At 49.0% G+C, this 137,500-nt stretch overlaps 4 protein-coding genes across 10 annotated transcripts in view; 2 read left to right on the top strand and 2 right to left on the bottom strand.

Annotated features, from left to right (window-relative positions):
* TTC38 (tetratricopeptide repeat domain 38) overlaps window positions 1-17,575 on the bottom strand; it is a 26,209-nt gene extending 8,634 nt beyond the window's left edge. The window contains exons 1-11 of one of the 2 annotated variants that reach the window (XM_074272095.1): window positions 17,443-17,575; window positions 13,103-13,180; window positions 12,374-12,455; window positions 10,825-10,996; window positions 9,978-10,151; window positions 9,364-9,439; window positions 5,265-5,384; window positions 4,468-4,527; window positions 3,709-3,747; window positions 2,589-2,670; window positions 510-675 (exon numbers count right to left, since the gene is read on the bottom strand). In XM_074272095.1, the coding sequence (XP_074128196.1) occupies window positions 510-675; window positions 2,589-2,670; window positions 3,709-3,747; window positions 4,468-4,527; window positions 5,265-5,384; window positions 9,364-9,439; window positions 9,978-10,151; window positions 10,825-10,996; window positions 12,374-12,455; window positions 13,103-13,180; window positions 17,443-17,475 (1,082 nt within the window). In that variant the 5' untranslated portion in view covers window positions 17,476-17,575. Of the gene's footprint in view, window positions 1-509; window positions 676-2,588; window positions 2,671-3,708; window positions 3,748-4,467; window positions 4,528-5,264; window positions 5,385-9,363; window positions 9,440-9,977; window positions 10,152-10,824; window positions 10,997-12,373; window positions 12,456-13,102; window positions 13,220-17,442 lie in introns of both variants that reach the window. The other variant, XM_074272094.1, reaches the window with a different exon arrangement.
* A 7,064-nt stretch (window positions 17,576-24,639) lies between these two features.
* PKDREJ (polycystin family receptor for egg jelly) lies at window positions 24,640-33,154 on the top strand. The gene has a single exon (XM_074272093.1). The coding sequence runs from the start codon at window positions 24,744-24,746 to the stop codon at window positions 32,316-32,318; it is 7,575 nt and encodes a 2,524-aa protein (XP_074128194.1). The 5' UTR covers window positions 24,640-24,743; the 3' UTR covers window positions 32,319-33,154.
* Window positions 33,155-45,532: 12,378 nt separating this feature from the next.
* On the top strand, window positions 45,533-61,743 carry CDPF1 (cysteine rich DPF motif domain containing 1). Of its 5 annotated transcripts, none has more exons than XM_074272087.1 (5): window positions 45,533-45,550; window positions 52,202-52,314; window positions 57,264-57,375; window positions 60,333-60,481; window positions 61,207-61,743. In XM_074272087.1, exons 1-4 carry the CDS (start codon window positions 45,533-45,535, stop codon window positions 60,477-60,479), a joined length of 390 nt encoding a protein of 129 aa, XP_074128188.1. In that variant the 3' UTR covers window positions 60,480-60,481; window positions 61,207-61,743. The 5 variants fall into 5 exon arrangements, with proteins under 5 accessions (XP_074128188.1, XP_074128189.1, XP_074128191.1 ...); XM_074272090.1 differs by lacking the exon at window positions 45,533-45,550 and adding an exon at window positions 48,413-48,576; XM_074272089.1 differs by lacking the exon at window positions 45,533-45,550 and adding an exon at window positions 48,427-48,600.
* On the bottom strand, window positions 61,599-120,084 carry PPARA (peroxisome proliferator activated receptor alpha). 2 transcript variants are annotated; one of them, XM_074272085.1, is made up of 7 exons: window positions 119,955-120,084; window positions 93,990-94,236; window positions 88,944-89,104; window positions 87,816-87,954; window positions 86,572-86,774; window positions 72,431-72,878; window positions 61,599-69,978 (listed from the first exon to the last, which is right to left on the bottom strand). In XM_074272085.1, exons 2-7 carry the CDS (start codon window positions 94,195-94,197, stop codon window positions 69,731-69,733), a joined length of 1,407 nt encoding a protein of 468 aa, XP_074128186.1. In that variant the 5' UTR covers window positions 94,198-94,236; window positions 119,955-120,084; the 3' UTR covers window positions 61,599-69,730. The 2 variants fall into 2 exon arrangements, with proteins under 2 accessions (XP_074128186.1, XP_074128187.1); XM_074272086.1 differs by lacking the exon at window positions 119,955-120,084 and adding an exon at window positions 118,548-118,915.
* Window positions 120,085-137,500: the final 17,416 nt, after the last annotated feature.

Genomic DNA, 137,500 nt, shown 5'->3' with positions numbered 1-137,500 from the left:
GCGACCTTGAGGGGCCGGGACCCGGCTCCTCCACGGCTGAGCCCCCGAAGACGCTGCCGCGGAGCAGGGCCCCTCCTCTCCCGGGCCCTGAGAAGTGCTTGAGCCGGGGGCCTCTCGCAGAACCCCGGGGGTGGCCCAGCACCCAGCTGACACGGCGCTCCCTCAGGTCCAGGTAAAGCCAGGCGGGTCCTTCCTGCGCCGGGCAGCCCTGCAGGTGCTCCAGACTGAGCCCAAGCGCCCTCCTCGCCTCCGCAGGCGGCCGGCCCCTAGGCCACAGACTCAACACCCCTCACCGCCCTCCCCAGACGCCCCCAAGGAGCAGTGTCCTGCCTGAACCAGGCTGCCCACTGCCAGAGGCCGGCCTCCAGAAGGCCCAGGCCTCCGCCCCGCAGAAAGGAGGCTTCTCTTCCCATGTCGGCATAAAATGTCCGAAGGAGGCTGGAGCCGCTGCTAGAGCTCTCCCCTTCCTCCCCGGGAGACCCCAGACCATCCCGCCCTCGCCCACTCACTGGCCCAGGTCCTGAAGGGTGCTCAGGAGCTCCTGGACGGTCCCGTGGTCTTTGGCCCCCAGGAAGGACATGAGGAAGTGAGCGTCGTTGAAGAGCAGGATGTGGTCCCTGGAATGCGGCTTCGTCACCGGAAGCACGGCCTGCCAGCGGTCCCCCACGTGCACACCTGGGACACCGAGAAGTCAGGGGGCGTGGGCTGTGCTGTGGTCTGGGCCCTCCTTCCTGACTGTGTGACCTTAGGGAAGTCCCTTCCTGGGTCCTCAGAGCCTGTCTGAGAATTACATCCCTGTTCTAGGCTCCCTCCCAGCTCTGACACCCCCTGTTCTAGGCTCCCTCCCAGCCCTGACACCCCCTGTTCTAGGCTCCCTCCCAGCTCTGACATCCCCTGTTCTAGGCTCCCTCCCAGCCCTGACACCCCCTGTTCTAGGCTCCCTCCCAGCTCTGACATCCCCTGTTCTAGGCTCCCTCCCAGCCCTGACACCCCCTGTTCTAGGCTCCCTCCCAGCTCTGACATCCCCTGTTCTAGGCTCCCTCCCAGCTCTGACACCCCCTGTTCTAGGCTCCCTCCCAGCCCTGACACCCCCTGTTCTAGGCTCCCTCCCAGCTCTGACATCCCCTGTTCTAGGCTCCCTCCAGCTCTGACACCCCCTGTTCTAGGCTACCTGCCAGCTCTGACACCCCCTGTTCTAGGCTCCCTCCCAGCCCTGACATCCCCTGTTCTAGGCTCCCTCCCAGCTCTGACATCCCCTGTTCTAAGCTCTCTCCTAGCTCTGACATCCCCTGTTCTAGGCTCCCTCCCAGCCCTGACATCCCCTGTTCTAGGCTCCCTCCCAGCCCTGACATCTCCTGTTCTAGGCTCCCTCCCGGCTCTGACATCCCCTGTTCTAGGCTCCCTCCCAGCCCTGACCTCCCCTGTTCTAGGCTCCCTCCCAGCCCTGACCTCCCCTGTTCTAGGCTCCCTCCTGTTCTAGGCTCCCTCCCGGCTCTGACCTCCCCTGTTCTAGGCTCCCTCCCAGCTCTGACACCCCCTGTTCTAGGCTCCCTCCCAGCTCTGACACCCCCTGTTCTAGGCTCCCTCCCAGCTCTGACATCCCCTGTTCTAAGCTCTCTCCTAGCTCTGACATCCCCTGTTCTAGGCTCCCTCCCAGCCCTGACATCTCCTGTTCTAGGCTCCCTCCCAGCCCTGACATCTCCTGTTCTAGGCTCCCTCCCAGCCCTGACATCTCCTGTTCTAGGCTCCCTCCCAGCCCTGACATCCCCTGTTCTAGGCTCCCTCCAGCTCTGACATCCCCTGTTCTAGGCTCCCTCCCAGCCCTGACATCCCCTGTTCTAGGCTCCCTCCCAGCCCTGACATCCCCTGTTCTAGGCTCCCTCCCAGCCCTGACATCCCCTGTTCTAGGCTGCCTGCCAGCTCTGACACCCCTGAGCCTGGTGGGCTTGTTTAGAGACCTCCGGCCTGTCGGCTACCCTAAGGGAAACTGGGGAGAGAGGCTGAGCCCGGCAGGGCCTGGGCAGGCCAGAGCCCATGGGCTTCCTGGGGAGGCAAGCCCAGAGGTGGAGACTGGGTTCTTGGTGGGCCTAGGTGAGGGGGCACACGCAGCCCGGGGAGCACGAGGCCTCGGTCCGGGAGAGCCTCTAGTCTAATGCTCTCATTCTGTAGCAGAAGCTGGGGCCCCTCAGAATCAGGGAGCCCCCCATTCTCAGGCTTCACCTCTGCCAAGCTCCAGCCAGCAAAGTCCTCTGAGCCCCATGGGCCCTCCCTGACGCCCCAGGCCCGATGTGGCCCGGGACCACGCCAGCTTTCTCGGCCCCTGGTGCAGTCCCCTAAGACCCCAGGATCTTTTCCAGAAAACTTTCATCCTCTTTCATTTACTTGTGGCATTGGTTTTTGGGCCCAGTGAAGGACTTTACATTGGTTTCTTTCTAGATTTGGGCCAATGTTCAAGGCTGCAGAGGTCTGCAGGCCCTGGGAGGGGCGCGAGCCCATCATGCCGCATTTATCGGGGTCACTGGTGAAAAGGTGGGGAGTTGCCGGCCGTCTCTGGGAACCTCCACACAAAAGGAAGAGGAGCGACTCACCTTCCATCTGAAGTCTGTACAGCATGGAGCAGCTGTCCACCATGTCCAGCATCGACCCCGTCGCCAGAAGGCTGGGCGCAATCTGCAATGCAAACGTCTCAGCGTGGGCCGTGGGGCCGTAACGGGAGCCCCGCCCTCGATATCAGGGCCTGGGCACCGTGGGGTCGTCACGGGGCCCCGGCCCGCCAGGGGCCGCCCCGCAGGGCCCGGGCACCATACCCAGGGCCCGGCCCGCCAGGGGCCGCCCCGCAGGGCCCGGGCACCATACCCGGGGCCCCCGGCCCGCCAGGGGGCCGCCCCGCAGGGCCCGGGCACCATACCCAGGGCCCGGCCCGCCAGGGGCCGCCCCGCAGGGCCCGGCCACCATACCTGGGCCCCCGGCCCGCCAGGGGCCGCCCCGCAGGGCCCGGGCACCATACCCAGGGCCCGGCCACCATACCTGGGCCCCCGGCCCGCCAGGGGCCGCCCCACAGGGCCCGGGCACCATACCCGGGGCCCCCGGCCCGCCAGGGGCCGCCCCGCAGGGCCCGGCCACCATACCCGGGGCCCGGCCCGCCAGGGGATGGCTCGTGGCCGAGGCTCCCTCTGGACCGGGGCCTGAGCTCCCTGGACACTTGTGGCCGGCAGGAGGCCGCTTCAAGTCCGTGACAGTCAGCTCCCAGGCAGGACGTCCTCGCGGGACGTGTCCGTGTCCGACAGCCCGGAGGGGAAGACCCCTCCTGGCCCTCGCGGCCTCAGCCCATTTCACAGACACGGAGCTAGGAGGGCTCGGCGGGAAGAGTGCAGGCCCAAGAGGAAGAAGACAGACCCAGACGCCGGGCCGTGTCTCCCTGCCTGCCACAGGCTGTGCCTGAGCGCAGTGACTCACCCGAGGTCACGTGGCCCCCCACGACTAGCCCCTCCCGTCCTCTGTTACCCCTCCCCCCTTTCCCAGCAGTGTTAGGTGCGGGCATTGACCCAGGGCTTCCTTCTGATAAGACAGAGCTGGGGGAGGCCCCCACATGAATAGCTCCTGAAGGGAACCCGCCCTGGGTCACTGATTGGGGGCAACAATGTGGTGGGGCTGCTCTGGGGGGCTACGGGGAGGCCCCCCAGAGCCAGGGCCCCCATGCAGACTTACGTGCTGGTCGTAGATGGTCAAGGCCGCCTCATGTTCTCCCTACCAAAAACAAGGGGGCTGTGAGGGCCGCTTGTCCAATGGCCACGGCAGGCTGTCCTGGACAGGGCCCCAAAGGCTTCCTTTTGTCCTCAGTGGAGCGAAGGTTGGAGGGAGAAAAAACTGCAGGATTATGAAACTTAAGAATGGTGTCAAAAGCACTGTTTAGGCACCTACTGTGTACCTGACCCTGAGCTTCTCGGGGCGCGTTACAATTCTGGAGGGCGCTGAGCAGCCCTCGGGGGTAGCCGGCGAGCCTCTGCGGCTGGGAGCTAACAGGTAACGATACGACCACGTCCTAGCACTCGTACGGGTGTGCACAGCACCTCACGCGGAGCATGTTGTCACAGAAATGCCCTCGTCCCCTTATCCCTCCCTGCACGTCCTTCCTCCTCGGGCCCTGGGCGGAGAGTGGGGACCAGCTGTCACCCGTGGAAGTGCAGAAATCTTTTCACCTGGGGCACAACCCGGCGAGGGAGGCCGGGAACCGGGGCAGGGGCGCCGAGAGGGGGCTTGGAGGGACGGCCGGCCCGGACGGGCAGGGGCTGCCCCGCGCGGGGGCTTCTGGCCGGCCCGGACGGCGCTCGGAGGCCCAGCCTGGCTTCCCACTCCGGGACGCCCCGAGTCGCCAAGTGCTCGTCCCGCCAGCTTGCCCTCGCCCGGTCCCAGGCACGGGGTGCAGCCCCTCCGGCCGGAGGCGCGGCCCCGGGCGGGCCCACTCACCTTCTCTATCAGGTACAGGGCCCAGTGCCAGTAGTTGTGGCAGGCGAGCATGTCGCGGTCCTGTGGACGAACAAAGGCCGCGTGAGGAGTCTGGCCCATGCCCGGCCTCGGGGGCCCGCTCGGGACGCTTCGGGGAGCCTGAGGCGCGGCAGCCCCCCCGCAGGGTTCCCCCCAGCATGGGGGGCAGGGAGGGGCAAGGGCTGGGGGAGGAGCAGAAGAGGGCGGGGACGGGATGAGGGCAGAGGCAGGAGCTGGACAGGGAGGAGTCTTGTGGGCAGAGAGGCCTTTATCTTTCTTCCCTCCCCTGTGCCCAGCACAGTGTCTGCATGCAGTAGGGGCAGAACAAATGCTCATCGGATCCCGCTGGACTGAATCGGGGAGAGCGCCAATCCGGCCCCAGAGGCTCTCTCCTTTGGAGAATGGGGCCACGAGAGCAGAGGTGGGGGGGCTGCAAGGGGAGAGGAGGGAGGCCGAGGCCAGCCTAACCAATCAATCAGCCAAGCACTGATTATGCACCTGCTGTGTGCCAAGGACAGTTCCAGCAAAGGAGGGATGTGGAGCTCAGGAGAGACACACACTCACACTCAGGCGGAAATACGGGCTTGTGGGAAAGGAGTAATAATAACAGCCAGCATTTCCCTACTAGATGCCAAGCCCTGTGTTAAGCACTTCGCCATTATTATTTCATGTGATCCTCCCTGAGCGGGCGGGGCAGACCCAGGGTCAGAGCCGAGTCCGCTCCCAGAGAACCAAAGGAGGGCCCCCCCCTACGCCTCGGAGGGCGCCGCGGCCCTTACCTTCCAGTGGGGCTCCGAGCTCTGCATGAAGGCCAGCCCGTCCTGGACCTGGGCTCTCATCTCGTACACGTGGGCCATGGTGTGGACGGACCAGGCGTCCGTGGGGTCCGCGGAGAGGGCCTGCAAGAGGAGGGGCCGCCCGCTGCCGAGGGAGCCCGGCCTCCCCGTGCCCGCCCAAACCTGGCCCTCCTGGGGTTCCGCCTCAGGGTTCTGGGGCCAAAGACCTGGGCTTAGAGACAGCAGGAAAGGGCCTGGAGGACCCGGCAGGGAGGCGGCGGCGGCCACAGCCAAGCTCTGCTTGTGGTGAGAAACGCGGGCCGCCGGCGGAGGGGGCGCAGGGCCTCCTGGGGGGCGTCACCTAACGCGGCCCAGCCGCCCTTCCTGAGGGCCGCCAGGGGAGCTCCAGGGCACGAGGGGGCCGTCTGGGTTCAGCTGGGCGGGGGAGCATCCAGCCCTGCTCTGGAAGCCAGGGAGCGGGGCGGGGGAGCCCCCTAAGGCAGGCTGGCCCACCTTCCCGCATCCTGCCCTCCTCTAAACATGGGGAAGCAGAGGAGAGGGCCGGCCCCGGCCCAGCCCCAGCCCCACCTGCCCCCAGCCCCGGCCCCTCCAGTGCTCTCTGCCCGGCCCCAGCGAGCCTCGGGGCGTACAGCTGCTGAAAGTGCTGCTGTGACCGGGCACTGCCGTCCTGCACAAGGGACCCCCGGACCCCGGCCGGCCGGGCGGACTGCGCTCCGGGCTGGGGGGCTGTTCCTCCTCCCCCCCAGGGCCCAGGAGCTCCGCAGCCCACCCTCTCTCGCCACATGACTGTGGCTGAGGGGGAGGGGCAGTGAGCCCCCCGCAGGGTGAGGGGGCGCCAGTGTGGACCCCAAGTGGGGCTTGAAGCCCCGGCCGCAGACTCCGGTGCTCCCCACGCTGCTCCCCACTGCCCTTCCCAGGCTTGGCTTTGGTTTCTCAGGGTCTCTGCACTGTTCCTTGTGGACTACAACTCCTTGTTTCTCATTCGTACTCATGCCAGGGATGGTGCCCAGCACCCAGCGGGTGCTTGGGGGTGGTGCCCTGCGCACAGCAGGTGGTTAGGGATGGTGCCCTGCACACAGTAGGTGCTTAGGGATGGTGCCCTGCGCACAGCAGGTGGTTAGGGATGGTGCCCTGTGCACAGCAGGTGGTTAGGGATGGTGCCCTGCACACAGTAGGTGCTTAGGGGTGGTGCCCTGCGCACAGCAGGTGGTTGAAGATGGTGCCCTGAACACAGTAGGTGCTATGGGATGGTGCCCTGTGCACAGCAGGTGGTTAGGGATGGTGCCCTGCACACAGTAGGTGCTTAGGGATGGTGCCCTGTGCACAGCAGGTGGTTGGGGATGGTGCCCTGAACACAGTAGGTGCTTAGGGGTGGTGCCCTGTGCACAGCAGGTGGTTAGGGATGGTGCCCTGCACACAGTAGGTGCTTAGGGATGGTGCCCTGCGCACAGCAGGTGGTTGGGGATGGTGCCCAGCACCCAGCGGGCGCTCGGGGGTGGTGCCCTGTGCACAGTAGGTGCTTAGGGATGGTGCCCTGTGCACAGCAGGTGGTTGGGGATGGTGCCCTGAACACAGTAGGTGCTTAGGGGTGGTGCCCAGTGCACAGCAGGTGGTTAGGGATGGTGCCCTGAACACAGTAGGTGCTTAGGGGTGGTGCCCTGTGCACAGCAGGTGGTTGAAGATGGTGCCCTGCACACAGTAGGTGCTATGGGATGGTGCCCTGTGCACAGCAGGTGGTTAGGGATGGTGCCCTGCACACAGTAGGTGCTTAGGGATGGTGCCCTGTGCACAGCAGGTGGTTAGGGATGGTGCCCTGCACACAGTAGGTGCTTAGGGATGGTGCCCTGCGCACAGCAGGTGGTTAGGGATGGTGCCCTGTGCACAGCAGGTGGTTAGGGATGGTGCCCTGCACACAGTAGGTGCTTAGGGGTGGTGCCCTGCGCACAGCAGGTGGTTGAAGATGGTGCCCTGAACACAGTAGGTGCTATGGGATGGTGCCCTGTGCACAGCAGGTGGTTAGGGATGGTGCCCTGCACACAGTAGGTGCTTAGGGATGGTGCCCTGTGCACAGCAGGTGGTTGGGGATGGTGCCCTGAACACAGTAGGTGCTTAGGGGTGGTGCCCTGTGCACAGCAGGTGGTTAGGGATGGTGCCCTGCACACAGTAGGTGCTTAGGGATGGTGCCCTGCGCACAGCAGGTGGTTGGGGATGGTGCCCAGCACCCAGCGGGCGCTCGGGGGTGGTGCCCTGTGCACAGTAGGTGCTTAGGGATGGTGCCCTGTGCACAGCAGGTGGTTGGGGATGGTGCCCTGAACACAGTAGGTGCTTAGGGGTGGTGCCCAGTGCACAGCAGGTGGTTAGGGATGGTGCCCTGAACACAGTAGGTGCTTAGGGGTGGTGCCCTGTGCACAGCAGGTGGTTGAAGATGGTGCCCTGCACACAGTAGGTGCTATGGGATGGTGCCCTGTGCACAGCAGGTGGTTAGGGATGGTGCCCTGCACACAGTAGGTGCTTAGGGATGGTGCCCTGTGCACAGCAGGTGGTTGGGGATGGTGCCCTGAACACAGTAGGTGCTTAGGGGTGGTGCCCAGTGCACAGCAGGTGGTTAGGGATGGTGCCCTGCGCACAGTAGGTGCTTAGGGTGCCCTGTGCACAGCAGGTGGTTGGGGATGGTGCCCTGCGCACAGTAGGTGCTTAGGGATGGTGCCCTGTGCACAGCAGGTGGTTAGGGATGGTGCCCTGCACACAGTAGGTGCTTAGGGATGGTGCCCTGCGCACAGTAGGTGGTTGGGGATGGTGCCCAGCACCCAGCGGGCGCTCGGGGGTGGTGCCCTGTGCACAGCAGGTGGTTGGCGATGGTGCCCTGCACACAGTAGGTGCTTAGGGATGGTGCCCTGCGCACAGCAGGTGGTTGGGGATGGTGCCCAGCACCCAGCGGGCGCTCGGGGGTGGTGCCCTGTGCACAGCAGGTGGTTGGCGATGGTGCCCTGCACACAGTAGGTGCTTAGGGATGGTGCCCTGTGCACAGCAGGTGGTTAGGGATGGTGCCCTGCACACAGTAGGTGCTTAGGGGTGGTGCCCAGTGCACAGCAGGTGGTTAGGGATGGTGCCCTGTGCACAGCAGGTGGTTAGGGATGGTGCCCTGCACACAGTAGGTGCTTAGGGGTGGTGCCCTGCGCACAGCAGGTGGTTGAAGATGGTGCCCTGCACACAGTAGGTGCTATGGGATGGTGCCCTGTGCACAGCAGGTGGTTAGGGATGGTGTCCTGCACACAGTAGGTGCTTAGGGATGGTGCCCTGTGCACAGCAGGTGGTTGGGGATGGTGCCCTGAACACAGTAGGTGCTTAGGGGTGGTGCCCAGTGCACAGCAGGTGGTTAGGGATGGTGCCCTGTGCACAGCAGGTGGTTAGGGATGGTGCCCTGCACACAGTAGGTGCTTAGGGATGGTGCCCTGTGCACAGCAGGTGGTTAGGGATGGTGCCCTGCGCACAGTAGGTGCTTAGGGTGCCCTGTGCACAGCAGGTGGTTGGGGATGGTGCCCTGCGCACAGTAGGTGCTTAGGGATGGTGCCCTGTGCACAGCAGGTGGTTAGGGATGGTGCCCTGCACACAGTAGGTGCTTAGGGATGGTGCCCTGCGCACAGCAGGTGGTTGGGGATGGTGCCCAGCACCCAGCGGGCGCTCGGGGGTGGTGCCCTGTGCACAGCAGGTGGTTGGCGATGGTGCCCTGCACACAGTAGGTGCTTAGGGATGGTGCCCTGCGCACAGCAGGTGGTTGGGGATGGTGCCCAGCACCCAGCGGGCGCTCGGGGGTGGTGCCCTGTGCACAGCAGGTGGTTGGCGATGGTGCCCTGCACACAGTAGGTGCTTAGGGATGGTGCCCTGTGCACAGCAGGTGGTTAGTAATGGTGCCCTGCACACAGTAGGTGCTTAGGGGTGGTGCCCAGTGCACAGCAGGTGGTTAGGGATGGTGCCCTGCGCACAGTAGGTACTTAAGAGGCATTTAGTGAAGGAAAGCTCTGTACTGCTGTGCAGGGGCCGGGCTAGGATGGGATAGCCCCTTCTGAATGAACCCCTTTACCTCTCTGGCCAGCCGTTCTGCCTGATCATAGAGGTTCGTTTCCATCAATCCGAAAGAATAAATACCTTTTACGTAGCTGAGAGAGAAAGAGAGCCTTTTTAGCCAGCGGCATCTTTAAGGGCCTACTAAGCGCCGGGCACACAAGTGCAGTCTCTGCCTTGCAGCCGCCCGGGGCAGCGGCCCCGATTTTGTCAGCAGAGCCCACAGATGGGCCCCAGTCCCGAGGAGACCGTCATAATTTGGGCCTGGGCCCACGCTGGGTCGTGGGAGGGGACAGCAGGGTCAGAGATGTGGGGGCACTTCTCTGGCAGGACCCCCTCTGCCCCCTCAGGATGGTCGATTCACTTCTACACCCGAGGGGCCTCTTCCCAGGGGAATGGATAGGTGTGCCTTGGGGGCTGCCTGGGGGCTGGGTTCTGGGTCCATGTTCCCTATGGCAGCTGGCACATAGTAGGCCTTCAATCAGTGCTGGTTGAGTGACAGACTCCAACCCCCTGCACCAACAAAAATCTCTTCCCCCGGCCCCTGCCCGGTGGCCATCTTGCCGCGCCTGGCCAAGGGCGGGGGCTTCCTCCCTCGGAAATCCAGGCCCCTCGATTCTAGGAGCCCTGTACCTGCTGAGGGGGATGCTGGGCGCCCAGTGAGGAAAGACGCGAGCCACAGAGTCCCTCATCTGCAGCTGATAGCCCAGGTAAAAGTAGGTATCGTGGGAGAACTTCAGCGCCAGCATGTCGGTGGGATAGTCCTGGAGGATCCGTTCCCATAAGGTACAGGCTTTGGGAAGGCACCTGGAAGGCAAAGGGGCGCTGGGGAGAGGCCACGGGTGGTCCCGGGGACCCCCACGGCCGCTTCGGGCAGGACGCCCTCCTGTGAAGCCCTGGGGCACTGGCCAGGACCCGGGCAGACCGGAAGGGCGGCCCCAGGTGGGCCCTTTCCTGGGCAGCAGCCAGCCTGACGGTGCCAGGCTCCGAGCTCAGGAGGAGGGACCACGGTGGCTCCGAGGGGGGCAGAGGTGCCTCATCGCCGGGGAGATGCGGAGGCGGGCCAGCGGAGAGCTCAGACACCTGTCCCACACTGGCTAACCTCAGCCTGAGAGAACATGCAACGGCTGGCTGGGAGGGGGCTCACGACAGGGGATGGCAGGGCTGGGAGGGAGCTTAGAATGGCGGTTCAGGGTAGGAAGGACACTGGAACAGAGACCCCAGAATGGCTTTCTTGGAGGGATGCTGGGGGTCCCTGAGCCCACCCTCATTTGACAGAAGGGGCCCCATAGTGATCCAGGAGAAGCAGAGCCCCCCGACCTTGGCTTCATCCTGCTCTGAGGGCCCAGGGGAGCCCTCCTGGCCTGGCTGCAGCTTCCCCCTCCTCTCCAACACCGGCCTCTGACAAGGGAACGGCTGGCGCCTGCAGAGGGTGCCCGCCCTGGCCCCCTGAGCTCCATGGGCAGTACGTGCCCCTCACCCCTTAGCAAACATCTCCACGGCCGCCACGTGCAGCTTCTCCCGCTCGCTCAGCGACTGTTTCCTGGAAAGCTCCATCATGGTCTCCATGGAGAGGCGGAGGCCTGGGTCCAGGGCCACCGAGGTCCCCGTGCCAATGAGTGCCAGGCCGTTGGCGATGACATGCCCCATCACTAAAGAAAGCCAGGGAGGCCGTGAGGGCGACCAGGCGGGAGCAGACCCTTGGTGCTGCTGCTCCTGCTGTGGGCGGGGCAGGCCTTCTGGGGACAGAGACCCTGAGGTGCGGAGGGGCCCCCACAAGTTTGGGGTCTCTGGGACCCCCAGAACCCCCGGCTCCCCCAGCCTGGCCCTTGGCCTTGGGCCGCAGCTGCAGTGGACCCACATGGCAGTCGGGCAGAGAGCAGAAAGCCGCAGAGGACGGTCAGGGGAGTGAGCTGCTCATCGGCCCTTCTCACAAGCCGCTCAGGGCCACAAAGTGATCCCCAGGGCTTCTGGGGGCACAGCCCCTCTGGAGAGACAATCCGGGACCCCAAAGCCTCGGACCTCGGGCCCAGCAGTCCCAGCTCGGACATTCCTGAGGGGCAGCAGGAACCAGGCAGGGGACGTGTCGGAAGCAGGCTGTGTCCCTGAGGACCTGGGGCTGGCACAGGGCCCCCAGGAGCAGAGACCCCGGAGTCTGGGGGCCAGCGCCACGCTCCTGATTCCGACGTGCCAGGCTGGGAGGGCCCGGACAAGCTTCCAGGGGCAGCTGAGGCTGCTAACTGGGCCCTTGGGGACCCTCCAGGGTTCTGCTTTCAGAACCTTTGGCAACTTTCCTGTAATTGGTTTCCTTTCTCATCCCTCTAGTTTTAACACAGACAGAGGCTGAGAAGGGGCTGCGGGCTTTCTGGCCCTGGCTGCTGGAGGGAGCCCCCCGGTCTGCTGAGATCAGCAGCAGGAAGGGAGCTTCCTCCCGAGAATCCCACCGGGGGCGAGGAGGGGTCGGCATTGGCACACTCCCAGCGGGCCACGGAACTGGGGGGAAGGGCCCAGGGGTGGGGGGGCTGTTCTGTTGGAGGCCCACAGCCTGGCCGGGTCAAGGTTCCCAGAAGAAGCCACGAGGGGCACGCAGAAGGGGCTGGGCAGACTCGGGAAAGGAGGGGGGCCGAGTGCCAGGACCGCAGGGGCTCCCGAGCCTCGCCTGGACTGGACAGCTGAGGCCAGGCTGTGAGCCCTGCTCTCAGAACTCTCTGGGACACCCGTCCCTAGCACTGTCCTCAAGCTGCGTGCAGTACCTGATGCTGCCCTGACATCTCCTTAAAGCGGGGCCTGCCTGCTCAGGAACACCTGGCTCGCCTTCCCCGCTCAGGGAGAATCTTTCGGCCTTCAAGGCCCCGCATGATGGCCTCCCCACCCTCCCCCAGGGACTGTAGCCCCCCAGCCCCTCCTCGTTATGCCTCCCTACAGGGAGTCTCCAGCCTGGCACTGGAGTGAGGAAGCATCTGGGACTGTATATGTCGCCCACACTGAGTAACCACCAGTCAGAGTCGAGGCCTGGGTCCCAGCCTTACCGAATGTGGGATCCGCCGCCTTCATTTTTGAAAAGCATCCTTCCAGGCCACCGAGACTCTCCTCGTTGCTCCACGTCACGTACTGCGATGAGGAAGGTCACGCTGGCACCGAGGGTGCCCCTGACTGCATCCCCGGGTCAAGCAGAGGGCCTGGGCTCCCGGCCCAGCCTGACTGGGCACTGGGGCTTAATGACTTCTGGGATCTTGGTTCCCTGAGAGAGCGCTTCCCCACAACCCCTCTGAGCCGGGTGACAGCTGACTTACAGACAGGGACGCTGAGGTGTGAGGAGGTACCTCTGGGCCTCAGTTTCCTCCTCTGTAAAGGGAGGGGCTTGGGGCACACAGCTTCTGAGATGCCCTCAAGCCACTGAGTTTTGGATCCTGGGATCCAGCTAGTCAGTAAATGACTGAGCAGGAGCTAACCCTGCTCCCAGCTGGGATCTTTCCCTCAGGCCCCAGCCTTTGGGAACGCATGGGAGAGCGCTGTAAGATCGATCAGGTGAGGGAGAGACCGCAGTTAGGAGTGTGCCTGCGGACTTCCTGGAGGAGGCAGCATTTGCGTGGGCCTCCAAGGGAAGGAGGTCCCTTCACCCTGGGCAAAGGCATGGAGCTGAGAGAGGACCGGCTTTATTCAGCTGAGGCCGGAGGGTGGGCACACAGGATGTAAGAAACCTTGGAGATTCCCCCCAAATCAAGGGCACGGAAAAGACCACCCTTGCATGGAGATACCTGGGTCAGGGAGGCGTCAAAGAGCTTGCAGGCTTCATTGCTGGTGGTGGACAGAGGCAGGCCTTGATCCTTCCAAGCCTGGGGACCAGGAGAGGGAAGGGATTTATTCAGTACTTTCTAAGAGGAAAAACCAGAAAAACAACAATCCCCACCCAGATAATCACTTCCCAGCAGGCTATTTGTTTAGCTGAGAAAGGATACCTTTCTCAGTCAGGAAAAAAGGAAGTTTTGTGAGGTGGGGTGGCTCTAGAGGGAGGTTCTAGACCTGGGAATCCAGACCCAGGCGCTGAGTATTGGACACTTGGGATCAGTGCATCCCTTAACCTCTCTGGGACTCTGCTTCATAAAGTAGGAGGGCTGGACTAGATCTCACAGTTCCAAAGTCTGAAGTTCTAGATTCTGTGCTAGGCTTCCTCCCAGCTCTCCTTTCCCCTGTCCTAAGGCTCCTCTCAGATTTGTCTTCCTGTTTCAGTACTTTATAAAGGTAGGCAAGGGTTGTATAAAAAGTAAAAAATTAATTTGAGAGTGCTTTAATATGAACAAGGGACACAGCCTGTTTGACTGATTCTCAGGAACTCACAGGAATGGTCCCTCTCATGGTTCCAGGACAAATGACTCATGAGCCACAGCAGTTGTGGAGGGGACCCTCAGAAAGAGCCTCAAAGGTGAAGCACCAGACAGCGAGAGGCCATAATTGTGGGGGCTGGTCAGGAGCTGAATGGCGGAAGGGGAAGAGGAAGGAGGGTCCACCTGAGCTCACAGAGCTTAGGGCCAACGGGGCTTGGCAGTCTCCCAGGACAAGCTTTGAGGAGGACGGCCCACTTGCTCACTTGCCCTAGCCCCATTGAACATTCTTGCAATCTCCCAAACAAGGTGGGAACTGGGAAAGAAATGACTAAGTGCAGATGATACCATAGGGACCTTCCTGTGGCTGGGGGGAAAATCTTCCCAATGGGGAGGCCTGGACAGAACACCAAGGAAATATGGCACAATTCTGGCCAAGGCCTGGAGGAATTAGGAGAGAGTAGGAGTCTCCCCCTTCAGAGTTCTCCTCTCCCCGTGTCTCCCTTGACACGGGGACAACCTGGAGACCTTCAAAAAACTGTTTAAGGATAGTTTTCAACATTCATTTCTGTAAAATCTTGTTTCAATTTTTTTCTCCTTTTTCCCCTCTCCCCAAGACAGCAAGCAATCCAAAATAAGTTAACCATGTACAATCCTTCTAAACATATTTCCCTATTTGTCATGTTGTACAAGAAAAATCCGAGCAAAAGGAGAAAAGCACAAAGAAAAAACCAAAAACGATGAAAATACTATGCTACAATCTACATTCGGTCTCCATAATTTTCTCTTTCTAGATGTAGATGGCGTTTTCCATCTCAAAGTCTATTGGAATTGTCTTAGATCACTGTGTTCCTGAGAAGAGCCAAGTCCATCGCAATTAATCATCACACAATCTTGTTACTGTGTACAATGTTCTCAGCATCAGTTCATGTCTCTCTAGGCTTTTCTGAAATCGACCTCTTCATCGTTTCTTATAGAAGAATAATATTCTGCTACCATCATAACTCATAATTTATTCAGCTATTCCCCACCTGCTTCCACTCAATTTCCTGGTCCTTGCCACCACTAACATTTAGACGTGTGGGAATCCTTTTCCTTCTTTTTTGATCTTTTTGGGATACAGACCAAGTTAAAGGAAATATGCAGTTTATAAGCTTGTAATTTCAAATTGCTCTCCAGAATGGTGGGATCAGTTCATAACTCCACCAACAATGCCCAGTTTTCCCACATCCCCTCCAATATTTTTCATTTTTTCTTTTCATCTTAACCAATCTGAGAGGTAGGAAGTGGTATCTCAGAGTTGTCTTAATTTACATTTCTCCAATGAATAGATTTAGAGCATTTTTTCATATGACTAGAAATGGCTTTGGTTTCTTCCTCTGAAAATTGTCAGCATATCCTTTGACTATCAATTGGGAAATGATCTATCCTTATTAATTTGTCAGTTCTCTACAAATTTTAGAAGTGAGGTCTTTATCAGAAACACTGGCTGCAAAAATTGTTTTCCAGCTTTCTACTTCCTTGATAATCTTGGCTGCATTGGTTTTGTTTGTGCAAAAACTTTTTAATTGAATGGAATTAAAATAATCTATTTTGCATTTTATAATATTCTCTACTTCTTTTCTGGCCATAAATTTCTCTCTTCTCTACAGAGCTGATAAGTAAACTATCCCTTGCTCTCCTAATTTGCTTATAGTATCATCAGAAAAACAACTTCTGGAGAACAGATCAAGGAGACATATAATAGTTGGACTACCTGAAAACTATGATAAAATAATGAACGTTGAAACAATATTACAAGCAATTATCAAGGAAAATTGCTGTGGAACAAGAAGGCAAAGTAGAAATAGGGAAAAAAAATCCACTGATCACCATCTGAAAGAAATCCCAGGAGGAAAATTTACAGGAATATCATAGCCAAGTTTCAAAGCTCCTAGATTTAGGAGAAAATATTACAAAGGGCAGGGGTAGAATTCAGTATGCAAAAAAGCAGGGATAGTAACCATGATCTCAAACAAACTTAAAATTAAAATAGATTTAATCAAAGTAAAAAGAGAAACTATACTATGTAAGTAAAATTAACCAAATTATTTTAAGCCATTCAAAACAATTAAATAGCATATGAAGTTTATGAAAATAAACAAAAAACATTTTTTATAAAAAAACTCAGATCCAAATAATTTAAATGATATTTTTTGTTGATGGGTAGATAAAGCCAATTTAATTTTAAAATGACAATCCATTTTTTCAAAGTTATCCCAGTTAAATTATTTAAAAAAACTATTTTACTTTGTTAGAAATAAAATTCATTTAAAAGAACAAAAAGGTGGGAACTTTAAAGAAATGAGGAAAAAAGGGAATTGATTCAGCAGTGTCAGACTTCAAACTATAAGCAAGAACATTGTTGAAGCGTGAAAAGGATAATTTAAATTCTTTTAAATTGGAATTTTCTTATATAAATAAAAACTATGTAGCCAAGAATAGAAGGAATGCAGAAAATTGGTGGGAAAAACAACTTTCAAAGACAATCTCTAAAGCAGGATTGCGACTGGGGTGGAATATGGCTGGGACAAGGGAAAGGATGAGCTGGCTGGTTTAGAAAAACATGGGAAGAGGACTTAAGTCCTCAGAGAAACAGAAGAGAAGTGGAAGTAAGCACAATCCGGTCTTACAGCTATGTATAAGAGTGTGGACGTGGAAACATGCCTACGTGTGTACGTATATCAATGTCTATGTGCATTATATATATATATATATATATCTCCCCACTTAATTACACCTTTTAGAGGTGAGAGGGAGAATAACCAAGTACAAAGTACAAAGCAGAGAACAAAGGACCAATAAAGAAGCAAAGAGAAGCTGCAGTTTGGAAGCAATGTGCGGGATTATCCAGGTTCTCTTGAAATGTATTGTTCTGTGCAGAATCAGGTCTGCTGTACACGCGACAATGTTTTGGTTTTTCTTTTTTTCCTTACTTTGCCTTTAAGTTTAAACTTTTTAAAGTTACCAATTAAAGTTGAAAAACTATTAAAAAGGCCTTGGGTTAGGACTTCCCAGCGGTGCCATGGTCTGCCCCAGGAATGGCAGACACGGTGCCCATGGGCACACACCAACCCTGAGCTACGCCCACGGAGGGAGGCGAAAGGGGAGTGCGTCCAGGGAGGGTAATTCCATTCACCAGGAGCTGAGAGCTACCCCTCTGTTCCCTAGACCTGAGTCCAGGGGCAGCCGTGAAGACTCCCATTGTACGGATGAGACCACTGAGGCTCTGGGGCAGTGTGCAGCAGCAGCAGCAGCGGGTGCCCGGCGCACCGGGCTCAGGGCCAGTGTGCCAGCGCCTCTCTCCCCCCCCCCCCCGCAGTGTGGGAGGGGAGCCAGGAGCCCGGGGGCAGAGGCGGCCGGCCGGGCCTGTCTGACCACAAAAGAAGGCCTGGGCCCCGCTGTGCCGCCCCTTTGGGAAAGAAGCATTTTCTTCCCTCAGTCTTAACAGGAAACCAAGAGCAGAGAGAGGGGCCAAGCAATGAGAGCGCTGAGGGGACCCGGGGGGTCAGGACGGGAGGCAGGACCGGGAGGGGGCCCGGGGCATGATGGGGGTCCCGGGAGAGGGTGGGAGATCTGGGGAGCAGCTGCTCGGGGAGACAGCTGGACAAGGGGGGAGGGGAGACATCCGGACAGAGGGGAATGGGGGCAGCTGGACAGAGGGGGGGCCCGGTGCGATGGACCGCCGGGCCAGGCTCGGGCCAGTGCCTAGGGAGGGAAGGGTTCGGGCGCCGTACCTGGCAGTCCCGGAGCTGGACCAGAGAGGCCATGACGAGTCGAGTGGCTGGGGAGGGGGCTGAGCCAGAAGGCGTGGTCTACACAGGGGGCGGGGCTAGGAAGGAGGTTTCTTCAGGGTCAAGGACGGGGGCGGGGAAGAGGAGAACAGTTTAAGCGGAGCGAGGCGAAGCTGAGGGGGCGGGGCGAGGGGCGGGAGGAGGCCTGCAAGGAGAGCGGCCCGGGAGGCTGCGGGGGAGGGGATACAATCACGGGCTCTCGGGGCACTGCCCTCGGGGGGATCCGGGGCGGGGCGAAGCTGAGGGGGCGGGGCGAGGGGCGGGAGGAGGCCTGCAGGGAGAGCGGCCCGGGAGGCTGCGGGGGAGGGGATACAATCACGGGCTCTCGGGGCACTGCCCTCGGAGGGATCCGGGGCGGGGCGAAGCTGAGGGGGCGGGGCGAGGGGCGGGAGGAGGGAGGCTGCGGGGGAGGGGACACAATCACGGGCTCTCGGGGCAGTGCCCTCGGAGGGATCCGGGGCGGGGCGAGGAGGGGACCCCGGGACGCGCCTGAGACGGACGTCAGTGTGTAGACAACACCCCCGTTTGTTGTCCTGTCGCTCGCGTACCCCGTTTGGGTCCACGATCCATTTGGGTCTCCTTGGCAAAGACACAGGAGAGGCTCGCCATTTCCTTCTGCAGCTCGTTCTCCAGAGGAAGAAACCGAAGCAGGCGGGGAGAAGTGACTCAGGGCCAAGCGTCTGGGGTCGCATCTGAGCTCGGGTCCCGCTGACTGCGGCGGAGCGCCCCCCAGCGCCCTGCCCGGCTGGGCCCCTCTGCACGCGCCAGCGCCCCTGCGGACCGGCCCTCTCTAGTCGGCCAGCGGACCCCGATGGCTCTGGGGGGAAAGCGAGGCCCGGCCCCCCTCACTTCCATCCAGTTCCCGTGCGTGCCACGGCTCCCGGATCTCCTGCTCCTCCTCGGGGAGGACAAACAGCGGCGGCGGCGCGTGGGGATCTCCACGGGCTCAATTACATCCATCACGCGCCTCTCACAACCTAGTCACACACCTTTACATTCACGCGCTCCGTCGGTTCTGTTAATGGGCGTCTACTTTGTTTCCATTTGTTCCCTACAGCAAAAAGAGCCGCTCTAAATATTCTGGAGCACGTGACGGCGCTCCTCCGCGGCTTTCCGGTGATTGGTGGCTCCCAGGAAGGCCGCCTCTGCTTCCCAGGGTTCCGACGTCTCACTCGCTTTATTTGCATCATTCCAAGTTGCTTTCCAGTACGCGGGTACCCTTTCGCACCACCAACAATGTATTAGTGTGCCTCTTCACAAGCCCTTCAGCATGGCCTGGTGCTATTTTTTAATCATTTTTGCCGGTTTTCAGGATGTGAGATGAAACTTCAAGATTGTTTGAATTTGCATTTCTCTTGCTATTCGTGATTTGGAACATTTTTCTTTTTCATTTGGTTGTGAACACTTTGCAGTTCTTTTTGAGAACTGTTTGTTCATATCCTTTGACCATTTACTATTAGAGAATGGCTCTTAGTGATACACACATAGATACATATATAGATATCTTGGATATTACACCGTTTCGGATAAATTTAATACAAAGATTTTCCTCTCATTTGACCAGGTTCTTTCTTAATTTAGATGCCTTAATGCTGTCTGTACAAAAGCCTTTCAGTTTCAGGTAATCAAAATTAGCTGTTTTATCTTTCATAGTTGCTTCTATCTCATTTGGTTATTATCTATATTATCTTTTGTAATTGCTTCTATTGTTTGGTTAGGAACACATCTCTTATAAAAATAAAAATGATTACACTTCTTACCCAGATCTGTGAGAGAAATATGTTTCTCCCAGCAAAAATGACCATCTTTTTCCAGGGAAGAAGATGGACATTCAATTAAATAAATGAATTCCATTTATTCTTAATGAAAAAACCAGATCTAAACAAAAAGATTGATCTCCAAATACAGAACTTGAGAGATTTCTAAAAAGGTAAAAAGAAATCTTGAGAACTATATTGCTGGCATAAAGCTATATAAAGATCACATGTGTAATTTGTTCTAGAAACTAGAGGTAGAAAGGAAAGTATATCAGAAAAAAGGGTAAAGTGGTGGTACTACATCTCACGAGGAGGCAAAGGTAACCTATTATATCCAAGAGAAAGAATGGAGGGAGATGAACATAATGTGTATCATATTAGAATTGGCTTAAAGAGAAAAATATAGACATATTCGATTTATGGTGAAACTTCTTCCACTTCAGTGAAAAGTGGGAGGGGAAAAGTGAAAAGGGAAGGAGTAAGCTAAGCTGAAGGGAACACAGAAATTGTGAGGAAAAGGGGTAAAATAAGGGGAGGAACTCTAAGGTGGGGAAGGGATATTAAAAAGGGAGGGCTGTGAGAAGCAAGAGGTGCTCACAAGTTCAATACTGGGGAGGGGGGGATGGGGGAAGGAAAGGAGAAAAGCATAAGCAGGGGTTAACATGATGACAAGTAATATAGAATTAGTCATTTTAACCATAAATGTGAATGGGGTAAACTCCCCCATAAAGAGGAAGCAGTTAGCAGACTGGATTAAAAGCCAGAATCCTACAACATATTGAAACATACCTGAAACAGGGTGATACATACAGAATAAAGGTAAAAGTTGGAGCAGAATCTATTATGCTTCAGGTGAAACCAAAAAAGCAGCAGTAGCCATCCTCATCTCAGATCAAGCAAAAACAAGATACAAAGAAAAATCCCATTCAAAATAACTGTTGATAGCATAAAATATTTGGGACTATATCTACCAAAGGAAAGTCAGGAATTATATGAACAAAATTATAAAACACTTGCCACCAAAATAAAGTCAGATTTAAATAATTGGAAAGACATTAAGTACTCTTGAATAGGCCGAGCTTATATAATAAAGATGACAATACTCCCTAAACTAGTCTATTTATTTAGTGCTATACCAATCAGACTCCTAAGAAACTATTTTGATGACCTAGGAAAAAAATAACAACACAATTCATATGGAAGAATAAAAGGCCGAGAATTTCAAGGGAATTAATGAAAAAAAAAAAACCAACAAATGAAGGTGGCCTAGCTGTACCTGATCTAAAACTTATAAAGCAGCAGTCACCAAAACCATTTGGTATTGGCTAAGAAATAGACTAGTTGATCAGTGGAATAGATTAGGTTCACAGGACAACATAATGAATAACTATAGCAATCTAATGTTTGACAAACCCAAAGATCCCAACTTTTGGGATAAGAATTCATTATTTGACAAAAACTGCTGGGAAAACTGGAGATTAGTATGGCAGAAAGTAGGCATGGACCCACACCTAACACCACATACCAAGATCAAAATGGGTCCATGATATAGGCATAAAGAACAAAATCATAAATAAATTAGAGGAACATAGGATAATTTACCTCTCAGACTTTTGGAGAACTAGAGATCATTACTGATCACAAAACAGAAAATTTTGATTACATCAAATTTAAAAGCTTTTTACAAACAAAACTAATGCAAACAAGATTAGAAGGGAAGTAACAAACTTGGAAAACATTTTTACAGTTAAAGGTTCTGATAAAGGCCTCATTTCCCAAATATATATAGAACTGACTCTAATTTATAAGAAATCAAGTCATTCTTCAATTGATAAATGGTCAAAGGATGTGAACAGACAATTTTCAGATGATGTAATTGAAACTATTTCCACTCATATGAAAGAATGTTCCAAATCACTATTGATCAGATAAATGCAAATTAAGACAACTCTGAGATACCACTACACACCTGTCAGATTGGCTAAGATGACAAGAAAAAATAGTGATAAATGCTGGAGGAGATGTGGGAAAACTGAGACACTGATGCGTTGTTGGTGGAGTTGTGAAAGGATCCAACCATTCTGGAGAGCAATCTGGAATTATGCCCAAAAAGTCATCAAACTGTGCATACCCTTTGATCCAGCAGTGCTACTACTGGGCTTATATCCCAAGGAAATACTAAAGAAAGGAAAGGGACCTGTATGTGCCAAAATGTTTGTGGCAGCTCTTTTCGTGGTGGCTAGAAACTGGAAGATGAATGGATGCCCATCAATTGGAGAATGGTTGCATAAATTGTGGTATATGAATGTTATGAAATATTGTTCTGTAAGAAATGACCAGCAGGATGAATACAGAGAAGCTTGGAGAGACTTACATGAACTGATGCTGAGTGAAATGAGCAGAACCAGGAGATCATTATACACTTCAACAACAATATTGTATGAAGATGTATTCTGATGGAAGTGGTTATCTTCAACATAAAGAAGATCCAACTCACTTCCAGTTGATCAATGATGGACAGAAACAGCTACACCCAGAGAAGGAACACTGGGAAATAAGTGTAAACTGTTTGCACTTTTATTTTTCTTCCCAGGTTATTTTTACCTTCTGAATCCAATTCTTCCTGTGTAACAAAAAATTTGGTTCTGCACACATATATTGTATCTAGGGTATACTATAACATATTTAACATGTGTGGGACTGCCTGCCATCTAGGAATGAGGAGAAAATTTGGAAGAGAAGTGAGTGCAAGGGATAATGCTGTAAAAAATTACCCATGCATATGTACTGTCAAAAAAAGTTATAATTATAAAATTAATAAAAAATAAAATAAAAAGAAATATGGTTCTCTTCCAATATGTTTTAAAGTATAATCTTTAATATTCAAGTTGTATTTTTAGTTTTTTTCTGGTAATATATTTATTAATATTAATTAATTAATGATTTATGAATCATGACAGGAGAGAAAAATCAGAAAAGGGAGAAGCCAGGAGAGGAAAAAAAAGTGAACAAAGCATGTGTTGATTTACATTCAGTCTCCATAATATTAAAGCTGTATATCCATTTAAGATGTATTGTAAAGTGTGGTGTAAAGTGCTAGGGTATGTCTAATTTCTTCCAGACCTTTCCATTTTCCTCCTGCAGCATTTATTAAATCAGGAAGTTTTCCCTTGATAATTTGTTTTCAGTTTTTATCAAACACCAGATTATTGAGTTCTTTGGTTTCTTAGTCTCTGTCTACTCTGCTCCATTCATCTATTCTTTTTCTAATACCAGATGATCTCAATGATGGCTGCTTTATCACATTTTGAGATCTGGAAGAGCTATTCCTCCTTTATCTTTGCTTTTCATCACTTCCCTTAAGAATCTAGAGCTTTTTGTTCCAAATGAATGTTATTTTATCAAGCTCTATAAATCATCTCCTTGGTTATTTGAATGCTATGATATAAAAGGTGTAAATTTATTTTAGCTTTCATTTTTGTTTTAACTGGCATGGCCTAGCCAAGAGCACCATTTCTCTGGTTATTCATATTGTTCTTTATTTTTTTTTTAAAGGATACTTTGTAATTGAATTTTGTATGTTTTTGGAGTGGGCAGACTGGGTCACCAGCTATCTTATGCATTTTATAAGCATTTGGAATGGAATTTTGCTACTATTGCTTCTTACTTTCTGTTATTAGAAATGCTGTTGAATTTTTTTTTTTTTTTTTTTTGCTAAGGCAATTTACGTTAAGTGACTTGCTCAGGATCACACAGTTAGGAAGTGTTATGTGTCCAAAGGCACATTTGAACCCAGATTCTCCTGACTTTAGGGCTGGTGCTCTCTCTACTGCACCACCTAGCTGCCCTTATGCTGTTGATTTTTAAGGATTTATTTTGTAGCTTGCAACTTTGCTGATATTATTGTCTCATCAGTATCTTTGCTAGTTTGGTAGGATTTTCAAAGTAGACCATCATATTGTCAGCAAATAGGGATAGTTTTATCTCTTTACCTAGATTTATTTCTTTAATAATTCCTTTCTCTTGTTTTACTGCTATTGCTAGCATTCACAGAACTATATCAAATAACAGTAGGAAGATTGGACATCTTTCCCATTTCTGTTTCTTAAAAAAAACTTATCTTTACTCTGAACAAAAAATACCAAATAAAAGGGGTATTTGCCTGTTTGTAGTAGGACAGAAAAAGATTGTATATGAACCTGCATTATCTCTGTTATTTACAATTTGCTTTTAAAAAACACATAATAAATGTTAATATGTCACTTTCAAAGCTGTCTTATCTTCTCTGTGCTTCCTTCTGGTTTTTGTCCTGTTTCCAGTGCTGGTCCCATAATAGATGCCTAATAAATGTTTGTTGACTGACTTTGCATTTTTAAAAAATATGACAAAGACACTGTTTTATTTTCTTTTTGCTATCTTATTTCTATTCCCCTTCACCCTCACAGTCTTGCACCACTGGAAAATAGAAGAAGAAAAACAACATTTGTCACAAACATATAGTAAAAGAAACAAATCCCTACTTTGTCTATGTCCAAAAATACACATCTATCTCAATGGTACCCTATAACTTCTCTGTCAAAAGATGGGTAGTGGGCTTTATCATCAGTCCCCTGGAATTATGGATGGATGGCCATTGCACTGATTAGGGTTCTTACTGCTTTCAGAATGGGTTTGAGTTTTTTAATAATATTATTGTATACATTGTTCTGGTTCTGCTCATTTCACTCTACATCAATTTGTATACATCTTCCTAGGTTTCTCTGAGACCATCTTCATTATTTTTTAGAGCCCCAGTGTTAGATACAAATTATGGTATATAATGATATGGTATATAATATATGGCATAATTTCTTTAGCCGTATCCCAGTTGATGGTCACTCCTTTAGTTTCCAGTTCTTTGCTAACACAAAAAGATTGGCTATAAATGCTTTGTTGTTTTTAAAATTAAATTTGTTTCAATTAACAAAAGTTCATTTCCTTTCCTTCCCATTCTTTCCTTTAGAAAACAAAAATCCAAACCCCTTGTAACAAATATACATAGTCAAGCAAAATCAATTTCCCGTTGACCACTTCCGTAAAAAGTCTTTTTCTGCACCCCATCTCGGTCCCGAGGGACATTGGTGGGCTGGTCGGCTGGGTTTGAGCGTGGGGGAGGGTCTCTGAGGCCCCGGTTCTCTGTTTGTAGGTTGGGGGCTAGAATCCTTGGTCTGTGTAGAAAAGGTGAGAGGATCTGCTTCGGAGATTTTTGAGACCCCCCCCCCAGTTTGTAAAACAACGGGGCGCTGACCTAGTAGAGCTCTGAAGTGCTCGGTCTTTCCCTGGAGGAAATGGGTGCTGGGCTCGAGGGCCAGTGGGCGATTAGGACCTCGAACCTCGAGGAGAACGAGGTTCCTGCAAACAGACACGCTCGTTGCCGGGCGCCGGAGCGCGAACCCGCAAACGTTGGCCTCGCGCCTCGGACGGAGCGGAGCCAGTCTAGCTAGGACGATGGTGCGGGGAGGAGCGCTCGCTCGCTTCCTCCTGCTCCTGCTGCTGCTGCCGCCGCTGCTGCCCCCCCAACTTCCCAGGAGCTGCCCCAGCGCTGCTCCTACATCCCGGGCTCCAGCGCCGCCCGCCTCCTGGAAGAAGCGCCACTCATGGCCCCGAACGCTCCTTTTGCGCTCCCGCAGACACCATCAGGGCCCCTGTTTAGCCCTAGCTTCTTACCCAGAATCCTATTCAAGGTTCCCTTTATCGGAGATGCCCAATTCTGCCAGTGGCCCTGGTCCTGTGGCCTTCGCAGGTAGGGGCTCTAAATGTGAGTTAGCACCTAAGCCCAGACTAGGCTCAGAACCAGCTCCTGGCTCGGGTTGCCATGGTGCCCCATGTCCTCACCTGGCTCCCCAGTTAAAACCCAGATTAGGTCCCAGCACCATTTCTGGGAGACCTGCAGAGGCCGCTTTGCTTCATACCCTCAGTGCAAGCTCCCCTCCGCTGTCCCAGAGGCCCACTGGCGCTCTCCACCTCTCCTGGGGTCTCCAGCCCACAGGATCCAGGCTGACCTTCAGGCTGTATCAGTCCTCAGGCTGTGTCCCCTGCCGGGTCTGGAAAGTGACCTGCAACCCTTATCTTAAGGCTGGGGGCATCTCCTGCATCCCTGGCAACACTCCTGGACGAAGAGCCCCCCGCTGGACGCTGGCTTATCTCCTCTGGCCCGGCCAGGGCTGGGATGGGGGGCCCAGCCGGGTCATTGGTCAGGCCCTGGAGGGACACCTGTACCTTGTCAATAGCATCTTGGGCATCCGAGCGAGAGGCAGAACTTTGAGCCTGAATCTCCAACAGGCCCGGACAGGCTCCTATGGCCCTGGCATCTATTACTCCAGAGCAGCCCCAGGTAGAGGCAGTGCCCATCTCCTTTTCTATCAGCAGCAAGGCCTGTCGTGGCTGTTCGCTTTGGATTTCCTTGGGAATCGCTGTGACCAACTGAGTGTCCACCTATACCTCAGCCCCAAAGGGGTGGCCTTCTTTGGGACCAAGCCCTACAAAGACCTGGAAGTGCACTTCTTCAGCAGCGGCCCTTTGGGGCCCCATGGGCCCATCTACCTTGTGTGGTTCATCCCCTTACAGCATCCTCTCCTGCACCTCCAATGGACTTTTCACCTCCAGCTTCCTGGGGCCAGCCTTAGGCCCAACCGGACATTTACATACCAAGACCGGATCCCCAGTGCCTCCCGCTTCATTCCTCGTTCCGTTTTGCCATTCCACCCCAACATCTATGCAGGCTTCATGGAGGAAGCAGAATGCCCCACAGGCAGTCTGGAGCCCGCCATCTTGAAAGCCTCCTTGGACACGTATGGCTCCAAAGTGCTCAAATCACCGGTGGCGTGTATCCAGAATCCCTGTTTCTTCTATGAAGTGAGGATCAAGGAAGGCAATCCTGATTTGATAGAGCTAGATGGGAGAAATCCCCTCACCCTAAATACTGCTGTGAAAATCAACTGTAGCATTCCCTACAATGTGACTCAGGAGTGGAATTTTTACCCTATCCCTAACAGGAAGACCACCCCAGACTGGAGCAGGCCCATGAAGGGTCGGTGGATTGATAAAATGAATCATGACCCCTACTTCCAAATTCCTGAGCGAATCTTGGCACGGGGACTGTATCTGATCAATTTCACCGTGACTGTTACCACCGCCAAAAAGGTGCTGAAAAACTCTACTTCTGTATTTCTTTTGATATCTAAAATTCAACTGGTAGCCGTCATTAAGGGAAACGATTTACAGAGGGTACATTTCAACCAGAGCTGGACTTTGGATGGGTCAGCTTCTTGGGATCCTGAGTCCAAGGCCCCTTTTGAGGGCTTGGTCTACAGATGGTACTGCACCACTGACATATCTCACTTTAAGTACGTGATCGTGCCTGGCTCTACCAGAGACACCTGCCTTCCCCAGCTGCCAGACTTGAGGTGGATTCAGGAATCTGGCCCTGTACATACCGTGTTACCGGGAACACTCAGAGGCAACCAGGTCTATTTTTTCCGCTTGGTGATTCAGAAGAATGAGAGAACAGCATTTACTGATCAGAAGGTCATTGTGACTGCTGGCCCCCCGCCTGCCATGAGCTTTTCCTGCATTGAAAATTGTGAAAAAACCTTAATTATCACAGATCGATTTTCCTTGTCTGGAAAGTGCACAGACTGTGGGTCAGCTCCTGCCTACTACCTCTGGTCCCTCTTGTCCTACTCGGGCTCTGAATTCCCATTTGATTGGGCACGTCGGACCACCACTGGGCGAACCAACCCTTATTTGTCAATCAAGGCTTCTGCTTTTAAAAGCTTTTCAGATCAGTTCTGCTTCGTTTCTCTCAAGGTGTCAAATTGGGGTGGGGGAGTCTCGGTTTCTAACCATTCCTTTTATATCAATTCTCCACCCCATGTTGGCCATTGCAACATTCACCCTGACAAAGGCATAGCCCTAATGACCGAGTTTGTCGTGCGGTGTAGGAACTTTAGAGACTATAATATACCCCTCCGTTTTAAAATCATAGCTTCGAATTTCTGGAATATGGATGCTATCAGTTCTTTAGAACAGAATACTTTGGGAGCTGTGATGTACGAAGGGGCTCAGCCTGTGACTCCTCCTTCTTTTCTTCCAATTGGGATGCCAGTCAATAACTACTTGGTGGTGATATATGCTCAGGTCTATGATTCACTGGGCGCCTTCTCCCAAGTGACCCTGTATGCCACTGTGAATTCTCCCCTGACCCTAGATGCACCAAATACAGTGTTGAATCACCTGCTCACCCTCATCCAGAACTCATCCGGTGCCATGCTGACCACTCTGTTTCAGCAAAGGGACTTTGTCCAAGCAGGTTATCTTGCCTACCTGGTAGCCTCTGTTTTAAAAGATGTGAAGCCTGTGTCTGACTTACAAACAGACCGCTTTGCGATCCAGGAGCACCTCATCAACTTCTGCAACCGCCTGCCCACCAGCACCCTGACAGAAATTAACCAAGTGACAGCGATCATTTTGGAGCTCACCCAGAATGCTTCTGGCTTAACTGCAGGAGTACAGAAGGCAGCCACCAGCAGGCTGATGGAAATCAATTTGGCACTGCAGAGATACAGGCAAAGGGAAAAAAAATTCCATTCTGAACAAATTGAAATTGTGAGCACTGGCATTTCAACCAGTTTGTCTAATATCTTCAAAATGGGTATTAACATGGATACCATTAATGAGACTCTCTCTGTCACAAAACTGCTGGCAGATACAATTTCATCCATTAAAGTACCTGGGGAGGTAGAGACAGTGATATCAACCCCAAACTTCAAAATGCACATCAAGAAAGATGAAAAGCAAAATGTCACCAAGGCCGCCCGGGCCAAGAAAGACTGCCTAAATTGTTTCTACCCAACGCTGAGAAAAAGTAACACTACTGACTTGGCTAGCGAGGGCTCTATTTCCACTGTGTTTTATGAGTTTAAGGGTGACCCTTTCCCTTGGCTCAGCGAGAAAGAAAGCCCCTCTGTAGATGTGGTTGGTTTCCAGATGAGAGAGACCCAAGAAAATGGGGACGTGTCTGAGGTCGTGCCAGAGGTAGTTGAAGCATTTATCCTTAGAAAAAAACTGAAGGAAGCTCTCTTTAAAATCAGCGTCGGACCAGATAAAGAAGACTTTAGAATCACCACAGGAATCTTTACTTTCATGGCAAATGGAGGCTACAAGGAAGTATATATTGAGATCATCACAGAAGTAAGAGTTTTGTTCACGGTCTTGATCTACGTGGGCAGCAACATCACCCACAAGCTCCCGATTGCCTCTTTCTTAGCACCTCCCGACATGCCAGCAGTGGCTAATGAGAGTGAGCTCTTTGACCCCACCTGCCAAGTCAGTGTGCCCTTCATCATCTGCCTCAGTCAGTCTCTGCTGCAGGCCACGGCCCAAGGCAGCGTCTCGGCCCAGTGGTACATCTCCGTGATTCTGCGAGCCTCCAACATCGTCTTGAAGCTCAACGAGAACCTTGTGAACATTTCCATCTTCACCGTAGAGTGTCTGAACATGGATGACATTCAACAGGAGTGGGGGAAGAAGGCCTGTAGGGTGGGGGATAGTAGCTGCTGGTGGCGAGCGCACTGCATCTGTCGGCTCAAGCCAGAAGCCACAAAGGAGAGGAAGTCTAGAGAGCTGTTGAACCAGGCCTCCAGGATCAAATACCTGACCGCCCGTATGGTGGTGATCCCTAACAGCATCGACTTGCGCTTGGACGTCATCCAGACACTCCCCAAGAACCCGGTGACCCTCTTCACCGTAATCTTAGTCATTTTCACCTATCTACTCCTGGCTTTCTGGGCGATGCACAAAGATCAAACGGACCAGTTTCTCCGGGAGCACGTGATCATCCTCCCAGACAACGATCCTTACGATCACATTTGCTACCTAGTTACCTTCTACACAGGGAGCCGTTTGGGCTCGGGCACCAAAGCCGACGTCTTTCTCCAGCTCCTGGGAACAAAGGCGTCCAGCGATGTGCACTGCCTGAGCCACCCTGACTTCACCACCTTTTACAGGGGCAGCATGGACACCTTCCTCCTGACGACCAAAAGTGACCTGGGGGCCATCCGGGCCATCCGGGTCTGGCACAACAACGAAGGCAGCCGGCCCAGCTGGTACCTGAGCAGAGTTAAGGTGGAAAACATCTTCAACCGGCACATCTGGCTCTTCCTCTGCAGGTCGTGGCTCTGGGTGGAGTCATTGGAGCAAACCTTTGAGCCAATCGACAAGGAGCAACCCCTCAGCAAGAAGGACTACTTCCTCATCCACTCCTCGAACCTGCTTGGCAACAACCACCTGTGGATGTCCGTCTTCACCAGCGTGGTCACAGGACCCTACAACCGGCTGCAGCGGCTCTCCTGCTGCCTGACCGTGCTCCTGAGCACCCTGTTCTGTAACATCATGTTCTTCAGATCGGACGAGGAGAAAAAGAACCTGCCCGTGGAGCTGAAGCACCTGCGGAACTTGATGAGGGCCATTGAGAGCGCCCTCATCTGCGAGCCGCTGCAGATGGCCATCACTGCTCTCTTCACCTATTCCCAGAGGAAGGTCTCCCCGGTGCCAGTCACCCAGGCGGCTCCACACCATCACCCCTTCATGAGAGCAGACTTCCAAAACTGGAAAGAGCGCCTAGAAATGTGGTACTATCATGAGACTGGCCGACCGCAGACTCAGGGCCACGGCATCCCCACAAAAAAGCAGGCTCCAGGGAAGAATGTGATACTTTCGGAGGCCACAGCCAATGCCATTACAGAAACCAAGGGGAAGCTCCCAGAAAAGAATGCAGCCAACCGGGAGAGGAAGGCCACTGACACCGAAGACCAGACCTTGCCAGAGGCAGGGGGTGGGACCTCGAGTTCCATGCCCTCCCAAGAAGGAGAAAGGGGGCCACATAAGGACGAAGAAGTGGAACTCGCTTCAGGTGAACCCCCAAAAGGCAGGCCTAAGAAAGTGATGCTGTTTGAATCCAAGCCTCGCTTTGTCCTCCACTGGTGGTGCATCTACCTGGCCTGGTTGCTGGTCATCTGCAGCTCTGGCGTGTGCTCCTTTTTCATCATCATGTATGGGTTAACATATGGATACCAGAAATCCATGGATTGGTTGCTCGCCTCTATGTCTTCCCTGTGCCAGTCGATATTTGTGGTCCAGGTGGCCAAGATCCTCCTCTTCTCTGGAATCAAGACAAGCCGAGCCAAGTACTGTAAGAACATCTCGTGGACGACAAGGTACAATTATATTGAGATCCGCTTGCAGGGCATTAACTTAGATGCTGATGACACAAGAGAGCTACACTATGAGATCATCCAGGTCCGTGGTTCGAGAATGTACCAACCCTTGGTGGAAGATGAAATACAAATATTCAAAAGGAGGAACAGGATCAAGAGGGGGGCCATCGTGTTTTTAAGTAACATCATCAGCCATTTCATCTTTCTCGCTCTCTTGTTGTGCATTGCCTCCCTGGCCAGTCACTCCTACAGCTTCCACCATAACCAGGCAATCCGGAGACAATTCTCCGTGAACCTTGAAAACGTCAGGGAACTGAATGACACCTACAGATGGCTCAATGGTGTCCTGCTGCCCTTGATCCACAACAGTCAGAATCCACCTTTTCTTTCTAACAGCTGGTCCAGGATACTTGGCTTGCCTAGGATGCGACAAGTGAGGGCAAAGTCTCTCCCAAAGTCCTGCTTCCTCTCTGGTACTGCGGCTAACAGGTTAATGAAGAAGGGCATCCACTGTCAAAGCCAATACAGCCAGGCCAGGGAGGATCGAAAAAGCTACAGCAGATTTTGGACTGCCCCCGTTGGCTCCTCTGTGGACAGGAAGCTGGACAGCTTTACTTACGAATCAAAGCCTGGGGAATGGGCCTATTATTCCTATGGATTGGCTCATGCCTATGGCATGGGGGGATACCCTTTTTATTTCTTCCCCAACCAGCAACAGTATAATTCAACAATAAGGCTGCAGGAACTTTGGGATAGTCAGTGGCTGGATGAAAGAACATGGGCTGTGATCCTGGAGCTGACCACCTTTAATTCAGAAACCAGCTTATTTTGCACCATCTCAATAGTATTTGAAGTCTCTCCTCTGGGTGTCGTGAACCCAAATTTGGCTGTCCACTCCTTCAGTCTCCCCCTGTTCCGCACGCGGAGTCAGCTTGAACTGTGTCTTTACGGAGCTGCCATGGTGTTTATCCTGGTGTATCTGGTAGTTGAAGTCATCATCATCTACAAGGAAAAGAAGAACTATGTCAGGAATGTGTTTAATCTCCTCAGCTTTGGTCTCAAGTCCATGTTTCTCTTTCTTATTTTTCTTCTCTATATCCAATTCAGGATGGCCAAGAAAATCCTTGGCTTTTACCTCCAGAACCCAGATGACTTCTTCCCTTTTCATGCCATTTCTCACATGGACCAGGTCCTTCGCATCACTCTGGGCTTCCTGGTCTTCCTGACCATTCTGAAGACACTGATGTATTCTAGATTCTTCTACGATGTGCGGTTGGCCCAGAGGGCCCTCTTGGCGGCCTTGCCGGCCATCTGTCACATGGCCCTTCTGGTAGGCGTGTATATCTTTGTGTATGTGGTCTTTGGATACCTCGTGTTTGGCCAGCACCAGTGGCATTATAGCAGCATCATTCACTCCACGCAGACCATCTTCTCCTACTGTGTTTCAGCCTTCGAGGGGACAGCATTTTTAAATAAGCAGATCCTTGGGGGCCTGTTCCTGGCCTCATTTATGCTGGTGATGATCTGTGTCCTAATTAACCTGTTTCAGGCTGTGATTCTGTCTGCCTATGAGGAGATGAAGCAGCTTGTGTATGAGGAACCAGCGGCAGAAGTGGAGGCGATGACCTACCTCTTCCACAAGGTGAGGAATCTCTTCCGTTTCCTCACCTGCCGGGCACCTGCCAAAGAGGAGCCCGCCTACTTCACTGACATACTCTATGGCCACCCAGAGAATAAAAGCTACCAGTACTTGGGGCTTAAAAGTAGAAAAATCGACGGGAAGAGGATGACTTATGTGGTTGTGTGAGGGGTGACCATTCCGAGTTCCTGTCAGTCCTTGTTGGGAATGAGCCAGTTCCCTTAGGTCCCCAACAGGCCTGGTAGCCCTTGATCCACTCCAGTCCTTGACCTTGGCTTCCCAGGCCCCTGAAGTCAAGTGTTTAGTTTCCATTAGGGTAAAGAGGATAGCTAAGAATGCTTAGAAATGTGCCGAGATGAAGGGAGATTATCTAATTTTAAACAAGCATTCTGGCCTGGTCTGTCCTCATGCATCTCTGAAGAGTTTGGTACAATTGTCTATCTATCCTGGAGAAGGGGCCATCTTAGCTAGTCCCCTTCCATCCCTCTGCATGTTATAGGAAAGCTGGGAGGGAGGGCTAGGTTTCGGCTAATTCTTCTCCATCTGGGACACTTTAGTTCTGAGGTAGAACCCTGCAGATCCTGGGCTGGAGCAGGCACGCCCCAAAGAACACTGGAAACCTATAGCTCCAGTTCCTCAGCAGGCTAGGGCAATCAACCATCCCCATTCCATGCCCAGACCTCCTCAAGTTAGCAGACGGTTTCAGAGCAAAAGAGAAGTTTCCAGATGTTATGGGGCTCCTGTGACACACAAGAATGCTTGGGACAAATCTCTCCATTTCTAGCTGAAGTCTTTAAATATTAGGGGATTTCTCCCAATCATTCTCTTTTTAAACAAGGCAGCGGGCTTTTGCAAAAGGGAATTTTTTTTTTTTTACAAAATCTTGTAAATATGTTCCACGTGAGTATGATTATATTCTTTAACTTTTCTTATGGATTATTTTCTGGTTTTGTAACTTTTAACTTTCACGATAGTAAAAAAACAAACAAACAAACAAACAAAAACATTTCTTCCATGCGTCTTGCTGGTTTTGGGGGGAGGAGGGAATCAAGGGAAGGCTCTTACTATGAAATTAGAATAAGAGCTACAGCTGGAGGGCACCTCAAGGGTTATCAAACCCATTCCTTTTATAGATAGGGAAAATGAGGCCAAGGGGAGGTGGTCACTTGACAATAAATGTCAGGGGTGGGACTGTGGCCCAGAGCCAGTGACCTTCTCCGTGTATCCCTCTAGGATGCTTCATAGTCAGGATGGCAGTTTAGCTGGCCAAGACAAGATGCTGAGCTGGTGCTCCCTTCAAATGCTTAAGGCATTTATTGAGCCCTCCCATTGTGCCCAGAGTTAGGGGAATGATGAAAAAAGCCAGTCAGCCGCAGCTCCAAGGGAGCTCCCTTCCCATTCTGGTGGGGAAGATGCCATACTTGGGAGGTTTCAGCCTTGAGTCAGATGGAGAGGTCCTGTGGGCCTCAGAGTGCCAGGCCAGGCAGATGCTCCCACCTCTTTCTTTTGAGGGGTCCTTACTGATCCAATGACATGTGTTTCTGATGCTGGACTTGGTGAGCACTTCGTTCTCTGCATCTTGTGCAACCATAGCCATGCCAGGCTGCATCTCTGTGGGTGCTTCCAGGGATGATGGCTGCAAGATGAGCCTAGTGGACAACGAGTCTCAGACCCTTCTCAGAACCGTCTTTTTAAATGCAGAAGACAAAACTGCTATAGATTTACCAAGGAAACCAATTATACTTAAAGATATTTCTAATCTGCTTTTCAAAAAAACAAGTTCAAAGATCCAGGGTAAGTCATCTTACAGAAGCCAGGCTAGAAGTAGTGTTGAGGAGCTGGAGCATACTTCTATTTCCAAGGCTCTTGGATTCAGGATCCTTGGCTATCAAGAGAAGGTGCTGAAAATGATGGCGGCAGTACAGCTTGCCTGCCTTTCTCTCAGGATACCTTGTCGCTTTCTCTGGGCTGGCTAATTTGCTCTGTATGTGGCAGGGAGAGGGGATGGTTAACTGCTTTTCCATAAGGGTTACCTCTCAGGATGCCAATGATGAATTGGAAGCAGGCTATGGGATGTGACCATTAACAGATCTGTTAGGCTCAACTGCCCCAAGTAGCAATTGGGCAGTAATTGACGATGGTGGCAAGAAAAGGCATTTCCTTCCTTAACCATTTTCATGAATCTCTATTTAAACTATAAACTGTATTTATATTTCATAAAATCATAGACTTATCAAAGTTCAGAGGGATTTCAGAGATTCCTTAATCTAACCCATCTTTTAATTAGTCTCTTTGCAAGCATTTATTAAGCCACACAAGGTGCCAGACAATGTATAGGAATTCCCCCTACAATTCAATTTAATGACTACACAGTGATGAGGAACTTACTACCAGAGGACATTGGCTAATCTACTTCCCCCTCTCCCCAATTTTATTTTTTTTAATTAGCAAGCATTTAGCTTCATTCCAATTGAAAACAAAACCCTTTTAACAAATATTCACGGTCAAGCAGAAAAATGTTCCTGCATTGGCCAGATGCACGAAAGTGTATCTCATTCATTCTATATCTTGAGAGTCGGCACTTGTCTTATCGGAAAGTGTACAGCCTATGTCATTATCCATCCTCTGGAATTAGGGCTGGTCATTTCAATAATCAGAATTCTTAAATCTGTCAAAGCAGCAGCTCTTTCCATTTGCTAGCATTGTATACATTGTTCTTCTGGTTCTGCTCATTTCACTCTGCATCAGTTCAGACAGATCTTCTCGGTTCTTTTGAAACCACCTTTTCCAGCCTTCCACAGAAGAGAAGAGGAAGCATTGGATGGTACCTCTCTCTTAATTTGGTGGTAAAAGGTGAGAGCCATTCATTTTTGCCTCCAGCCTGGTCTCCAATCTTAGGGGGAAAAGGCTAACACTGTCTTGCCACTCCCAAGTACTAGCTCTCCTCCTGAACTGCCTAAGGCTCTGCAAAAAACACTTCCTGAGGCCAAAGTCTAAGAACACTGGAAATCTTTTGATGATTATCCAACCCCTACTAATTAGGTTCTGCCTATCCCAGAAACTGAATCTCTTTGTTGGCTGAAGCAGCTAGGGGGACAGAGAACTGGGCCTGGAGTTAGGAAGGCCAAATTAAAATCCAGTAACTGTGCAGGCCTTCTGTGAATGCACACACTCTTCACCCCCTCCATCATGCAGGCCCCATCCCCCATTGCCTGATTCCTCATTCCTATTTCCCTAAACCCAACCCCAACAACGTTCCACTTCACAGCTACCTTCCACCCTCTGAAGTGTTTGTCCCTTAGGCAATAAGCTTATTTTCATCTTAAATCTTTTACTTTCTCACTCCCTGGCTTTTGACTGAGACCTGGCTCTCTCCTGATGACCCAGTCTCCTTGGCTTCCTTTCCAGCACTGGCGGCCCCAGACTCACTGATCTTGGTGGGGAAGTTGAAATAGTCCTTGCTTCCCAATGCTGCTACTAGGCTCAGTGACCTCTCTTTGAAATACAATCTACCAAGAAATCAACATTTGGGTAGCTGCTGTCTGCCTGCCTCAGGACAATCTCCTCTTTCCTTAGTGAGTTTAGTACTGGCTCACCGTCTTTCCTCCTCGTCCACTCTTGCATCACGTTCAGAGACTTCGACATAAAAAATACACCCCTTCAAACAACTAGCCTCCCAGTAATTCAATTTACTCATTTCACAGACCATGCTCCTCCCTGCCACCTCACCCACTCATAAAGCTGTTGCCAGCATGCCCAAATGCATTACTTCTAAGCTCAGACTCAGGATTCCTTTGTCTATTGTCTTATCTATTGGCATTTTGCCTCTTTGCCTTCTGAAAGTAAACCCTGCTTGCTCCTCCTCCACATATCATGACATTTATTACAGCCTTCAGTTCTGTCCCAGGCCTTCCCTCCTTCACTGGCTGTACTCTCTTGGTGCCTCAGTAAACCAGGCCAGTCCCCCACTATGACCTAAGGAATTCACTGTCTCCTAGTCACATTGTCCACTGTGCCTGATTTAAACCTCAGCCTTAGATTCCTCAAATATCCTCTGACTTTGCTCCTAACTATGCTGGTGGGCAAAGGTGGAGAAAAACCTGGAAACCATGCATTTACTACACATTTAACAAACCCCCACTGGGCCTTCCATAGGCTAGAAATGATCCTTCAGCATTTCCTTATTAACTCAATGTCCCACTCTTCTCAGCAGTTCCTCAAATTGCCTATGGTTCCCTGCACCTACCCTTTCAGCTGAGATCCTCCGCTCATATTTCATTGAAAAAATGGGGCCCTTTGCCATGACCCTGCTTTTCTCCCACCTCTCCTATTACTCACAGGCTTTCTGTCCTCTGTCGCACATCCTGGAGTGGCCCTTCTTGGCAAGGCACAAGGGACTCTGTTCTTCCCATCTCCTCCAGCAGACCCCTCCCTGTTCTTATCATTTAGCTGCTTCTCCCTGCCTACTGGCTACTCCATCGCCCACGTGTGACCCGTCCTCAGAATCTCCTCATCTATCCACCCTGTCCAGCTATCATGCCACATCACTCCCCCCTTTTGTGGCAACCTTCTTGGAATGCCATCAACTACGGGGTCCTCCCCTTCTCCTTAACTCTTTGCAGTCTACTGATCCCCTACTGATTCAACAAGAACTTTTCTCTCAAAAGTATCATTGACCTCATTGTTGCCAAATCCAATGGCTTTTTATTTTAGGAGGAGTGAATTCTTTTATTAAAAAATATATTTTAACAATAAAATGTAAAGCGTTTTTAGTTTCAATATCTTTGCTTGGTGATATCATCAGCTCCCATATCAATGCTGATGATTCTCAATTCTGCATTTCTTGCTTCTACCTCTGCTGGTCTCCAATCTTAAATTTCTAGCTGCCTTTCAGATATCTCAAACTGGATATCTAAGCAGACATTTCCAAAACTGAACATTTCCAAAAATGGAAGTCATTCTTGTTCCTTTTAAATGCTCCCCTCCCCCAATTACCTAGCTTCTCTATTAATGTTGAGGGCACTATCACTCCTAATCTTTCAGGCTCATACCGTAGGAGTGATCCTGGATTCCTCACCACCTAAATCCAAGATGGTACAAGTTCTGTTATGTCACTACCTCTCCACTATGCTCCCTTTTCTCCTCTTGACACAACCCTCAACGCTGGAACAATTCCCTTATCACCTTTCATTTCATTGTTTTCAATAGTTGATGTGGTGGTAAAGAGAATACACTCCAGTTCATCCTTCATTTAGTCACTAAAAGTGATTTTCCTAAAGTGCAGGTCTGATCATGTCATCCCGTTCCCACTCAACAAACTCCAATGACTCACACAATGGGGTGTCTTTACTAAATCCCCTGTTGCCTCCCCTCCACTGATTTATCTAGTTTATCCTATCTATAACTTGTTTGGACATAATTGTTTGCGAGTCTGTTGGAAGTAAAAACTGTCTTTATCGTTCTTTTTTATTCCCCAGTTCTTTAGTTCAGTTCCTGATACATAGTAGTTGTTTACTAAATGTTAATTACTGACCGACGTAGTAATTACATTCATATGCCATGATTTGTTCAGCCATGCTACAATAGATGTATCTCCTTCCTCAGGCTTCCAGTTCTTTGCTACCACAAAGTTACAATAAATATTTTTCGATACATCGATCATTTTCCTCTCTTTTGATCCTTTGGGTAAAGGGTCTTGGGATAAAGATTGGGATCAAAGGTTGTGCACAGGGTAGTCATTTTGGGGGCACAGTTCGAAAACTACTTTCCAGAATGACTGGCCCAACTCATATGAACTTCTGCCAATATGTGGGTTTGCCTGTTTTCTTTTCTAGTCCTTACAATATTTGTCATTATCCCTTTTTGGAATATTCCTATGGTATAAGAAAGGCTGTGAGTGAAGAATATAGAGAAGCCTGGGAAGATTAATATGAAATGATGGAGAGTGAAGTCAGCAGAACCAAGGAAATATACATAGTAACAACCACCATGTAAAAGGAACCCTCCCACTCCAAATAAAAATTGAACGTAACAAAATTATAAATATCCATCAGGACTTAAGAGAGATGAGACAATATCCCCAACACATTTGTTTGTGGAGAAGAGAACCACAGGTGTAACCCATGGCACATGTGATGCTGACATCTTCGATATGATTAGTGATGTTCCCCCTCTAAAAATATACGTTTTGTCAAAAGGGATGATGTAATGTTCTGTTGTCTCCAGAAACTGGCGATCGCTGTCTGGGAGGAGATCTGCTGTCTCAACTCAATCTCTCGGCCAGAGCCACCAACTCTGACCTAGAGTAGAGACTTCTTCCTCCAGAAAGCCGCCCCAACTCTGGCCCAGACAAGACCCTACCCTTGCTCAATGGTGTCTTCTTTTATCCTCCCAGAGAATGGGCATGGAATAACTCGGGGGGTTCTGGGAAAAAATACTTCAACCAATGAACTTGCTCCTCCTAAACATGTAAGTTCCTCCCCAGGAGTTCACAGGGGTAAAACTCCCCTAAAGGCGGGAACTAGAGAATTGTCAAGTACCAACTTAGCACTTAGTAAGAACCTATCATCTCATTATCTCATTAGCACTTAGTAAGAACCTAAGTGGATGACACCTTAGGAGTGGGATAACTGTAATGAATGAATAAATGTAGTGATGTAAGAAACAGAAAATATAAATGAACACTTATTAAAAGTAAAATAATAACATATCCTTTGATCATTTATCATTTGGGGAATGGCTCGAATAAATTTGAATCAGTGTCTTATATATCTTGACAATTAAATCCTTATTGGAGAAAGTTGTAAAGATTTCCCCACAAACACATTTATGTTTTCTTGGTATTGCCTGTCGTCGGGGGGAGGGAATAGAGGGAGGGGGGGTAATTTGGAAAAATGAATACAAGGGATAATATTATAAAATATATATATATATATATATATAAAATAAAAAAAATGTAATAAAACATTTATGTTTTCTTATTTTAGCTACACTGGTTTTATGAAAATATGTAATCAAAATTATACTTTCTATTTTTTGTGGTTCTCTCTTATTTGGTGGTGAACTTTTCTCATTCTGAAATTTCTGCCATAGTCTTCTAATTTATGATGTCACCCTGTATGTCTGAGTCATGTCCCCTGTTGCATTAAAACTTGGTATATGGTGTGAGAGATTCATGTGTACTGTATTTCTACCTCTCTAATTTCCCCAGTTTTGTTGAAAAACTCATGCTATTTGACAAAATCCAACATCCATTCCTACTAAAAACTCTTGAGAGTATAGGAATAAATGGACTATTCCTTAGAATAATCAGGAGCATATATTTAAGACCGTCAGTAAGCATAATATGCAATAGAAATAAACTGCAACCTTTCCCAGTAAGATCGGGAGTGAAACAAGGTTGCCCACTATCACCATTACTATTCAATATAGTACTAGAAACGCTAGCCTCGGCAATAAGAGCCGAGAAAGAGATTCAAGGAATTAGAGTAGGAAATGAGGAAATCAAACTATCACTTTTTGCAGATGACATGATGGTATACTTAGAGAACCCCAAAGACTCTGCTAAAAAGCTACTAGAAATAATTCAAAATTTCAGCAAAGTGTCAGGATATAAAATAAATCCACATAAATCCTCAGCATTTTTATATATCACTAACAAAATGCAACAGCAAGAGATACAAAGAGAAATTCCATTCCAAACAAATGTTGAGAGTATAAAGTATTTGGGAATCCATCTACCAAAGAAAAGTCAGGAATTATATGAGAAAAATTATAAAACACTTGCCACAAAAATAAAGTCAGATTTAAATAATTGGAAAGACATTCAGTGCTCTTGGATAGGCCGAGCGAATATAATAAAGATGACAATACTCCCCAAACTAATCTATTTATTTAGTGCTATACCAATCAGACTCCCAAGAAACTATTTCAATGACCTAGAAAAAATAACAAAATTCATATGGAAGAATAAAAGGTCGAGAATTGCAAGGGAACTAATGAAAAAAAACTCAGAGGAATGTGGTCTAAGTGTACCTGATCTAAAGCTATATTATATAGCAGCAGTCACTAAAACCATTTGGTATTGGCTAAGAAATAGACCGGTAGATCAGTGGAACAGATTAGATACAAAGGACAAAAAAGGGTACATCTATAGCAATCTAATCTTTGACAAACCCAAAGATACCAACATAAGAGATAAAAATTCATTATTTGGAAAAAACTGTTGGGAAAACTGGAAATTAGTATGGCAGAAATTAGATATGGATCCACACTTAACACCATATACCAAGATGAGATCAAAATGGGTCCATGATTTAGCCATAAAGAGTGAGATCATAAATAGATTAGAGGAACAGAGGATAGTCTACCTCTCAGACTTGTGGAGGAGGAAGGAATTTATGAGCAGAGGAGAACTAGAGATCATTATTGATCACAAAAGAGATTTTGATTACATCAAACTAAAAAGTTTCTGTACAAACAATACTAATGCAAACAAGATTAGAAGGGAAGTAACAAATTGGGAAAATGTTTTTAAAAGCAAAGGTTCTGACAAAGGTCTCATCTCCAAAATATATAGAGAACTGACCATAATTTATAAGAAACCGAACCATTCTCCAATTGATAAATGGTCAAAGGATATGAACAGACAATTCTCAGATGAAGAAATTGAAACTATATCCACTCATATGAAAGAGTGTTCCAAATCACTACTGATCAGAGAAATGCAAATGAAGACAACTCTGAGATACCACTACACACCTGTCAGATTGGCTAAGATGACAGGAACAAATAATGATGAATGTTGGAGGGGATGTGGGAAAACTGGGACACTGATACATTGCTGGTGGAGTTGTGAAAGAATCCAGCCATTCTGGAGAGCAATTTGGAACTATGCCCAAAAAGTTATCAAACTGTGCATACCCTTTGACCCAGCAGTGCTACTACTGGGCTTATATCCCAAAGAAATACTAAAGAGCGGAAAGAGACCTGTATGTGCCAAAATGTTTGTGGCAGCTCTTTTTGTTGTAGCTAGAAACTGGAAGATGAATGGATGTCCATCAGTTGGAGAATGGTTGGGTAAATTATGGTATATGAAGGTTATGGAGTATTATTGCTCTGTAAGAAATGACCAGCAGGAGGAATACAGAGAGGCCTGGAGAGACATCAACTGATGCTGAGTGAAATGAGCAGAACCAGAAGATCACTGTACACTTCAACAACAATGCTGTATGAGGATGTATTCTGATGGAAGTGGAAATCTTCAACATAAAGAAGAGCCAACTCACTTCCAGTTGATCAATGATGGACAGAGGTAGCTACACCCAGAGAAGAAAAAATGGGAAGCGAATGTAAATTGTTAGTACTAATATCTGTCTGCCCAGGTTGCATGTACCTTCGGAATCTAATGCTTATTGTGCAACAAGAAAATGGTATTTACACACATGTATTGTATCTAAGTTATATTGTAACACATGAAAAATGTATGGGATTGCCTGTCATCGGGGGAGGGAGTAGAGGGAGGGGGGGATAATTTGGAAAAATGAATACAAGGGATAATATTATAAAAATATATAAAAAAAAACTCATGCTAGAATTTTTGGGTTTATCCAACGCTAGGATACTATATTCATTGAGTGGCAGGGCAAATGAATTGGGCCTGGAGGCAAGAAGATCTGAGTTAAAATGTGGCCTCCATCACTTACTAGTTGGGTGATGCTGAGCTGGGCACTTACCCTTTGACTGTAGTTTCTTCAGCTATAAAATGAAGATCCTAAAAACACCTCATTCAGAGGGCTGTTGTGAGGATCAAGTGGGATAATATTTATAAAGTGTCTGGTATAGAGGCAGTCAGTTGGTGATCCTCCTTCATTTTCAAAAGAGTACCAAAACATCATCACTACATTGGCACCAAAGTACAGTGTTATCTGATTGGCTGATCAGGCTGATCATTGTTTTATGATCTCAGAAGGTTCTTCCACAGTTTAGGCACAAATAATCCATGTGAACATTTGCGGTGGATTTTCTAAATTTAAACATGTTTGTTTTCAGCTGCTGCAATTTTGCTTTGTTCATATAACACAGCACCTTCTGTGATGAGGGCACACCATGCATGGCAGTCTGGGCTAATGTCTCCCATGTCATGCAATCAATTTTAAAGTTCTTCAGAGAGACCTTGAGAGTGTCCTTGTGTTGCTTCTTTTGACTTCCACATGAAGACTTGGCTTCTGTGAGTTTACCATACAACATTATTATTATTATTATTATTATTATTATTATTATTGCTGAGGTAATTGGGGTTAAATGACTTGCCCAGGAAGTGTTAAGTATCTGAGATCAGATTTGAACTCAGGTCCTCCTGACTTCAAGGCTCTACACACTGTGCCACCTAGCTGCCCTTACAACAGTATTTTAAAGGCAAAATGTTTGGCATTTGAACAACATGGAAAGCTCATTAAATTTGCCCTCTCTGCCATGGAGTTTGGTTGTTTGGCACATCAGCTCAAGAAAGGACCTCAGCGTCTGGTATTTTATCCTGCCAGGTGATCTTCGGACTTTGCTAAGATAATTCAAATGGAAGCAATTTAGAATCCTGGCATGGTGCTGGTGCATTGTCCAGGTTTCACAAGCATACAGCAATGACTCTGTGTAGACCTTCAGTTTGGTACATCTCTTCTCCCACGCTTCCCTTTGGAGATTCCCCAACACTGAGCTAGCTCTGGCAATGCACACATCAACCTCATCAACTGTGTGGACATCACTAGAAAGTATACTGCTAAAGTAAGTAAACTTACCCACAGCATTCAAAACTAAACCATTTGCTGCAACCAATGGTTCCATATATGGATAACATGGCGCTGGCTGGTGGAACATCTGTTTTCTTGGTGTTATTTGTTCAAAATTAGCACAAGCAACAGAGTTCTACTTTGTTGTTTCTGAGATTCAGAGGCTGCACTGAGTACACAACCATTCGCAAACAAAACATTTTTTAAAACACACAAATATTTATTCCCTTTTCCTTTACTTTGTGTGATGTGTGGTTAGAGACTGGAAAAGGATTACAGCAATGCTGCATATTGTCACCTTATTCATTTAACTTGTATGCTGAGTACATCATGAAAAACGCCTGGACGGATGAATCAAAAGCTGAAATTAAGATTGCCAGTAGAAATAGCAACAATCTCAGATGTGCAGATGACACCATTCTGAAAGCAGAAAGTGAAGAGGAAATGGAGCCTCTTAAGAGTGAAAAAGCAAAGTATAAAAGCTTGTTTGCAGCTTAACATGAAAAGTCAAAATTCCCTCAAACCTTAAAAAATTTTGGCAACCAGGCTGATTACTTCCAGGCAAACAGAAAGGAAAAGAAATGGAAGCAGTGTCAGATTTTATATATATCCTTGGGTTCAAAGATCACTGTAGTCAGTGACTGCAGCCATGAAATTAAAAGATATTTGCTCCTTGGAAGGAAAGCTAATTGCTGGACCCATAAATTCGGAAAAATCTATTACCTTTGGAGAAAGCTTGGGAGGTCCCATTTTTCAAAACACATACAGCCCACCCCCTCCCCCATGTCTGTTGTTTTGCTTCCTGGGACCCAAACAGAAAAAAAGCAGGTTTGTCTGTTTGGTCCAAGGTTTGCTTTTGTCAATGTGGGCTTCTGGAAAAATATCTGGGACCTGGGGCTCCCTTTCTCTGACCCAAACTCCCCCTGAGACCTTACAAAAATTAAAACAAAAGGAATAGGTATGTGTATTAGGTACAGGGTTTTCCCTTTTGCCAAAAAAGGTCCATACAATCAAAGCTATCGTTTTTCCAATAACAATATATAACTCAGAGTTGGACTATAAAATTTTTTGAATGCTGCAGAATTGATGCTTTTGAATTGTGAAGACTTTGAAGAATCCTCTGGACCGCAAGGAGATCAAATCAGTCAATATTTGCTGAAACGGAAGCTAAAAGTTTAGCCAGATAGTGGGAAGATGGGACTCATCGGGAAAGACCCTGATTCTGGAAAAGATTGAAGGCAAAAGAATAAGGGGATGGCAGAAGATAAGATGAGTGTGTTACGGAAACACGAGCTTGGACAGACTTGAGGAGAGAAGGGCCTGGCTTACTGTGGAATCTGAGGTCATGAGTCAGACATAAGAACAAACTATTTTGATTTACCTTTAGTTTTATAGTGTTTCTTATAGTTCCTGTGTGGGTCTTGAACAATAGATTCCCAAATACTTCATACTTGTAGAAATTTTAAAAGGAATTTCTTGGTTTTGTTGATAGAATACAGGAGGACAATTTCTATGGGCATATTTTATATCCTAAAACTTTGCTGAAGTTAATATCTGAATTTCTTAGCTCATTTTCTTGGAATTCTGTGAAGTGTTTCTATGGTCAGACACCCAGTTTGGTTCTGGACACCAAGATGTCCGTAATTGGCCTTAGGCTAATGGATCACAACAATGAATGATGACACAGACCAAGCTGAAGTCCAATGGAACACGGATACGAGGCAGAACGAGCCCCACTCATGGCTGCCCTGGGAGTGAAGCAGGGTAGGTGTCATTCCCGTTCTACATGGGAGAAAAAGGCCCAGGATGTGGGAGCGGCTTGCCCATGGTCACCTAGTTGTGGGTGGCAGAGCCGGATCTCAGCCTTGGGCCTTCCTTTCTACCCGATTCAGGCTGCCTTCAGCACCACCCTTTCCCCTACAGGGGACAGACAGGTAGAGAACCATGTCATTATTTCCTCTCCCTTTGTGGAAAAACAACCAGCAGCTGTTGGGAAGCTTCATCAGCTGCGCTCCCTGGACGTGAAACTGACCTCTGAGGCTTATGCCGTTCGGGCTGCCAGGTGACTTTAACCTTGTTGCCCAGACTCCGAGTTCATCCCTGGTTTTGTATTCCTCGGAGAAGTTGTCCCTTACCCGAGGAGTTAATCTCTGAGATCTGATAGTCCCTCCTGAGCCCTCTCTGACAGTCCTGATGGATGGGATTTCACGTGCAGCTAGGGTCAGCTCCCAGTGGCCTGCTTGGCTCAACACTATGGCCCGTGGTCAGGTTTATAAAATCTTTCCTCTTGGTCATTACACAAACTGGGTTGTTGGTAAATAGTTTCCCAAATCTTCGTTTCTCAATAGGGTCCAAGGCACTGGCTCAGATTCTTGGATCTGAGTCAAGTTGTCATTTATTAAGCACTTGAATCAATACTTGTTGACCTTGTGTCATCCTTACCTGTTTAATTATCAACACCCCTCCCCCCCAGAGTTCGAGATCGGGAGAGGCAGACTTTGATCGTGCGTCACCCTTAGACAGACCCGTGTAGTTTCCTCCACTCCACCTCCTACAGGCTCCCTAAGGAGAGAGTACTGTTTGTTGTACTCCAATGTGATGATGGGACACGTGCAGGTAAGGATGACATGAGGTAGAAGATGAGGTATGGAGGTCTGGGGGCACTGAGGATCATTCCCACTCTTGGGGGTTCTCGAGGTAACCCTTGTTGCCCACAAGGCTCCCATCTGGTGTGTTTCTAAGTCAATCAGTGTTTGTCATTAGCATTTTCCGAGCTGGGGCACCGTCTGCGCCCGGGAGCGTGGGTACAAGGGGGTGAGACACAGGGTACCTTACGATCCCGCACTGGCTGGAAGAGACCTCTCTCTCTTTGCGGAGCCCTTGAGTTTTTTCACGGTGTCGGCCCCTCTCGGGAGCTGCTTCCTCGCTGGGTTGCCGCGTGGCTTAATTCTCTGCGGGCCAGCTGAAGTCGGCTGCTTGCTGATACAACAGCCCTTCAATCCGGCTCAGCTGCCGCCTGCCTGCAGTTACCAGTGAGACCCCGGATGACTTGGGAATTTGCTGACCCCCTGGCCGCCCCCTCACAGAATACACAATATATAATGAACGCTTGTGGCCTGACCTGCGACCGGCCACTCCCAGCTGTCTTGCTAAGGGAGGAGTCTGGAGACCTGGACGCCCTGGATCCGGTGAGCCGGCCTCAGCCCTCAGCCTCCCTTCTCTCTGAAGAGAAGATGGGTGACTTCCTTCCCTGGATAACTACCCCCTCCTCTGGCAGCAGAGAACAGGACACTTGTGTGGCCTCTGATCTCCCGAGTTTCACCATTTGACTCGCCCTTAATGTGGGTGACCTGCAAGAGCTCAGGCCTCTCTTCCCAACAATTCCATTCATTTCAATGGGGCCAACGACGACCTCCAGCTCCAAACTAGATCCGGAATTGTGGCACGCACCCGCCACGCCTCCCGCGGGGCTCTGCCCTCGGCATTTTCTGCCCTGGGCGAGGCAGAGGCCGGGCCACCCTCATTTTCTTTTCCTGCTGCTGACCATTTCTATCCTCCCGGTCACATCCATAGGCTAATTTCCCGAGTGTGCCATCTTGGGGTCATTTTAAATCGGTTCCCATGACTCAGCCATCCTCATGCTGTGAGCAGGCTGGGGCCCGAGGGGCCTGACTGGGGAATGCCGACTACAGTCGTCTGCAGAAGAGACGCTGGCGGTGGTCAGCGGCAGCCCCACGGGACTGGGAGTGCAAGCAAGAGTGGGGGAGCAAAGGGGGGCCTGAGGCACCCTGGATCCCGGAGTCCCGACTTAGGGCAGAGCTCAGGCTGCAGGCGGACTCTGGGGGTGCCGGGACGGACGTGGTCCTCAGCGTGCCCACTGCTGCACGTGCGGCCCGCCGACCTCGGACTCCGTGGTTTGTACACTTGCCTTTTCCTGCCGGACTTCTGGCTTGGCTCTCCCAGGAGGATGCTGCCGGCCATCGGAGGTCCTGCGCTCCCACCCGGACTCCCCAGGGAGCTCCCCAGTGTGGGCCCGCCCTCAAGCACAGAGGGTGGACAAGTTCTCAGGTGGGCGGCAGCCCCCGTGGTATACCACGTGCTTCTCCCAGTCTGGTCCTCCACTCCTCCTGGGGCGGGCCACAAGCCTTCATGAAGCCACTGCAAAGGCGCGGAGGTGAGAGATGGAGGCGCCAGAGAGGCTGTGGGGGACTGAAGGAGAAGCAGGTAGAGAGGTGGGGGCGGGGAGGGGGGCAGCTTGGGAAGGGCTTTGAACTCCAGCAGGAGGTTCTTGGATTTGTCACTGGAAACACTGGTTAAAGGCCCTGAATGTGGCTTAGACTTTTGCTCGGGAAGAGGGCCCTGGCGTCGGGGAGCAGAGGCCCTGGACGGAGGTGAGGGAGGCCGCGCAGTGGCCGCTTCACTCTCCCCGGGGAAGAGGGCCCTGCCGTCGGGGAGCGGAGGCCCTGGATGGAGGTGAGGGAGGCCGCGCAGTGGCCGCTTCACTCTCCCCGGGGAAGAGGGCCCTGCCCTCGGGGAGCAGAGGCCCTGGACCGAGGTGAGGGAGCAGTGGCCGCTTCACTCTCCCCGGGGAAGAGGGCCCTGCCCTCGGGGAGCAGAGGCCCTGGACCGAGGTGAGGGAGCAGTGGCCGCTTCACTCTCCCCCGGGAAGAGGGCCCTGGCGTTGGGGAGCAGAGGCCCTGGACCGAGGTGAGGGAGGCCACGCAGTGGCCGCTTCACTCTCCCCGGGAAGAGGGCCCTGGCGTCGGGGAGCAGAGGCCCTGGACGGAGGTGAGGGAGGCCGCGCAGTGGCCGCTTCACTCTCCCCGGGAAGAGGGCCCTGGCGTCGGGGAGCAGAGGCCCTGGACGGAGGTGAGGGAGACCCCGCAGTGGCCGCTTCACTCTCCCCTGGTCCAGACATGGCTCAGAACTAGTGGTGGGAGACCCGGCCTAAGTGAAGCTCCTTAATGAACCTCCGGCGGGTAGAGGCCACGCCCTCTCAGTGAGAGTGGGGGCAGGGAGCCGTGTCCGAGCCTAGTCAGAGAGGGGGAATCCCCTGGGGAGAGGCGGACCTTCGGCTTTCTGGCCCACACGTTCACTCTGGGCCCCGCCGGGCTCGTCCTGGGCCCAGGAGCGGAGCGAGTGACGGTCCTTCAAGAAATCTGGGAAGGAAAGTCAGGAAGAAAGCCCAAGGGATCTCGGGAGGGTTGGGGCCAAGACTGAGATTCCGTGGGCAGAGCCCCGGGGAAGAGCCTGACAGCCAATGTGGGCGGAGGGAAGGGAAAGAGAAAGAGAAACTGAGGGAAAGAGGAGAAAAAGCCCCAGGAAGGAGTCTGCCCAGGGAACAGTGGGAAGGATCCGTGAGGGCGGGTCCGTGTGAAAGAGGACGCGGGGGCGGGGCCTGCCAGTGAGAGCACGTGGGGCGGGGCCTGCCAGTGAGAGCACGCCGGGGCGGAGCTCACATGTAGGAGGGGGCGGGGCGGGGCCAGCGAGTGGGAGAAGGCCTGAAGCTGTTGGCGAGTGGGAGAGGCCAGAGGTGGGGGTCTGTGTGAGGGGATTCCGGAGTCGAGGCCTAGGGCGGCTGCAGGGTGAGCTACACCGGGCCAGGCCGCCGAGCTTCGCCCCGGAAGGACTTCCGGCAGTTGGTAAGAGGGCCTCCGAGGAGCGAGGTGAGCACGCCATCCAGCGCAGAAGCTACAGAGGGAGGGCGGGGAAGGGGGCTGCAGTTGCGCGCGCATGTGCACGTGTCCCCGGGGGGCGGGGAAGCATGCCTCGGCCCCTCCTCCCCTTGGGCACATCACCTTCCCTCCCTCCTCCCTTCTCCTTCTCGGCTCCCCGTGGCCCAGGAATCTGTATCCTCGGTCTGAAGGCGTGGGGGCGGGAGACGGGCCGAGAGGGGAACTTGAAGTCTAATGGCCTCCTGAGCCTTTTGGACTGGGCGCTGTGGAGGACCCTCGCCTCTGACCACCCCCGCCCCTCTCCCACCACTCGCCACGGCTTTGGGGGAGGGGGAACCCTTACCCAGGGTCACCCACTGTTAGTGCACGAATTTGAACTCAGGCCCGTGACTGGAGCCGTGCACTCCACGTGAGCCGGATGCGCTTCCTCCCCCAGCACTGGGAGGTGCCTCCACCCGTGCCCGGCCTTTCCAAGCCCAGCGGCAGCGAAAATCCGAATAAAAACCCGGGTGGGGGGGGGAGGAGGGGAGGTCCTGCCTCCACTTTGAGGCGGACCTTGCTCTTTGCCCGCTTGTAGCATGCGCTCTGGGGGGGGGGGGGGGAGGGCGTTCTTTCCACTCATGCGGCCCGTCCCCTGAGGGGTGCTCCAGAGGATGGCGCTGATCAGCCCGGAGCTCCGCGCTCCTCCGCCCGAGCCTCGGCCTTCCCGGGCCTGCTGAAACAGCCCGGTTCCGGTAGTGTTAGCGCTCCGGCGCTCTCTGGACCAGGCTTCCTTTCAGCGGAGTAATCACCCCGAGAATAGCGCGGAGAAAGCCCGAAGTCTTTGTGGGCTCCTTGCCTGGGCCCGGGCTCAGTGCAGAAACGGAGCAGAGCCCCCAGGAGCCTGAACCAAGAGGGAATGTCCCTGGCTTCTACACGCCGTTATAATTACGTCATCGGAGCTGTCACTCTTGTAGAACCGTAGTAAGTACATGCTCCCACCGATGGAACTACTAATCACCATGTAAGCTAGCCACTGTCTTATCAGTTCCACTGACTTAGCACCTTGTTCCAAGGATGCTTCTCCAGAGCTCTGGCTCTGCAGCTCCCACTTTCTTTTGTTTTGGAACATAGGTGGTCGGGCCCTCCCTGACTCCTCAGGGAGGTGAGAACCCTAAAAAGGAGGTGATCCCTTCCTCCTCATTCCTCGGAAAAAGGGAGAAAATACCAAAAAAGGAGGTGCTCCCTTCCTCCCCGATTCCTCAGAAAAAGGGAGAAAACACCAAAAAAGGAGGTGATCCCTTCCTCCCCATTCCTCAGAAAAAGGGAGAAAATACCAAAAAGGAGGTGATCACGCCCTCCCCGATTCCTCAGAAAAAGGGAGAAAACACCAAAAAGGAGGTGATCCCTTCCTCCTCATTCCTCGGAAAAAGGGAGAAAATACCAAAAAGGAGGTGATCCCTTCCTCCTCATTCCTCGGAAAAAGGGAGAAAACACCAAAAAGGAGGTGATCACGCCCTCCCCCATTCCTCGGAAAAAGGGAGAAAATACCAAAAAGGAGGTGATCACGCCCTCCCCCATTCCTCGGAAAAAGGGAGAAAATACCAAAAAGGAGGTGATCCCTTCCTCCTCATTCCTCGGAAAAAGGGAGAAAACACCAAAAAGGAGGTGATCACGCCCTCCCCCATTCCTCGGAAAAAGGGAGAAAATACCAAAAAGGAGGTGATCACGCCCTCCCCCATTCCTCAGAAAAAGGGAGAAAACACCAAAAAGGAGGTGATCCCTTCCTCCTCATTCCTCGGAAAAAGGGAGAAAATACCAAAAAGGAGGTGATCCCTTCCTCCTCATTCCTCGGAAAAAGGGAGAAAACACCAAAAAGGAGGTGATCACGCCCTCCCCGATTCCTCAGAAAAAGGGAGAAAATACCAAAAAGGAGGTGATCACGCCCTCCCCCATTCCTCAGAAAAAGGGAGAAAACACCAAAAAGGAGGTGATCCCTTCCTCCCCATTCCTCGGAAAAAGGGAGAAAACACCAAAAAGGAGGTGATCCCTTCCTCCCCATTCCTCAGAAAAAGGGAGAAAACACCAAAAAGGAGGTGATCAGCCCCTCCCTGGTGTCTCAGGGAGATGAAAACATCAAAGGGAAATGGGGAGTCAAACCAGATTTTAAAATCCCATTTCAGCTGAAACACTAGTTTAGCAAAGTTTCCTTGTCTGTTTTTGAGCTCACCCTAATTCTCGGTCATAGAGCCTTTTCCTGGGAACTCAGGATTATATCAGTCGGGACTGCCGAGTGTAACTCCTTAGTCCCACGTTTGGGCGCCGAAATGTAATGTTCTGGTTTAGCTCTCTGGAGGTCTCTGGACCAGCCTTCCTTTCAGCAGAATAATCACTGCAAGAATAGCCAGGTCCAGATCCTTTATTGTCTCCTTCAGTCTGTCTGTCTCCTTGCCTGGGGCCCGGACTAGCTTTCTGGAGGCCCTTCAGATGGGCCTTGATCTCTGTGGAGAAATGAAGAGCCACCAGGAGGCTGATCAAAGACGAATGTTTCTCTCCTCCAGTCCTCTTTGGCTTTTATATACTCTATTATAATTACATCATTGTAGGTGTGAATCTTGCAGAGTTATATTAAGTGCTAAGTACGACTGAACGGGAGAACTATTAATCACTATGCTAAATAGGCATTGTCTTATCAGTTCCGCTGACAGCACCTTGTTTCAAATATGCTTCTCCAGAGTTCTGGCTCTCTACAGGTGCCTACTTCCTTCTGGGGACATCAGCCTAGAGGAATTTCTGGGCTCCAGAATAAGAATGTTTTAGCATCTTGAGTGACTCGGTTCCAATTGGTTGTCCCTTCTCTTAGCATTGATCTCATTGGCCCGCCTGTCTTCCCCTACCACCTTTGCCTCCAGTGGGGAACATTCCCATTTTGAGTCATTTTTGTGCATTTCTCATTAATGATTTGAAGCCTTGGGTCACATGACTATGTTCTTTAAAGAATTATTTGTAATCTCTATGAACATCCTTGGGAAATGGTTCTATCTTAGATACAGGAGTGAATCAGGGAAGTTGGACACCAAGGCTGTTCCCATTCAGCCGCTTTCTTATCCTGCTCTAGTCATGTTGTTTGTGAAGATGTTTCTTAGATGATCTGTTTTCTCTTTTAAGGGATCTCTTCATTGGTCAGTCTGACCTAGCCCTGTGTGCTGTAGACCATCTTCTCTCCTGTGTAGCTTCCTTTGCTTGCTCGTCCTCAAGTCCCCTACTGTTCCTAGGCTCTCCTCTGCTGGGTGATAGAGTGTGGTGTCCAACTCTCCATGACTCTAGGCCCCACGTGGGGTTTGCTTGGCAGAGACACTGGCGTGGTCTGTCATGTCCTTCTCCAGCACATTTGACAGATGAGGAAACTGAGGCAAGCAGGGTAAAGTGACTTGCCCAGGTTCACATAGCTAGTGAATGTCTGAGATCAGATCCTAACTCAGAAAGATAAGTCTTCAGGCCAAGTGCTTTCTGCAATATATTGCATATAAATTTAAATCTGTAAAAATGCAACACAACCACAAAAATCTTCTTGCTTCAGAACATAAATGTGTTTACTTTCTTGACTTTATAGATGGCGTCTTCCAGTGAGCGGGGATCTGAAGGGATGTTTGAGTGTCACTTCTGTGGCTTGTCTGTACCGTACAGCTACGTGGGCCAGAAACCCCCCAACAGCCGCACTGTCGTGTGAGTATCTGCCCTGATCGGGCTCCTGCACGAGGGGCTTTGTGCTTACATTTTGCTCTCTAACAGCCTCTTCTAGGCCTCCTTTCACTCCTTTGGGTCTGCTGAGGGCAAGCTCCCACCTTGGAGACTCTTGGGCTACAATTGTGGCGTAGATGGGCCAGCCTGGTGTAGCACCAGCTGCGAGCCGAAGGGCGGCTCTCAGTCTCAGGCGCACAGTGAGCATCTCAGAACCTTAGATGCCAGGCACTGATACCAATACTAACAAAAAGACAGGCCTGCCCTAGGAGCTGACATTCTTCTTCTTCTTTTTTTAAATTTAAATTAAAGCTTTTTATTGACAAAACATATGCATGGGTAATTTTTCAACACTGACCCTTGCAAAACCTTCTGTTCCAACTTTTCCCCTCCTTCTCCCCCCCTCCCCTAGATGGCAGGTAGTCCCATGCATATTAAATATATGAAAATATATGTTAAATCCAATATATGTATACATATTTACATAGTTATCTTGCTGAACAAGAAAAATCAGATCTAGAAAGGAAAAAAAAAACTGAGAAGGGAAATAAAATGCAAGCAAACCACAGAGAGAGAGAGAAAGCTATGTTTTGGTCCACACTCGGGGAACCGATATTCTTTTTTTTTTTTTTTTTTTTTTTTTTTTGGAACCGACATTCTAAAGGAAAAAGAGCAAAGTGGACAGGGACCTGAAAAATGGCACTGGGGGTGGAGGGAAGGTACCAGGATCTGGTGCTGAGGTGTGGTAAGTCAGGAGCTGTGCTGGGAGGGAAGTGAAGGTCCAGAAACTCTTAGCTCTCAAATCCTCGGACTTCTTACTAGCCAGAGATATGGCACTGATCAGGAGGACGAGCTCGTTTTCAAAACATCATAGATGTGGAAGATTGAAGTTTCCAAATTCTAGTGTCTCATAAAAAACTATGAAAGAAATTACTGGGGCAGCTAGATGGCGCAGTGGATAGAGCACCAGCCCTGCAGTCAGGAGGACCTGAGTTCAAATGTGGTCTCAGACACTTAACACTTCCTAGCTGTGTGACCCTGGGCAAGTCACTTAACCCCAGCCTCAGGAAAAAAAAAAAAAAAGAAATTACCGTGATGAGAGTCTGGCATGAGAGCCAGCAAAAGCCACGATTATTTGTCAGTGGAGCTGGATGAGGGACCGCTGATAGGTGCAGAGTGGGACAGTGTGGCCCGTTTTGTAGAGAAGGCTCCATCAGCAGCCACGGTGAAGCCGCCATGCTGGGTTTGATGTTCAGTGTGAGCGTGGAGAGCAGGAAGAGCACAGGATGCTCCACTCTAAGTGGCGCCCAAGGGACCTTCCGGGTTGGAGAATCAAAGTCGCCGTACTTTTTGTGTCAGAGCAGAGGAAAAAGGGCTGATAGCAGCAGCTTTTGACCCATGTACCCTCTTGGTCTCCAAGTCATGAGCGACCTTCTGGATGAAAGCCTGAGAAGGGACAGGCAAGCTTTCACTGTAGCAGGTCACTCACCTACTAACCAGGGATGGGAGGTCCCATGGGGCAGTTGTTTGTTGCTGAAAAAAGAGAAGGTGGACCAGCCCGGGCTGCGTCCGGCGGAGCGGTCAGCCGAGGCGCCGGATGCTCCAGTGCGGACCTCTGTGCTCATTGCCTCTCACTCTTCGGTGAGCGAGTTGTCGCAGGCCCAGACGTGAGAGGGATCCCTTGGGAGAGTCAGCCAGGGTCTGGGTTCCAGTGTGGCCTTTGGCCCTTGGGGCCAGTTCATTTCACCCTTCTGCCCTTCAGGTTCTTCATTTACAAAGTGGGGCTGGGCCTGGGCGCTGGCCTGATGCCTGGGCAGGCCCGTCTGAGGCTAGCTCCAGGGAGCCAGCGAGGGCAGCTGGCTTGGAATCCCGAAAATGTGAAATAGGAGCAAAGCCTTCACTGACCCTGGAGGCCGAAGGCCTGGGCAGGAAACCACCAGAGTCACTGCGGCCCTGAGAGGCAGCGGATTGTGAACAAGACCTCTGAGCACTCAGTAGTCTGTGATGTTTGATGTGCAGGATGTGAAGCCCGAGGGCCTTGGGGAGTGCTCTCCAGAGGAGTGAGCTCAGTGGGCATTGGCATGGGACGTGGCGGCCCAAGCAGCATCAAGGGCCGGGGGCTGGCAGGCTGCTCTCGTGAGAGCCATTGCAGAATGCCCAGGCCCCCGGTCCTGCTCCCCAGGGGAGGACACAGCTGCCCACCCTGGAATTATCCTGTCTGTGACCCTGAGGCTCACTGTCTCAGGAAAGGGTCGGCAGGGGGCACGAGGGTCACTCACAGCACGGGCAGTCTGGTGAAAACCAGGGACAGACCCAGGGGATTGTTTTGGCTTTGCCAATGAATGACATCCAGGCTGACTCCATGGCGAGACATGAGGTGCAGTGAACAACAGAGAAGCGAGTTCACTGGGGCTATCCCCTGGGATCGTCCCTCTGCCTGTGCTCTAAGGCCTTGGCATCCTGGGCCCCGCTCTGCCCCCATCCCTGACTGCCCGGTTCTTCCACTTAGCCAGGCAGACACTAGTAGGTCTCCCTGCCTTCCCACTCAGTTCTTTTCCCCAGACTTGGCCCTCTAGCTTCCTCTTAGTGAAGAGAGCTTGTTGCTTAGGAAGACGTGGCACCCCTAGTTGTGGGCTTTCTGCCTTGTTCCTCATTTCGGGAATGGAGAAGAGGAATATTGCTACCACTGAGGAGGAGAGCGCTGGAAGGCTTAAAACTCTGGGGACACGAGCATTAGCTAGTCCCCGCTGGGGACCTGGCCTCCATGGCCTCGGGGGTGTCTTCCACCTCTGACATCCGGCCGTTCTTTGGGTACTGGCCCAGCTTGGGAAATCTGTGACTTTGTGCCTCAGTCGACTCGGAGCCGTGGTGATCTTGTATGTGGCTCGTGTCCTTGAGCCGAGGTCGTGAACCTGGAAACATCATCTCTGGACACTTCCTTCCCCAGGGCTTTGACAAGTGAGAAATGACTTGTGTGTCCTTGATTTTCCCCACTCTGGGTCCCGTAGCCCCAGATTGCAGTGCTGGCTGCAAACAGCCATGTTGAAATTCGTCCCAAGATATGCTCAGGTCACAGGATGAAATATCAAACAAGCCCCAGAAGCAGCGGGGCCTGTCAGGAGAAATTTATGGTCCTCGCTTTATTTTGGGTTGGAGGCCTGAGCCCGTGCCAGACGCATCCGTGAGGACATGGGGGAGCATCCTCTGGGGCCCCGACGGTGGTGGGGACAGCGCTGCGAGGGGCGTGTCTCCAAGGGAGCCCGTGCCCTTCGCTGCTCAGACCGGTGACGAGTGGAAAAAGGCTTGTTACAAACTCATGTTCCACCGCTGATTTTGTGAACTTGGCCTGTGTGAGCAAGACCTTGAACCTCCCTGGGTCTCAATTTTCTGAGGTGCAAAGTGAGCACAGTCTCTGCTCCCTCTCCCTCGTGGGGCCGGGAGGGAAGAGATGAGTCACAGTTTTCCTTTGAGTTAGTGGTTGTGGAGCAGGAGGTCTGGGATTATATGCTATCGGTGTCATGGCCCAGGCGTGTGACCTCTGGCTGGGGGGCCCCGGGGCCGTTTCCCCTCCCTGGCCCTCAGTTTCCTCCTCTGTGAGATGGGGGTAAGCCTCCTTCAGGACTGGAGAGAAGCCGGTGTTCGGGCCTTCCCCTGTACCCCCAGATGAGAGCCGCTAGTGAAATCACTGAGGTCCGGGAGCCCTCCGGGGCCGCATTCTCTCCTGTCTGCGAGAGATGCCCTCAGTGGGTGAGCGGCACCTGGCGACACTCCTCACAAAAGCTCTCCCTCAAGGGAGGGATCCGTGGACAACAGCGAAGAATGAATACTTTTGATGACACTAAATTAAAATGTTTTTGCATAAACAAAACCAACGTAGCCGAGATTGGCAGGGAAGCAGAAAACTGAGGAACACTTTTTGCAGCCAGTGTCTCTGATAACGGCTTCATTCCCCGAATACGGAGATCTGACAAACCCGAGCCGATCCTCAGTCCGTAAGCGGCCAAAGGATGTGAGCAGACAATTGTCAGATGAAGAAATTGTAACATTTCTAGTAATGTGGAAAAAACGTTCTGCATCCCTATTGGTTACAGAAACGCACCCGATCGGTGGTGATGACCGCGGTGGTGATGACCGCGGTGGTGATGACCGGAAGAGGCAGCGGTGGTGTGGGAGGGGGAGGGAGGGGGAGGGAGGACTGCAGCTGGGTTGGTGGAGTTGTGGATGGATCCAAAGCCCGGTCAGACCGAGTGTGATCCGACCCCAGAGGGGAGGGGCGGGGAGACGGGCAGGGGAGGGGCGCACAGATGGATTCCTGCCCATTTTCAAAGCCTCCTCAGGGAGCAAGCGTTGAATTTCGCCTCCGCCCCCTTCCTCGTTCCTGAAGTCCGGCCCTGCGGGCCTCTCAGGTGAGAAGGAACGCTTTTCCCCTTAACTCAGGGGCCTGCCCCGCGTCCCCACAAGGTGGCGCTGCGTGCCTGGGCACCGCTGGGAGAGCCCTGTGGGGGGCGCCCTTGCGCTCCTCCTCTGTCCCCTCCGCTTCTCAGCACTCTGCAGACCTGGAAGCCCCTGCTGCAGCGGGGACGTCCATGCTGCTCCCGTTGCACAGATGAGGACCCTGGGCCCTGCTCCTGGCTTGGCCAGAATGGGCTAGGGGGCACCTGCTTTCTTGTTCGGGGTCCTCCTTGGCCGCTCTCTCTGGTTGGGGGTGCGCCGGGGATGCCGAGTGACCCGGCGTGCCCAGAAGCGCTTCCTCCGGCCCAGGCCCCTCGTCCTGCAGCGGGAATAGGGACATGAAGGGACGGAGGCTCTGATCTCTCTCTGCCCCCTCCCGCTGGCGCCGGGGCGGGCCCCCCCGCTTCTCTGGGCAGCCCTGGCCCGGGGCTCCTCCCCAAGTCAGGGTGGCCTGGCGCTCACTGCGGCGTGCTCCCCCACAGGCTCCTGGAGGAGTGCTACGTGCTCAAGGACCCTTTCACCGCGGACAGAGACAAGTTCCTGGTCCTGGGCTCCCCGTGCAGCCTCTGCCACAAGCTGGCCTGCGTGGGCCCGGTGAGTCGTGGGGACCGGGAGCGGGGACAGTCTCGATGGGAGGCCTCCCCAAGGCCCAGTCTCAGCTGTGGGGCAGGCACAGAGCCGGGGGAGCCGGGATTGGGAGGTGCGAGTGCAGCAGGGAAAAGCACCCAGTGGAAGTGCCCGAGCCTTGGGAGTCCTTGAGGGGAACCTGAAGTCCCAAGAAGAGCCCCATCTTTCCTGGCCTGCGGGGCCCTTTCAGAGAAGGTGGGACGGCCCTGGGGACGGTTTGTGGGGAAAGTAAGCTTAAAGTAAACTGCCCTCCCTGGCATCCCTCGGCCGGGCTGGGGGAAGGAAGCTGCCACGTTCTGGGATGCCCAGAGGCCTTCTCTGCCCGCTCCGCCCGCACAGCGACGGGCCCTTCCTTGTGCCACCTGGTGAGCAGGGGCACTTTGAAAATGGAGATGTGGGTGAAGGAGGAGGGAAAGCCATCTGTTGGATTCGGGCCAGCCCCTCGGTTCCGTCCTGTGGCCAGTTCTGGAGAACACTGCTGGAGACTGGCGGGGAGCGGGGGCACAGCAGGTGCCCGTTGGGTTGGCTTCTGGTTCCAGGTAGGAAGTGACCCTGCTAGGCTCTAGAGGTAATTTCTGAGCCTGTTGTGGGCGAAAGCGCAAAGAGCCTGCCAGGAGCTATGAGGAAGGGGGGGGCGGACACCCAGGGCACCCGCACCAGGATTCTGGTTGGGTGAGAAGTATGAATTAAAGGCACAGGGAGGAGCAGGGTCCTGGGGGGTCCAGACCGGAGGCACCTCCGTGACCCCCGAAGTCTTCACCAGTGGTTTGGCCAAAGGCACAGGAAGCAGGGCGCTTGGCAGATTTGCTCTGAGACATCTGGAACACCCTCGAGGACAATTGGGGTCCCAGGCGATCCCCTGGGCCTCGGCAAGAGAACAGTACTGGGCCTGTGCTTAGGTTAGTGCAGGCACGTGCCGGAGAAGAGCCGTGTTCAGACAGCAGGCGGCACCTCTGGAAGCGGAGCTGGCAGTGGGCTGCGAGCTCTGCCCTGGGCGGGCCCAGGGCTACTGGCAGAGGGGGCGAGGGAGCTTCTGTCCCCTACCGCGCTCGCCCCACCCGGGGATACTGAGCACACGTTTTAGGAAAGACACACTTCATTCTTTTTCTGGACCAGCCCCTACGACACCAGCAAAGCTAGGAGAGAACTTCAGTGGCCCTAAGCGGGCTCTGGGGTTCAGGAGGACACAGCTGGAATTGCCACGGCCGTGATAGCCCCAGAGCCCATTATAGGAGGAAGGGAGCAGCTTGCCCTCTAGAAGGATCTTCGGGGGAAGCTCAATGGCTGGCAGGCAGGTGTTGTAGGCCCGCTGGGACCCTGCCAACTCAGGCCATTTCTTGGTGGCATGGCAGGTACCTGGAATAAGGGGTTCCTGGGGGGTGACTCCTGCTCACAGGTGACCCTGCTTCCGAAGGATTGATCAGTGGTGAGTGGGCAAGCAGTGCTGGAAGGAGAATGTCTTCTCTCCCCTGGAGCTTGGGTCAGCTAAAGGGGACTCTAGGATCAGGTCCCAGGCTGTGGAAGAGGCGACTCTCTCGACAAAGTCGGAGCCCTGAGGAAATGCAGGTTCATTCTGTTGCCCTTCCTGGGGTGGGGCAGGGCAGATAGTGGCGGTAGAATAATGTAGACCAGGAAGCTGGGAAGGGCCCACGTTGGGGGCAGACCAGGCTAGGTCAGGACATTCCCAGCAGGGAGGCTGTGTGCCCTGCTTGTAGACTCTGGGGACCACGTAGTTTGTTCAGCTTCCTCTTGGAGACCATCTAGGAGCTTCCTCCCTCCCCAATTTATTCTTGCTGATGGACAGAAACCCCTCCCGTACTGGACCCGGATTTCTCTTTTGACCATGGCTCCAGGCCTCCATCTGACCTTCAAGTTAAATGTAATGCGTTCCTTTGTTGCTCAGGTGACCTCATTTTCAGTCATCCTCAGGATGCATTTCAGTTTGTCATAGTCACTCAGAATTGGAGCCCGAGTTCTTGAGTGCTGCTCTTCATCAAGGGGCTTTGGGCCTTCCTCAGCTGGAGGAGGAGGGAATTGGATCAGAAGTTCTCAACTTGAGGTCCCTGGAGACTTGTAGACAGACCACGACATCTGTGAAACTGGATGAGAAGAACTCTTTGTTTTCTCTTCCCCTCGAAGTGCCATTGAGCATTTCCTTCATTTAAAACTTGATGCCCAAGAGACAGTAGGCTTCAGCAGCCCGCCTGCCAAGGCCTGCAGAACACAAGCAAGGTGAAGAACCTTGGAGTCCATGACCTAGAAGGTCCCGGCTTCCGGCTCTGAATACTCGGAGGGCAGTTAGGAAAGGAGTGTGCTAGAGAAGGCCACCTAGAGAGCCCCAGGACCTGCCTCAGTGGCACGGAGATCCCATGTAGCTCCCAATCTGCCCTTTGGAGGAAATGTCCTCTGGCCCACAGACAGCCTATCTGCAGACGGGACCCTCTGAGGGGCACAGGCCTTTGCTCCTTCAGCCTGGGCCTGGTGAGGGTGAAGGAGTGGGGGGAGGGTGAAGGAGTGGGGGGAGGCTGCAGGATTGGTGCAGCCACAGCAGCACATATTCCTTTCGCTTGTCAGGCCCTTTCTGGTTCTCCTGGATCTCCTGCAGTTTCTGCTTGGTCTTGGCCCCAGTCCCAGAGAAAGGGGAGAGAGAGGGTGGTTGGGAAAGGGACAGAGCAGTGGGGGAGGGGCTGCTCTGTGAAAGAATGAGGGAGGGTGCCTTGGCAGGAGAGAGTTGGGTTGTGGGAGAATGTGGTCAGGGAGAAGTCTAGGCAGGCTGGGTGGAGGAAGGGCGAGGAGCTGAGCTGGCCTGCCAGGCTGGGCCTTTTGGAAGGCCAGCTGCTCCTGTGGTTCTTGGGGGTTGATGACTTTAAAACAGCCAGCACTTAAAGAGGTCAGTGACAGTCTCGCTTTCTCTCCTCTTTCAGGAATGTAGCTTATTCTACACGAAAAGATTTTGCCTTCCCTGTGTTCGTGAGAATCTCAGTGCTTTCCCTCAGGAGATCCGGCAAGACGTGGAGAAAAGACACGCTCTGTCCAAAGCTGCCTCTAGGAAGCTTGACTCGAGGACCTAATTGTAGGTTTTGGCAAGAACAGAGCCCCTGGCAGCCCCTTGCTCTCGAGTCACTTTTCTTCCATTTTGTTCCTGGGAACCGAGGTCCCCTCGGTGTGGTTCCATTGGCCAATCACAGTAGCTTCTAAAAGGGGGGCTAGGCCAAGCCCCCATATGGGTGGTGTCTCACATTGCTGTGGTCGCTATTTCCAACCATAGAAATCAGTGGGAATTCTGGCTTCAGTTGTTTTGAGCGAGTCTTTGTCAGAAGCTTCTTTGCAGAGGGCCCCTGAGGAGGATCAGTGGGTCTAGTCCCTTGTCATCCTGGCCCCAAAGGTGCTGCATGGGACCCCTGAACAGGGGAACCCCACATAAGCCTTACCTTGGGTGTCCATCCAGAGAGGCTGACAGAGAAGTGTGAAACAGCTGAGAGCGCCCAGGGCTCCAGTTCCCCCCTGCTCTGGGTGGGGAGGCAAGCACAGGCTTTCTCCGCCAGCCTTAACTCCCTGCTTTTTCCCTCTCCCATCCATGAGGGGCCGTCTCTTGGGCCTCTCAGCAGGGGGTGGGTAGAAGGTGGTTAGGGTGGCTTTCCCTCCAGACACAGCTTTCTCTGATGTCCTGCATGTCATTCCCATTTTTTGTTCACTTGGCTTTTCAAGCCCAGTAGCAATCGAATCAACATCATATTAGGGAGGGCACACCAGAAATATACTGGAGTCTACACAGTGTTCCTTTTTTTTCCCCTTTAGGCCAGGCCCAAGGCACATGAACACGGGCTGGTGAGAGCAGGGACCTGTTTTCATGGCTTGGATATCTTTTGGCTTACAGAGAGATTTGTGCTGGGATGGGATCTGACCTATTTTTACATGGCCCGTTTTTAACCGTTACGAGGAAAGAGAATGACATGGTTTGCCTAAAGGGGCCAGATTTAATTATAACATCGACTTGTTATCCCAAATGCCTGATGCAAGCCGAGTTAAGGGATTCTGAAGATTCCATGGGAAAGAAAACCAGGTTTCAATCCAATCTATGTCCAGTAGGGGGAACAAAGAAGACCTCACTTTTCACCGAGAATTCGCTACTATGATCCAGGGGAAGCATTTCATCGCATCTCATGAACAAATCAGTAATAACCCACCCATTGACTTTTAAAAATAGTTTATTCTTTTAAAAACATTTTAAGGCAAACTGTACCTTGAAATTAGCTCTTTACATTCATCAGTCTTACAGTATGACATCCCAAGAACATAAGTTCCTATAAAGTCAAGCTATAAATCATTAGTGGATACTCTCGGTTCAGTCCCTTCTTAGTGAATGAAAGCTCATAACAAAAAATACAAAATTGAAAATGGCTCTTAGACTTGTTTCTGCTCTCCCAGACAGGAGGCACCCATGCTTCATCCCTGGGAATAGAAAAAGGCTCTCTCTCTTCTTCATTCCTTCTCCCTTAAACAAGTTTCAAACAGCAACTTGGCCCTCAAGGCTTTCCTGAGGTCCGGGAACATTTCATTTTAGCCCCATTCCATCCCTGTCCTGCTGTCATCCAAAAACACTGGAGACATTCACCTGAGTTAGTGGGGTTATACAGGAAGATTCATCAGTAGTTGCTCCTTTTGAATTCTCCCTGTTTAGTAGTGTTATGAATGAACAGCCTTAACTAAACTGACATTTTCAGGCAGTAAAGGCACTTGAGATAAACACAAACATTGAGAAATAAAATCCAATACCGTGCTCTGGAAATTGGCAATTTCTGCCCAGGTCCTGAAGGTCCTGGCTTAGTACTAGGAAGTAAAGAGAAACATGGGCATTTTTATGAGTCACCAGAAGAAAGGGCCAAGACACCAGGGAGCAAACACTGCCTTTAGCAACATGGCACTATGACCCAAAAACTCGATGAGGTTCACTAGTGGTGCCTGCAGTCACAATTCTGTGCTCTTCTCTCTAATTACTGAGCAGGGCGATAGAAGTGAATCAGCCTCTACAGGTGACAACTTTCTTTGGTAAGAATACTTGATATAATTATCAGCAGCAATGAGAGAGCCCTTAAGATATCTGGGTCACTTTTGTTAGGCAAACAGCATTTAGTGAAATGAAGCATTGTTGTTCAGCAGATGAAGAGAAAGAATAGCCAGTTGTGCAAACTAGTGATTGAAAGTGATACAACTTGCCCTGGTTAGTTGGCCAATGACTCTTGACTAAGTGCCAACTATGGGCCAGACACTGAAGTTAATGTGACAGCTTGAGATGAAAATAAATTCAGGGTTGCTAAGTTGAAATGAAATGTTTCCTAATAAAGGTCTTGTTTCCAAGATGTATAAGGAGCTGACTTGAATTTAGAATAAGAAGAGATAATTCTCCATTGATAGATGATTAAAATGTGATGTGAACAGTTAGTTCTCAAGGGAAGAAATAAGAGTTTTCAATAGCCATATGAACAATGCTTCAAATCAAATCACGAATAGAGAAATACACCTTAGAGGTTATTTCTCATACCCATAAGATTGGCAAAGTTAACAAAGGAGAAAAATGGCAAATTTTGGAAGGACTATGGGAAAAGAGGTCCAAGTCATAACTTGTTAGTGGAGAATGGGCCAGCCATTCTAGAAAGCGATTTGAAACTATAGTGAAAAGACACCATAAATGCATGCTCTCTGACCCAGCAGTATTAGCCTTACTTAGCTTATATCTCAGAGATCAAAGGGGAAAGAAAAATACCAAATGTACCAAAATGTGGATAGAAACTTTTTTTGGGGGGGTCAAAGAATTAGACCAGTGGTCCTCAAACTTTTTAAATAGGGGGCCAGTTCAGTGTCCCTCAGACTGTTGGAGGACCAGAACATAATAAAAACAAAAGCTCACATTCTGTCTCTTCCCCCTCAGCCCATTTGCCATAACCCAGCGGGCTGCATGTGGCCCGCAAGCCAAAGTTTAAGAACCCCTGAATTAGACCATCATTTAGGGAATGCCCCAAATGATGGCAGATGAAAGTAATAAACTACTCCTGTACATCAAGAAATAAGAGAAACCTGGGAAGACTTATCTGATGCAGGGGAAAGTGAGCAGAACCAGGAGAATGCTGCGTACAGGAACAACATTGTAAAGATCAGTAACTTTGAAAGGTTTTAGATCTTAGGTCAATGCGATGACCAATTGTGATGCCGAAGGACCAAGGTTGAAATGGTGGATTTGGATGGACTATATATCCACGCTGAGATTTGACCAATGTGAAGATATATTTTGCTTCATTGCATATTTGTTACAAGAGTTCCCCCCACCTCACTGAAGGAGAAAGGAAAGTGAAGAAAATTAATGCCTGTTATTTGGAGGGGGGAGCTTTAAAAAGAAATTAAATCGCTTTTAAATCAAAATGACCAGAACTTTGTTTTGTTCCACCCACTTTGTATTTCTGATCTTGCAGAAAACCATGTACCTTATTGACATCCTAAGAATTTAAAAGTGTATCATATATATCACAGATGTTACGTTGGTTGATTAAAGTACCTTTGCATTATGGGATTTGTAAAATGACCCAAATATTGCTGTAGTAGTGCAGTGTCCCTCCAGATGGGTTTTCCATTACAAGGGCATGGAAAGAGCTTGAGAGAGAGCTCACCACATCAACTTTGAAGGGCACTCTTAAGGGCTTTAGAAAAAACACTTGCTTAAGTGAAGCCTTCATTTGTTTGCTCAGTCGGTCATAATGCATACATTCATGGACACACTCAAAAGCACTCACAATTTTTCCTGCACTGGGCACTGCTGCCGTATTTTAAAAAAGGGAATATCCTTTGAAATGATCAGTGGAGCTTGCTCCAAGTGCTTCAAAACTGAGCTCATGCCCTCTGGCAACTGATTTGTGTGGGTGAAGTGGGGGGAGTGGAGGCAGAGCCCTTACCTGAGCAGTGGGGCCTAGGACGTAGAGATCCCAAATCTTCCCAGAGGGTCACCAAGATGTGTTTGCTGCATCTCTTGGCCCTGTAGCCCTCCAGTACTAGGGCCACCCAGTCTTTCAAGGCACAAAAAAGTGGCATAGAGGATGAAGAGTTGGGCAGCTCTCTCTCCACCCTTGGAGGCAAGCACAACTTTCATAGGTACCAGCCTTTCTCATGAGAAAGAAATGGCCTTCCTACGCCATTGTAGACAGGATGCACCTTTCTGGTGGTGGAGTTTCATTGCACACAGTGGAAACATAGTCTTCCTCTTTTTGGCCAGTATGAACTCTTGAATGCAACCGTTGAAGTCAGGAAATGGTTAAATGTGGACTGTGAAGGCACTCGGTAGTGTTCCAAGCCTCAGTAGGACTTCTGAGACACCCCCAAAGCAGGCCTGACTTCCTGTGAATAACTCCCTTTGAAACTCATGTCACCCTCCAGAAGTGTTGCCTGGTGCTGGGAAATGCTCTAAAAGGACTTGTTTGAGAGATCAGAAGGTGGGGTATAGAGAATGGAGCCTCAGCCATCATTATCTTTGTGACTTTGGGCCAGCCTCCCCTAGCCTCAGTGTCCTTGTATGTGAAATAAAGAGCTTGGACTGGCTGATCTTTAACAGCTTCCAGCTTGAGGATCTCAAGTCATTAAACTTCATTCCTCATATGTTTTTGACCCGATGTGTTGGCCCGACAAGACACCACTGGTCTGAGACGCTGTCCAACCTTGCAGGATGGAGGGGGAGCAGGATAAAAACATTAGGGAGCTGGGGAAGACTGAGCCCCAAAGGGGCTGTGCAGGAGTCGGGTGGCTGCCTCTTCTCACTAGTGCAATCTAGACACTCGCAGTCACTTTTTGGACATCATCCCGGCTGTGGTTCTAGAATTTCCAGCCTTCCTGGAAGCTTCCGGGGCTCCACTGGACTGCTTTGGTGGCCAGAGGCACCGAGCCCCTGGGAAATGGCCTTCAGGTAGTGTCTCACACATTAATCTTCTGGCAGGCTCAAGACCAGATGCGTGTTACACAGAGATAGTGTTTTACAAGGGGATTCCTTTCCTTCTGGGCTCGTCAGAAGCTTTTGTGGGATGAATGGCTCGAGAAACCCGGCCATTCAGTTTGTGAAAAGGGACTCACTGGAAACTTGGGCCAATGAAAGGACGAATTCTTATTACTGGAGGAGTGTTTCTATTAAGGAGACGTCTTCAGAGCTGAAAGGGAGAACTCCTCCAACCCACTTTGGGGGCAGAGATGCTGAGAGGGCAGAGCACAGCTTCCTTCCTGTTCCCCTGTGGCTGACCCCCCAAGGCTGCACTCTGTGACCAGGGAGGAATTACAAGTGGTGGAAACAAAGGAGGGAGCGCAGGCTTGTCAGCCATTGGTTTTCCTCTGGGCTGTTTTGTGGGCATTGGGTTGGTGGCGTGACTGCAAGAAATGGTGCCTTCTCACTAGCTCCGAAATGGCTGGTGAAGCAGACTGCTCCTTTGCCAAGTTCCTGCCCTGGACTGTCTGTGGAGAGGGCAGGATCCAGCAGGCAAGGGACCTCCACTTTGGGGCCGGCCCCCTGCGTAACAAAGGCTTTTATTGCCTTCTGGGAAGCCCCTGGGAAACAAGCTCAGAAGAAGTGCCATAGCTCAGGATCAAGATCACAGCCTGGTGCTTGGGATGCACCCAAGGTGGCAGGCGATGTCTGCAGGTGGTCGGTGCCCTTCTCTAGGTTCCTCTCGGACACAGAGCCCAAGACCATCACGCTGTTCACAGCTAACGGAAACGTGAGCGTCCGGCACTGGGACAACGACTTGGCTTCTTCCCTTCCTGGGCCGAAGGCCTATAGGGACTTGACGGAGAAGGAGGTTGGAGGTTTCTTGGAATGACCCCAGACATATCAGCCCGCCTCTCTCAGGCAGAGATGAGTACATCTAGCCCCCCATAAACGATTGTACAAGAAAACGAAAGAAGAAGAAGAACAAAGTGATGAGGAAGCATCCACTCACTCATCAGCAACCAGGTTAGATGGTGGTGAGAGAGCTGAGGCCGCCCTGAGCCATGGAGCCTTGGCCCTTGGCTGGAAAGCCAAGAGCAGCCTTTGACATGAGCATCAACCCGAAAGTGGTAGGCAGGTAAGACCTGTATTTGGGGACCCCTCAAGCTGTCCTGCTGCTCGGCATCCTCACTTGGAAAGTGGGACGTTTGGGGTCTTGCTTTGTGAGCTTTCTCTGGGCTGCTCCCCAGAAGCTTCTTCTAGTGAGCCCCTGTTCTGCCTGGAGGGAGGCTCTTGGATTTGGGAAGGGGAAAGGGGTTAGTGCCTCAGAGGGCAGGGGGGCCTGCTCAGCCCATGGGCCTGGGGAGGAGGGGCTGTAAAAAAATCAAAATCAAGTTTCAGTGCCTAGCTGCTAGCACTGCCTATCTAAGCATCTTCTGAGGTACTCCTGGACTGCACCAGAGCGCAAGATCTTGTGATGAAATCGGGAAAAGATTGGGCTGCACTTGTTGCTTGTGCTCCATGACGGAGTCCATGAGGAGTGGCTGAAGGATCCCTGAAGGCCATGCCGGGGCTCCTGGCAGGTCAGCTCCCCTCTGGTCCACATAAACTTGAGGGCGGTGGTCCCAGCCATGAAGTTCCAAGGTTCTGTCTTCTTGGGTTACTGAATACTTAACAAATTCTGCCTTTCAGAAAAAAAAAAAAAAGTCTGATGGAAACTGCACTCTTTTTTAGGGGCTGAGATATAAACTCTGTCCTTTAAAAGAAAATGAAGATGCTGTGGTTAAAAAAAGTAGGGACCGTGGGTGGTTCACTCTTTAGCGCTTAGAATCCAGCAGCCATCTCTCTACACAGCGTCAAAGAGATCTTCACTTTGTCCCCATGAGAGTAACGGTCTGGCAAATGTGTAACAGGAGACGGACAATAAGCCACGGTTTGTTTTGTGCTTTTGAATCATACAATTGTCCTGGTTTTAAGCCCCACTCCGATGGAGACAGGATGGGAAGAATCTGGCTTTGGACTGGAATTCCCAGGATGGTGGGTGCATCCCAGACCTCTTCCACATTAGGCCCAGAGAGCGAGCTTGCAGAAAGATGATGGTCCATGCTCCTGTGCTCGGCTCTGCAGGTGGGAGAGCTGGAGGTGAATGGCTTCCCTTGAGTCTTGTCTTCCAGGAGTCCTGTGGGAAGGGAAGCCTTGCTGGATCTCGGACCTCTGGAGACCAGAGCTGTTCCACTGTCCGCTCAGCATGGAAGAAGGATTGAGGTTCTGGCCAGTGGTAGGGCCAAGGAAAGGCTGGGGAAAGCTGGGGGCAGAGGCAGAAACAGAAGCCTCAAGACCTATTTCTGTGCAAGGAAGTCTCTTTGTTTCCTCCTCTGCAGAATGAGGGCATGAGGTTAGGAGGCCTCGAAGATCTCTTACAGCCCTGGATCTATGAACTTGAGTTTAAGTCAAGAATTTAAGCCGGAATTTCCTTTACATGGATGTCTCTTCTCTGGAACATTATTTAAGGTCCTTCCTTAGCAGAACTCCCGACAAGACCCCATCCCCTAATGAGTGGTTGATGAGACCTCAAGCGCTGCTGGTGCTGACTCGAATGGTGGAAATGGACTGCGGGGAAAGGAACCCAAGTAGTGCCTGGTCACAAGCAGCAAGGTCTCGGTGGGTTCCGGTGCTCAGGGTTGGAAAAGAAAGTGCTTTGCCTCTTGGAAGCCTGAATTGGCAGAAACAAGATCAAGGGGCAGCATTCTGGCATACTCTAGCTGAGGTGAAGCGCTGAAGGCTGCTTATTATAACTAGTATATAGGAGAAGACATCTTCAATTCAAGGTGTTTTAGATAACCCCAAACGTAGGATGATCTTTAAATCTTGTGATCGTCATTCCTGTGGCGATTGGAAACAGCGGCCCTGGGAGGCCGGGCCCACTCCATTTCTCTCCAAATAACCAACCTGTCGTTAAACCCTGGGAAGAAAGCAGAACCCACCGGCTACCGTGAAGAACCTCCACGTTTCCTCAGGTCATTTCTGTTAGTGAAGTGTATGGTCCTAACTTAGGTTGGCCAGACCACCTAAATCAAACTGGCTTCATTTTCTCCACTAGGGAGTTTGTTACCAAAAAAAATTTAAAAAAAGTTTAAACATGATAGACAAAAATACCAAAGAAACTACCAGACAAGGGGAAAAGGCAGATGGGACATCAAGAATGACTCCCTAGGCATATGCCACAGCCAACCGAGCTCGTGGCTCATCTAAGGGAAGAGACAGTTTGACCGGATGGCTCCAGAGACAGGAAAGATTCAAGAGGGCCGGGAGAAGGAACGGCTCACAAGCATTAGTGCGGGGAGATGTGACCAGGAAGAGCCCAGATGGGAAGAGAGGGAAGAACAGAGAAGAGCCCAGTGCTGGCTGGATCCCGGGAGGAAGATTGAATGGCTCGGGAGGGGGAGGCAAGGGGGGTAGAGTTGGAAAAAGCCCCTCCCCCAGGACTTTCAGTTTGCCAACTGTAAGATGAGATAACAAGCTCCTTTCTAGCCCTGACAGAGTCTGAGATTCAGCTGTCACTCCAAGTTCTCGCCAACCCAAGAATTAGTTTCAGAATTTGTGATGTTAACACTGTGGGCCTTCTAGATTCTGCAAACCAGGACTTTCTGAATTGGACTGGAGAAGGGCGATCTGGAGTTGGGTACGCAAATCCGAGACCGGCTGGTTTGGCACAATCTCAACTGCCAAGGTGGGGATCTAGTACAACCAGCGGATCTTTGAATGTCTATTTAAAAAAATAAAAAAGCCTTTCGAAAAGAACTTAATTAGAAAATTGCCACTATCCTCATTGAAATTCTGATGGAGATGAAGTCTTTCTAAGAAACCCCTTTGCTGCTTTTTGAGCACCCCAGCCCTTTCCTTCCCTCCACCCCAATTATAACTTGAGGGCCTTCTCAGGAAGGGCCATTGTTATCCAGGCTAGCATAAAATGAGCATGAGAACCCAAAGGTGGTGAGCAGAGCAAAGTCATTATGAGGTTACCAATTAACCAAATGCTAAATTACTAACATAATATAAATAAATTTGCATTGATCAAAACCATGTGCCTTAACAGAATCAGACGTAATCCCCCAATTCTACCCTACTATCCAAAACCCCTCTCATCATCAGCTTTTGGATACTCTTGGCAAACTCTGAAATACTGTTTCAAAAACCAATAGAAATGTGGTATTCCAGCTGTCTAGATCATGATTGATTTCCATGCTCTAGGATTAAAACACAGCTGACATTTGTGCAAAGTCTTTTTGCTCCCATCTAACATTAATATTTCTGTTGGCTTTAAATATTCTGGAAAAGTTCTGTCTTAAAAAAACACACCTAAAAAACTTAATACATATCCCTGTAGATTTCTTGCAGCAAAGGATGCAGAGCAGCATCAGACTCAGTCTTTTTGATGACCTGCACCAGCTGCGCGTGCTCCGTGACCAGCTGCCGAAGGTCTGCCATCTTCTGCAGCAGCTTGGGGAAAAGGAAGGTGTCGTCGGGATGGTTGTTCTGCAGGTGAAGCTGGAGCACGTGCACGATACTCTCCTGCATTCTCTCAATGTGTCCCACGTTCAAGAGGCCCGGCCGATCTAGCGGGAGGAAAAAGGGAACCATCAGAGCCAGACAGTCGGCCGGTGAGCAAGTGCCTGAGTTCCAGGCAGCGAAGGGCCAGGAGGACAGGAGCCCTTTATGGCATTTTTAGAAATCTAAATCAAAACCTTAAAGTTTCACATCCTGCTTTAAGCAGGACCAGCTTTGTGGTTCTCTGAAGAATAAGCATTTTACTGCACCAAAAACTTGACTTATGGAGCCACCGATATGATAAAATTGGAAAGTAATTTTGTTAAGAAAAGGAAAAAGAAATGAGAATCAAGAGCAAGATCACAAGCATCATGGGCTGAGTAGGAAAGCTCGGAGAGTTGTACTCTGGATTATATCCAGCTGGCAGAATGGAGACTCTCACCTAGGTCCAAATCTAGCTCTTTTCCTACTAGCATGTGCTGGAAAAAGTCATTTAATCTGAGGATTGGGGGATGTGTCTACATTCTATACAGAGCCTAGGAAAAAGGAACTTGATCTGCCATCAGGAGAGGGTGGTCTGAGTACACACTCTGACACCAGCTGTGGGACTTAGGAAATAACTTAGCCCCTGAGTCCTAACATAGCTCTTTTTACACGGCTTATTTCACAGGACTTTTACGAGCAAAATTCTGTCGCTTATGCTCTTCAAACAAAATGCTATATAAATGTGAGACACGGCCTTTTAAAAAGGTACATCACAAATTTGTAGTCTATAACCATGGAAATAATCGTTCAGTACACTTCAGTGCTCAAAAATATGGTTTGTGTTGAAGATGCCTGAAATAGAAATGAAATAGTTCCTGCCCTCAAGGAGCTTACACTCTTACGATAATGCAAACACAAATTAATGTAGGGAATATGTTTATGAAATAAATATATATGGGGAGAGCAGGAAAGGCCTCATGAGAATGGGTTGGCTAAATAGTTTTGAAGGAAACAAGAAATTCCAGGAGACAGAGATGAGGTGGGCAAGCACTCCAAGCATGGGAGTAGCCACATTTGTGTTGCCACCCCACCTTTCCTCCAAATGTCTGAACCAGTCCTAATATTTAGGCTAAAGGAAGAGAGGATTCATCACCATTTGTACCCCCTTAAGGAAAAATGATGGAATCTTTGGCTTTTTCATCTTCTGAGGGACTAGCAAAGTCAGCCCAACTGTTAGGGCAGAAATGACCTCTTCTGTTCCTCTCCACAGGGTTCTTTTGGGGACAGCCTCTGCTGGCCCCGAGTGGGTCTATTTTAAGGTGTATGAGCAAGCCAAGCATTTGGTGATAGGATAGCCAACTTCCCTGCAGGGCAGGCAGGCCCCCATTTATCTTCCATAGAATTAGAGCCTCCCATTGAACACCATGAAAGTACATCAGCTTTTAACTGTTATTAGCAGCAGAAAGCAACACATCTAAAAAGAGAAACACATTCAAAGGAGAGAAACGTTGACAGAAATTTTTGCCCCCAACCCGTTGTTAGAATGCAGATGGTCCCACTGTGTGAGGAAAAAAGAGGAGAAGTGTAAGGGATCATGTGGTCTCCAAGAAAATTCCTGAGTGTCCATTATCTCAGCTAACTTGAGCTGCTCAAGCTCTCCCAATGTAATGGGTAGAACTCAGCTTGGTAAGGTTTTGAGCAGCTCAAGTTAGCTGGGCGATAAGCAACAATGGACATGTTAGTAGCACGCAGCTGGTAAGATTGAGAGAACAAAATTAACCTATAGATCATCCCCTTTGATCCAAGGATTCCATTATCCGGCCTGAACATACCCCATCCCAAGGACATTAGGCCATTCTGTACCAAAATATTCATAGCACTTTATTTGTGATAGCAAAGTGACAGGAACGGACTATGTGCGTGCAAAGATAGGACCTGCCCTCGAGGAGCTTACGTTCCAGTCCTGCCAGTGGAGGAAGATAAGCCAAGAGGTACTTGGTATGGAATGAAATGGCTCAGTGAAGTGTGACAGGGCAAGATGGAAATGTCATTGTGCTGCAGAAGTGTGAAAAATAGAAAGCAAAAATAGAAGGACTGACAATGCTACAGGTTGAAGAGTCGGGAAGGACAGAAGAGACTTTTGTTATTGGAGCCATTCGGGAAGACTCATCTCGCTGAGAACAACTCTGACCTCAGACACCACTAGGGTGACTCTGGGCTTAGTTCTCTTTGTACAGACTTAAAAAACAAATAATAAAACAAAATGCCCAGAAGAGATCAGAGGCAAACAGGCTTTTAAAAAAAATTGTTAAAGTGCTCCTTAAAAAACAAAAATCTTGTAAACAATTCAGTTTATGTATGATCTTGTTTTCAACGGTGCTTACTGCAATGTTTATTAGTGGTTAATCAGAGTAGGTTTTTTTTTTTTTTAATTTCCCAAGGAAATTAAAAGAAAAAAATAAAATAGTATATTTTCTACTGTATCATTTCTAAGATTTTAAAGCCCATCACAGACTAACTTTTTAAACTACTTACCTCCACAGCAAATTATAGCAGCCACAAAAAGGGAAATGTCGCTATCATCCAGTTCCAAGGCATTGAATTTCATTGCAAAATCAAATTTAGGTTCCATGATGTCACAAAATGGTTTTCTTAAACTTTTCAGGAATTCGCGGGTTATGAAACCGTTTCCATAGGCCACTAACATCCCATCTTTGTTCATTACTGATGACAACATTGCAAATATGGCTTCATAGACCCCGTATTTTAACAAAGTCACCTGATCGTTCAGGTCTAGATTCGCGAAGCCAGGGATTGATTTAGCAAACTCCGTCAGCTCCGTGACAGTCTCTACGGAAGTACATTGGCAGCAGTGGAATATCCGGACCTCTGCTTCCTTATTCTGGATCCCATTGGCCACCAGCTTGGCCACTAATGTCTTTTCTGCCATGCACAGGGTTTCCATGTCATGTATGACAAAAGGCTATGGAAGAAGACACCAAAACAGTTTGTTTTTAAAAGGTTTTACCAAGGAGCTAATAGTTAGTTGTGACCTACTGACTGAATGCCTGCTGTGGAGGAAGTAGCACTGGCCTGTGTCTTAGAGAGGTATGGTACTTGAGGATCTCCTTCCCCTAGATCGGGCGAGGGAAGGGGGGGGAGAAAAAGCAAAACACAGAAAAGACAATTCAGTAGAATCTGGCTTTCAGGTTTCTAGGCCCAGCTCTCTGATTTGTAGGGTCTCAATGAGTTTTTTAATCTCTCAGCTTCGGTTTTCTCATCAGTGAAATGAGGACAAACTTAGGCCATACACCCAGAAAACCGTGGCTAAGTAATGAGGCAATGCATGTAAAGTACTTAGTGAAGCCTTACTTGTGCTTGAAATAGAGGAGCAAGACTGATCTTGGAGTTGGAAAGGCCTGGGTTCAAGTCTTGCCTCTATGACCATGGACAGGCTAGTTAATTCCTCATTGCCCACCTGGCTGTCCTAATCTGGGGCTTCTAACATCTCCCCCATATCCCAGAAAGCTCAGTATTGGAAAATCCTCATCAATGAAAAGATCTCTCACACAACATGCACAGAACCTAATGGGCCTTTGCTCAAGGCTTTTTTCAGCAGAATCTGCTTAGAGCCCAAACTTCTCTTCATAGAGAATAAAAACCCAAAGTCACCCCCCCCCCATGCCAGGAAGATGCTTTGGAGAAGGTTTTTGCATTATTCAAATATTAAAATAGACGCCATCTATATATTATTTCACAAAGTGATTTATAAATATCTCATTTGTTCCTCACAACAACTCTAGAGGTAGATGCTGCTATTCCCATTTTACAGATGAGAAAACAGAGGCAGAAGTAAAGTGACTTGGCAGGGACATAATTGGAATCTGAGGCAAGATTTGAATTCAGGTCTTCCTGACTCCATCACCATGCTCTGTAGTTGCCGTTACAATCCTCCATGCCTACCTGTTTAGTGGGACTTTAATCCAACTGTTCCCCATTAGCCACAGGGATTTCCTCAACATGCCGGGGACCTTTTGGGCACATCCCCAAATTATAAGGGTATCAGAGCCTTCAAGTTGCGTTTTTGTCCCCCCTTTTTCACTGGCAATATTTCCTTGCTGGAGACCTCTTACCCAAGTTCTTCTAAGTCTGCTATTTGTTAATAGCCTAACCACACTCACCATTTGCCCTTTGGTGCCATCTTCACTTTTTATTTTTCAGAGCTAGCCCTCTCTCACCAGGAGGGTTATACTTGCAGGGTATTTGTACTTAAAAGTGGGTCTTTGTTTTGAGGTAAAGTTTAGGGTCAACTTTGCAATTTCCTGAAGGTAAATCCAATTTGCTCTTTTCCTTCAGACAATCCTAAGCTGCCCTTGACCATTAGTATTATCTTCCACAAATGTGTATACACAGGCAAAAGTCCTGTCTGTCATGGGGACTCTTAACCTGGGTTCTGGGTCCTTTTTAAAAAATGTTTTTGAAGGACAGAACCAAGACACCAAGAACCAAGTAAAGGCAAGGACTCTCTTGTGGATCCTGCCAAATTCTGCTCCAAACAACTTTAAAATAATGCCTCAAAGTGAATTCTAGAGCAATAGAACCAACAAAAAAACAGGGTGAAACAATTTTCCAGCCCAAAATAACTTAGAAGATTGGCAAGAAAAGTCTGTCTCACCGACCTGAGAGTGGAGCATATACCAGCACAGCTCAAGCCCCAACAAGCCAGCAGCAAGACTTGGGGGTGAGTGAATCAGGAACAGGGATGTTAGGGCTTTCTGTTCACAGACAGGAAAAGAAGTTGGAAGTTAGAAGAAGATTATAGGGAAAATCAAATAAAGAGAGGTAGAGGAGAAACTAGGGAAAATTTATTATAGTGCAAGAAAATAATGAAAGTGAACAGCTTTGCAAAGGAGGCACGCACACACTCATATACATATACATATACCAAAAAAAAAAAACCAAAACATCTTAAAAAAAATTAGAATAGGCCAAATGGAAAAAGAGGTTGAAAAAAAATTGAAAAAGTAGTACTTTAAAAAATTAAAATTGGAGAAGTGAAAACTAAAGACTCCAGGGGACATCAAGAAAAAGTAAAACAAAACTAAAACAATGAAAAAAGAGAAAAAAAAAGTGAAATATTTCTTTGGAAAAACAACTGACCTGGAAAATAGTTCTAGGTGAGATAAGTTAAGAAGTACTGAGTTACCTGAAAGTCATGATTAAAAAAATTTATTAAGGAAAACTGCCATGTTATCCTTGAACCAGAAGGTAATATAAAAATTGGAAGAATTCACTGATCACCTCCTCAAAAAGATCACAAAATGAAATCTCCCAGAAATATATCCAAATTCCAGAATTACTAAGTCAAAGAGAAAATATTATAAGCAGTAAGAAAGAAACAATTTAAATATTGTGGAACCACAGTCAAGATTACTCAAGATTTTGCCACTTCTACATTAAAGGACCAAAGGGCTTAGAAGATGCTATTCCAGAGAGCAAAGGAGTTAGGATTACAAACAAGAATCCAGCAAAACTAAGTATAATCCTTTATGGTGAAAAAATGGACATTCAATTAAAATAGAGGATTTTCAAACATTCCTGATGAAAAAATCAGAGCTGAATAAAAAAAAAATTGACTTTCAAATATAAGGCTTCAGAGAAGCATAAAAAAGTAAACAGGAAAGAGAATCATAAGGGATTCAATATGATTAAACAGTTTACATTCCTATATGGGAAGATGATAATTATTAATTGTATTCTTAAAAAGAATTCAATTATTAGGGCAGTTAGAAGAAGTATATAGAGACAGAAGGCACAAGTGTGAGTTGACTATGATGGGATGATAGCTAAAAATCTAAAATTAAGAGGTCAGAAAGAGAGAGGGGGGCAGAAGGAGAGGTAGAATGTGGTAAATTATCCCACATAAAAGCTGTACAAAAGTGTTTATAGTGGATGGAAGGGGGGGGCAATGCCTGAATCTGACTCTCACCAGAATTGGTTCAAAAAGAGAATAACATACCCTCAGATGAATTTTGAAAATCTATCTTACCCTAAAGGAAAATAGGAGGGGAGGAGGATAAGAGAAAAATGAGGAACTGATGGAAAGGGGAAGATGGGGGGAGCTCAGAAGCAAAAGAATTTTGAGGAGGGAGGGAGGGACAGAGACACAGAGAGAGACAGCAAAGGGGAAAAACAGGATGGAGGAAAATATATAATAATCATAACTGAAAATTTTATAAGTTCTGATAAAACCCTCATTTCTCACATATATAGAAAACTGGGTCAAATGTATAAAAATACAAGTCACTCACCATTTGATAAATAGTCAAAGGATATGAACAGTCAGTTTTCAGACAAATAAACCAAAACTATATTCATATGAAAAAAAGGCTCTAAATCATTATTGGTCAGAAAAGTGCAAATTAAAATAACTCTGAGGTACCACCTCACACCCATCAGGTTGCCTAATGTGAAAGAAAAGGAAAATAACAAATGTTGGAGGGGACATGGGAACAGTGGGACACTGTAAAGTGATCCAACCATTCTGGAGAGCAGTTTGGAACTATGCCCAAACTGTGCCTGCCTCTTTGACCCTGTAATAGCACTACTAGGCCTGTATGCTAAAGAGATTTTTTTTTAAAGTAAGGGGACATATGTGTATGAAAATATTTAGAACAGCTTTTTATGGTGGCAAAGAATTGTAAACCGAAGAGATACCCATCAAGTGGGGAATGGCTGAATAAGTTGTGGCAAATAATTGTGATCAAATGCTATTGTGCTATGAGAAATGCTAAAGCAGGATACAATTCAGAAAATCTAGAAAGACTTAAATGAACTGATGCAAAGTGAAATGAAAAGAACCAAGAGAACATTATACATAGTAATAACAATACTGTACTGTACTTGACTGAATAATAACTGTACTGTAATCAACTGTGAATATCTTAGCTATTCTCAGCAATATAATGATCCAAAACAATTCTGAAGGACTTACGATAAAAAGTGCTATACGCCTCTAGAGGAAGAACTGATGGAGTCTAAATGTAAATCAGAGTATCCTATTTTAAATTTTCTTTTTTTTCTTGGCCTGTTTTCTTTCACATGACTAATATGGAAATTATTTTGCATGACTATACATGTATAACCCATATCAAATTGCTTGCCTTTTTAATGAAGGGAGCGAGGGAGGAAGGGAGAAAATTGGAACTCAAAAAAAAAAACAACTGAATGTTAAGAAGTTTTTTCATATGAAAATGGATAAAATAAAATATTTAAAATTTTAAAAATCTTGATAAATGTACTGCAATATAATTGTTTTCCCATGTATATTTCCTATGTATTTTATGTTATGTTTTCCAAGCATTTTTCTGTGGAATCCATCCATGGCTTATGAAGACTGGCTGGCCAGAGGCTCCATGATGCACACCCAGATGCAGAACCCCTTGTCTGAACATCCTCATCTGAACACTAGACAATCTTTGCTACTGTATTTTTCCTGACCTGTGGAACATGCTTAAGTGGGTCTGAATCTCTTCATGGAGGCCCTGAAGTTTCCCATGATTTGAGGTGATCAACACAAAATCTGTCTCTCTCTCTCTCTCTCTCTCTCTCTCTCTCTCTCTCTCACACACACACACACACACACACACACACACACACACACACAAACTTTTACCCCTCCATCAGAAACCTATTTTCAGTTTACATTGTCTCTCTCTCTTTTTAATCTCTTCTCCCTCCCCCTTCAGCTTGTTCCTTCTGCTGGATCTCCTCTCCCCCCCTGGCTCATGTGTATTTCCTGCTTTTGCTGTAAATAACTTATTCCTAGTACTTTGGAACTTTTCTCTCATTGGAGCCATGGAACAATCCTGTGAGATATGTACACAGCCGCGATTCTCTGCTTTACAGATGAGGAAACTGAGACTCAGGAGTGATTTGCCAGTGATCCCATCGCTAACAAACATCAGGGAGTACCTGCCCGACTTCAAATAAATACAAGGCCTTAAGAGCTTGAAAACAGAACAGAAAACACCAGGCCACATTGTTAGTGGATGTGACTACTGAGCCAGCATCAGAGATCTCTGCAAAAAACTGATAACAGGGGAGATGTAATAGAGAAAAGATGGGCAAAAGTCCAATGTTCAAAGTTCCTTAGTGCTTAACCTGGGACAATCCAGGAGGCAGGACTGGAGGGCATCAGAGATCGATAGGCCTCTTCCCCAGGGGCTGCTTCATGGCACAGACCCCTTGTCCCCTGCCCTCTCTACACCCTTGGCTGCATGTGGCCTTTCATAATCCTTAGCTGCTCCCAAGGCTTGTCCCAGCTGGGGTGTCCTCCTGGTGGACTTCCTTGATTTGATTCCCCTGACGGATGGTGGACTTTCCAGCTGACATTTTCTTGGAAAACCCTGTGTGAATCTCTCTTTTGATCTCACAATCTATCTTCTAATCTAAAGAGCTTTAAGCTAAAAAGGAAAATGATAGAGAACAGTACTTCCCCTAGAAAGAGCTATAGTGTAGAAGGACCAGAGCTGGCAGGGTACTCCATTCCTCTCTCTATGACCTGAGGTTGTAACTCCAGAGCTCAGCTCCGGTGGTCTGTAGGTCACCTGACTTTTGTCCTGCTTTGTGGACTCCTATCTAGACATCCGGGGCCATGGGCTCTACTGAGGACCCTTTTCCTGAATTTTGTCTTCTCTGAATTTCTGGCACGGATTCGTCACAAGCAGGACATGCTGTACTAAACTTGCTGTTTTTTAAAAAGAGGGTGACAAGTTCTGGCCTCAGAATCAGGAAGTCCTGCCTCTGACACTCTGGCTGCTCTGGGCAGGTGGCTCTGAGCTCCCCTCGAAGGTGACAACTCGATTTGATGAAAGGAGCCTCTAGGAGTTCTCTGTAGCACAGAATCAAGGTCTAAATACATCATGAGACTATCAGAGATGTCCTTTACCTTGATTTTAGCAAAGCACGTGACAAAAGTCTCTTGTCATTTTTGTGAAGAAAATGGAAAGATGTCATTAACGCAAATAGGTAGATTGAGAACCGGTTGGTTGGCTAAACCCCAAAAAAGGAATTACTAAAAGTTCAGTGCCAGCTTTGGAGGAGGTCTCTTGAGGCATGCCCACGGGCTCCTCCCTTGCCATTTGACAAACATTTGATGAATCCAAAGGCCATCTCTAGAGGTTCCAGGAGATGATTTATAATGACAAATAAGTGAATTGAAGCCCCAGGAAATCACAAAGGTGGCAGGAAGTAACAGAGGCAGTTTTGGACCCAGTTCCTCCAACTCTAGAGTCAATGATCTGTACCACCTAGTGTGTGTGTGTGTGTGTGTGTGTGTGTGTGTGTGTGTGTGTGTGTGTGAGAGAGAGAGAGAGAGAGAGAGAGAGAGAGACAGACAGACAGACAGACAGACACAACTTGGATGGAGACATGAAGAGCCTCAAGCATGTTTCCTAAGAATCCAGGTATCAAAAAGCTGAGGACGCCTGCTAGACCACTGACAGGCCAGCATCAGCATCAGCTTTATCCCTAGTTCACTGCATGGGAGTCTGCAGTCTGAGTTAAGAAGAAACTGCTTGGCAAAGGGGCAATAGGAGAGATTACAAAGATTGCTGGATATTGGTCGTGTGCCTGAGTTTGGAGTTCGCTAGGGCAGTCTCAAAATGCCAGCACAAACTCAGGCTGCCCACAAGAAAGTGGGCTGATAGTTCTGCCCCTTTCTGCTTCCTAGAGTCTCAGGGCCAGAGGATGAGAATGTCTGGGAGGGCTGCAAGCTGTACCAAGGGACAGACAATCTAAAAAACACTTGAAAGGGCTGCAGTGGTTCTAGTGATCCTGTGGGGTAGTGGGGCAAATTCGATTCTTCCCATTTTATCCAACACACAACCGAAACTCAGAAAAAGCGATCCCCTAGAGAAAGAATGGCTGAGCTGGGATTGTGGCCAGGGAGCGATGGCCCTTCCAGTCAGGGCTGGCCTTGGATGTGATGGGCTGGGGAGGTAGATTGCTTGAGCAGTCTGGACACCATATGGCAAGGTGCTGCAGCCAGGACTGCTGAGGTCCCCTTCAGAAGCAGGATTCTAGGTAGCCAAAGGGAATCTTCAGACCTTGGGCATTAACTCGGTGCCTATTCAGTGTGGCTGGGGGCACTAGATGGTGCAGTGGACAGATCACTGGCCCTGAATTCAGGAGAACCGAGTTTGAATCCAGCCTCAGATACATCCCTAAGCAAGTCATCAATAACGTCACGGAACCCCACAATCATATTTGGTGTGGCTGGGCCTGATGCAGACTTGAAAGACCCCACCAGCCCATCTCCGAGCGAAACGGGTAACAGCATCCCTTGTCCATTTCACACTACCTGGGAACCCTGACCAGGGTGCTTGAGGGCTTCTTCCAAGCTCTTAGGGAGGGAGGGAGGCTTTGATCAAGTGTGAGCTTGTGAGCCTGGCAGGGCACACGATCAAAGGCAGGCAGCCTGGAGACAGAGGCATTGGGATTTTAATCCCTTCTGAAATACAAGGTTCACTTTTTAAAAAGGCAAATCTTCAGGCGCCCCTGCATTAGCCCCATGCCCTCAGCTCAGGCAGCAGCCACCTCCAAAATCCAGAACCCTTTTAAAAGGTTAAAGGGCCACAGGGATCACTCGGGACTTTTACTTAGGCTGCCACTCATTCAGAGGCCTCCAATTCAACAGCCAAGCTTGGAAGGCAGATCTGCTGGGCAGAAGGCTAATCTCCCTGGGCCTGGAGGGGAGGGAGGGAAGGAGGAGAGGAGGGAAGGAGGGAGGAAAAGCCTCTCCCAGGGTAATTGGTGGGAAGGGCGTCCCTTCCTTCCTACCCTGGGCAAAGGTAGCTAGGTGTGATAGCAGACAGCCTCCCCTGCAGGGACTGTGAGATGCTTTCTGTAACCTGCCTCTCTGGGTTTTCTGTTTTTGCTTTACTTTTAACCCCAATTCTTTGGTTTTTGGTTTTTTCTTTTTTTTTTTTTTTTTAATTTAAAAAATATTAAATCTTTTTTTTTTCAAAATATATAAATGGATAATTTTTCAATACTGACCCTTGCAAAACCTTGTGTTCTAAATTATTCTCTCTCCCTTCTCTCTCCCCCTCCCCTAGGTAGCAACTCATCCAATATATGTTCAACATGTTCAATTCTTCTATACATTTTCCACAATTATCATGCTGCACAAGAAAAAAATAAGATAAAAAAAGAAAAAAAAATAAGAAAACAAAATGCGAGCAAACAAGAAGACTGAAAATACTGGGTTGTGATCCACACTCAGTTCCCATAGTCTTCTGTTAACCCCAATTCTTTTTTTTTTTTTGCTGAGGCAGTCAGGGTTAAGTGACTTGCCCAGGGTCACCCAGCTAGAAGGTGTTAAGTGTCTGAGGCCACATTTGAACTCAGGTCCTCCTGATTTCAGGGCTGGTACTCTATCCACTGTACTACCTAGCTGTCCCTAACCCTTGTGCAAAACTTTAATGACTTAATTTTTTTTTCTTTCAGGGCTATTGATCTTTCCTGCACAATAATGTAATGGAATAAAAAGGCTAGTGCACCGGGGTCAGGCACCCTGGGTTCCAATCCTGGTTCTGGTCCTTTGGGACCTTGAGGAAGCTCCTTCCAGTGTAGATGTCATTTTCTCTTTTCTATCAGGAAGCTTGGACGAGAAGCTCCCGAGGAAGCGCCTGGTGAATCCTTCCCTGCCCTCTTGGGGCATCTTTTCTCCATCACAGAGTGAGAAATGAGCTTATCTAGGAGAGGAGGGAAGAGATAGCCTAGGGGTCAGAGAGCAGCCTGGGGGGAGCAGCCCCGTTCTCGAGTGGTTTTCAAGGGGGCTGTTTGGCTCAGCCGGGACATCAGATCAGAGAAGGGGAGAGAGAACAGGAAAGAAGCAGCCTTCAAGATTTTTCTCAATGCTTCCTTATCCAGACCACGGTCTTAGTATCTGACCAGCAGGGTGATTCTGGGCTGGTCATTTCACCCCTCCAGCCTCAGCTTTCTCAAGTGTGAAATAAGGTTAACATCCCAGGAATAGTTGTAAAACCCTTGAAGGCGCTAGCTCTCATCATTGATTGAATTTCCACAACAATTGGCACTTAAGCCCAAAAGAGGAACAATTCTCACCACTTTTGTTCCAGATAAATGGGATCATTTTTCCCCTGAAGTCTGCCTAGAAGACGGCTGTGCAGAGGGGCTGCTCTCCTCTCCCCCATCAGACTTTCCACTGGCCTCCCTGCCTCTGAGCTGGCCTCTAGTTCCTCAAAATTTTCCTCCATTACCTCAAGGCCCGGATCTGATGCTGCCTTCTAGAGCTCTCCCCCAGCGTCTTCTCCTCCCCAACAGAGGGCTGTGTTCTCTCACCCTTGGTATTTCTGTTATACGACTGTTACATTCTGCCAGTCTATTATTTATTTATTTGACATCTAGAATGTACTGGGCTCTGTGCTGAGTGCTAGGGAGTGGAGGACAAAAATGCTCCGGTCCCTGTCCTCAGGGAGCTCATGCTCTGTGAGGTACCCACAAGCACATGGTATACACGAAGATATACACGCACACACATGTATATGAAGTTAACATGATGCTGGAGTCTGTGGGAGAGGTCTGGGAATCAGTGTCCCAGTTTTCCCACAGCCCCTCCAACATTCATCATTATCTGTTCCTGTCATCTTAGCCAATCTGACAGGTGTGTAGTGCTATCTCGGAGTTGTCTTCATTTGCATTTCTCTAATTAATAATGACTTGGAGCACCTTTTCATGTAACTACAAATAGTTTCAATTTTTTTAAACTGAAAATTGTTCATATCCTTTGACTATTTATCAATTGGAGAATGGTTTGAGCTATTATAAATTTGAGTCAATTCTCTATATATTTTAGAAATGAGGCCTTTATCCGAGCCTTTGACTGTGAAAATGTTTTCCCAGTTTAATGCTTCCCTTCTAATCTTGTCTGCATTGATTTTGTTTGTATAAAAACTTTTTAACTTAAAATAATCGGAATTATCCATTTTGTTCTTCCTTGGCCACAAATTCCTTCCTTCTCCACAGATATGAGAGGTTGAACATCCTACGTTCTTCTAATTTGCTTAGCACATCATTCTTTATGTGTAAATCATGAACCCCTTTCGGCTTTATCTTGGTATTGGATGTTAGGGGTGGGTCAATGCCTCGTTTCTGGAGGGCTGGGCATCCTGTGACAGGAGGTGATTGAGCTCCATTCTGGCGAGAGATGAAGATGTTGGAAGCGGAAGAGACAGAAGAAGTGGGTTCCAGGTGAGAGGAGAGGCAGCAGAGATGGCTCTCCTGGTTGGTCAAGGATGGAGGTTGATCTTTTTCCTTTCCTCTTCTTTTTCATGGTCTCTCGGGAGGGGGGGAGGGGGCAGACCCCAGTGAATATCTGTGCACTGGAAGTGCACCACGTGCACAGCAGACTTTTCAGGATGGGAGCCCCATTTTCTCAGGCTTCTCCCGTGGGGATGAGGGCTCCCCTCCCATCTCCTCTCTCTTGTACTCCACGGCCTTGGAAGAAGAGAAGGGGTCGGTGTGGCCTTGGGGATGATCTTCAGAGACATCTGGTGACAGTCTAAGAGGCCCACATGTGCGGCCCCAGCAGCAGGGTCGTTATTGAGTAGGACCTTTGTCAGGAGAGCAGATATGGGAAAGGAGACCCTTGTCTTCCTTCTTCGGTGGTCTAAGAATGGGGGGGCAAAGTCTGCCCACACAGATCAAGGGGCTGGGCTCAGTTGGGGGGCAGGCTCATGGGGGAAGGTTCAATGCATCTGTTGAATATGGTTCCCCAAGTGTCAGTCTCACTCTATCCTTCCGAGTCACCAGAGCCCATGACAAGACACAAGTAGGAAGATGCCTGGCATGGCCCCTCCAGTGTCTGACCAAGCTTCAAGAGCTCCACGACACCTCCACAGCCAACAGAACAAACTGTCCTGGCCATTCACTGGGAAAGGTTTTCCTTTGCCTAGAATGGACGCCCCCTAACTCCCCAATGAGTCTGACGCCTGTTGGTTACCCTCAACCTGGTTCAGCCAGTCTGCCAAGACCATTTACTGGGGTGTGGCCGCTGTACATGCTACAGCTTCTCGGAGCCACAGGTGGACCCCAAAGGTGGAGGAGCAGCCAGAAAAGGGCTGGGCAAGCCCTGCCAGCAGAGGTGCTCATGCTCCCTGAATATCCCATCCAGCCCTCCTGGCAGGGTCTAAATATAAAACAGATTCTTCTCCGAGACATTCTCTCCATCTCTGGGTGTGTGTGTCTCTCTGTTTGTCTCTCTCTTTCTGTGTCCTCTCAAATGAACATGCCCTTGCCTCAGGTCACTGGCAAAATCAGCCTCCAACAGGAGAGCTGCGTAGCGCCATGGGGTTATGTTCCGAGCCCCAAGTCCCTTTAACAGCAGTCAGTTATTCTTAATTGCAAAAAAACCCATTCTTCTTCTCAAATCTTCATTTAAAAACAACCGAGCAAGATCCAAACCACACAGGAAAGCCTTTCCTTCCCCCTCCCCATCAGGGGCACTTGCCACCTCCCCCAGGAGCCTTTGAGCTGCTCAAACCCGGTGTGATTTTCCTTAATTTAATAAATAAATGGGGCTTGTTTCAACTTCAAAATGCCCTGCTTCTGGGTAATTGGGGATATTCTGCCGAATGAAAGGCCCTGTAAAAGGAGGCTGGGTGTGCTCATGAAAGTAAGCAGCTTGTGAAATACTAAAAATCTCCTTTTATAACTCAGAATAAGAGCAGCTTCAAACTACTCATTAGCACAGAGGAAACTTGTTTGACCACGTTTGGAAGGAGGAAACACCAGACTTTCATTCGCCAGTCTGAGGACCAGCCTGGCCACTGTGGGATTAGTCAAGCATGGGCAATTGGGGGCGGGGGGAGGGAGGGGAGTATGGGCCTAGCAAGCTGCTTGGGTGGATGCTGATGATGATGGTCCGGGCCGTGTCTGAGGGATAAAGGGGATGAGACATCCCTCCCAGAAGTCTGCCTGCGCTACACACACACACACACACACACACACACACACACACACACGCACGCACGCACGCACACACACACACACACACACACACACGCACGCACACACACAGCCCTTCGGCCCTAGTGCTCCTCTGGCCCCCAAAAACGGAAGGTGCAGATCATAGGGTAGGAGTAGGGTAGAGGGAGGGGAGCCCCAGGGGCTGGGATCTGGGGTTCCAGGCAGGAAGGAATGCATCTCCAAGATAAGCATTTTTAAAACAAAACATCTTTCAAATTCCCAATGTTATGTTCACTTTTTCCTAGCATGGAAACGCTTTTTGTTCCATCCCCTAACCATCATAACCGATAATAGCCTTGGTAGATATGTCTGTTGCATTACACTATTTGCAAAGCCCTTTATATATATGTGTAAATCCTGGAACACTTATTTACAGAAGAGGAAACTGAGTCTGAGAGAAAATAAGTGATGTAGCCAAGATCACAGAGTGTCTGATTTTTCGTTCATCTCCTACCACTCTAGCGTGCTAAACAGAGAGAAGGCAAGAATTGATGTCCAGCAACTTTTAGTCAGACGGTCATGAATTTGGAGCATTCATAAATGCTGTCCTCCTCATTAAATCACTGATTTGTCTGCTGTGCTCTTTGGGACAGCGATCGTCTGACGGCAAATACACAAGAGCTACTCTTTTCCCAACCGAGAAGTGGTCACAGGAGAGGAACAAACATTACTCAAGAGAATTACAAACAATTAACAAAATCAGAACATTACGCCAGCCACTAACTGGTAACAAGAGAAAAGCAAGTCCAAGCCATTGGAAGGTTTTCTTCATCTCCGGGAAATTGGCAAAGATGGCAAAAGAGAGGAGTAATCAGTGATGGAAGGGTTGGGGAAGGATAGGCGCGCTGATGCATTATTGATGGAGTTGTGAACTGACCCAACCATTCTGGAGAGCAATGTGGAGCTATGATAAGAAAGTGACCCGCTGACCCAGAGAACACACAACATGTGCCATAAGGTCAAAGAAAGGCCCCTCCACAGACCCCCCAATACTGTAGCACACGGAGCAAAAAAATCAGAAACAAAGTAGGTGTCCATATGGGGGAACGGCTGAACAAAACGTGGCCTGTGAAAAGGATGGAATATTGCTGAGCTAATAAGAGATGGGTAGAACTTAGAATTGGTAAGTTCTGACTTCTAATCTGGTCTCGGACACTTCCTAGCTGTGGGATCCCGGGTGAGGGACTTAGTTCTTATCTCCCCCGGTTCCTCCTCTATACAATGGAGACACCCTGAAGAAGGAAATAGCAAACTACTGCAGTGTTTTTGCCACTGGACAAACACTCAGGGAGTTGAGTAGAGTCAGACCGAATGACCGAGCAATAAGAAATGTAAGGAATACAGAGAAGTCTGGGAAGCTTTCTATGAACTGATGCAGAGTGAAGCAACTTAAACAAGCATTACAACAGTGTCAATGGAAAGAACAAAAGAGCTGAGCGGTGAAAGCATCACCATCAAACGCCAGAAGACTTGTATTCAAATCCTGACTGTTGGCCCTCTTCTCTTTCCTTCTCCTGCTTCCCCAGGGCCTCAGTTTCCCATTTAGGAAAAGGGCTCTGAGTATTACACTGCCCCTCTTTCATTTGTACCCCTCCTTGAAAATGGGGAAAAAAGGCACCTACTGGGTTGTTGCTGGCTTTCCCTGCCAGGATGATTCTGGCCTTGATCTTGTTCATATTAAAGTTTTTCAGGTAGGCTTCATAAATACGCTTGGCAAGAGACTTCAGATCCGCAATCTCCGAGTCTTCTACCTCGTGCTCACACGTAAGAATCTCTGCTTTTAATTTTGCTTTTTCAGACCTCGGCATTCTCCCAAAACGGATGGCTGCGGGGAAAGACGGTGAAGAAATGCGAACAGAAATCAAGCTCGTGTCACAAGTAAGAACTTCAGCTGAGAATGACTCGTGGTTGAATGTCCCTATTTATGATATGAAAGAGGCTATTGCTAAAAATGGACAAGGGAGATAAAGGCCATTTCCTGGTACCATTTGATTTTGCATTCTAGTGACAAGGTCAAGGTGAACATGAAAGCTAGAATTCACTGTGCAGGGAAGGGAATGAGCACCAGGAAAGGGGACTGCCCAAGAGCAAGGTTTGGAGGAGCAACTGGGGAATAATGCTCCACTCTTGCCCAGCCTCTTCTAATCTGTTTTAGAATGCGGAAAACGTGTGCAAGGATTGCTGGATTGTCACAGAGTTTGGTTTGTCGAGGCTGCCCCCCACTCCCACCCTATGAACCAATTCAGGCTCCTTGAGCCCATCCTGGTGAAACTCCTCTGACAGGCTGGTCTTTCAGAGCCACAGCCCATGGAAGCATCTGGGCAGGATTCTAGCAGAGGCCACCTTCCAGACTTGGAAGGAAATTCAGAAATGACAGAGGCCTGGGAGGCTATGATCCTCTTCCTCAGGGACAAAACCATCCCTTTTCTTTCTCCAATGAGAGCTCAACTCCCTCCTCCCTCAATCCCACATCCTCAGGACTCTTAGAATGAAGAGCATATTACAGCTATTAAGCAGCAGACTACTAAGAGAAGCCATCCAGCACAAAGCTCCAAAAAAAAAGAAAATCCAAAACCCTGGGAGGAGGGAAAGAAAGGGGGAAGGAGCAAGGGAGGGAATGTAGGGAAGAAAAGGAGGGAAAGGGGGAAGGAAAAAGAGATGGAAGGAAAGTGGGAGGGAAGCAAGAGGAAAAGGAAAACAAGGGGGGGATGGAATGAGAGAAGGGGAGAGGAAAGGAGAGACAGAAGGAAGAGAAGTGAGGGAAGGAAGGGAAGAAGATAAGGAGGGAAGGAAGGAGGAGGAGGAAAAGAGAAAGGGAGGGAGGGAAGAAGGGAAGGAAAGAGAGAGGAAGGGTGACCTTACCTACCATTGTGTGACATTCCAACTGAAAGGCACTTTTGGAAACGGCAATATTGACACTTATTACGATTCTTTTTTTGAATTTTACAGCTGCGGTCACACTTATCATAGGCCAACTTAAGGCGAATGGTCCTCCGGAAAAAGCCCTGGGAGAGATTGTCACATGGCTTAATAGCAACTAAGAATTATATCTTGAAACCCAAGAGTTCTGTCCTTTTATGGATTCCCGGCTCCCTTCAAAAAACTGAGGTTTCCTGAGAGTTACCTAACTCTGCGTAGAAGTAAATTTAAATATGCAGGAGTACCTTTCCGTATCCATTTTTGTTCATTATAATTCCAAAAAAACCTCAGTTTTGAAGTTCTTTCAATTGCAGTCAGTCATTGTGTATCTTACTTTACATGAGTTCCTATTAGTCCTCCCATGATTCTCTGGATTTATCATATTCATTGCCTCTGATGGCATACCTACTATGTGTCCTAACTTGTTGACCATTATCCAATTCACATCTGCTATATTTACAAGAGAAAATCTTCAGTAAGGGGCTATAGAGGGCCCTTGTATGTGTATATATACACACACACACACCCTGTAGAGGGTGTACTTGAAACAAGGAGTTAACTCAGAGGAAGTGATGAAATGATGGTTCTCTAGTTCCCAGATATACTTAGTACTCAGCGTGGTGATGTCATGGCTCTCTAGTCCACACATGCTCAGTATGCTGTAATGATGTCATTGTAATTGGGTATAGAAGGGCTAAGAAGGACTGGAAGAGAGACATTTGACCATCCTCCTGGTGGCTCTCCTGCCTCCTGCATTCCTTAATTCCAGAAAGCTAGCCCGAACCTTCTAAGGGGTGGGGGAAGAAGCTGTGGATCTTGACAGAAAGAAGCAGCCACAGCGTTCTACAACCACCGTGTGCGCCTAAGGTGTGGCTGTCCTTCTGGTACCTGACCCTGCTGGGCCTTGGGGGAAGGTTCACTGCCGAGTCGCAGAGGTCCAGAAATTTGAGCTTAGTGAGTCATTGCGGCATGGAGGTGAGCCTGGAGGACCAAGGACTTGGTTGAAAAGGGTCTGGAAGGAGAGCCCCCCACTGTTGTTGTCTTAAGTTCAAGGGGAAAGTAAATTCTCCCTTACCTTACAGCCTTCACAGGCATGCACCCCATAATGGTAGCCAGAGGCTTTGTCCCCACAAATCCGGCACTCGATGTTTAACGTGGCACTGGAGGAGTCGTCCGCGCTGCCCACCACTGGGGTGTAATTCACAGATGAAGGGCTGGATGCCGGTGAAAGGGTGTCTAAGAGCAAAGGAGAGAGGCCGGTGAGCGCTGGAGGCCGGGCTCTCCACTGGCCAGAGTCTGGTCCCACAGGGACAACCTCAGCAGTTATGAAATGGAGCCAGAAGAGGCTGAGAAGTCCCCAGGAAGCTGACACATCTTCTTGGACCAGGGCTGACTCTGTGGACGGGAAACACTGGCCCAGGGCTGGGGCTGGGGGGAATGGCCTCCCTCGGTACCCTGGGCAGAAGGGCGCTAGGTGGATTCAACAAGGGAGGGAGCCGATCCACTAATATTTACTGGATTTACCATCCCAATAATAAATAATATTTATGGAGTGCCAGCCACTTTGCTAAGTCTGGGGGATACAATTAGAAAAAAGAAAGGCAATCCCTATCCTTAAGAAGCTTGTTGTCCAATGGGGAAGGCAGAGAGATCACCCACAGACCCAGTAAAAAAATTTGGGACTGAGGGGGTGTCAGGAGCCCCTCCTTCCCCTAGGTCATAATAGAAAAAGCTCGAGAGAAGGGGGAAGCTCTGACCCCTGAGCTGGGTGGCCCGGAGCAGCTGAAGGGAGCCCAGAAGGCTGATCTGAGCCCCGTGAAGGCTACAGAAGGCTATACTTCCCATCCCTCAAGGCCTCTGGTCAGGGATGTTCCCGGGAGTCTACATGTAAGCCTGTGATTCCTTAGCCAAGTACCCCATTCACAGTTCCTGCAGCCTAGGGTCCTTTGGGAGAAAACAAAAGCCCCTCTTGAAGCCTTGCCTGCTCTTCCTGTGACAGGGACTCCATCAGCTCTCCCTTGGCCTACACTGCAGAGCTCCCATGGAGTCCCCTCGGGACTTCCATTCCTGTCTCCCTACAGCCCTGCCCTGAGGGGCCTGAGGCTGCTCCCATTCTCTCCCCTGCTTCCCCATCCCTTCCAGGTGTCGCTTCTTCTGCCCTCAGTGAGCTAAATTGTGTACAAATGGACGAATGGGAAAAATCTGCCCTCTTTCCTGTGGGCTCTCCTTAGTTTCCAGGCCACACGCATCTTGTAACCTGAAGTCATCCCTTCTCTTAATCAGGTAGCCCGAATTATTAGAAAAACTCTTTTCGGATTTTCCGACTGCCTCAGAAAGGAAGCTTGGAGGAAAACATGAAACCTGCTGTTTGCTCAGAACAATCCACCTTCATTCACCAGCCTTCCAAAGTTTAACCTTTTGCAAAAAAGTAAATATGTTTAGACAAAGACCTTCTCCATCGGTAACTTGCATCATTCTGGGAAAAGTCTACAAAGGATCAGATTAGATAGGAGATAGAAATCAAATTATGGTGAGAAAAATCACTTTTTAAAGGCGTTCTTCTCTTGGAAACTGGTCTGAGGACACAATAGTCAGTGACCAGAGTAATCTAGTGCTCGATCAACCTCAAGATTCCAGTATCTGGGATAAGAACTCACCATCTGACAACAATTGCTAAGGAAATTGGCAACTAGTATGGCAGAAACTAGGCACTGACCCACAACTAACACCATATATCAAGATAAGATGGAAATGGGTTCATGGCTTAGACATAAAGAGATACTCTAAGCAAATTAAAAGAGCAAGGGATAGTCTACCTGGCAGATCCGTGGAGAAGGGAGGAATTTGTGGTCAGAAAGGAACTAGAGAACATTTTGAAATGCAAAACGGTTAATTTTGATTGCATTAAATTAAAAATGTTTTGCACAAAGTCAATTGCAGCCAGGATTAGAAGGGAACATAAGCTGAGAAACAATTTTTATGGCCAGTGTTTCTAAGGCCTCATTTCTTAAAAAACAGAGAGAACTGATTCAAATTTATAAGGATCCAAGTCATTCCCCAACTAATAAATGGTCAATGGATATAAAAACAATTTTTTTATTAAAGTTATTTATTTTAATATACATTGCTTTTTGAATCATGTTGAAAAAATCAGAAGAAAAGGGGAAAATCATAGGAAAGAAAAAAGAAAAGACAAAAAGTGAACATAGTGTGTGCTGATTTACTTTCAGTCTCCATAGTTCTTTTTTCTGGCTACAGATGGCATTTTCTATTCAAAGTCTATTGGGCTTGTCTTGGATCACTGAACCACTGAGAAGAACCAAGCCTTTCAAAGTTTATCATCACACAATTTTATTGTTACTGTGAACAATGTGTTCCTGGTTCTGCTTGTTTCACTCAGCATCAGTTCATGTAAATCTTTCCAGGACATCTTAATACCAGCTCGTTCATCATTTTTCACAGAACAGTAATATCCCATTACTTCCATATACCATAACTTATTCAGCCATTCTACAACTGATGGGCAACCACTCACTTTCCAATTCTTTGCCATCACAAAAAGGGTTGGTACGAACCTTTCTGCACATATGGCTCCTTTACCCTCCTTTATGATTTCCTGGGGATACAGACCCAGTAATGGCACTGCTGGGATCAAAGGGCACAGTTTGATAGCCCTTTAGGCATAGTTCCAAATTGCTCTCCAGAATGGTTGGATCCGTTCACAATTGCACCAACAATGCATCAGTGTCCCTATTTTCCCAAATTCCCTCCAACGTATACATGGCTTTAATCAAAAATAAAGAAATTAAAGTCATTTCTAGTCATATGAAAAAATGCTCTAAAACACTATTGATTAGAGAAATACAAATGAAGACAACCCTGAGATACCACTACACACCTCTCAGATTGGCTAGGATGACAGGAAAAGATAATGATGAATGTTGGAGGGGATGTGGGAAAACTGGGACACTGATGCATTGTCGGTGGAGTGGTGGAAATGAACCATTCCAGAGAGCTTTGTCCAAAGGGCTATCGCACTGCGCATACCCTTTGATCTAGCAGTCTCACTACTGGGTTTGTATCTCAAAGAGATCATAAAAAGGGGCAAAAGGCCCCATTAAGTGTAAAAAAAGTCTCTAGGGGCAAAGAACTAGAAATTGAATAGATGCCATCAGTTGGCTGAATAAGTTATAGAATATTATTGTTCTATAAGAAATGATGAGCAGGCTGATTTCAGAAAAGTCTGGAGAGACTTACACGACCTGATGATGAGTGAAATGAGCAGAACCAAGAGAACATTGTACACAACAACAACAAGATTATGTGAGGATGGACTTAGTGCTTCTCAACAATGATTCAGGGCAATTGCAATAGACTTGGGATGGAAAATGCCAAACACACCAGAGAGAAAACTATGGGGACTAAACGTGGTCAAAACATAGTATTTTTATCTTTTTTTGCTTTTTCTTCGTCATGATTTATTCCCTTTTGATATGATTTTTCTTGCACAGCATAATAAAAATAGAAATATGCTTAAAAGGATGGTACATGATTAACTTATTTTGGATTCCTTGCTGTCTTGGGGAGAAAAGGGAGGAGAGAGAAAAATTTGGAATACAAAGTCTTACAAAAATAAATACTGGAAATGATCTTTACATGTATTTGGAAAAAATAAAATACTATTGAAAATTTAAAAAAGAATCCCCCTCCCAATAAAAAGAAACAGGTCTGAAGGGTCACCCTCAATGAATGAAACTACTAGGGGGAAGCTGATTGAGATAGCAGATTCAGACTGGGGATGCCCTGGGGCCAGGAGTCAGGTCTGCCATGGGGGAGGGGAGAGATGGTGCAAGCTGCCCCTTTTATTTCATTTATTTCATTGGGCCCAATGAAGTTCTGAAGGGAAGAGTTCTCCTTCAGCAGCTTACCATACTGGGTCATGTGCAAGGTTAATAAGATAGGCTGTTCACAGGCAGAGTTAATGCCATTTACTTCAGCCATTTCTGGAGCTAGTTCCTAAATCTTTTGGGACACTCCCCTGCCCCTGGTCCTCCTCTTCCCTCTGGCTGCTCCTTCTCCATCTCCTGGGTTACTTTCTCCTCCAGGTCACGCCCTGTGAGGTGTTCCCTAGGGTTCCGCCCTGGGCCCTCTGCTGTTCTCCCCCAGACTCCTCACTGGGCGATCTCATCAGCTTCCATGGATTTAATGGACCTCTTGATGTTGATAGTTCTCCAAAGTACCATTTCCTGTCCCAGACTCTGCTTCCCTCCAATCAGCTGTTAGAATATTTCAAACTGGACAGCCATTGTACATTCATTATGAGGAAATCAGAAGTTATGATCTTTGCCCCTAAATTCTCCCTGGCTTCTCCAGTTTCCCACAATCACAACTAGGAGTCTTCCTGGACCCCTGACATCCGATATGGCACCAAGGCCTGTGGAGCTCACCTCTGAACCATCTCTCAAACATATTCCCTTTTCTCCTCCAACACTCTAGCGTTGGCCCTCCTCAGCTCACACTTGGAGTATGGCCATAGCTGCTGGGGAGCAGAATCTGCCCGCTCAGAGTCTCTCCCCACTCTAGTCCATCCTCCAGCACAGGTCCCTCTGGTCACCAACATCAAATACAAAATGCTTTGCTAGGCATTCAAGGCCCTTCATAACCTGCCCCCTCCTCCCTTTCCAGTCTTGTTACACCTGACTCCTCAAATTAATCCTCTTTACTCCAGTGACCTCAGATTCCCGGCTGCCCCCCCCCAACAAGACCCTCCATCTCTTACCTCTGGGCATTTTCTCTGGCAATGTCCTCCATCCTCAGTTCCACCTGCCACCTTCCCTTACATCCAGCTAAAATCCCACCCCTAGGAAGCCTTCCCCCGTCCCTTCTAATTCTGGTACCTTCTCTATTTCCTATTTATCTTGTCCAAAGCCCAAGAGAGTGTGATCTCCTGGAGGATAGGGACGCTCTGTCTTTTGCCATTTTTTGTCTCCTAAGAGTTTAGCACAGTGCCTGCCTGGAACACATTAGGTGCTCAATAAGTGTTTATTTATCGACTATTTCTTTGTGGTTTTGTCTGGAAACAAAAGCCTAAAAAGACCTGCCAGAAAATAAACCCACTGACCTGTTATGACAGACCCGTCAGACCCTGGACCACTTCCCAAGCAATGATAGTCTGTGAAACCGAAGGTCCCGGAGCTGTCATCCCCAATGGATGGGGAGATATCCTGGATGCTCCCCATCTCTTGGAGGAACTCTTCAGAGAGCGGGCTTTCCAGATCGTCATCATCCAGTGGAGAGAGCGGGCAGATCTGGCTCTCGGTGTCCACCATCTTGGCAAGGTGAAGCCAGTTCCTTTAAAGACCTTTAAACTGGAAGGAAAACAAAGAAAAAGAAAAAAAAATCAGATAATCTATTTGGCTAAAATGTCACTTGTTATTTGAGGAATGGTTGAATAGCAGAAAGTAAGGCAACTTTCCATTTGCTGCTAATAATGAAACTCAATCTATTGGAATAATTATAATCATGATAATATTTCTACAGCTCATACTATGTACCAGGTACCAGGCTAAGCACCTTACAAATATTATCATTTTTGACCGTTAAAACAACTCTGGGAAGTGAGTATTGTTATTATCCCCATTTTACAGTTAAGGAAACTGAGGCAGAGTCCCACAGCTAGTGTCTGAGGTTGAACTTGAATTTAGCTCTTCCTGACTCCAGCTCCAGTGCTCTGTGCATTCAGATGCCTCCTAGTTGCCATAATCAGTATTTTGGGAGCCCTACGGGGAGGACTGTTCATTCCCTGCTAGAGTTTGGGGCAGATGCAGAGTCTGACATGCAGCCTAAGGCTGAGTAAAGCATATTTTAAAGGGTTCAGGGAAAGGACAGATTGAATCTATAAAGGGGAGAGTTTTTAACCTGGAAGGGATTCCAATGGGGAGGATGGAGGAAAACGGCACCTTTATTTTGATAATCCCAGGTATTTTGTTTTAAGCATTTAAAAGCAATTCAGAGAAGGTCCACAGACTTTATCCTCCCAAGAAGGTCAGGAAGATTTGTCAGCCCACAAAGGGTCAAAAGCTCAGAAAGGAAATTCAAGACACAAAGGGAACTTTTTCCAATGGGGAAGGGAAAAGGGGGTGGGTGTATTGGAAAGGACCCATCAGCTTTAAACAGAAGCAACTGGAGAAGACCAGTGACTGCCTGAGTGCAATTCTGAAAGACTGGGACATGGGTGGGGATGGCAAGCCCGGACCAGAGCAGCCGTCCAACTCCCGAGGAAGATTCGGAACAGTTGGCCAGCTCCAAGGCAGGGAGCTTGATGGGCCCCCGGGGGAAATCTAGAACAGACCATGAGGCTCATCGAATGAGTGTCTAGAAAGGACAGTGGGGATTGCCAGGCTGGCCCGGCTTCACCCAGGAGGGCCCTGCCAGGAAAACCTTCTTCTCTTTTCTGAAGTGATTCCGAAGCTCTTAGGGTCTCAAGGACAGTGTGGTCTGCGTGTTCCAGCTTTGACGAAACCTCTGGTAAAGGACTCCATCTTCTTCTGGTGGAAAAGCCCTCCAGAGGGTTGTAGACTACAACGAGATGGATTTTAAACCAGCGGAATGGATGGCAATCATTCATAATTCCCCGTCGCTTTGGCCAGAGGTCTCCAGGGGAGTGCCGCAGGGCTCGGCTTTGTTTGCCATTTATTATTTTTTATCAGTGACTTGGACAAAGGCGCAGCGGGCATGCTGGTCAGATCTGCAGACCCAGGGCTCAGAAGATGGCTACTACAGGGAATGATAAGGCAAAAGCCCGGATACAAGGCAGGGGAGGCAGTCTGTCTGAACAGCACCTGGAGCTTCAGATGGACTGTGAACTCAGCATGAGTCAGCAGCACTGTGTGCTGGCTCAAAGTTCACATGGCCGTGGACTTCATGAGAGGGGCCGAGCTGCCAGGGATGGAGAGGAAGGGTCCCGGTGTTCCCTTTCCTGGTCAGGCCCCACCAGAAGCTTCAGTTCTGGGAGACATATTGGAAAAATAACATCGATAGCGGATGAGGGTGGGGAGAGACCACCAGGATGGGGAAGGGTCTCTGATTCACACTCTAAAGGAATCTGTGAAAGAACTGAGGCGATTTAGCTTGGAGAGGACTCTGGGATGGCATGGGGCAGGCAGGATGGCTGTGCCCAGGTGTCAGGTATCCAAAGGGCTGTGGAGCAGCCCAGTAAGCCCTGTGGGAGCTCCAAGGGGGAGCTGTCCAGCAGCAGAATGGGCTGCAGCTGGACTGGCCCTTGTTGGGTAGGAGATGCTACAGTTCTCTAGGGATGGTTTGGCTGCTGAGCACCCTTCCAACTCTAAATCTGGGGATCTGGATCTCCAACCATTTATAAAATACCTGCTACAAAAGTGAGTCTCCTTCAAGGAGTTTGTAACCCACATTCAGATGCATTACGCATTCAGGTAGATGCGGGTGCCGAGTCCCGAGTTCAAATCTGCCCTCAGACACTTAGAGGTATGGGATCCTGGATGACTCACTCAATCCCTGCCTGTCTCAGTTTCCTCAACTACAAAAAATGGGATTATTAGTTCTTTCCTCCAGGGGTGATTGTACATATTGAATGAGATATTATTAGTAAAGCATCGTTTAAAATGTTCGATTCTTCAAGTTAATTAGGTTAACAACTATCAAATATTAAATGTTCTCTCTCCGTCTAACTTCTTATTTCTAAATTTCCCGTTAGAGGTGGGTAGCCATCGAGAAATGAGCTGCTTATAGATATTTAGCAAGTATTAGGCAGAATGATATATCGCACAGGCTATTTTGCATCTCCCATTGAAAAGGCAGAGAGACAAGGCAGCACAGTGTAATTCATGGAAAGCACTTGGAAACTGGGCTTAAAACTGAGAGACGGGCGGCTGGATGGTGCAGTGGATAGAGTGCCGGCCCTAAAGTCAGGAGGGTCTGAGTTCAAATATGACCTCAGACACTTAATATTTTCTAGCTGTGTGACCCTGGGCAAGTCACTTAACCTCAATTGTCTCAGAAAACAAAACAAAACAAAACAAAACAAAACAAAAACAAACAAAAAACCCAGAACTGAGACTTAGGTTTCTTTGCCCCTTCTTTGCTATGTAACTGTGTTACACAAGGAGGTTCACTTCTATCCAGAATAATTCTTCTAACATGACAAAAAATTGCCCCAACAGCTATTCTCTACTACCAAATCGCACCCCGCCTAAACATAAAGATTCTCAGCAGGGTGGCCACTTTTCCCTCTGAGCTTTACCTTCCTCATCTATCAATTGGAATTCTTCCATCAGATTACTATGAGGAATGTGGTAAACAAGTAAAAATGCTAAAGAAATCTACCCCAAAGTTATGAATCGTGCTGAATCAGCCGCAAGAACTGTCACAAACCCTTTACCCATGTGTGCACCATGGGGAAAGGCTTGCAGATTATGACTTCTGTCCATCTTGATGACGGACAGAGAGGGATACGCCGACCATGGCTATTCTGTGTTAAAGCTCAGCTCAGGGAGACTTTTACACCCCTTCTCCCCGTGTCCAACACTTCTGCCTGATGCCTGGCTATCAAATACATAAATCTGAGCTGAAATATTCAGACCACAAGGTGTGACCATGAAGTATTCCTCCAAAAGCAACCACCAAAGCAAGGAAGAGGTTAAACAGTTGACCATCTCTGACTCTCACCTATCAACCACATATTTCAACCCAATAAAAAGCACTTCCCTGGGGCCAAGGGCCACGATGGGCTGTGTCTCAGCCCCCAACCCCACCCCGGCCCCCCTTTCCACGGCCGGAGGAACTTTGTCCCTAGGAGCCAGCAAGCAGACATTGGGGATTTGTGGATCTCTGGGAGAATTACCTTTCTGTAAAGGACAGTGGTTCAAGTTGACCAGATTTAGGAGGGAGAGAATCATACAGAATGGCCTGGAGGACGTTGGGGTCAGCTTCCAGCTCACTATTTCTAGGAAGTCACGATTTGTTTTTGAAAACTGTCCCTTTTTTCCCTCTTAGTTTGTGTTTAAAGACTATCTGCTTTTTTTTTTTTTTTTTAAGGTTTGTTTTAAACTTAGGAAAGAGAGGTAAATAAAACCAAACCACAAAGTTAAGTCAGGAGATAATGTCTTGTACTTTGGTCAGGGAGACATTGGCTTCCAAATAAGCCGCTTAGTTAACTGGCTTTTTCTAGCTCCAGCTCCAATAGATAACAAGCAGTTGACTTGGATAAGGAAATGAGGGAGATACATCAGGAAGCTGCTTGGTCATCAAGCCTGGCACGGCTGCCAGGAGGTAGGAGAGCAGGCCATCTCTAGGAGATGATGTGGAAAGAGAGGAAAGGGCACAAATGTCCCAGAGTCTAGGGACTGTGCTGCACTTCTAGGTGACTTTGGGACAAGTCTCCAGGAAATTACAGGCAGTCTGGTGCCCAAAGGGCTGGTCCTGGATTCAGGACTCTTACGAGCTGCAAGATCCTGGCAAGTCATTTAATCTCTCTCTAACACACCAGTAAATCACAATAGCATCTACCTCTCAGGTGGCTGTGAGGATCAAAAGAGCCATTTTTGTGTAGGCTATTGTTATCATTATTGTTCAAGGCCAACAGGAATCCTGGGCTTGTTGGTCTCCGGGAGCTTTAGCGCAATCCCATATAAAAAGTGTGCCGTGTAAACTAAACCATCGGATGACACTCGACTCAGTCCAGAAATCTTAGGGCCAGTGCCTTTGCCCACTTCACACACGAAAACACTGTGGGGCAGAGAGGGAAGTTGCCAGAGAATTCCAGTGCCCTGGGGGAAAAGCCTTGGTCTGCAGACTCCTGGGCCAAGGGGTCCCTGGTGGCTGCCCGGGTGGCCAAAGAATTGGGAGGGAATTCCATTTCACCTGCAATGCTGATGCTAGGGTGATCAGGGAGGCCCTTGATTTTGTTAGTAGGCTGCCTTTACACCCCAAAGCACCACCCTATGAAAACTCCCACCCTCTGGGGTACTTTTCTAGGGAGCCGAAAGCTTCCTCTCCGTGCCCCCTCCCCAGACCATCCTGTTCTCACAACCAGACACCACAAACTCATGCAGAGGCAGCCAGCTGAAAAACTCATCTGCAACTCAATGAAGCCTAGGCCCCAGTCCCAGGTTCTTGGCCCAGGACTTGGGGACTCCTTCCCTCAAAGCCCCTTGTACCCAGCAGGCCGTAAAACAGAAGAACGGGGACCTGGATCCAACGGGCTCTGTCCAGGCAATCAAGACCATTAGTCTTTTCAGTTTCCCCCTGAATCCCCTACCACTCCAGCAGGTATCCTGGGTCATTTTCCAGAATCACTGAGGTTATGAGTCTCCCTCAGCGTCCCTTCCAAAGTTGGCGATCAAACATGTTCTTTGTGGGCCTGTGCCTCCCCTCCCTAAGACGGATCCAGCTCACTGTGACCTGGACCAGGTCATTTCTTCTTCCAGAAATCAAACCTGCCCTCTCTGCAGGGATCTTCCTGTTTGTAAACATGGTCAAGTGGCCCTCATCATTTTTTTTTTTTAAGCCATCCCTGGACCTCCCAATTCCATTCATCAGTTCCTCCAATTCTCTTTTCTCTGTGACCCAACTTCTTAAAAAATCATCTTCACCTATAATGCCAGCTTCCTCACTCCCTCATCCTCTCCCTAGTCCCTTAAAATCTGATTTTATTTCTCCCCATTTTACAAAACCATTCTCTCCAAGGTCACTGATGGCTTCTTAATGGCCAAATCCAAAGGCTTTCTATTTGGGTTTCCTCCTCCCTCTTCCTGGCTACTTCTACAACTGGACAGCAGGTGACTGTCATCGCAGCCTCATCCTGGACACTTCTGCTTCTTGCCTTCTTCTCCAACGTCCCCTTTTCTAGGTCCTTCATCTCGTAATCTTGGGGGTTCCCCAGGTTCTGCCCCAGCCTCTGCCTCTTCCTAATCCCATTCATTCACTGCCTTAGTTAGCTTCCACAGTCACTTCTGCAGAAATCTCCCAGAGACCAGACCTGTCTTTGAACAGATAACCCCCATCTCTTACTGCCTGAAAGGTCCCTTCCCACTCCTCCCAGGCCAGGCCCATTTCCCAAACTAGATTGCTTTGGATGACTTCATCCAATGACTCACCAGGATGAGGAGGTGAGGCAGAAGGAAGCATTGACTTGTTAGCATTGATCTGTAGCTTTTACCTCCAAATGGTCCCTCCCCTCCCTTTATGGCCAAGACCTTCTGACCAGCTCCCTGTACAGCAATCTCTCTTCCTCAGTTCCTCCTGAAGATCAGCACTAGACTCATCTTCCTTATGTGTAGACCTAGTCACCTAGTCAGAACCCTCTGAGGACTCCAGATTTCTTTCTAAATAAAGTTGAAACTCCTTAACTTGGCCATTCAGGAGCCTCCAGAGTCTGGCTCCATCTGCCCTTTTCAGATGTCTTCTAAGACTCCCTTTCAAACATGCTCTAGTCAGTCCTGGAGTAGACCCCTTCCCCTCCTCCCCATCACATACTATTTTCCACCTCATCTCCATATCTTTGCTTCTCTCCTTGCTTATAAAGTACCTTCTTGTCCATCTTTCCTATCTCTCCCACTCCAAGGGGGCTTAATCCTAAATCATCTCTGAAAATTTCCTTCCTTTAGACTTTCTGATGCCATTGACAAGGACTCCCTTCCCCTCTCTATCCCCATTAAACTTTGGATTGAACCCTACCTGCCCCCTTTAGCCTTCTCTTGTAATTATTTGTCCTGATACCTTATCTAACTCGGTTCCAAGCCCAACAGGTTCATCTTCTGAGGGAATTCACCAGCACAGGAGGTAACTAAAGAATTATATTCCTTGCAGGAAGCATTTGTTGATACAAGTGGGGACCCAACAGCCCGTGGAGAAGAAAGACTTGAGTTTAAACAGTAGCCCTGAGTCCTTAGATTAAACTTCCTGATCCCAAGAGCCTTAGAAGGAGAACTCTCTACTGCCCCTGGCCTAGACTAAAAGCTATTCCAGCTCATCGAGAGACCCTGGATTATCTAAGTCTGAACAAATCTCTCCTCTTGATATCTAGTTAAAAGCCACACTACCTTGTACAACAAAAATGGGAGTTGGTCCTCTCTCAGAGAGAAGAGAGAACTTCTCCCCATCAAGCTCGGCCTGAAGCCCCTTCTTCAGCACTCCCGGCTCAAGATGGCCCAGCATTTACCTGGTCACACCCAGGGCATGGAGAGCCACACTCCAATAACCACCACCCTCCACCCACCCTACCCCTGCCTCCCAGTACATTTTTTGCTGATACACTGTCTTAGCTTAAAACCATACCGATTTTTCAAGGACCGGTTCAAATGCCATTTTCCTCTCTGAAGCTTTCCTGGATGTTCCCAGACAAACATGAGTTGTTCCACCTTAGAATATCTATCCAGAGGAGTCTAGCCAAGTTCAATTTCCCACATAATGATTAACATGCTAACGAAGCTACTACAAGTACAAGGAATGTAGAGCTACCGTGTAGACCATGTGAAACAGAGGGGAAAAGTGGGATCACAAAATCCAATTCTGGTTGGCCAACCTCAGGGTTGGGTACTGGATTCAAGTCAACTCTTAGGGAGTACCCTGGGCTAGCCTCTGGGGAAACAGACATGAAAACAATCATTTTCTCAAAAGAAATAAAACCCAAGCTAACGCCTAGAGTCCACAATGGAGATATTTAATTATTTCATCAACAGTTCCGAACGACTCTACCCGGAATCTGCCAACAGAGAAATGAATCTGGCAGAGGCACAAGTCCGTGGGTGCGGCTGAGAACAGAAGGGATTTTTGTACCTGCATAAATAGTATTTAGGGCTTTTATCTTTAAAATGTAAATCAGATCCTCCCTTCTTCTTCCAAGGAACACACGGACACAGCCCCTCCAGGTGTCACAGAATAGAGCAATGTATTTACTCCCTTCATTCTGAATGTGACTATTCCTCAGATTCCCAAATCTCCTCATTTTAAACACTATTCTTACCTTAATTCACCTTCATGTCAGTAAAGCCAAATAAGAAAAAAATTGGGGAATTAAAAAAGCTACCCTGTCCATTGGCGATGAGCTGGAGGCAAGCATCAGCTGGGATGAGGCTTGGATGGACTGCCCCAAAGCTTGGGTACTGTCTGTACAGAGCGCACAAAGAGAGAGTAGCTGGGGCTAAAGTTGAAGCTTTTACTAGGGAGAGATTGCAGAGAAGGCACCAGAGGGACAATGACCTCGCCAGTTATATAACTCACTATGCCACGCCATTGGAAAAGGCAATTTACCAGGAGAGGACGGTTTGGATTGTTTTCTTGTTGACTTCCATTGAAAGATGGAGAATAGGGGAAAATGTCCAGGTTTATTCCTTACTATTTCCCTTTAGTGGGGAACACTGGAGTGACCTTGATCAAGTATCCCAAGAAAGTCCTAATCTCCTGTGTCTAGGAGCACTCCCTCCCTCCTTCTCTCAAGTATAGTAAGCCTCTCAAGATAAGAATGGGCTCATTTGTTACTGAATGAGTCACATTTAGAAGGATTCTTCCTTGGAGAAATTCCTTACAAATGGTTCAAGATATGAAGTCCACGGGTAGATATTCTCTGTCTCCATGAGTGTCATTTCTGTACACATCTTCACTTCCTTCCACCAGACAACTCCTGCTTCCTTGATCTGGCTTTTTTCACCTTTATGTTTCTGGCACCTAGGATAGGATATTACTGAAGCCAGCATTTAAGAAATGTCTATGGCCCTGACATTTTATAATATGGGGTCACAAGGTACTGGAAGCCCTGGATGCAAGTACCAAATCTAGGCCCCTTCCCATTATTCGATGCTAATAACTCATACTTTTCTGAAACATACTATAATGGAGGGGCAGAGAATAAGAAAAAACCCGAGAGATTGACAGGGAGCAGAGGTCGGTAAGTAACCAAATAAATATATGAAAGCTATAGGAAACTCACAACAAACAAGGGAGATGTTTGTTCTATGGGGTCACAAGGTACTGGAAGCCCTGGATGCGAGTACCAAATCTTGGCCCCTTTCCATTATACGATGCTAATAACTCATACTTTTCTGAAACATACTATAATGGAGGGGCAGAGAATAAGAAAAAACCCCGAGAGATTGAAGGGAGCAGAGGTCAGTAAGTAACCAAATAAATATATGAAAGCTATAGGAAACTCACAACAAACAAGGGAGATGTTTGTTCTATGGGGTCACAAGGTACTGGAAGCCCTGGATGCGAGTACCAAATCTTGGCCTCTTCCCATTATACGATGCTAATAACTCATACTTTTCTGAAACATACTATAATGGAGGGGCAGAGAATAAGAAAAAACCCGAGAGATTGAAGGGAGCAGAGGTCAGTAAGTAACCAAATAAATATATGAAAGCTATAGGAAACTCACAACAAACAAGGGAGATGTTTGTTCTATGGGGTCACAAGGTACTGGAAGCCCTGGATGCGAGTACCAAATCTTGGCCTCTTCCCATTATACGATGCTAATAACTCATACTTTTCTGAAACATACTATAATGGAGGGGCAGAGAATAAGAAAAAACCCCGAGAGATTGAAGGGAGCAGAGGTCGGTAAGTAACCAAATAAATATATGAAAGCTATAGGAAACTCACAACAAACATGGGAGATGTTTGTTCAAGTGATGCTGCCTAGTAACAAAATGAAATTGTCAGGCTTAAGTGATCTTGTGTCCTCTAGTTTGGATGTTCCGTGTGCATTTCTCTAACAGGTCCTAGGCAGTTAGACAAATTGAGTTTTAATTGATATAGAAAAAGAGAATCTCCCTTGCCTTTATCTCAGACCTGTTCCATGGCTCCCCAAGTCTACAAAAATCCAAATGTAGAAGGCCACATGGGTAAATCAGTCACTTCTGGCCAGTAGCTTTCCCGTGAAGCTTCAAGAAGCTCCCATCATTGTGGGAATTTAAAAAGTTTTGTTCTCTTTTTTGGTTTTTCAACCTTTCCTCCTTTGCATTTCCTTGAAGTCATTGGTATAATATTTTACTCAAATAGGCAAGCTTTGAATCAATTTCCCTTTGATCAGAACCAAACAGAGCGACCAAAGGGCAGGTTCAACAAGGCAGTGATTCCATAACAACAGTCTGTCTACTCAGCTCCCATTCCAAGTTTAAAAACTCCAGGGGCAGCTAGGTGGCGCAGTGGATGGAGCACCAGTCCTGAATTCAGAAGGAGTTCAAATCTGATCTCAGACACTTAACACTTCCTAGCTATGTGACCGTGGGCAAGTCACTTAACCCCAGCCTCAGAAAAAAAACAACAAAAAACCAAAAAACTCCAAGTGTCAGGGCTCTGGGTATTGAGAATAACTTAAAAGGGGGTTCAGAGACCATGAAAGAAACTTGATACAAAACTTAATTATTAAGCATTTGTGCAGTCCATCATCTATAGGAAATTTGTGGGCTGTTCATCAAAAACAATTTAAAGCTGGTTAATACTGTTACGTTCCACGGCCCAAATGATTCAAGTTAAGGCAGAGAGGATGTGCAACATAGGGGGATTGCCCTTGAGGGCCTCAAAGTCCCTTCTAATCTAAATCTGTGGTCCTGGGAACTGGCTAGCCCTTAAGTTTCCTCATTGTCAGACAACAGCTTTGTATTGGACTAGATGAGGGGCAAGATGATATCATATAGAGAGCCCTGGCCCTCCAAGGAAGACGCCTAGATTTGAATTCCGACTTAAGACACTGTAACCAGAGCAAATTACCTTGGACTTCACTTTCCTTATTTGTAAAATGAGGAAAATAAATATTTAGCCATCCAAAGTTCCTCCAAACTGGGAAGTCTATAATCCTGTGTTGTGAGAAAGCCTATGCCTGCATCCCCTCGTGAGGACAAATGTCAGCAAACTCTAGAAAATAACCTCTCTGATTGAAATTGTGAGCATTTTGTGACTGCTCGGAGAAAAACAGGTTCTGAAGTCTTTGCCTTTCTGGCTCCTTTTTGGCAGCACAACTCTTAGCCTCGTGCCTGCTATGATTCATATCAAATGATCTGGTACGCTAGGATAGAGACAATTAATTTTAAAATCCCAATGCTGCAGCTGCATACATGATCTCACTGAAAAAAAGGCATCTCAAAGCTCAAGGTGGTAGGGGGCATCTCCTCCCTCCACGTCCTCCTCAAAAGGCTGGTCTTAGGCTGCAGCCCCATCTACCACAGGAGAATGGAAACCCCTCGAGGGGACCATTGTGTTTTTGTTTTCCTTGGCTCAGCACCCAACCCAACACTTTGCCTGCACCTAGTAGATATTTACCAAGTAGAAAATTACATTCAATATCAATCTTTGCCAACTGGACAAATGAGGACTGCTCCTGAGTGATTCTCAAGCTCTTTTGGACTCAGATCCAGGACCAAAGAAGCCTTCCCCAAGACTGGCTGCAAGCCAGAAGGCAAAAAGGAGTTCTTCAGTCTGGGCCTGCAGATGTCAAGGAGAAAAGGGGAGATGGGATTACTACTCTTTCTCCTGCTCTGAAGGAAGAAGGGCAAGCACTGATGGACAAATTTTAGGTTAGCTTGCTAACAAGATAGTTTATGAGCCGTTGGCAAGGGAAGCGATTTCAAGTCATGCTGCTTCATTGGTGCCAAGAGCTACACGAGTACGGCACAACAGGGAGGTGCTGGATTTGGGGACAGAGGACTCTGGCCATGTCCCAGTTTTGCCACCAACTCTCTGGCTTTTCCTGAGCACGCCATTTTTCTCTTCAACAACTTAAGTTTTCTCATATACAAAATTAAAGGACGGGCTATATGGCCAATGTCAACATGATAGGAGGCTCAGTGCAGTGGCCCCAGAAATCACGTCTGAGATTTGGATGAAGGGACAGCTTTATCAATAACTTAGATAAATGTGCATCATATTTACAGATGAAAGATGACTAGGAAAGCTAACCCAATGGATGACTGCCAGGATCCAAGAAATTTTGAATAGCTCTCTTACACTACCATTTTTTAGCATTTAAATAATTGTGGTTGTTCTTTAATTGCTAAGGTCTATGGGATTTTCTTGTTGCCATATTTCCTTTTCTAATGAATTAAGGCAGGGAGAAATTAAGTAAGTTGTCTAGCATCATACAGCTTAGTTATATATTTCACACCAGCTAAAAAACAGTAGTTAGCAGAGGTTAAAGAGATGTGATGGCACAAAGTCTTAAGTCCAGGCCATATGAATGATCCATTCATGATAGGATCTGGTGATACAGAACCCAAGGAAGGGAAGCTCAGGAGGGGCAGGGTTGTACATTTATTGAGCAGTTATGGGCCAGACCCTGTACTAAGTGTTGGAATTTAAAGAAGAATATACTATTATACATATTTGAAAATAATTCCTCAATAATAACTGTTTGCATGCAAGTGAGGTTCAGGGGGCCAACCGGCCTAGTCCAATCTCACCAACTCCTGGTAAATGGTAGATACTTCCTGTTTTTGGAATGGAAAGAAATGCTATCTTTAGCAGTGGCAGAGAATGGAAATGTCTGCTCTCTCTTCCAGTACATTATTAGTGAGATAGCAGGAAATAAAATAGGAAAACAATAGACTGGTAGCAGAATCCTTGGACATGTCCAATGAGAGGGAGGAGTCCACATACCATCAAGCTAAGTGATTAGGAAGGCTCACTGCCATCCTCTTTAAAGGTAGAAACCTGAATCCCACAAAACACCAGAAACACTCCTGCCCAGCTCAGTGCTGCCAAGAGCAATGAATGGACAGTTCAGCTGATTTGACATTTCTTTTTAGATGGCTTCTACAACTTCCTCTTCTGCCTTTGGCAACTCTCAACTCAATGACTTTAATAACAGACTTTGTTCATCTATAAAACAATCTAGAGCTCTGCCAGATTCCATAGTCCTATGAAAGAACAACAGTGTGACAGCAATTTCAATCAAGATTTAATGACACCAAAGGAACATACACTTTGAGTAGTTGCTGAGTTATGAATTCTCAACTTAGAGCTTTCAAATTTTTTAAAGGAACATTTGAACAGTTGCAAACTGTTTTTCTTTGCCCTTCTTCACCTATTTCCCAGGCCCTCCCTTCTTTTCCTTCTTCTTCCCAGGAACCAAGCAGACCTTGGCCAAAGAAACCACTTGTTGGGCAGCGGGAAGAACTGATTGATTCCATTTCAGTCTGTCTGCTGACCAGTGAAAGGCTAACATTAGATTGAATAATAAATTTTAAAAAGTGAGGACTAAGCAAAATCTTTAAGGATAGCAGAAGAATGGACCACAGTGCATCAGGGCTCTAGAGACAACAGCAAAGAGGTAAAGCTACCAGACTAGAGCACTCCCTGAAGAATTCTAGACTTAGATGTACATTTCTCCAGAATCAAAGATTTCAAGTAATTTTGGGCAAGAGATTCTTATGGGTAAAATCTGTTATACCCAAGTTCAATTGACATCAGTTGCCCATTCCCGATGTGTGTGTCCTGTGCCTAGTAAAGTTGCAAATGTCCTTTTCCCACCATCTCCTTTCTTTTTCTCAGGGAGATTCTTATAAAAGCCCAATTGTATCTTTTCCTCTTTTTCCATACTTCTAACTGAGCTAACTAGAACTCTTGTCACTCTCTCCCAATCTTTCCTTTCTGGCTTTCTTCTGATTTTTCCCCAGCTACTTCAGAAAAGCCTGTTTTTATGTTGTCTGAAAAACAAAACAAAAATCTCTAATCCTGAGTATCAAGAGAAATCAATGTTATTAATCTCTGTCTAAAGGCCTTCAAAGTGCCAACAGAAATTTCTACAGAAATTAATAGTCACCACTTTCATTAATTTGATTATTTAATTAATTTATAAAAACATAAAAATTAAATTAATTATTTTTAGGGGACAGCTAGGTGGTGCAGTGGATAGAGCACCAACCCTGAATATAGGAGGACCCGAGTTCAAATCTGGTCTCAGACACTTAACACTTCCTAGCTGTGTGACCCTGGGCAAGTCACTTAACCCCAGACTCAGGAAAAAAAATAATATTTTGAAATTTAAAGTTAAATAAAATACTATGTCTCACCAATTTGATTGTTTTCTCTAGAAATTCCTATTCAATACAAAAGATTCTCCCTATTTTTCATTACACACAGGGGTCTGGAAGTTCCTGGTTGATTGAAAGTTGATCCAGAGTTCTTGGCCACCTCCACCCTCTCAGAGAAGTAAAAGAGCACACCAATGAAATTAGTTAACCTACTTCCTGTCTTTCCCCTCAAATTTTTCTTGAGCTCCCAGCTCTGGTTAGACTCACAGAACCCCTTTCTCTAGTCTCATGGAACTAGAACAGAGACCCTTAATAGCAGCTAAATACAGTCTACTGCTTTAGATATCAAGAGAACAATGGAAGGAGGAAAGGAAAAAAGGAGCAGGGGAATAGTAAGACTTTGTGATTTCAAAAACTAAGATTGGATTTTTTAATATGTTTGGAAGATAGTTCAAAAACGGAATTTCAGAAATGTTTTGGGGGGAAATGATATTCATTTTCAAAAGGAAGGGAGGGAGAAAAATTTGGAACACAAAGTCTTAGAAAAATGAATGTTGAAGATATCTTTACATGTATTTAGAAAAATACTATTAAGAAACAAGTTAAAATAATCATTGAGTGGTATTCCCAGTGGATCACTCCAAGGCAAAGTGAATGAGCTATGGATTTGATGGAAACACTGAATTTAGGGAGACATCAGATTCCCCAAACTTGGTGCTATCATTCGAGTACAAATTGCATTTTGGAAGCAGCCCTGCCTTACCTTATCCAAGGCACAAGGCTGAAGGGATTCCCTGAGCCAGAGCTTACAAGGACCTGCTACATAAGAAGTCATGGGAGGTTAATCCCCTCATTTAACAGGGGGAGGAAAGTGAAGTCCATGGATAGGAAGGGACTTATTCACTGTACCACAGGCACTAAGTGAGAAATAGGACTGCTTGTGTGAACCTGATAATAATACAGAGTACTTCAAAAAACACCCAGACAATCTCTAAATTCAATGTCCCAAAAAGACACCAAATAGTCTCAGGTTCCACAAAGATGCCTGTCAAAACCTACCCCAAGAAACCTCTCAATTCTGTTTTATAATGGGGTTCCTTTATCTTCTGGATTTTTTTTAATTTTAGAGGAAATAAAGGACATAGTTGCAAATAGCTGAGTGGCCAAAAAGTTTACCTCAGTTTTTCCTCTAGAACATAAAGATAATAATAGTACTTGCCTTTCAAGATTGTTGAGAGGATCCAATTATGAGATGATAATTGTTAAGGACTTCAGTGACTGGCACAAAGTAAGTGCTATAGAAATGTGACTTAGTATCATTATTTAGGGGACATTTTGATTGACTAGAGAGTATGTGGCTAAGTCTCTACATGGCCAGCTGGATTTTACGTCCTTGATCAAGACCACGAACTCCCAAACACAAAATCCCCAGAGGAATACAAAATTCCAGTCCCTTTCCCAAGCATGTAACTTGCTGCAGTGGGGGAGGAGGGTCTAGATTTTGGCTCCACAGCAAGCACAACCAGCTCCTTTGGCCTAAGCACCATTTATCACATGGTTTCTAGGGGAAGATGAAGGCTACCTTCCTATTAACCAACTGTGGAAGGTCGGCATTCCTTCCGTCCCTCAACAGAGTCCTTGCATTTGATGGAAACTTGATGGTAATACGAGGAGCTACTCATTAGTCCGAGGGTGGCTAACTCAGTTCCTGCCATTTTCCCCTTTTGCCCTTCTCTAGGCAGTCAACTTGAACAGTTGTAGGGGAGTTAACTGTAAAACGTATTCATGCGAAATCTACTGAAATGAGCATTTTTAAAATAGTTCTGTCTGTAGCCACAGGTACTTTGGGGAAGGAGGGGGCTCTTTCTGGGGCTGCAGAGTTGGCTCAGTTTTGAAGCCCTGGCTGCCAGGCCAGATATATTAACCGAAGTTCCACATACTAAAAAAGCCCTCCACCAATCCAGATTTTGCACCCTCAGACCAGCTAGCCAGGAAGCTCAGCTTAGCAGGATACTAAGGGCTTTTAAGGTTTGAGAATACAATACAGGCAATGATGGCCCATCCCTAGATGCCCTTGTCAGGGGCTGAAAGGGCAAGAAAAAGAGCCAGAAATCATTCAGTGCTCTGTCATCTCTATTCCTCAATATATAGAGGTAGAGAAGGATGAGCAAACACTATCTGACAATATTAAATGTGTTCAAACTGTCTTTTTTGGTCCATGATTTGAATTAAGTGGCTCTTTGCTTCATTTTTTTCCCTTTGCACCTTTGCATTACTCAGAACCATGGCCAAAAGAGCATTGCCAGGGCCTGCTCTAGCACCTTGGAGAGCCATCAAAAACTGGTGTGGACAAACGGGGTCCAAGCAGGCAGGCTTTGCCAGCTCTGGCCAGGGAGTTCTGCAGACACTAAATCGGCACTACTCAAACGGACTAGAGAAAGAGAGACAGAACAAGAAGGAAGTGAGAAAAAGAGAGAAAGGAAGAGAGAGAGAGAGAGAGAGAGAGAGAGAGAGAGAGAGAGAGTGCGAAAGAGAGAGAGAGACAGAGAGAGACAGAGAGAGAGAGACAGGGAGAGACAGACAGACAGACAGAGAGAGAGAGAGACAGAGACAGACAGACAGGGAGAGGACAGAGAGAGAGAGAGAGAGAAAGACAGAGAGAGAGAGAGAGAGAGAGAGAGAGAGAGAGAGAGAGAGAGAGAGAGAGAGAGAGAGAGAAAGAGGGAGAGACAGAGACAGAGAGAAACAGAGAGAGAGAGAGAGAGAGAGAGAGAGAGAGAGAGAGAGAGAGAGAGAGAGAGAGAGAGAGAGAAGATGGGGAAAAGAGAGAAGAGAGAGAAAAGGAAGGAAAGAGAGAAGAAGAAACCTTCAAGGATTTCAATAGCAATTGCCTCTTCAAAGCAAGTAATAGCCACTGGCACCTTTTCCCTCCATGGCTCTTTGGAGCATAATTCATGGCTGAGCCATGCAAATCAGCCTAACCTCAGCCTATATTTTGATGTCCTGACATGACACTGCCAGATAGGGAAACCTCCCAACATACTAGCACTTCCCAGGCCATCATGAGCAAGTCTACCATCATATTATTGTGAACAAGACAGGGAAATGTGGGCTGAACAAAAACAAGTCTACTCAGAATGCCCACTGATATATCAAGACCAACCTGGAAGATCTCCAGCGGATGCCAAGGACCTGGCCTTGTCTCTCTAGTATTCAATATGATCATCAGTTAGGAAGAACTCTTCCATTTGCTAATTCTTCCATTTAACTGCTTCTGTGTGGTCTTCAGCAACCCTCATCCTTTCTGTGCCTCAATTTCCTCCTCTGTGAAATGGGAAGATTGAAAAAGGTGGCCTTTTCAGTTCCTTGCGGTTCTGAACGATGTATCATATGCAGACTAGACTAGCAGACCTGAGGCTGAAAGGGCCATGTGTGGGGCCACAGAATCAGGAGGGGGGGAAGTTACCAGGCCAGAAAGAAGAGTCAAATTGAAGAAGATCTAGTCTGCAGCCTTAGATGTGGCTCAGTTGAACTCAGTTGTCTGAAAAGTGAGTGAGGAGATACCAGGGACTCAAGGACACCATGAACTCAGTGTAAGAGGGCGAGAGGGGGCAGCATGGCCTCCAAGCTGGGTCCAATTGAGCAGACAGCCACTAGGCTCTGAAGAGAGACTTGTATGTGAATGTTTGGATGGAGGCAGGGACCATGCTGACCAGATGAAACTGTCTTCAGCCATGGGACTTGAGCAGAGGATGCAGACTTAGTCAAGTGCTTATGAGAGCCATCAAGTGATGGCAAACTTGTTGGCAACACAAGGGTTCAAATTTTTGCCATCTTGGGGCAATTAGTTGGTGCTATGGATAGAGCACCAGCCTTGAAGTCAGGAGGACCTGAGTTCAAATCTGCTCTTAGACTTCCTAACTGTGTGACCCTGGGCAAGTCACTTAACCCCAATTGCCTCAGGGGGAAAAATTTGCATCTGACTTTGGGCAATTCATCCAGTTTCTTCAGTTTCCTTCTCATCAAGTGTATGGAATAATAACAACTACAGGACGTACTTTTAGGGTTGTTGTGAAGCTCAAAGGATAGTTACCACCTGTGTGGAACTGTTTAACAAGTAAATTTACTCTTCTACTACTGCCTGGATTTGCTCCTGTGCACATGCATTGTCAGCTCCAGAAGAGATTTTCTTTCAGCTTGAATGGGCTGGAGTATGGATGGGGGAGGAGGAGAGAAGTAGTAAGGCAACTTTTGTTGAAAAGTGTCGGGGATGGGGAAAGAAGGAAGAAGTATAGGGTGCCCACTCCATGCTAGGATCAGTAGCTAAGAACTTTACACATATGACCTCATCTCATGCTTTTGAAGGAAAAATGTTAGGAAACCTTGATCCCTTTCCCCTTGAAGGAGAAAGGTGAAGTTTTGCAGGGCAGTATCACTCAAGTTCAAGGTTTTTTTTCAAAGTAGATTTTTCTGCCTTAATTTTTATGAAACACTATCAATGAAAAAAGCTGTGGTTCTTGTTTATTAACATGCCATTTAAAATTTTTTGAGTTCCAAATTGTCCCCCTCTTTCACCCTCTCCCTCACCCACTGAGAAGATAGGTAATGTGATACCCATTATACATGTGAAATCATACAAAATCCATTTCTATATTAGTCACATTGAAAAAAAAAAAGCAAGAAAAAGAAAGGGAAAAAGCAACAGACCTCCACCTGCACTCAGAACCTATCAGTACTCTTTCGGGATGTAGAGAGAATTTTCTTCCTGGGTATTTTGGAATTGTCCAGGATCATTATATTGATTAGATTGACTAAGTCATTCATAGTTGATCATTGCACAATGTTATTGTGTACAATGATCTCCTGATTCTTCTATTTCACTTTGCATCAGTTCATGCAAGTTTTTCCAAGTTTTTCTGACATCATCTTGCTCATCATTTCTCATAACACAATAGTAGTCCACTCTAATCATGTTCCACAGCTTATTCATCTATTCCCCAGTGAATGAGCATCCCTCAATTTCCGATTTTTTATTAGTCATTCGAAATGACTATTATAAATATTTTTCTACACATAGTTTCTTTTCCTTTTGAAAAAAAATCTCTTTATGAAACAGATCTACTAGTGATATTGTTGGGTCAAAAGGTATGCAAGTTTTATAGCGCTTTGAGTCTAGTTTCAAATTGTGCTCCAGAATGGTTAGATCAGTTCACAACTCTACCAATCATGCATAAGTGTCCCTATTTTTCCACATTCTTTCCACCTCTCCCAGAAACTACTCCAGGCAAGGCCCTGAACCCCTCACTTTACAAATTCAGAAATGGGTAAGCTTGAGTCAAGAACTAGAACCATATGTAGCCCAGAACTCCCTGCCTTGTCCCATATTTCAATATGTTCAAATGATGAACCCCATCTTAAGTTGGAACTCTACCTTTTGTTTTTTTAAGAATCCAAATTCATTTGATAAAGCTTGAGACCTGAGACTCACTATTGCCACACTCATTACATGAAAATTTTGATTTAGAATTCTTGCTTGTGTCCTAATTTCATGCTCCATTAGTGGTCAAAGATCATTGGCTGTCCTTGAAAGTGGTTAAATATTCACTCTTTGTTTAGACTTGTGACCAAGAGACAAAAATCCAACTTTGCAAGAGTAGTCGGAACAAAGAGACTAAAGAAAATTCTCTGCTTTTGTATTTGCCATTAAAAATAAATACCCAACCTGGCAGAGGAAGGCAAAGTCTTATCTCCCATAAACTGTGTTGCTAAATATAGTGTCTTTGACTGAGAAATACAGAAAGACACAGATCACAAAGACTTGTCTCTTCTTCCTAATCCCACTTTTCTACTATGAGCAGGAGGTTTCATGGTTTTGGACCTCGTTTTTTTTTTAATCTGTAAAATTTGGGGGATAATCTAGATAATCTCAGAGGTTCCTTTCAGCTCTACGTTCTGAACCCCAGTCCATTAAGTAGCAGCAGCCGCAACAGTAGTAGTAGTGCCAGCACTAAGTAACAGCACAAGTGAATAGTAACACTAGGTAGCAGCAGCAGTATAACAGTAGTAGCACTAAGTGGCACACAGTAGGTACTTAATCAATGCTTGGTAATTGATTGAGTGACAAACACACTTGTGGATAGATTAGAAGGTAAAGAGTAAGATAACCTCTAAGTGGGGAAGCTTTCACTCTCTTCCCGCAATTCCCCAGATTATTGTGCTGCACATGGACCTATGAGGACCTCAGATTCTGCAGGTTGCCTGTTCTCACTTCAGCTTTTTTTTCTTTTCTTGTCACTGTTCCAGCTGTTCTGCTCCTCAGTCAGCTGTAGAAACGTTCTCATTCCTCATCTACCCTGTCTTCTGACTAGGTGGAAGTAAGACTTATTAATCCTTTAGAACAAGAGCTCCAGAACAGAGCCAGAAATGGAGGGATCTCGGGACTCAAGTCCATTTTACAAATGAGAAAACTGAGAGCCAGAGAAGTAAAGGAATTTGTTCAGGCTCATACAGCTCTGAATGACTGACTCCAAGTCCAGTGCTGGGTACACTAGAACCCTTGGTCTCTCTTTTCGACCCCAGAAACAATCATCTTCATTTCTCTTTCAGGAGACTGCACTGAGATTAGTCTGAGAAACAAGTCCCCTGGAAATACAATCTTTTTTTTTTTTTTTTTTTTTTTCCATTTTTCACACTTTGGGTTTCTTACTGTCGGGTCAGCACAAGAGGAGTACAGTTTTCTGCCCCTGGGAGACATTAAGCCAAAGTTCCCTGGCTGCTTTCCTTTCTGGTTGAAGACAATCGAACCATTCTAGTTCAAATCCCATCATACACATGCTGCGTCCAAGGCTGTGGCCAGCACCTTCTCCATTGCCCTATATACTAGCAAGGAGCTTGATCTGAGGCTTAACAAAGAAAAACTGGAAGAAAAGAGCCTTAAAACCAAACTTCCCAAGACTTTTTCCTTTGCAACACAATATTCCAGACTATGGTTGGCCCTGAGACATCACAGCAGGAGGGTCCCCTGGAGGACCATGGGAAGAGGATAAACCTGGGATAAAGGGACCTCCTGCCCCAGCTCGGAGTGGGCCTGGGCTCTAGGACCAGTGGGAGACAGCAAGCAAGCTCCCCGGTGGGGGAGGAGATAGCCCAGCCAAAATTCTGGACTCTACCCACTCCCCATGCTCACGAAACTATCCTAGGTCCAGAGAGGCAGGAATCTTCCTCAGCACGAATCCCTCACCCAGAGAAAGCACCCAGATCTGAAGTCTGAAGATGTTGAAACAAAAGGGGAAACTGAGGCTTCAAGAGAACGTTTGGTCTTATCTAATGTCAGGCAAGGCGCAGCAGAGCTAACTCCAGTCCTGCTTGCTCTGCTGCCTCTGTCTCACAGAATCTCTGTTAACTTCAAAGTCTGCCTTTTCCATGACAAAAACATACACAATGCCATTCTCGCACAGCTCCCTCAGGACAGAGAATTAGAAACATGAGAGGCAGGGGCAAAGAACTAAGAGGTGAGACCCCTTGACATGAACCTCAGGGAGCCAGTGACAGGATCAGCCAAACTGGAACCCAGAATTTACCCAACAGCCCCCAGGCAGTCAGTGACAGGCAATAGTTGATATTATTGCAGATCGAGTGATGGGACATTTAAATAGTTAATGTTTCTGCAACCTAATACCAAGTTGCCCCACAAGATGTTTCAATGGAAAAACCATGATGGCTTTAAGTCTCTCTGGCCCCATGTCACCAGAAGCATTTCCTTATTGCAACGAGTGAGGAAAGGGACCAGGGCTGGAACCTCCGCTGCACAGCCAGTCCCCTTTAGGAAAGGCTTCTTTGCGCACTCTGGTCATTGGTCAGCCCGGCGGCTCCCGCTCAGCTCGCTCACATGCTTCAGAAAGGCACGCACTCCCAGGCTGCTCTCTTTAAATAACTGGTTCCCTTCTACTGTATCTTGGCAACTTGTCACTGAAACGTGATTATCTCATAACTACAGGCTGCTTCAGTTACAAATTGTGGCAATCGACTTGGTCCTTCACCTAGCATTAAGAACTCAAAGGCAAACAAGTGTTCTGCTCCATTTTCCCAACCTTTCCACAGAGACCTTTTGTCCTGTAAGTCTCCGACGGGGGTCAGCCGGGGTTTGCTTGGCCAAGGCTGGCCACCGAGTATGATACTTATCCCAAGGATTACCCGTGACCTCTAAATTCTAAGTGGAGGCAAGTAGGTCAGAAGAGGGATCTTCACCCTCCTGATTTATATTCTGTTTGGAAGCTCTGAAAGCTTCGCACATTAACAGCATCTAAGCATTGTGTTCGGTTCCAGGAGCCCGTGTGGCCCCTTTCAGGAGTGGGGATCTTGATTCCTCAACGTGACTGTGAAAGAGGCAAGGAGAGACTGGTCGTGTCCCGCCACAGGGTCAGCCTCCAAAACCGAGGCCCCTGCTGTGCAAAGATTGAAGTGCCAGAGCTGGGTCTGAACTCGGATTTAGGACATGGAGCATCTATGGCTCTGGTGGCTGGGCTGAGCTGAGCCCAGCCCCACCTGCTGAAGCCTGGAGAAACCAGAAGCAGAAATCCTTCTCAGCTACTCCTGCCCCAGGTGTATTGGTCATGGGCATACAAGAGTATGAGCACAAGCCTCTGTGCCTCTGTCTCTCCTTTCTTTCCCTACTTCCCTCTCCTCTCCCCCTCTCTCATCTCTCTCTGGCTGTTTCTCCTCCCTTCTTTCCTCTGGCTCCCTCCTCTCTGTCTCTCTTTCTTTTCTTTCTTCCTTCTTTCTCTTCTCTCCTTCCCTCTTTCTCCCCTCTCTCTCTGTCTCTCCTTCCCTCTCTCCTCCCCACCCTCTCTTTGTCTCTTTCTCTCTGTCATCTCACAGGACACTCCTTCCTGGGAAGGACTTGGCCCTAGGAGTAGAGAAAAGGGGCAAGCAGCAAAGGGTAGGAAGAGGGGCTGCTTCCACAATACTTTGTAAACCCCCAATTCCCTCACACCTAGCACAATGTCCAGCCCAGGTGCCATTGCTGAATTCTGTGCCGTTTTGTGATCCAGATCATTTTTAGTCAGGTCAAAAAAGAAAAATGCCTTAATCCTTAGCAAGTAAGGAGGTGTTTCAAAGAAACAGAATCAGCTCATGAGATCTACACAGAAAAAGGGATTTAGGTCAAGGAGCTGGCTCCCTTATTACTGATTCTCAGAAGGATCAATCAACAAAGAATATTCTGTTTACTTTCTAGAAAATGGTTTAAAAAAAAAAAAACTTCAGAGAGAAGGCACTGTGTCCATTCAACAGCAAAGGGCTGGTAAGAGTGGATGGGGACCTCAGTGGCCCCCCAGTGGGTGGGGGAGGCAGCCCCCTCCTGGAAGGTTGGCTCAAGTTGGAGTTACAAATTAAACAGGTGACTGATTGCAATTTGCTGACTAATTAATCAACCACAGCAGCACAACCACCAATAAAGATCATTAGAGAAGCCTCTCATTAGTACCCCGTTCCTCCAATCTCAACTGTTATGATATCTATTCTCTGATGGAAACGTTTACCAAGAGGACCAACATCTCTACTGAGCTCCAAGGTTCCCAAAGTGCTTTCTTCCCAGAGGCCTCGGGGGTGCAAGCACCATCTTCCCTTCCGCAGAGGGGAAGTGACCAGCTCAGGATCACACAGCTAACTGAGACCAGGGCAGGGACTTGCACTCACTCCCCCATCACTGACAGGGCACTGGGGGAGGGACCCCGAGAAATCTCAGCTGGGCCCAGACAGGCCCAGAGGTCTCCTGGGGGAGAGCGTCTGCCTTCCTGCTGGCAGCAGGGGGGACCTGGGAAGAGAAGGCTTCCAGGGCCAGTGCTCCCAGGCTCTTGGGGAGACAAGGAGATAGTGCTCTCTCACCAGGACCATTAGTGCAAAGGCAAAGGAGGAGGGGATCCCAGAAACCCTGGGGGCAATGAGGCAAGCAGTCCAGCCAGGCGGGGGCTTTTCTCCCTTTAAAATACCTTGGACCCATAAAGGAGTGAGCCCAGATCCTTAGCTCATTCCTCTCCCATCCAAGAGAAAGCTTAGTTTTGGGGGGAGGATCCGCAGCGGTGGAGAATTTCCCCTGGGGCCATTTTCAGTCGTTTTCCTGGGCTTTAGCCCATCCTGGGCACCTGGCAAAGCTTTCTCTCCGGCAGAAGAGAGCCTTTCCTTAACTGTGCTTCTGCACTGGGGGCCAACGGGATGAAAACTTCCCTTTCTTTCTTCAGTCACTTCAGGACCAGAATCTGCTGGAGCCAAAGCGGTGGGAATGCTTTCCTCCCCCCTCCGCCGCGATCCCCTGGCTGCCCTTCATCTCCACAGCGGCTCACCGGTCCCGGGGAAGCCCCAGCACCCAGAGCCCGGCCAGCCTTGGAGGAAGGCTGGTCCTCCTTCATTTTTCTGTGAGGCCAGGCCTCGCACTGCCAAAGGCACTCCAAGTCTTAACGGGAAAGCCCAGAACTTGGCTTCAGAAGGAGCCCCTAATCCAAGCCTCAGAATCCCGAAGGACGCCCCCTCCCCGGCAGCACTGTGACTCCAAACACCTGGAAGGGCAACAAAGCCAAGCAACCCCCCAGCCCCGAAGGCCGCCCCCCCTGCCACCGAGACCTCGGGGTCCTGCTCGGACAGGGCAAAGACTGGGCTTCGGAGGCCAGCGCCTCCCTCTTTACCTGGCAGGGCACCGCCTGGGCTCGGGCTGCTTCTGCCACTGAGGGCTGTCTCGGAGGCCGGGGAGATCGGGCTCTTAACAGGAGTGTTGGCAGGAAGCGGAGGGGGAGGAAGGGATTACGAGATGTTCTCTGGAACCCCCCCAACTCAGCAGCACCTTGGGCGAGGAAAGTCACCCTGGCCCTGGCCCGGCTCGGTGCCCCGATAGGGTTTCGCAGGGGGCTCCCCGCGGAGGCGGCCAGCCTCCATCTTCCCCGAACGGCCCGATACAGCTATCTCCCCGACTCGGCACCCGGCTCCAAGATGGCCAAGTCAAGATAAGCTCGGGGCGGTGAGCCCTTTTCGGCTCGGCTCACAACTGCGCTATCTGCCCGGCCCCCAAAGAGTCCGGGAGACCCCGGACCCCGCCTCTCTCCCTCCCTCCTCCCTCCCTCCTCCCTCCACGCCGAAGAAAGAAGGCACAGTTAAAAGGCAACGGAAGCCCCAGAATAAGGCGGGGGCGGGCCGGGGGCGGGGATCCAGCTCCGGCGACTCCCCGGCCGCAGACCCTCGGCGCAGAGGCAGGGAGGAGGGGGCCGCCGAACACTTCTGCCCAGGACCTGGTGAATGAGGCAAACTTGGCAATAGCCGAGTCTCCCGGACAATCGAGCTAAATAGATCGGAGCTGGGGAGAACGCGGGAGAAGCCCCCACCCCCGCCGGAAGCTGGCACTCGGAGGGCAGAGCCCAGAGCCGAGCGAGCTCCGCGCGCCCCAGGCCTCGGACTCGGAAGGGGCCCAGGAGCAGCCGGCGCCAGCTCCATCCGTGGGGCGGGCTGGGCCCTCGGACCCGTGGGCCCTCCTCGCCTCAACCCAGCCCGCAGGGGCCAGCCCCAAGCCGGGCGCTCCCCTCTCTCCAGAGCATTCTCCCCAGGAGCCGGGCCCATGCACTCGTTTCCAACGAGCTACAGCCCACGGGCGATCGCGGGGCCCCTTCTAGTCAGGGGCCCTTTGTGGGCGTTTCCTCGGGTTCCTCCTGCCTCCTGGAGGTGGCCTGAGGTACTGCGGCCAGAGCGGAGCAGGCCCGGCGGGTCCCGAGCAGCGGCACCCCACAGTCCTCGGAGGGGGGCGGGGACCCCCGGCCCGGGCGGAAGCAGCCGGCCCGAGCGCCGGCCCGGCACTGCCCGCCTCGGGCGGCCGGACACTTCCCGGGAAAAGTACCGAGTTCGGGGCCAAGTCTCGTGCTCGGGCCCCACAGGCCTCCTCGTGCCTCCTCCCTCCCCACCCGGAGCTGCTGCGGGGCGAGAGGGAGGCGCGGGCACCGGGGCTGGGAGGCGGCCTTCGAGCTGCCCTCGCTCCCCGGGCACCGGCCCCTCGAGTGCCCCAGTCCCCGGAGCGCCGGCCCCGCGTGAGTCCCCGCGCGCGCCCTTACCCGGCAGAGGCCCTCCGAACGGAGCCGAGCCCCGGAGAGAGAAGGCGCCCATCGGTGCCCGCAGCCGCGCCAGGAGTCCCGTGCCCCCGCGTGCCGCCGCCACCGCCGCCTGCTCGCGGCCCGGGCTCAGGCTGCGGCTAGGGCCCGGGCAGGGGGGCGGGGCCGGAGGCGGGGGGCGGGGCGCGCTGACAGCGGGGCACCGGCACTAGGGGCCGCGCGCGGGGCGGCCTGGCAGCCTCGGGCCTCTCCCCCCGGCGGAGCATGCGCCCGGCGCCCCGCCCCCCACTCCCTTCCCCGCCTCCCGCCCCGCCCGCAGACACCTGTTGCCCAGGGAGGGGAGGAGGGGGTCCGGAGTTCGCTAGGTCTTGGGAGGAGGGGCGCGGGGGACGGGCGGCCAGGCTCCTCCCCTCACGTCCCGTCTTTACGGCGTCCTTCGGGGGTGACCCGGGCAAGTCATTTCCCTGCTCTGCCTCAGTTTCTTCATCTGCCGAATGGCCTCGATCGTCCCCAGTGTCCGACCCCCGCCTCCCTGAGGAGCCAGTCTGTAGAAAGCACTGTGGAAGCAGTCCGAGCACGCAATCATCGACGCGGAGCGGGAACGGGCCTTAACGGCCGACACTAGTCCGACCCCTCACGCTACAGAGGAGGAAACTGAGGCTTAAAGGGGGGGACAGGGCGGGCCCTGGGGGGAGGGGGCGTCAGTCCGAGTCTGCCGCCCGAGGGACAGCTGGCGCCGGGAGGCGGGAGACGCTGGGCCCGCCCTGGGGGCTGCGGGACCCTGCGCAGCTCCATTCTCTCGGGCGCCCGGGGTACATCCGCGAGGGAAAAGGAGGTTCCTCCTCGGGAGCGCAGGCTGCTCGCCACCGGCCCCAGCTCGTCCCGGCCAAGCCCACCCTCCCTCGGCCGACTTATTGCCCAGCCCGGCCGGTTCTCCCCTCCACCAGCCCCTCCCCCGCCCCCCCCCCCCCGGCCTTCTCTCTCCCCTCACTCCTGCTGTTTCTCTTCTCTTTCCTCACCCCCTCCGTCCCCTCTCCCAGACCCCCATCCTTCCCCTCCCCGTCCCCTCCTTTTTCCCCTCTTTGGGGCTGGAGGAGAGGGAAGGAAAGGGGAGACACACCTCCCCGGTCTGGGCTTAGGATTGGCTGTGGTGTGGGGGCTGGCATTTGGCGGGGCCCGGAGCCGGGGTGGGGCTGAGCCTGGGCGCCGGAGGGCGGATCACGCGGACCCGGGCCCGGGGAAAGGGCGCCCCGAGCAGGCTGGGGAGGGGGGGCCCTTGGGCTCCGCACTGCCCCCCGACTTCAGCCTGTCTCTCACGGCGCCCCACTTTTGTGCTTTGTACCTGGAGCTGGCAAGCACGACCCCCGGACACGGGACAAAGCTGGCTGGGGGGGGGGGCTCGAGCCGCTGCCTCAGCCTCCCCGTGCCCCCACTGGAGCTGAGCCCCTCCCGCCCATCGTCTCAGGCCGACTACCCCCGGGAGGAGGGCAGCGGGTGGGGGAGGGGGATCCCAGTCCACTCGGAACCTGCCACTCTAAAAGGAGCCAAGGACGTCTGAACCCGCGTGGGAACAGGCCTCCGGGAGAGGGAGCCCGGCCCTGCGGCTTTCTCGGCCGAGTTCCAGCCCGGTGACCTTGAGCTTGGGCGCTCCGGCTTAAGAATCGCTCACTCACTAAGCCTTTGCTTACCGAGGGCTCTCCTCCCCCAACGGCCCCGCAGGGGCTCGGGCAAGCCTGCTAAGGGGCCCACTTTACAGATGAGGAAACTGAGGCCCGGGAGCAATCTCATGCCTAACGTCACGCAGGGCCAGTACACAGCGGCCGCGCCGGATTTGAAGTCGGGCGCCACCCGAGTTTTTTCCACGATGCTCTCGGGGCCGAGTTTCACCTGAGAAGTGAGCTCGGAGGTCCTTGAGTTGTGCTCGAGGTCCCGCCAGGGTGACTGACTAGTTTCAGGTCTTGCCGAGCCCGCCACCGGCCTCTGCGTCTGGGTGCGGGGGGAGGGCCCGGGAAGTGTGGGAAAAGGGGACGCGAGTGGGAGGGGGGCGGGGCTGACACGGCTCCCAGAGGGCCCGGGCTACAACCCGAGCGGAAAGGGGGGAGAAGGGCACCGGGGGAGAAAGCCAAGGAACCCGAAGGGCACGGCGGCGGAGCGAGTGCCAGGGACGGCGGGCAGGGGCGGTGAGCGAGCAGTCACCGCTCACCCGGCCCGGCCCTCCCCGCCCTGGGGCTTCGTGGCCTTCAGCCCGGGAGCAGCCTGTTCCCAGCCCGGGCCGCTCCGGCCCGACGCTGCCTCCGAGCTGGAGCCCAGCCAGAGGAGGGGGAGAAACCTGCCCCCCGGCCAACGGGGCGGCCCCCCAGCGCTCAGGACCCAGGCTCCCCGCCCCGAGGACCCCCCGCCGAAGCCCACGGCGGAGCATTCCCGCAGGACTCAGTTGCCAGCTAGTTCTCCTTTCCCGGCCCCTTTCTTTTCTCTTCCTCCCCCTCCTTCCCCAGCCTTCTCCTCCCCTTGTCTTTCCTTATTCCTTCCCCCATTTCCCTTCCTCCCCTCCTTCCCCAGCCTTCCCCTCCTTTCCTTGTCTTTCCTCTTATTCCTTCCCCCATTTCCCTTCCTCCCCCTCCTCCCTCAGCCTTCCCCTCCTTTCCTTGTCTTTCCTCTTATTCCCTCTTTCCCCCATTTCCCTTCCTCCCCTCCTTCCCCAGCCTTCCCCTCCTTTCCTTGTCTTTCCTTATTCCTTCCCCCATTTCCCTTCCTCCCCTCCTTCCCCAGCCTTCCCCTCCTTTCCTTGTCTTTCCTCTTATTCCTTCCCCCATTTCCCTTCCTCCCCCTCCTCCCTCAGCCTTCTCCTCCTTTCCTTGTCTTTCCTTATTCCTTCCCCCATTTCCCTTCCTCCCCCTCCTCCCTCAGCCTTCCCCTCCTTTCCTTGTCTTTCCTCTTATTCCCTCTTTCCCCCATTTCCCTTCCTCCCCTCCTTCCCCAGCCTTCCCCTCCTTTCCTTGTCTTTCCTCTTATTCCCTCTTTCCCCTATTTCCCTTCCTCCCCCTCCTTCCCCAGCCTTCTCCTCCTTTCCTTGTCTTTCCTTATTCCTTCCCCCATTTCTCTTCCTCTCCCTCCTCCCTCAGCCTTCCCCTCCTTTCCTTGTCTTTCCTTATTCCTTCCCCCATTTCCCTTCCTCCCCCTCCTTCCCCAGCCTTCCCCTCCTTTCCTTGTCTTTCCTTATTCCTTCCCCCATTTCCCTTCCTCCCCCTCCTTCCCCAGCCTTCCCCTCCTTTCCTTGTCTTTCCTTATTCCTTCCCCCATTTCCCTTCCTCCCCCTCCTTCCCCAGCCTTCCCCTCCTTTCCTTGTCTTTCCTTATTCCTTCCCCCATTTCCCTTCCTCCCCCTCCTTCCCCAGCCTTCTCCTCCTTTCCTTGTCTTTCCTTATTCCTTCCCCCATTTCTCTTCCTCTCCCTCCTCCCTCAGCCTTCCCCTCCTTTCCTTGTCTTTCCTTATTCCTTCCCCCATTTCCCTTCCTCCCCCTCCTTCCCCAGCCTTCTCCTCCTTTCCTTGTCTTTCCTTATTCCTTCCCCCATTTCCCTTCCTCCCCCTCCTCCCTCAGCCTTCCCCTCCTTTCCTTGTCTTTCCTCTTATTCCCTCTTTCCCCCCCATTTCTCTTCCTCTCCCTCCTCCCTCAGCCTTCCCCTCCTTTCCTTGTCTTTCCTCTTATTCCCTCTTTCCCCTATTTCCCTTCCTCCCCCTCCTTCCCCAGCCTTCTCCTCCTTTCCTTGTCTTTCCTTATTCCTTCCCCCATTTCCCTTCCTCTCCCTCCTCCCTCAGCCTTCCCCTCCTTTCCTTGTCTTTCCTCTTATTCCCTCTTTCCCCCATTTCTCTTCCTCTCCCTCCTCCCTCAGCCTTCCCCTCCTTTCCTTGTCTTTCCTCTTATTCCTTCCCCCATTTCCCTTCCTCCCCTCCTCCCTCAGCCTTCCCCTCCTTTCCTTGTCTTTCCTCTTATTCCCTCTTTCCCCCATTTCCCTTCCTCCCCTCCTTCCCCAGCCTTCCCCTCCTTTCCTTGTCTTTCCTCTTATTCCTTCCCCCATTTCCCTTCCTCCCCCTCCTCCCTCAGCCTCCCCCTCCTTTCCTTGTCTTTCCTCTTATTCCTTCCCCCATTTCCCTTCCTCCCCCTCCTCCCTCAGCCTTCCCCTCCTTTCCTTGTCTTTCCTTATTCCTTCCCCCATTTCCCTTCCTCCCCTCCTCCCTCAGCCTTCCCCTCCTTTCCTTGTCTTTCCTCTTATTCCCTCTTTCCCCTATTTCCCTTCCTCCCCCTCCTTCCCCAGCCTTCTCCTCCTTTCCTTGTCTTTCCTTATTCCTTCCCCCATTTCTCTTCCTCTCCCTCCTCCCTCAGCCTTCCCCTCCTTTCCTTGTCTTTCCTTATTCCTTCCCCCATTTCGCTTCCTCCCCCTCCTTCCCCAGCCTTCCCCTCCTTTCCTTGTCTTTCCTTATTCCTTCCCCCATTTCCCTTCCTCCCCCTCCTTCCCCAGCCTTCTCCTCCTTTCCTTGTCTTTCCTTATTCCTTCCCCCATTTCCCTTCCTCCCCCTCCTCCCTCAGCCTTCCCCTCCTTTCCTTGTCTTTCCTCTTATTCCTCTTTCCCCCATTTCTCTTCCTCTCCCTCCTCCCTCAGCCTTCCGCTCCTTTCCTTGTCTTTCCTCTTATTCCCTCTTTCCCCCATTTCCCTTCCTCCCCCTCCTTCCCCAGCCTTCTCCTCCCCTTGATTTCCATCTTATTGTCTCCCCCATTCCCCTTTCTTCTCCCCTTTCCTTCTGTCTTCTCCCCCTTTCTTTTCTCTTCCTCCTCCCTCTTCCCCAATCTTTTCCTGCCCTTTTCTTCCACTTTATTCCCCCTTCTTTTCTTTCCCTCCTCCTTCCTTCCTCAGCCTTCTTATTCCCACTTTCCCCCTTTTCTCTTCCCCCCCCTCTTTCATCAGCCTTCTCTTCCCTTTTCTCCCATCTTCCTTCCTCTTTCTTCCCTCTCCCCCTTCTTTCCTTCTTCCCTGCACTCCCTCCGATTTGTGGTCTCAGAGGGCCTCAAGTGAATGCCAAGTTTAGAGCCACCTGTCAGACCCCTCCATGGGAACAAGGGGGGGGGGGTCAGGGCCTACCTGGGGAGCGGGAGCAGAAGCCGGTGCTGGAGTGAGACCCGCACGAGAGAAGAATCAGGCTGTAGCTTTTGTCAGGGAGATCCGCCGTGCCACCGGGTCCCCAAATTTCGGCCTCTCAGCCACACACTATCCGGTCTGGAAGAAGAAAAAGCTTTCCTTTGATTCCTCCCACTCTCACCGGCAGCCTTGGGGCAGGAGGCCTGACCCAGAAACAGTGGATAATTTACAAATAAAGAAACTGAGGCCCTGGGGATTTAGCCCAGGGCCCTGAAGCTGATCCCAGACATCAAATTGGAGCTCTGACCTTGGGGCTCCATTTAACCTGCTCCTTCAAATGGCTTCAGGTCTTAGTCCAAAAACACCTATTAAGCACCTGCTGGGTAATGGGCTCTGGGCAGGGAGTCCCCGGACAGGACTGAAAGAGGGGGTGAGCGCATTTAGCTGCCCAAAGCTAAACTTTGCTCTAACGGGAAATCCCAATATACCCAGAGCAGTTCGAGGCTAGCAGGAGGGAGGGAGGCCTGGGAGGATCTGGGGAGGCTGTTTGCTGGAGGGGAATCTTTAAGGGGAGGAGAGCCTGCGGGGATGGGGAAGGAGACTATGAACCAGTGGCCAGGCTGGAGTATCTCCTGAGCCAGAAATGCACTGGCTGGTTTCCAGAGAGGTGTAATATCCAGCGAGGCTGGAAAGTAAGTTGGGGGCCAGGCTGTGCGGAGCTTAGGAGGACTTTCTATCGGACCCCGGAGGCTGCAAGGACCTACTGGTCTGGGCTGAAGAAGGACTTGATCTCCATTCTCTTATGAACCAGGATGGTGCATGTGAAGAGGGAGGAAACTGTTCCCTTTAAGATTATCACTTAGAGACTGTGTCCCCTTTTCTGATATCAGAGACCAGGATCTCCCAGACTCCAAGAAGTCAGAGAGAGAGAGAAAGAGAACGAGTTCCGGGACTCCCCTCGCCAAATGGCGAGTGTAAGCTCCCAGAAGGCATCTCCAGTCCCTAATACAGAGGCGTGAACATAATAGGGGCTTAATAATTGCATGGTGTATTTTACAGGTTGTTGGGAATGAGGAGCTTTGTAAACCAGGATGAAATATTAACAATCAGCTATTTCATTTTAAATATCAGTATATCAATGGATTAATTACCTCTCTTGTTCCAGACACCGGGCTAAACTCCGGAGATTCTAAGGGAGTCAAAAGCCAAGCTCTGCCCTCAAGGAGCTTACAGCCTAATCTAATAGAAAATCGAAAAGTGCATAATAAAACTCATGGATCTGACATTTATAGATAGCATCAGCCATTACGAGAGGCAGCGGGGTGTGGGGACACTAAGGCTGGCTGCACAGGCAGGAAGCTCAGGTTCAAGCCCTGCCTTAGCCATGAATATGACCACACTCTGAGCCTTCGGTTCCTCTGGAGGCTACTGGCTGCAGCCACCCGGCAGATATTTGTATTGAGAGATTCTGGTGTAATCTAATAGAATATCACCCAATAAATCGAGAGGCTGACATTGCCGCTTGCCAGCAGCTGGCTGTCCAGAGCTTCCTCGTGGGAAGGACCCCCGGCCAGCTAAGGCATCCTGGATTCGCGCTGGAATCCTCCTCTCACTGCAAGTGAGCCCCCTGTGTACGCTTATGGGGATGAGGAGCTCACTACCTCCCAAAGGGCAGCCCATCCCAGTTGGGAACACTTTGCACTCCACAAGCTCCCGGGATCACGGTCCGGAAGTGCTAGGGCCCCTAGAGGAGGTTATTTCCTGGCATTGCCAGAAAGCTGCTTTTCCAAAGTGGCCTATATCTGCCCCCCTCCCCCCTCCATTGTTCCCACCTCTGCCCTCAGGGAATCCTTCCATGCGGGAATAGCTTATTTTTACATAGAGTTTCAGGGTTTGTAAAGCACTTTACAGATAATATCTCTTGATCTTTACCCCAACTTTGGAAGTAATAACTGTTCCCATTCCCATTTTATAGCTTAAAAAACTGAGGCAGACAGAATTGAAGTCATTTGCTTATGGTCACCTAGCCAGTAGGCGTTAGAGATTGGATTTGAACTCAGGACTTTCTGATTTCCGATTTGGCACCGGTTGTCCTGAAAACTCTGCAAATCTAGGTGACAGCCACCGTGCCCTTCAGTCTGCAAGTCCTGGTTTCTTCTTCCATTATACCCACTCCCAGCTTGGCCATCGAGTCACTGGGGGCAGGGGGAAAGCGGTTAAGTGCATTTTGCCAGTCTCCTTCCTACCCTGTGCTGCCCAGCCCTAAGAACAGGACTCCATTCGGAGACTGGCCAGTACACAGCCGAATGCTCACGTTTCCTGTTTTGGACACCGTGTTCCCTTGTCAGTGCCATCTGGGGTGACATTCGTTTCTGAGGCTGCCGGTGCTACACAGTGATTTGCACTTAGTTTGCTGTCCACTAGGACCCCCAGGTCTTTTTATTGGAAAATCTTGTTCAGGCTTTCCTTCCATTCATTGATCTTTTCAGCTTGAGTTTGGAGCTTTGACTTAAAGTGGGGGGCAGGGGGGTAAGACCTGGGCTCTCATGCCACTTGTCTGGCCCTTCCTGGTTATATGACTTGGCCAGGTTACTTAATCTCCCAGAGTCTGTTTCCTCATCTGCAGAAATGGAGATAAGGCCTGTACTCCCTCATAGGCTTGCACAATCTCATAGGGATTGCTTTGAGGAAAGTGTTTTGGAAACCTTAAAGGACCATAGAAATATGACTCTTTAGAGCCAGTGCTTTCTCTTCCAACTTGGTGGCTACTACAAATTGGAAAGCTTGCCACCTGTGCTGTTACCTACAGAATGGAAACTTCCTGAGGTCAGTGACTGTCGAATTTTAGTTTTTTAATTTCCATGACCTTAAATAGTACTTTGCACATAGTAGGGGTTTAATAAGTGGCTATCAAATTGACTTCATGAATGTCGGGGCAGCTAGAAGATGCAGTGAATAGAGCACTGGCCCTGGACTCAGGAGGACCTGAATTCAAATGCTGCCTCCCATTACCTGATACCTACTAGCTGTGGGGATTCTGGACAAGTCACTTAACCCCAATTGCCTAATAAAGAAAAAGAAAAGAACAAAAAGAAAAAGAAGTAGAAAGAGGAGGAGGAGAAGAAAGAAGGAGGAGGAGAAGGAGAAGGAGAAGAAGGAGAAGCAGAAGAAGAAGGAGGAGGATAAGAAGAAGAAGGAGGAGGAGAAGGAGGAGGAGAAGGAGAAGGAGAAGAAGAAGAAGAAGAAGAAGAAGAAGAAGAAGAACAAGAAGAAGAACAAGAACAAGAACAAGAACAAGAACAAGAACAAGAAGAACAAGAAGAAGAAGAAGAAGAACAAGAACAACAACAAGAAGAACAAGAACAACAACAAGAAGAAGAACAAGAACAAGAAGAAGAAGAAGAAGGAGAAGAAAGGAGAGAAAGAAAGAAGAGGAAGAAGAAAAAGGAGGAGAAGATAAGAAAAAGAAGAAAAGAAAGGTATTTGTTGAGTTGATACAAATCTTCAATCGAAAGGGCAGAAAAATAGGTCCAAGATTAGTTACTTGGGATAGATACTCCACTAGTTGTTCAGTTGTGTTCAACTCTGTGACCCCATGGACCATAGCATGCCAGACTTTTCTCTTTTACTCTCTCCAGAAATCTGCTCAAGCTCATGTTTTATCTATCTCATCCTCTGCCATTCCTCTTGCCCTTTGCTTTCAATCTTTCTCAAAATCAGTCTTTTTCAATGAGTCCTGTCTTCTCATTTGGTGACCAAAGTATTTAAACTGTAGTCTCAGTCTTTGTCCTTCCAAAGAAAAGTCTAAATTAGCGTCTTGGCTAAGAATCGACTAATTTGACCTTCTTCCTGTCCAAGGGAATCTCGAAAGTCTTCTTCAGCACTACAATTTCAGCGTCACTTTTGCTCGGTTTTCCTTGAGTCCAATTCTCACAGCCATTTATTGCAACTGGAAAAGCCATAACTTTGACTATATGGACATTTGTTGGCAAGCTAACTTCTCTGTCATTTCGTATGATGCTCAGATTTGCTATAGCTTTCCTTCCAAGCAACAAGCATCTTTTGATTTCATGGCTGTCTGCATTTCACTGCCTGCAGTGATCTTTGAGCCTAAAAATATAAAATCTGATACTGCTTCCATTTTTTCGCCCTCTATTTACGTGGAAGTAATGGGACAAGTTGCCAAGATCCCATTTTAAAAATTAATATTAAACTTCAATCCAGCTATAAAAGAGAGTATAAAACTCTCTTTTTTTATCCTCATCAAGAGGCTTTTTAATTCTTTACTTTCTACCATCGGCATGGTATCATCTGCATATCTGAGATTGTTGATATTCATTCCAACTTTTGATTCATCCTGGCATTTTGCATGATGTCCATGCATATAAATTAAATAAACAAAGTGATAATATACAACCTTGCCATACTCCTTTTTCCATCTTAAACCAATTAGTTGTTTTTTCCATTTCTGTCCTAGCTGTTACTTGTGGGCCCAAATCTAGGCTCCCCAGGAGACAAGTGAGGTTATCTGGTTCTCCTTTTTAAGGACATCACATTTTTTGGTGACTCCCACTAACTCTTCTTCTCTATGTTGAATATTTATTTATTACTCTATTCTTTGACTCACATCATTCAGCCAATCCCACATCCACCTGACCATCCTCTAAGGGGACATCTTGAACACAAGGCTATTACAAAAGAATTGGTTGGCAGTTCCGATTTTCAGTGATGAAGAGAGCCATCTGCACCCAGAGAGAGGACTATGGGAACTGATGTGGACCACAACATAACATTTTCACTTTCTCTGTTGATGTTTTTTTGTATTTTGTTTTCTTTCTCAGGTTTTTTTTTTTTCCTTCTTGACCTGATTTTTCTTGTGCAGCAAGATTAAGTATGTATACATATATTGAGTTTAACATATAAATTAACATACTTAACATGTATTACCTGCCATCTAGGGGAGGGGGTGGGGGGAAGGAGGGAAAGATTTGGAACAGAAATTTTTGCAAGGGTCAGTGCTGAAAAATTATCCATGCATATGTTTGTAAATAAAAAGCTATAATAAAAAATTTTAAAAAGAACTGGTTGGGACTTTTGATGAAATACCAGTACATTAACTTCAATGGCAGGCCCATCTAGGGCTTCAACTCCATTTTCCATGGACTGTGATCTTGTCAGTATGGGGGCTGCTTTCTCTCAGGAACCTTCAGATTCATCTCTTGACCATGAGCCCCTGAGCCTGAGCAAGCAGACTAAAGTTCATCCTTGGGCTACCTCAAGACAGGCTAAGACCCAGGAGGCGACATCTAGTTACTTTGTGTAAAAATGAAAGTGGTTAATATGGCCCAACCAACTTGTCAAGCTGGATCTCTGTGAATGCAGCTCCCCTTTGTGAGCACCTCCTCTGCTGCCCCCCTCATACTCTCTACTATGGGGCTCTCTACTATGGGATCTCCCAGAGAGGAAGGAGCCACCTTCATTTTTGGGGAAATAAGGCCTTTCCCTGGGAGTCTTCGCCTGGCCTCCAGTCCCCCATCAGCTGGCCCGAGCGGCTACAGGGGCTTTACAAGGTCATTGTCTGTGGATTGCTCCCTGAACAACTTCCTTCAGTCCCCAGGCACTGGGCCCACCCAGTCTGGTCAAGTCGGGGAAAGCAGCTTCCTTGCCTATCTAGGGTCCCAGGGCCTTGCCACTGTTGGTTGGTCCTTCCTGTTCACCTCTGCCTTTCTAAATTCCCGGTTTCCTTCTAGACTGGGCTGCAGACTCCCATGGAAGCTCCTTCGGACCACCCCTCCCACACCACTTTCCATGCCTTCCGAATTGCTTGTCTTTTTTTTTTTCCCCCCCTGAGGCTGGGGTTAAGTGACTTGCCCAGGGTCACAGAGTTAGGAAGTGTTAAGTGTCTGAGACCAGATTTGAACTCGGGTCCTCCTGAATTCAGGGCTGGTGCTCTATCCACTGTGCCACCTAGCTGCCCCTGAAGTGCCGCGTCTTTATTTGTCTAGACCTTTGTCTACACTGTCACTTCTAACCTCCTTCTTCTCCACTTCCCTCATACCAAACCATTGTGTCCTCCTCCTCTCATTTTGAACCTCTGCTGAGGTTCTCTTCTGGTGGTGAGTCCCTCGCCCCCTTATCAGTCCTCCCATTGTGCCCTGCCAAGCCTCAGCCTGGGATGGCTCCCACCATGCTGTGCTTTCGCTCCTACCTACGCTGTGCTCCTGAACAAAGGTGGAGAAAGTTACCCAACCAGGGATGGACCTCCTCTTCTGGGCCCCAGCTGCTTCCCGGCAAGGCCTGAGGCCCAGATTTACACAAATAGGCCAAATGACAGTTCTGGGACTGCAAGGCATGGAGGTAGGGCCCAGGCTCTCCATCCCATTGGAGGGAGTGCAGCTGTTGATTCCTATCTCATGAGAGCCCTTTGGCAGCCAAGGAGCCCATGGAGCACAAAGAGGAGGAAAATAGCAGAAAAGCTTCTATGAACTGATGCAAAGCGAAGCCAGCAGAACCAGGAGAGTGACCCCCATGTATTGCCACAAAATGCAAAGACCCAAACCCGAAATATGAGAGTGCCTCGGCAGAAGGGACAAGCAGAGGCACTTTGTTCCCTTCTTTGTAGAAGAGAGAGACTAGGGGACGCAACAGCATGTGCAAGTAGGTTATCGCATTGTCTTTGCTGCCTCTTTTAAAAAATGTATTTTAATCCACATTGCTTCGTGAATCACGTTGGGAGAGAAAAATCAGAGCAAAAGGGAACAACGGTGGGAGAGAGAAAAAACAAAACAAAGAAGAGGTGAACATAACATGTGTTGATTTACATTCAGTCTCCATAGTTGTCTCTCTGGTCGTAGATGGCATTTCCTGTCCAAAGTGTATTGGGACTGCCTGGGATCCTGAACCCCGAGCAGATCGGAGCCTTTCAGCGCTGATCATGGCACATTCTCGCTGTTACTGTGCACAACCTATTCCTGGTTCTGCTCGTTTCTCTCAGCATCGGTTCGTGTAAACCTTTCCAGGCCTTTGGAAAATCAGCCTGCTCATCGTTTTATGGAACAATAATATTCCATTACCTTCATGGACCACACCTCGTTCAGCCATCCCCCATTGGCAGGCATCTACTCTCTTTCCAATTCTTTGCCACCACAAAAAGAGCTGGGCTGCTACTACCTTTTTGCACAGGTGGCTCCTTTTCCCTCCTTTATGGTTTCCTTGGGATAGCGACCCAGCAATGCACTGCTGGGCCAAAGGGGAGGAGACTGGGGATAGAGATTGCAGTTGAAAGTGATGCAAAAAAAGAGAAGACATTTTCCCAAACACCCCTTGTCAGTACCTGCAGACTACCCGAGGCTGGCACCTGGGGTTGTAGGTGAGAAGCGTTCTTTGCAGCCAGGAAGGAGGAGCTTCTGGCTAGGAGTGGGCCGAACAGAAGAGGCCATTTGGAGAGGACCCCCAGGGCTGTCACTCTCCTGCAGCAAGGGGAGATGGCTTTTTTCCCATTTTCCAGCTGGCTCATCGTCATTCAGCTGGCGGCGTGCCCTCCCTGGCCTAGATTGTAAACCTTCTGAGAATGGGCACTATCTTCCCTAAGCCTTTGCCATAGCGTTCCTCCTCCTGGGCACAGTGCCTAATAAATGGTGCTTTAAATCAAAATTCTATAGATGACAGCTTTCCTCGCAGCCACCCAGAACTGAAAATGGGGAATTGTGTCGTGCTGTGACTAACCTGGCCCGTCTGAGGCTTTAGCAACTGAAATCCACGGGGGGGGAATGGATTTATTTGGGGGTGCTTGTTTGTTAGGGAACAAGCGGAATATTATTGTGATAGGAAATGATGAAATGCTCAACTTCAGAGGAGCCTGAGTCCGGAGCAGAATTAGGACCCCAATTTATCGGGCGATTGGAGAGGCCTGAAAACTCTGAGCGGGGCCGGTGAGAGTCTGGCTGACGGTGGAAGCCCTGCGTTCCTGTGCTGTGAGCCCCCGCCGGCACCCAGAGCCAGGCCCGGTTCTGCTCCGGCCGTGTGCGTTCCCACGAGCGAAGCCGGTTTCTCCCAGGCCAGGCAGGCTGCCCAGAGGCAGCTCTTGTGCAGGGCCAGAGTGTGGGTGGGACCCCTCTGTGCTCTTCACCCACCCGCCTACACCCAGCGATTGCGCTTTGTCAAAGATCAGAATCAGGCCCTCACCTATAATTTCCCAGTCGGAGCTGCAAGTTCCAACATCTGCAGGAGATGTTGGTTGGAAAATAAACATTGGTTCGGAGGGGAGGAGGCGAGGAGAAGGGAGGGGAGAGAAGGCCCCTGCTTCCCGGGACCCTTCATTGGGCTCCTAAGGGAGGGAGGGGAGCTGACAATTAGCTAGAGAACTATGAAAGTGAATGGAGTGTGTGTGTGTGTGTGTGTGTGTGTGTGTGTGTGTGTGTGTGTGTGGTGTGCGCACTCACGTGGATGAGGACGGGGAGGGCTCCCACATTCACACCCACAGCTATCTCAGCATTGCCATCAACCACTCCCATGAGGAGGGCTTCAGGGCAAGGCCCCACTTGTTTTGGGAGGCCTGTTGGGTGCTCCAGGGCTGCGAAAGCCCCTCAGAAACAGCCCTTCTTCCTCTCACCCCCTGAAATCCATCAAGACCCAGTTCCCAGGGGCATCATGGGGGCGGTCCTCAGGGGTTTTCCCCAGTTCTGGTGTCCTGTAACTCTGGTGTCCCTTCCCCCCCCCTCCAACCCAACCCAAGGATCGGATCCTTGCCAACCACAAGCATTCCTGAAGCTCCTACTGTGTGAGAAGGGGGACCGTGCACTGACCCTGGGCAGTGCCCCAACTGACCGAGGCCAGGTTTACGTGGATGGGAGGTGTAGACACAGCTCTGGCCATGTACACACCAGCATACCCTCCCACGTGTTCCAGACCGCCGTGCCCAGGCAGCACATAGACACCCACGGATGCCCGTATACACAAACAGCCAAACCTCCGCATAGTTACCCCTGCCCGCGGATCCCCGTGCCCACGTGCACAGACGCACCCCTACACGCAGACAAAACACACCTGTAGCGCGCACACGCTCATGCCTACGGTCGCACGGCCCACGGGCCCATCACAGACCTGCTTAAGCTCCGCTGTCGCTGTGCCAAGTGCTTGGGGATCTGCCGGCCCCAGCCTCTCCCCACCCCTAAGATGGGGACCCTGTTACTATTCTCATCTTACAGACGGGGTGACTGAGGCCGAAGGGTGAGTGAGTGCCTGGGGCCAGCCAGCCGCCCAGGGCTAGAGCCTGGCTTAGTAGGTGCTTCATGATTGGTTGATTCTGGGCACTGCATCATCTCATCCCGCCGCTTGTGAGGAAGCACTAGCAGGCTGGACTTTCCCCGGACAGGAGGGACTTTCCCCCGACCTTTCCCCACCTCCTCTTCTCCTGATCTCTTGGGGTCACCCACTGGGGCTCAGGCCTCCCCTCAATCCCTCCTTGGATTTATTTGTATAATTGAGCTTGCTCCCCAGTCCCATGGAGATCCCCAGAAGGCAGGGACTGCCTCGCTTGTACCTCTGTGGTCCTGGGGCCCATCCCGGAGCCTGGCAAGGAATAAAGGTGCTCACATTCCTCCTTGTTTCTAAAAATGCTCTGAGAAACTCTGGTTTCAGTGGTTGATTGAAGGGTAATAACAGGGAGGCAGCGCCCCACAGAGTGCGGCAACGCCCATGGCCAGGGCCAGGTGGATTTCAGTTGCTAAAGCCTCAGACGGGCCAGGTTAGTCACAGCTGGACACAATTCCCCAAAGAACTCTAAATATTTATTTAAAAAAAACTTTTTCTCATTAAAACTTTACTTTTCAAAAGATACAGATGGATCATTCTTCATCATTAGCCCTTGCAAAACGCTGTGTTCCAATTTTTCCCCTTTCCCCCATTCCTTCCCCTAGATAGCAAGCAATCCAATATAAGTGAACATGGTAAAAATATACATTAATATGCATTCTCTAAATATTTCTTAATCACTTCTCCATGGGAGTACTGTTTTCCTCCAGGAGAATGTGCATGTGTTGTACAGGTGTGGGAGTGTGCAAGTATATAAGCAAGTGTTCGTGAGTGTGTGTGTGTGTGTGTGTGTGTGTGTGTGTGTGTAGGGGGTAACCCCATGTCCTACGAGGGTTCCAAACATACGTAGGGATCTAATGAATAGCTGATCCTGGGGTCATGGAGCTAGAACTGGAACACAGACACCACTTCACCCAACTCTCTCAAATCATAGATAAGGGAACTCGGGCTTGGGAAAGCCACCCAAAGTCCCCCATTAGAGGCAGGAGGTGAAGCAGGAGCTCGGGCTCCAAAGCTGGATCTCGGCCCTCTGTACCCCAACTACCTCCTTGGACTGGATTAATGATTGTTCAATTGATATGGAAGTAAATGTAAACCCTTTCAAAGGAAATACCTTTAAATACTATTTTAATTTTATACAATTAATTTGTCCTGTGAGCTTAAACACACATACCCCCCTCTCCTCCTCTTCTTTCTCTTTTTTTGAGGCAGCTGGGATTATGTGACTTGCCCAGGATCACACAGGTAGTAAGTGTTAGAGGCTGCTTTTGAATTCGGATCCATCCGACTCCAGGGCTTATGGCTCTGTCCATCCTACTACCTCCCTGCCCCTCACATAGCTTTTCTTTCTTTCTTTTTTTTTTTAAATTATGAAAATGTTTATTCAATACATAAGCTAAATTTAAAAAAAAACATAAAAAGTTGCAGTTTATATGTAAGATACATTTGTATTTCATACACTATGCAATCAGCAAGGTAGAATGTTGGGCCTGGAGTCAGAAAGACTCAACTTTCTGAGTTCAAATGTGCCTTCAGACACTTAGCAACTGTGTGATCCTGGGTAAGTCACTTAATCTTTGGTCTCAGTTTCCACATGTATAAAATGAACTGGAGAAGAAAATGGCAACTCTCTCCAGAATCTTTGTGAAGAAAATCCCATATTGGGTCCTGGATGACTGAAAAACAACCAAACAACAATAACACTATGCAAAGACTTTTGCAATATAGCTGCAATAATTGCTTCACAGACTTTAATCTCCTTGAAAAATGACAGAATGATCAAAGCAGTGATGAATCTGCATGATAGAGGGACAAAAGGAATCATTCCCCAAAAAGAATGCTTAGCCTATAGTTCTAACAAAGTTATGTATTTTTAATTATAATAGTAAATGGTAAGATATATTAATATTGTATAGCATTTATGATTTACTATTTTTTTAAATTTTCTTTACATGCATCCATCCTTTGCAGTTTTCCACAATACTCTAAAAATATCCAATAAAATCTCATTTAAATATCAATGGTCAAACAGCAAATAACTGAAACCATGAATGTGAAACTCAGGAATGTTGACAGAGAACAGTATTTTGGTTTCCAATGGGATGATTTATGCAAAATTATTTGCAAACATAAAGCATTATATACATTTACTATTTTAATATCACTGTGCATTTTATACAGAAACAGCAACAAGTTTATTTTTTGCTTTGCTTTCCAACATCCCTTTCACTCCTAGGTTTTATAAACCTAGAAAATGGGAAAATACCCAATAAATCTTACTCACAGAATGTCTAGCTGTCTAAGCCACCTCACATAGCTTTTCAAAGATCAGGTCATTTGATCTGTGTGGAGAATGGTGCCCACAGTCATGGGAAATGTTCTATAATTCTACAATCAGACCAATTCTATAATTCTGTAATCAGATTGATTCTATAATCAGATCAATATTTAACCTATAATCAGACTAATAGATAATCTATAATCATACCAATTCTATCATCACACCAATTCTCTAATTCTGTAATCAGCTCAGTATCTAATCTGTAATCAGAGCAATTCTCTAACTCTATAATCAGTCCAATAACTAATCTATAATCAGAATTCTCTAATTCTATAATCAGTCCAATATCTAATCTATAATCAGATCAATTCTATAATCAGTCCAGTATCTAATCTATAATCAGACCAATTCTATAATTCTATTATCAGTCTAATATCTAATCTATAATCAGATCAATTCTCTAATCCTATAATCAGTTCAATATCTAATCTATAATCAGACCAATTCTATAATTCTATAATCAGTCTAATATCTAATCTATATCAGACCAATTCTATAATTCTATATAATCAGACCAATTCTCTAATTCTACAACCAGGCCATTCCAGCACCATTGCTAGAGGGAATGGGCTGAACATCCCTTGCTCCCCAGACCTGCCGGGCCTTCCCGATGGGGAAAGGAGGGGAGCAGGGAACAGGCCAGACTCGGGCCAGGTCCCGGCCTCCGTCGGTGAAGGTTCTGAGCTCGGACATCTCCTTCCCACCAGCAGTGGGGCAGGACCTCCTCAGCAGTGGCGTCCCACAAGGATGCTACCGCATGTGGT

This window comes from Sminthopsis crassicaudata, chromosome 5 (genome assembly GCF_048593235.1).
Source record: "Sminthopsis crassicaudata isolate SCR6 chromosome 5, ASM4859323v1, whole genome shotgun sequence".
NCBI lineage: Eukaryota > Metazoa > Chordata > Mammalia > Dasyuromorphia > Dasyuridae > Sminthopsis > Sminthopsis crassicaudata.
This window is presented reverse-complemented; position numbering and strand designations above follow the sequence as displayed.

Excerpts from the sequence above, each read along its gene's own strand:
- PPARA (XM_074272085.1), bottom strand. The coding sequence starts at position 94,197 with ATGGTGGACACCGAGAGCCAGATCTGCCCGCTCTCTCCACTGGATGAT. Across the intron at positions 89,105-93,989 it reads TGACGGGTCTGTCATAACAG|ACACCCTTTCACCGGCATCC; the intron begins GTCAGTGGGTTT and ends CTTTGCTCTTAG. Across the intron at positions 69,979-72,430 it reads TGCTATAATTTGCTGTGGAG|ATCGGCCGGGCCTCTTGAAC; the intron begins GTAAGTAGTTTA and ends TCCTCCCGCTAG.
- CDPF1 (XM_074272087.1), top strand. Across the intron at positions 52,315-57,263 it reads CCCAACAGCCGCACTGTCGT|GCTCCTGGAGGAGTGCTACG; the intron begins GTGAGTATCTGC and ends GCTCCCCCACAG. Across the intron at positions 57,376-60,332 it reads AGCTGGCCTGCGTGGGCCCG|GAATGTAGCTTATTCTACAC; the intron begins GTGAGTCGTGGG and ends CTCCTCTTTCAG.
- PKDREJ (XM_074272093.1), top strand. The coding sequence starts at position 24,744 with ATGGTGCGGGGAGGAGCGCTCGCTCGCTTCCTCCTGCTCCTGCTGCTG.